Source organism: Spermophilus citellus (assembly GCF_964194105.1).
Source record: "Spermophilus citellus genome assembly, chromosome: 6".
Taxonomy (NCBI): domain Eukaryota; kingdom Metazoa; phylum Chordata; class Mammalia; order Rodentia; family Sciuridae; genus Spermophilus; species Spermophilus citellus.
In genome coordinates this window covers 13052616-13196794 of record NC_138187.1, presented here as the reverse complement: position 1 = coordinate 13196794, position 144179 = coordinate 13052616, and the positions used below count along the sequence as shown (strand labels likewise).

Below are 144179 nucleotides of genomic sequence, written 5' to 3'. Positions count from 1 at the left end.
ATAAAAATCAATAAATAAAGATATTGTGCCCACCTACAACTAGAAAAAAAATATTTAAAAAACAAAAACAAAAAAATCAGAGCCTTGCGTAGGCTGGGCAAATGCCCTACCACTGAGCTACATTCCCCAGCCCAGGTCCTAAATTTTTAAAAAGCTAATTAAGGAGTTCTGTAATTGTTAATAGATTACGTAATAATACAAAAGACCAGGGAGAGGACTGTAAAAAAAATTTCATGAATTTATCACTTATTTTTCTCAAAATGACACATCAATCAATGCTTTTATCCAACTATCAAATTCCAAATTCGTTGCAAATATATATATATATATATATATATTTTTTTTTTTTTTTTGCCTGTTGAGGGGAGCAGTTTCACAGTTTCCCTCTGGGCCCTAAACCCCAGGGGGTAACCCAGCCCTGATTCAGCTCATTTCTTCAGTAACTATTTATTTGCTTGGCACATATTTACATTTCGATATTTGCCAAGTGCCAGGCGTTCTGTTTAGGATCTGAGAGGGCAGAGGTTAAAAGGCAAAATCCCTGCCCTCAAGGAATGTGCGTCAGAGGGGTGGGGGGCAGGAAAAAGAAATCTCGTCCTAGCCCAGAGCCCAGAGCAGTCGTATCTGGGGTGGTTGTGGCTCAGCAAGGAGATGACTTCTCCATGGTGACAGAGACATGCCAGGGCTGGAGCAGAAGAGCAACCTGCCCAGGAGGCGAGGGAAGGAGGGTAGGTGTGCCCGGCAGGGAGATCAGCCAGAACAAACAGGGAGTGCCGGAATGTTCCGGGCGTCCGCAGTCAGCCAGCACGGTTAGGGCATAGGCTAGATCCGGGGGAGCAGGAAGCAGGTCTTGTGCTGTTACCTGGGGGTGACCAAGAGGCTGTTAGTCAGGGGGGTCTCTGGTCAGAAGTGGGTTGTTGGGGGAATGAGATGTCCCCAGGGTGCATGGGACAGGAATGTCCTGGAGGCAGCTGGGCCAGTTCCAGTGCTAGGGCTGCAATCCAAGCCAGACCCAGGGAGGGAGCGGGAGGAGGGGTGGATCCGCTAGGCATGCTGGGGGGAGAACCCACAGGACCCACTGACTGATCCGTTGTAGGTAGGGGACAAGGAGCCGGGGACACAGGCTGATGTCCAGGTTCTGGCCTGAGCACCGGGGGTGTCCAGGCCAAGAAACCAGGCAAGGACCTAGGGGAGGAAAGGAGAAAATAGAAGTTTAGGGAGCTGTGGATGTCCCCATCTAGATGGGGCGTTGACCCCTGTGCAAACAGCTCTGGAATTCTCAAGAGAGGGCGGGGCTGAGATGAGACAAGACAGTGTGCTGTAGGCTTGAGGCATCCAGGCAAGGGGCACCCTGGAAGGAACACACCAGCCCCACGTCAGCAATGTACAGTCACCTTATTGACAGTCACTGCCCAGATGCTGGCCATGTGCCAGGCCCTGTCCTATGGAGAAGAAATGAAGAGTGGATGAGAATAAACAGAAGCTGGCTGCAACCACCTCTACTTGCTTTTGGTAGAGGTGCCAACGGTCTTTGTCTACTTTTTGTTGCAGTAAGAGAATATCTTACGCTGGATGATTTATAAGGAAAAAAAAAAAGATTTATTTGGATTCACAGTTCTGGAGACCAGGAAGTCCAAGATCAAGTGAAGTGGACTCATTTGGTGAGGGCTTCCTGCTGTTTCATAACATGGCGGGAGTTGGAAGGGGCACGGACACTGGAGAGAAAAAGCGGAACTCCTGTGACAGCTCACCCTTTCTTTGTAGAAAGACACTAATCCCTTCATGAGCTTCAGGATAGTTGGACAAGTGGAGGTTCCTGGAGGGTAGTTCATTCTTGACCCAGACACCTCCCCCTAGGCCCCACCTTCCAAAACTCCTTGCTATGTTGAAACACCATGGTTCCCTTGAGGTCGAATAGGACGAATAAAAGATAGAAAGGAGGGGAAAGGGGACAAAATTTTAATCTGAAAGTGCTTTCAGATTTCCTCTGAGATCTGTCACTCTCTAAGCCAGTTTTTCTCCCAGGCTTGTCACTTCCAAATCTCTGGGAAATCGATAGATCTTAACGTTACCGTAAATCCACTCTTTTGTAAGAATCGCCTGCCCACCGTCAATTGGCCCACGCAATGTGCTAACCCGTGGATTTTCAGAGTAGATTAAGCAAAAGGGAGGTGCCCTCTGGTGAGGTTTTCCACTTCTCTCTCCCTGCCTTGCTGCTATGGTTGAACCAAGCATCTCCCCTTTGTTTAATCTAAATTATTTTAAAGAGTTGAAGTGTGTTCCTCATCTCCAGGGATTGATGTCACCAGGGGGGGTCCGTGGAGGTCCCAGAGAGGGGACCCCAACTCAGGATGATGGCATCGTTGACATATGTCACTGAAAAGAATTTCAATACACCTCAGAGGCACAAGCTGGGATTTATTCAGGAAAGCAAGAAATACACCTTCAAGGGTGGGGATGTGGGCCACCTGGAGAGTGAGATATGCTTTGGGGTCTTGAGCTCTTCTTTGGTGGGGGACGGACATGTGGGGACATCAGTCTGGTGGTCACATGACGACTTACAGTGGTCTCACTGTTCTCGAGATGTTTTGGGGTGACATCTTCTCTCTCTGATCAACAGATGACATTTGGAATGTGCCCTATGTCATAGGTTTCTCAAAATATCCCGTCTCCCCTTTGCTTCATCTAAAACTTTTAAAGGGCCAGGGATGTAGCTCGGAGGAAAGCATCCCTGGGTTCAATCCCCTGTACCAACAACAACAGCAAAAGGGTCTGAATAAGTTGCTGAGGGTGGACTCAACTTTGCAGTCCTCCTGCCTCAGCCTCTCGTGCGGCTGGAACCACATATGTTGCCTCCACACCAGCTTCAGGCATCTGTTTTTAAGGTCCTGCAGGCTGGGTGTGTGTGTGAGGGGGTGCACGCCTGTCATCCCAGCAGCTTGGGAGGCTGAGGCAGGAGGATTGAGAGTTCAAGGCCAGCCTCAGCAAAATCGAGGTGCTGAACAACTCAGTGAGACCCTGTCTCTAAATACAAAATAGGGCTGGGGTTGTGGCTTAGTGGTTGAGTGCCCTTGAGTTGAATCCCCAGTACAAAAAATTGAAAAAAATTTTTAAGATTCCCCCAGGGGACTCTGAGGGTGGCTCCTCCTGCCTGCTTCAGAGGATGGCATGCATCATTCCCCTGAGCGCGGTGCACACTTCCTGACAGAGGGCCGACTGAGCTGTTCTCAGCTCCAAGCGAACTCACTACACTGTTCCCTGCCAACCCCAAAGCTGGGGAATGTCAAGGTGCCCAAGAGGACCAGAGTCTCCCCCACTGCTCAGAAGTCCTTCTGCTTGTTGGAAACAGGCAACGCCTCTTCCTAAGGACTGAGGAGTCAAGTAGCAATAGCAAAACGGTCCCAGGGCAGGTTCAGCGGCACAGTGCCCTGATCTGTTTAGAACCCCCGAGGCCTTGAACCTGGCCATGGGGAGGGGAGCCACAGATGCCAGTTGCCTGACTCAGAGCCTTGGATTTCTTCCCTTGGCCTCCACCTTGGCTTGTGTGGCTCGATCCCCAGGAATCAGTCAGGGTTCAATGCAGAAATGCTTTGAGCTACAGGAAAAAGAGATTGTTGTTTTTACCCATCTTCAACATATATATATTCTTTTTTTTGGTACCAAGAATTGAACTCAGAGGCACTCAACCACTGAGCCCCATCCTCAGCCCTATTTTGTATTTTATTTAGACATAGGGTCTCACTGAGTTGCTTAGTGCCTCACTTTTGCTGAGGCTGGCTTTGAACTTGGGATCCTCCTGCCTCAGCCTCCTGAGCCGCTGGGATGACAGACATGCGCCACTATGCCTGGCTGATATATATATATATATATTATATATTGGAGATGAAACCCAGGGCCTTGCACATGCTAGGCTAGGCAAGCACAGAACCACTGAGCTACAGCCCCAGCCCCTGATTTATTTTTCAAAGGAAGAGATTGAGAGTGCACAACAGGGCAGAGAAGTACGAAACAGAAAAGAAACACAAATGTCAGCTGTTTTGCTCTTTGTTTAAAAACCACAACAGGCTGGTCTGCAGAATGTCCGGTATAAAACACAGTGACGTTCAAACATAGAGACAGGTGTTCCCGCAGCCTGGCTGAAGATTTCAGGGCAAGTGTTTGGACTGTAGGCTGCAGTCCTGGTCTTTGGGTGGAACACGGGACCACGTGGTAGGCTCGGTGCTCGGAACCAGATTTGAAGAGAAGAATGGCCACCTGGCCCAGGTGGAGGTAGAGGAAGTGCTTGGTTTCATGTGTCGCTACCAAAGTTCCTCCCAGGAAGCAGTGTGGGGGTGGGGTGGGGGACAGTACTTCTTGAGCAACTCTCATCTGATATGGGGAACAATGTGCTTTGCATGTTGTGTTTCTTTTCTTTTTTCAGCGCTGGGGACCCAACTCAGGGCCTCACACATGCTGGGCAAGTGCTCTGCCACTGAGCTATGTCCCCCCCCCCCCTTAAATTTTTTTTCTTTTTTTTTTTACTTTTTCAAATTTTGAGACAGGGTCTCACTCAGTGGACCAAACCAGTCTGGATCTCGTGATTCTCCTGCCTCAGCCCTCCTGCATTGCTGGGATTACAGGCAGGAGCCACCGTGGCCAGCGATACCCGCACCTTTGATCCCCACCTTCTGGTCGCACATAGGCACTGAAGAACAGAAGGTGGCCGACTGCCCTGGTCTCCTAGGGCAGAGGCTGGCCTGGCGCAGGTCCAGAGGGAGCTCTGAGATGACAGATTTATTCTAGGAATTAGAAGACCCCCGTGCAGCTGGGCGCACGCCTATGATACTAGCAAGTTGGGAGGCTGAAAGCAGGAGGATGGCAGGTTTGAGGCCAGTCTGGGCAATTTAGTCTCCAAATAAAACTTCAAAAAGGTCTGGGGATGCAGATCAGTGGTAGAGTCCTTGCTTAGCACGTGGGAGGCCCTGGATCCAATCCCCAGCACCACACACACACACACACACACACACACACTACTGTCACGCGTCCCCTAATAACGTTGAATCCCTGGAGATTATATGGCTCATGATGCATGTCTCAGAATGCATCCTCCGGATTAAGAGATGCATGACTGTGGATTTCAGAGTTGAAGGAGTCGGTGGGGGGAAGGGACAGTCCACGCAGGAAGCTGCAGGATCAGAGGAGGCTCTGGCCAGTCCATCTGCACGAGACGAGCACGTTCAGCCACCCAAACAGGACAACCACGGGAAACCTCCACGGCAGGCTGGGCCTTGGCGTCGCTCCTGCTAACAAGCGTCTGGTGGTGGGCCTGCAGCTGCTGCTGGGCGTCAGGAGAGCCGGACTCAGAGCAGAGGAGGCGAGGACAAACCAGGCCCCGCAGGCTTCTCTGCTCTCTCCCCAGGTCTGACCAAGAGTGCCACGTGACCAGATTGACAAGGTACAAACCAGACGGCCCCACCACCTCCCTCACCTCCTCCGTGGGTCATCCTCGTGGATGGGCTGGGCCACGGGACGCCCACATGTCTACTTAAGCTTGTCTGGGACTTACCACCCCTGGTGACCCTAGTTCCCAGGCCTCTGGGCTTAGACTAGAACACAGCTCTCGCTGCCCTGGGTTTCCCTGGAGCACGTCGCAGAGTGTCGCAGCCTCCGTCATCAATCCTTACAATCTCTCTCTTTCTCGCTCTTCCTTTGGTTCTGTTCTGCGGAGAAGCCTCTGACTCCCTCTCCCCTTCCCTAACCGGGAAAGGTCCGGTTCTGCTACTGCCCAAGGCAGCCAGTCACTCCGGGGACAGAGGGACAGGAGAAGAAAAGGTTTCGTTAGCAACAAGCTGGCCTGCGGGAGGTGGACGTCCTGCCTGCGTCCACCTTGCTTGGTGCCCCCGAGAGAGGGTTTATCTAGCACCTTCTGTGGGAGTGTCACCTCATTCTGAGGCAGGTGGGCGCCAGGCTGGTTCGTTAGTCTTGAGAAATGGCATTGTGAGCCTTTTATCTCCGTCCAGAGGTCACAGAGTCACCCCAGACCTGTTAAATCAAAGAAAACACGAGTGTTCAGAGGCCTGCAGGTCTGTGTGTCTGGTTTCTGTGAGAGCCAGTCTCTGCTTTACGCTTTCCTGATAACTACCTTTTAATTGTGACCTTTCCTATAATCTGGGCGTGGGCAGTGCGTGAGGAAAGATCAGCATTTAAATTAGTTCTACAGCTAGGCGACGAGACATGAAGAAATGGAGGAAGAAAATAAGATTTTGTTTGTGTGGCGCTGCAGATTGAACCCGGGGGTGCTCTGCCACTGAGCTACAACCCAACCTTTTCTTGTGGCTGGCATCGAACATGCGACCCTCCTGCTTCAGCTCTAGGATTACAGGTGTGTGCCACTTCACCTGGCTGGATGAATCATTTTTAACCCAGGATGTATCTCAGTTCCAATATTGCCAAGTTCTTGATCACCTCAGGGACCTTTTCCTTCTAGCTAAAATGTTCTTCCTCCCCACCAACTATTCACCCGGTCCCCCTTTCCTCATCCTCTAGGGCCCAGCTAAAGTCATGCTCTTTGGACTTCCGCATAAATGATACCTCCATTATGTTTCTCTCAGGTTACCAGGTGAAGGTCAGGCCTGCTCACCGCTCAAAAGCCAATACCCAGCCGCTGGGAGTTGGAAGAAAAGAAACCAGGATTATTCAAGGACAAGCAATCTTGAGAAGATGGGGGTCCCAACCTCCCAGTTCCATCTTGGGGGGACTCAGGTGCCAAGGGCTTTCATAGGGAAGGAGAGGGGTCAGGATGGACGCATGCTGAGCAGGGTCTTCTCGTGCACTGCGTGAGTCTCCTTTTGCCTCCGGCCAGAACACTGGAGTCTCACCGTAGTTCCTTCTAGATGGCTTTGTGTTAATACCGAAGACTAAAGAGGGGTGTTAACAAAGGTCATCAGATGGGGCTGGGGATGTGGCTCAAGCGGTAGCGCGCTCGCCTGGCATGCGTGCGGCCCGGGTTCGATCCTCAGCACCACATACCAACAAAGATGTTGTGTCCGCCGAGAACTAAAAATAAATATTAAAAATTCTCTCTCTCTCTCTCTCTCTCTCTCTTTAAAAAAAAAAAAAAGGTCATCAGATGTTCCTGGTTCTGTAAATCTACAGGTGATTCAGAACCACTTAGATTGAACTTATAATGCCAGACGAAAGGAAGGGGATATAAAGCCAGAGGTGTGCACCTGTAATCTCAGCCACCCAGAGGTGCTGAAGCAGGAAGATGGTGAGTTCAAGGTCAGCCTGGGAAACCTGGGAGAACTTGTCTCAAAATAAAAAGGGTTGGCCTTGGAAAACTGGGAATGGAACCACCATTTGACCAAGCTATCCTAGTCCTCGGTCTATACCCAAAGGACTTAAAAAACAGCATACTACAGGAACACAGCCACATGAATATTTATAGCAGCACGAGTCACAATAGTTAAACTGTGGAGCAACCTAGATGCCCTTCAGTAGATGAATGGATTAAAAAAATGTGACATATATACACAATGGAATATTAAATCAGCAATAAAACAGAATAAAATCATGGCATTTGCAGGTAAATGGATGGCGTTGGAGAAGATAATGCTAAGTGAAGTTAGCCAATCCCAAAAAAACAGATACCGAATGTTTTCTCTGATATAAGGAGGCTAATTCATAGTGGGGTTGGGAGGGGGAGCATGGGAGGAATAGACGAACTCTAGATAGGGCAGAGGGGTGGGAGGGGAAGGGATGGGGCATGGAGTTAGAAATGACGGTGAAACGTGATGGCCATTAATATCCAAAGTACATGTATGAAGACACGAGTTGGTGTGAATATACTTTGTATACAACCAGAGATATGAAAAGTTGTGCTCTATATGTGTAAGAAGAATTATAATGCATTCCGCTGTCATATATAACAAATAACAAATAAAAATAAAAAGAGTTGAGAATGTGGCTCAGTGGTAGAGCATCCCTGGGTTCCATCCCCAGTACCCAAAACAAAACAAAGAAAAAAAAAAGATTCAGTTGGGACTGAAGAGCAAAGGAGAGGGGACGTTTCGGACAGCGCCAGAGGAGTGGCACATGTTCCGCACTGGTGTTGTGTGGACACAAAAGGGGACGGGTCTCCATCTTGGGGCTGGACATTTACCCGTGGCTGCTCTTTCTCACTCTGAAGCTCCGAGAGGGCAGGTGCTGTCTGTTTGGTTCCCCACTGTGGGCCTAGAGTCACACCTGAGCAGATGAACTCATTTCCAAGGTCAATTTCACAGTCCTTTCCCGGGTCAGTGTTGGATAATGGTATTTGGGAGAGGAAAAATAGAATCGATCCCTTGTCGTATGGTGGCGTGGCGTGGATTGGCTGTATAATTCTTAGTGTACAGGTAATAGGAGGAAAACAAAAGAGCAATATTTAAAATCCCTGTTAGCAGACAAAAATTCGTCTTACCACACACCAGCCCAGCCCGGGTCCCCTATAGGCCTGGAAAAAACATTTAGAAGCAAAAATTTCTAAAACTTTGCTTGTGGCATAATTAAATAACCAGGTCTTGGCAGGAGTTAGAAAGTCCAGCCTGAGAGGTCCAGAAAGTTCCTCCTCGGGCTTTAAGGGCCCAAGTTTCTATGACTTAATGGCCTACCTACTTCTCAGCCCTACGGATTTGTCTCTTGCATGGTTTTCTCTGTGGGGATGCGTTATCTTGAGTAGATTATTATATGGCTTCAAGAATAGGTTTGCAGGGGCTGGGGGTGTAGCTCAGTGGAAGAGTGTGCGCTCAGCTTGGGCAAGGCACTGGGAAGACCCCTGGTTCCCAAACAGACTTTTCCACTGAGCTACATCCCCAGCCCCTGCAAACACATACTTGCTTCGGAGAAGCCCCTTCCTGTTCCCCCAGCCTGCAGGAAGTGGTTTACTAAGTGGGATCCCTAGACCAGGCGATTGGGCAGCACCTTGTTAGAAATGCAAATCCCCAGGCCCCACCCAGATCTACTGAATCATAAACTCAGGAGGGTGGGGCCCAGGTGCCTGGGATGGTTTCTTGGTTGCAGTGCAGGGGACGGAACCCAGAACCTGTCGCATGCTAAGCCATCCATCTACCACGGAGCCACATCCCCGGCCCCATGATCTGTTTTCAACAAAGTCTCCGGGTGACATTGTGTCTGCCCAAGCTTGAAAAGCCACCGCTGTAGCCTAAGGCCATGTGTCTCAGACCTGCTACTGGAATCTCCCTGAAGCTTCCGGCTTCATCCAAGTCGGGATCTGATGATGAGACCCAGGCATCAGGAGTTCTTGGAGGCCGCCCTGGGGGGGCTCAGATGGGCAGGCAAGTTTGGGAACCAGGGATCTACCTTAGACTCTCCACGCTGCCTGTGGCCTCTAGATCTGCAGCCTTGGGATCACCTGGGTGCTTGGAAGAAATGCAGAACCCCAGGCCCCGCCTCAGACCTGCCAGTGTGGACTCTGCCCTTTAACAAGATCTCCCCCCACCCCACCCCCAGCCCCCGTGACTGTGAAACGTGAGAAGCCCTGGCCTGGGCTGCAAAACAGTCCTTGTCCAAGTGGTACATCTGGAACTTTCTGACGTGAAGATCGATGACTAGCTGAACCCAGTCCAGAGGTGGTGGTTGTTTTTCTGATTCTCTGGGGACACGGACGGCCTTCCTGCCCCTCCTCAGTGAAGATCTGGCTGCGAGAGGGGAGGCAGGCCTCCTCGGAGAGAGTAATTAAATTCAGTGAGCACCTCCAGGGGGCCCCAGAGAGAAGTCGGCCCGGAGGAGAGGCTGTAATTAACATTTGGAGCTGCCCTGCCGCCATGTTATTCATTACAGCCTCACCACGGTCACTCCCAGGTGACCTCCTGCTAGTGCTTACCCCTGCACCCCACTCTTTAAAAATTTGTTTTTTCCCCATTTTTACTCATTTCTTAACATCTTACCAGATCACCACCGAGTGATTTAGAAAGTGAAACCAGGGCTGACTCAGAATTGAAACAGTCATCTTGATTTCGTATTTCCTTAAAGAAGCAGAAAGAACCCCAGAATGGAACAGGCTGTTCTTGTGACCGCAGCAATAGACACCTCATTGCTCTGCAGGTTTCTTTAACTGACAAAGATCTTTTGTGATACTCCAATCCAGATATTTCGTCTCCGTTCTTTTTCTTTAGTTTAAAAGTGATATGTGGCTCATACACTGTTGTGGAGTCTTTAAGCCCACAATCATTTTACGTGTGTGTGTGTGTGTGTGTGTGTGTGTGTACATATATATACACACATATGCATGCTTATGGGTCATCGTAACAAATGTGGATTTTTAGGATTGACTTTGTGTCCGGGGGCAGTGGTGTGTAGGAAGGGTGCAGGGGTGGGAGGTAAAGACACCTTGATCCCACAGAACAAGGCCCTTTGCTATGCTGGGTCTCCGTTTTCTCACTTCTAAAATAAGCCAGCTATGGTGGTATATGTCTATAATCCCAGCAGCTTGGGAGGCTGAGACAGGAGGATTGCAAGTTTGAGGCCGGCCTCGGCAATTTAGTGAGGCCCTAAGCTATTGAAAGTGAGGCTCTGTCTCAAAATGAAAAATAAGAAGGTCTGGGGATATGGCTCAGTGGTAAGGAACCTCTGGATTCAATCTCCAGTTCCAAAAAAAAAAAAAAAAAAAAAAGAGGGAGTTTGACAGCTGGAAGGTACAAATTCAAATGCCAATAGGTACCAGGTGGAAAACCTCTAGTAGGGGGAAGGGTGGCTCATGCTTGGCACTTCTCCCCTCCCTAACCTGTGGGAATGTGGATCCAGTGTTGTTGTCAGATTTCAAGGACAACAAAAAGTAATAATTAAAAAATCTTGGGGCTGGGATTGTGGCTCATAGGTAGAGCCCTTGTCTCAGATGCGCAGGGCGCTGGGTTTGATCCTCAGCACCACACAAAAATAAAATAGAAATATTGTGTCCACCCATAACTAAAAAATAAATATTTTTTAAAACTCTGACTTTTCATTTGCAATTTCTCCCTTTATAAATTTGGAAACTAATGGCACTTTTTTTTTTTTTTTCTGCATGAGGCCAGGGTCCCCCTGAAGCCAGGCTGGGTAGTGACCGCTAGGCTGATAGATATCCCCAGGCTGCATTAGAACACCATCCAGCCCTTTCATGCACTACGTGTTTGGTGTCGTCATAACTGTGTCGCTTGTTTTATTCCCTCAATAAATATTTGGGTATCCATTCTGAGCTGGAAACCACAGTTGATACGAAGAATAACGAGATGAGGTTTCTGCCTTCAGGGGACCCAGTGGGAGAGACGTGAGATAAATAATAAGGCTGCCTGGGTAATTAGACTCGCAGAAAAGTCTAAGGAAGGGCAGATCCAGTGGCTCGGCGAGACACAGGCCTTCTGAGGCTTAGTGTTTTCATCTGCAAAATGGGGATGACAGCACCTCCCCATTAAGGTTGGAACGCTCATTCACAAAGCACTAAGAAAAGTCTTACCTGGTGCACAGTAGACTCTTGTCAGAGTCTGTTTGGGCTGCTATTTAAAAAAATAGACTGGAAACTTTAAAAACATGAAAGTATTTTAAGAACCTGGAATAAAATAGACTGGGTGACTTACAGGATTTTTTTTAACTTTATTTTTTTGGTATCAGGGATCGAACCCTGCGTCACTCTACCACTGAGCCACACCCCCAGCCCGTTATTTATTTATTTATGTACGTTAAGACAAGCTCTCACTAAGTTGCTTAGGACCTCACTAAGTTGCTGAAGTTGGCCTCAAACTTTCGAATCCTCCTGCTTCAACCTCCTGAGCTGCTGGGATTACAGGCATGCTCCACTGCGCCAGGTAACAACAGGGTTTTTGTTTTGTTTTGTTTTGTTTTTAGAATGACGCTGGAGATGGAACCCCAGGCCTTGTGCATACCAGGCAAGTGCTCTACCACCGAGATACACCCTTAGCCCCACCACAGGACTTTCTTTCTCACAGTTGTGAAAGCTGAGATGTCAAAGATCAAAGTGCCCAGCAGATTTATAATTCACAACCCGGCCTTCTTCTGGCGTCCTCACACATGAGGGGATAAGGCAGCTCTCTTGGGGTCTCTCTCTCTCTCTCTCTCTCTCTCTTTTTTAAAAATATTTTTCAGTTTTGGATGGACACAATACCTTTAATTTACTTATTTAATTTTATGGGGTGCTGAGGATCAAACCCACAGCCTCACATGCTCTACCACTGAGCCCCGCTGGGGTCTCTTAATAAAGGAACCAATCCTGTTCATGAGAGGTCCACCCTCAAGACTCCCAGAGGTCCCACCTCCTAAAACCATCCCACTGGGGGTTAGAGCTAGTTCATTCCCTTAATAAATAATTGAGTATCCATTCTGAGCTGGAAACCATAATTGATTGGAAAAATAACGAGACAGGGTTTCCCATCCCGTTCCCAATGGTTCACCTGAAAGCAGGTGAATTGGGGGGGGGGGGCGCTGTGCAGATCCTAGCTGGGTCCCTAAGTGCTGTCGAGCAAGGCAGTTTTTATTATGACATCATGAACTCCCTGGAGCCAGGTCAGGTCTGATGAATGCAGCGGTGGTTGCTGACTTGTAAGTAGCAGGTTGTGTTCCCAAAGTGTGTACCTTGGAGCTTGTTTTCCCACGGAGATGGTTATCAATTGGTGACTTCCCCAAAGCAAATCTAGAAGTGACTATTTAAGCTAGAGAGTGGCCTAAATATTGCACAATTGTGAGTTAAAAAAAAAAAAAGAACTCTGAAAACAGGTTTGGCCCCATCAAATGCAGTAGAAGCAGCAAAGGCTCTTTGGGATTCTTTTTTCTTTTTTTAACAAATGATCATAAAAGGCTTTCTGCTCTCTGTGAATGGCCCTCGAGACTCCAAGGCAGGATTAATTAGAACACCAAAAACACAGTTCACACTTGAAGATTGTGAAGGGGGCTTCTGGAGATGTTGAAGGGCCTTTAGCATAGATGATGCTAAGTTTTGAAAATTTTCTTCAGTTGCACTTAGAATGTGTAACTTCCCTTTTTCCTCGAGTCAATTATCTCTAACACGGGTTTTCACGTTGGCACTTCAAGTACTATCTGTTAGGTACTTGAAATTTTTCAAATTTGCATCTTTAGGCCACATCCTTACATACCCGCCTCCCGGCCTGACATCTACACTTGGGCATCTCGGGCACATCTCAGATTTAACGGGGTCAGAACTGAGCTCTGGACCCCCGTGTGCCTTCTCCCTCGACTCTCCTATCTCAATAAATGGCACTGACCTACGGGGACTATTCATGCCCAAACCTGTAAAACAGCTGTATTTTTTTCTTGTTTCCATTCCATTCCACATTCAACCTCTCGAGTAGCCCTGGGTACTTGCTACTGCCTTGTACATGAAATGTGATCACATCCTGCCATCTGCACCGTATGATGTCAACCTAAGCCACCATCCTCTCCATCCCACCTGATTTCTACCTGAGTTCTCTGCCTCTCCCACTTCTATCCTTACACAGCAGCAAGGGTGAGGGTTTTTTGGGGTTTTATTTTTGTTGTTGTTGAACTCAGGGTCACTCGACCACTGAGCCCCATCCCCAGCCCATTTTTGCATTTTATTTAGAGACAGGGTCTCACTGAGTTGCTTAGCACCTCCCTTTGCTGAGGCTGGCTTTGAACCTGCGATCCTCCTGCCTCAGCCTCCTGAGCCCCTGAGATGACAGGCGTGCGCACCGAGCCGGGCTAAGGGTAGTGTTTTGAAGGCATGAATGACGTCTCCTCCTTGCTCAAAATGGAAGGGGCTCCTCTGCAGGTGATGGAAAAAAAACCCCAAAACCCAGCCTTGTTACCAGACCCCACAAAGCTCTGTGTGATCCGGTGCCAAAGCGTCTTCCTGAGACCAGCCTCACCTCCGCACGGGGAATGAGCCGGTCCTGTTGCAACTCAGGACTTGCACTTGTTCATCTCCCTGCCAGGAGGCTCATCCTGACACCCAGCTTCTCATATTTACATCTCACACTCACTGGCTCTTCCTCGGAAGAGGTTAGGTGCATGCCTGTATGTGGCCGAGACTTCTACTTGTCCCCCAATGTCCAGTCTTCCCCTTGCCCTAGAATTAAAATCTGATTTCAGTGCATCCTTCATCACTAACCTCCCTTTGCTGATGGTGGTCACATGACTAAGTTCCAGTTAATGACAATGTAAGCAGACACGTAAGCTGGAAGTTTCAGGAGACTTTTTTTTTTTTTTTTTTTTTTTTTTTTTTGGTACTAGGGATTGTGCTCAGGGGTGTTTAACCACGGAGCCACATTGCCAACTCTTTATTTTTTGAGACAGGGTCCCACGAAGTTGGGGAGGCTGGCCTTGAATTTATGATCCTCCTGTCTCAGCCTCCTGAGCCGCTGGGATTACAGGCCTGTGCTACTGCATCCAGCTGTCAGGAGCCATTCTTGAAAGACCATTGAAACATACATAGCGTTTGTCTTCTTTGTTTTTCTTTTCTTTTTTCAGAGACAGATTTATTTAGGAAAGCAGACACACATCCAAGGGAGGATGTGGGCTCTATCAGGGAATATTTCTTCTGGAGTAAAAAAATATACAGTCAAGGGAGAGGGCAAGCCATCTTGAGCGTGAGAAGCTTTCAGGGTAAAGCAAGGAATACGCATTCAAGGGAGAATGAGAGCTAGCCTACCTTGTGTCTTTGTTATCTTTTATTCATTCTGCTGACTTGTGCCTGATGTGATGGTTGGATCTGGAATAATCATCTAGCATCATGAGGTAACTTTGGAAATGGAGATGTGCTTCACAAGCAAAAAAAAAAAAAATAGATCTCAGGTTACTAAGGACTTCATAGAGCCAAATGCCATTCTAACCCCAGACTATTTGCTCTCTGAACACTACTTGAGCGAGAAACAAACTTTCTATCTTGTTTATACCCCTGTTATTTTGGATCCAATTACCCTTTTGATTCCTATTAATAAACTCTTCAGGCTGGGGTAGCCCTCTTTCGTATTTATCTATATTTGTTTTTTTTCTTCAGAGCATGTGGAAACAAAATTGCTGTACAGGTTTATTTATATCTTTCTGTAGGTTTTTATTTGCCCTCCTCCCTCTCAAAGGCAACATCCTCAGGGCCGGGTATTATGTGTTTTGTTCACTGCTGTATCTCTATCCCTGGAAGAGTGTCTGCCACATAATGGGTGCTAATAAATACTTGTGGCATGAATTGGTGAACGAACATTTACTATGTTTTTTTTTTTTTTTTTTTTTTTTTAAGACGGGCTCTTCTGTGTCACCCAAGCTGATGTTTAACTCCTGGGATCAACTGATCCTCCTACTTCAACCTCCTGAGTAGTTGGGACTATAGATTTGCCACCACACCTGGCTTGGGAATACTCTTGATTGTTACAGTGGGGAGGTGCTACTGACACCCGAGGGATGCAGGATCCGAGGATGCTTCTGGAATAGGAGCATCCTGCACAGGACAGCTCTTCAACACAGAGCTATCTGGCCCCCAATGCCAATAAGGCCAGACTGAGAAGCTCACCCCTCGTCCATTCGATTTTCCAGAGAGGACGCTGTTTGAGCTGCACCCTGTAGAGGTCATGGAGTGTGGCAGATGATGTCTGCGGCCTCTTTGGTCTTAAGGGTGAGAGTGTGGAGTTTCATCCCAGGTAAAGATCAGCTGGGTGGTCAGATTCTGCAAAGCGGACCATGGAGAGGCCAATCCCAGCCATCGCCCATATTTTCTCGTCACAGGGCCCATGTTCTGAGGACAAGGTGAATTCAGAAGAGGTAAGATCATGGGCGGGCGGTGCGCCTCCGTGGTGGAGGGCTTGCTCAGCCTGTGCAGGGTGCTGGCTCCCACCCCCAGCGCAGCAGAAAAAGAGAGAGAGAGAGAGAGCCACATCCCAGAGTCTAGAAGCTGGCCAAGGGACTCTTTAAATGGCATTGCCCTTGCTATAGAGACCTCCAGTGTGAATTTTCACTTTGCCATTTTCTTCTGGAAGGTTGAGAGTCTCTACTGCCGACTGCCACGATAGATCTCCTGTCTGTTTCCGTAGAGGTGATAGGAGTGCCTCTACATCCATGGTCCTCTGGGAAAAAGCAATTTTCTCCTACAGGTACACAAATAATAGATGAGGAAAGTCCCAGGGACTGGAGATAATAGAGGTGATAGTTTCTGGGCCACTTTATGTTTTAACTATCTTTTTTTTAAAAAAAAAAAATTGATCAGCTTTCCCATTTCTTAGACACCGATGTGTTCAGTGACCCTGGTCCAGGTACTTAATCTCCCTGACCCTGACTTTTCTCATCTTCTGATGCAAGGGGTTGGGCCAGGCCACAGGTGAGCTATCTTCCAGCTCTAAATAACCATAATGATGACTCATTATCACCTGCCTCCACCAGATAATGGATGGTGACAAGGACCTGGGTTCCAAGAAATAAATTGGAAAATAAAGGGAAGATCACTGGATTCTTCCCCTCAATGTTCAACCCTCCCCATTTTCAAAACTAAAACATCAGCATTAATCTTCGGAACAGTGTTTCCCAAGACATATTTCTTGGAGTGCAGCCCGATAGGATGTGAAATGGGACTGTGTTAAAAAATTGGGGAAGCATGTTGGATTTTCCTGGAGAGGAACAGTAAGTCATTTTAACTCCATGTAGACTCAATGCTTCTCACTTGTTTGACCCAAGAGTCCTTCTCTCATTGGGTATTTATTAACATCTTATGGAACCATAATGTTCCTTGAAACTCATTTTGGGAATCCTGCTTTGGTAGACGATAACATCTCCCTTTTGTTTTGTACCCACTTAGGAAATTTTGGAACCAGAGATTGAAAACAAAAAAATCCCAAAGGAGACAGACAACATGTTCTGTAACATCTCTGACCTTATTGTAGGAACTGCCCATATTCACAGTATCGAGCAACAGTAACATATGTGGCACATTATTAATAAAAATCCATTTATCAGCCTCATTTTAGAGCAATATAGCTTGTGATACAGAAAAGAGATAAATTTAGCAGTGATATATGTCTGTGATCCTAGCTATTCAGGAGGCTGAGGCAAGAGGATCACAATTTCAAGGCCAGCCTGCACAACTCAGCAAGACCCTATCTGAAAATAGAATGAAAAGAAACAGTAGTTGTGGCTCAGTGGTGGAGCACTTGCCTAGCACGTGTGAGGCACTGGGTTCTATTCTTAGCACCTCATATAAATAAATAAAATAAAGATCCATCAACAACTGAAAAATATTTTTTAAAAATAATAAAAATAAAATAAAAAGGACTGGCGATGTAGTTCAGTGATAGAGAACCCCTGGGTTCCATCCCCAGTCCTGCGAAAATAAAGACATAAATAAGAGCAATGTCAAGTTGTACCTCTTTGCTGAATTTCCTGTTCACCAAGTGCCTTGTTAGAGGGTGTGGCAAATAGTTGGTTGTTTTTTTTTTTTTTTCTTCTTCTCAGGACAACTTTAACCAATGGGTAGTGGCTACCTGGAGCACTTCATTGATAAAGATTGTAAGACATTCCACAGGATTGGAGGAAAAATTCTCTGTGATGGATTCGGAATGTCTGTGGTGGGTGCAGTGCTGTGCTTGATTGCTGATGTCTGTGGTGGGTGTAGATTCGTGGGAGGCACGGGATGCCTGTGTGTTTCCTTACAGAAAGCAGAAAAGAGAGCACCCTGGCTGGTTTTGTTGGGGAATCAGGACAGAAGGCCTTCAAGTGATAAAAGTAGAGGTTTTGTAGGGTCCGAGACAGACAAGATGCTGCCAAAAATGGTAACCTGCAGGCAGGAGCTGAGTTGGGCATTGGAGGGCAAGTCAGACAGACCATTCTCAGAGGACACTGCTGGGGACCCACAGTGCCCAGCAGGATTTACATCCCCTGGACCTGCCCAGTTGCATATGTGCATCTGTTAATGTCAATAGAGGACCTATTCCCACCCTGTATCTCTCAGAGTCACTTGAGCCACATATTTAATTTTATTTATTTATTTATTTATTTATTTATTTATTTTTTTTTTTTGAGAGAGAGAGAGAGAGAGAGAGAGAGAGAGAGAGAGAGAATTTTAATATTTATTTTTTAGTTTTCAGCCGACACAACATCTTTGCTGGTATGTGGTGCTGAGGATCGAACCCGGGCCGCACGCATGCCAGGCGAGCGCGCTACCACTTGAGCCACATCCCCAGCCCACATATTTAATTTTAAACTGTCCCGTGTCCCATGTAAGAAAGAGAGGCTGAGGGTATAGCCCAGTGGTAAAGTGCTTGCCATGAAGTCCTGGGTTGAATCCCCAGCATGGCGACAAATAATAATAACCACCAGATAAAATTAAGGAAAATAGGTGAAATCAATTTTATAATGGATTTTATGTAACCCAAGACATCCCAAATGTTATCACTGCATTTAATCAATATAGGATTATTTGTGAGACCTTTTTCAGTCTTGTTTCTCCTAAGGAATCTTTAAAATACACAAATGGTGTGTATTTTACTTACAGCACATTTCAGTGTAAACTGGCCACTTTTCAAGCGCTCAGTAGCCACATGTGGGTTCACGGCTGCCATCTTGGACAGGGTCCAGCTCAACCACTACCTTCATTAATAATTCATTTCTTCCCCAAAGTTTGAAAACAGTTAATTATGTTTCAGCAGTTTTCCTAGACTCTATTCTGATGGACATAATTTGTGCTATAGATGTATATGTGTGTATTTGGAGAAGTACCCAGGGTCACTTTATCACTGAATAGATCCCCAGTCCTCTTTATCTTTGAGACAGGGTCTTGCTAAGTTGCTGAGGCTGGCCTCAAATTTGCAGTCCTCCTACCTCAGCCTTCCAAGTCTCTGGGGCTATAGGCAGGCAACACCAGGCTGGGCTTGTACTAGCAATACTTTTTTTTTTAATATTTTTTTTTACTTGTAAGTGGACACAATACCTTAATTTAATTCATTTTTTTTGTATGTGGTGCTGAGGATCAAACCCAGTGCCTCACATGTGCCAGGTGAGTGCTCTACTGCTGAGCCACAACCCTAGCCCCATAGTTTTTAAATCTAAAAATTATTTATACCACATAAGAAAATTCAGTAATTCATTACTTTAAAAAAATCAAATCATTAATTATTTTAAAAATTGAATCTTTTTTTAAAGAGAGAGAATTTTTTAATACTTATTTTGTATTATTTATTTTTTTTATGTGGTGCTGAGGATCGAACCCAGCACCCCACGCATGCCAGGCGAGCACGCTACTGCTTGAGCCACATCCCCAGCCCAAGAGTTTTTTTTTTGTTTTTTTTTTTTTTAGTTAGAGATTGTTACTTTATTTCCTCTTAAAATCAGGAAGGCAGAATTATTAAGTACAGAGCAGTAACAGTTCCTATGTCTTGTTCTTTTTTTTCCAGATTTTTTTCTTAGTGGTGGTGGAGCTGGGAATTGAACCCAGGGTCTCAGACATGCTGGGCAAGTGCTCTACCATTGAGCTACATTTGCAGCCCTAGATTTTATTTTCTTAATTGTGGTCAAATATATATAACATAAGATTTACCATTGGGACCATTTTGGAGTGTGCAGTTCAATAGCATTAAGTACATTCACTACCATCCATTTCGAGAACTGTTTGTATGTGGGGTTACTAAGGATCAAACCCAGCCCCCCTGAACATGCTAGGCAAGGCCTCCGCCATTGAGCCCCGTGCCCAGCCCCCATTGATCGAACATTTTCATCATCTCAGTCTGAAACTCTGCACCCGTTAAATAACAATTCCCCATCCTATCCGCAGCCTCTGGCCACCACCATTGTACTTTCTACCTATGAAATTGACTACTTTAGGCACCTCATTGAATCGTGTAGTATCTGTCTTTTTGAGACTAGACAATTTCCTTTAGCTTAATGTCCTCAGGGTACATCCATGATTTAGCATATGCCAGAATTTCCTTCATTTTTTTAAACCTGAGTACTCTATCCTACATAATATCTGTATTCTGCTCATCAGTTGGGGGGTATTTGGTTTGCTTCCATTTTTTTTTTTTCCTGATATGAACCTGGTACAAACATGAATCCTTGCTTTCAATTTCTTTGGGGTATATATCCACACTTGGAATTTCTGGATCATATGCTAACTAGTTTTGTGTTGGGAAGAACGTCCATACTAAACAGTTGTAGCGTAATGATGCGTTCCCACTCACAATGCTCCTGAGGTTAGTTTCTGCATACTAGCCAACACTGGTTATTTTTTGGTTTTGTTTGTAATAGCCATCTAGCCTGGCATGGCCACTCCACTGGCTGTTGTATCTCACTGTAGTTTGTTCTTAATGTTGTTGGTTTTTTCAGACCAAGTCTAGTCATGTTGCTGAGGCTGTCCTTGAACTTGCGATCCTCCTGCCTCAGCCTCTTGAGTAGCTGAGATTTCGGTCATGTACCACCATACCGGGCTCTCACTGTAGTTTCGATTGGCATTTTTTCTGATAACTGGTGATATTGAGTGTCTTTGCGTACTTATTGGCCATTTGTATATCTTCTTTGGAGATGGGTCTATTCAAGTCCTTTGCCCTATTTTAAAACCGGTTTTGTTTGTTTTGTGGACGTGCAGGAGTTTTTATACATTCTGGATACTAATTCCTTGGCAGATATACAATCTATTTGCAAGTACTTGTCTTTTCACTTTATTTATAGTTTCTTTTGATAACCAGAAGTTTAAAACTTTGATGTAATCCAATTTGTTTTTCTTTTATTGCCTGCACCTCTGTGTGTGTGTGTGTGTGTCACTGTAAATGGAAGCCAGACCTTGCACATACTCAGCAAGTACTCTACCATGGAGCCACATCCCCAGCACTTTAAAAAATTTTTATTTTGAGACAGGGTCTTGCTAAGTTGCGAAGGCTGGCCTCAAACTTGTGATCTTCCTGCCTCAGCCTCCAAGGCTAGCTGGATGCCATCACACCCAGCTATTGAAGGATTTTATTGAGGCTTTATTACATAGGCATGATTCACTTCATCCTTAGCCTTTGGTCATTGAATTCAACCTCTGGCATTTCTTCCCTCCTTGGAGGTCCAGAGTGGGGCTCAAAGTTCCAACCTTCTAATCATGTGGTTGGTTCCACCCCAACCAAGCTCCATCCTGAAGCTATCTATCCAAGGGACCACCAAGAGTCACCTCATTAACATAAACTCAGAGGACTTGAAAACTCAGGAATAACAAAAGACAATCCTGGGGGGGGGCCCTCCCTCCCCCCATGGCTAAGGAAATTCCACAGTTTTAATCCCTTTGCCAGGAGTTGGGGATAAAGACCAAACATCCACTTGTACTCTCTCACAGTGTCCAGGGAGGAAGGGAAGAGCCACCGTGTTCCTCCTCCTCTGTGTTCACCCCAAACAGTCGGGTCACTGTGATGGGTCCAGCTCTCTGGGATAAGACCCGGCCATGCCTGGGACCAGGTCGGATCAGGACTCCGGACTCTGGAACCATCACCTGTCACCTTCAGCAGAGGATGCAGTCACCTCCAGGTGGCCTCAGGAGGGAAGCAGTAGGAATAATTTCCCAGACATCCCTCTTCCCCTGCTGTCTGTCCACTGTGGCTCCCTGTTGGTAGAACTCAACCAGAAGGCAGAGGACCCTGCTGGAGCCCAGAGCTGCGTGGAGAGTAGGTCTGTCTGGAAGGACCAATGGAGGGCAGCATGTATACACGCTCACAGGCTGTCCCCTTTGGCTTCCCAGCAGCCAGGGACACCTTTTGGAGTATGTTTGAAGGACTAGTATGAAATCTTTCCACATGTAGAAAACAGACCATGTCATGAGGATTGTTGTTTCTTATTACTTTGCTGCAATATTCCTTTAAGAAGGATTATGTTCTATCCAGGATGGGCACGTTATGGGTGTACCAAATACAACTAGCTGCCTACTGTTGTCAATAAAGTTTTATTGAGACATGGCCCACTCATTCATTGACATCATCTGTGGCTGCTTTAGCACCACCATGGCAGAGTAGTTACAACAGTGATCCCATTGCCCCAAAAAGCCTAAAATATTCTCTCTCTGGTCTTTTATAGTTTGCTGACCCCTGTGCTATAATCCAATAGCCGGGGCAGGATCACTTTTATAATTAGGGGGTCTTATTTCAAATTCAAGTGTGGAGCTCCTAGTTCTAAAATCACGAGCATTTTAAGATGGCAGCAACTGAACACTCAGCCAGAGTTAAGGACCTTCTAAGCAAAGGACAAGTGAGATGGCACATGCCACACATTTGCAAGCTGCCCAGATGCCAGGGGAGGCTCCTGAGAGATTGCACAGTGTAGGGACATAGGTGCCCTGGGCATGGCATACGTGGGCAGCGAGAACCAATTAGTTGGTGTGCTTTTGTGAGTCCTCAATCCAGGGACGGATAGTCTATAATATGTCTTGTCTTACATTCAGTGTGTATCTGTGACATGAATAAAGTTGTGACAATCTTGCAACAGTTTCTCTGTTCCTCTTTTCTTTGTTTTTCTTTCTTTTATGTGGTGCGGGGTTGGAACCCAGGGACTCATCCTGCCGGGCAAGTGCTCTGCCACTGAGCTACATCCCCAGCCCTCTTCGCTTTTTAAGAGTTCTATCTTTGCCATCTACTCTATTGCAGGTGTGAGACATGCCTCTTCCTGTAGAGTTCTGTCAATACGTTACAATTTTATTTTTGTGTGTGTGTGTGTGTGTTTGTGGGCTGGGGCTGTAGCTCAGTGGCAGAGCACTTGCCTAGCATGAATGAGGCACTGAGTTCGATCCTCAACATCACATAAAAATAAACAAATAAAATAAAAGCATCTGTCCATCTACAACTACAAAAAAGAAAAAGAAAAGAAATTTTTGTAAATTTAGAGCCTTTTTTCAATACATTGCAGGTTAGAGGTTACCAATATTACCTTGACCATCAACTCTCGGCACCCCAAACAACTAGTTCCCCAGAGGTAAGTACAAGTTTCTGCCACAGGATATTCTATGAATCCTCCAGTGACTTACGTTCTACAAAATCACATATGATATTATTCACAGGGACAATGGAAGAAATAGGGTCAGGGCTGAATGCTCAGAACCTAAGCTCCCTGACCTCTCACTTATTAGAGTGCTAATAAGAATGATAATTAAGAATTATATTGCTATATTGTGGGCATGTATGAATACGTGACAAGTCTCACCATTATGTGCAACTATAATGCACCAATAAAAAAAATGTGGAAAGGAAAGAAAATAATAATTTGGGGCTGGGTACATGAGGCAGCTCCATGGTAGAACACATACTCAGCACATGCTGAATTGAATCCCCAGCATCCCTACCCCCAAAATGAGAAAGAAATATGTTCTCCTTATAGGCCCCTCGTGTGGTTTTTAGGTAGGGGGTGTCTTTGGTATCAGATAACTCAGAGTTCAAATCCAAGTTCTATTGTCAGCTGCGTGGCCTGGGGTCAGTTACTCACTCAACTCTCTGAGTGCAATTTCTTCCTATGTAAAAATGGGGATTTGATGATATTTACCTCCCAGGGTTTGAGGAATGTGGATGGTAAGAAATAAATCTAATCACAATTCTTAATAAGAGGCTGTTATCATTTGAATAATATGGCTTTGATTTGGGAGCCCAGGGCCAGGCTTTCATTAGCACTACTCTTCCTTCCCTGGTCCCTGGTGCTTGCTGCATTTCCCAAATGCTTGCTGATGATTTGGAGATGAGACTATTTTTTTTTAAACAATCCTATTATTTTCATATTCCTGTTTCCCTTACCCGAAGTGATGTCATACCCAGCCATCTGCTTCCCCCTCATCTAAAAGCCACCACAAGCCATGCTTTTTTTCTGAGAACCTCTTCCAGGGCCCTGCAGGGAGGATCCCCTGGGAGGTGGTGACATGCCTGGGGACAGTCCAGACACATGCCCAGCAGTGTGACCTTCAAATCATTTGCTCACAAAGACCGAACAGAACAAACCTTCGTTTGTCTCCTTGGCATGGAATGCAGGGATCATTTTGGTTAGAATAGATATAGCTGGCCACCAAGGAGGCTACGTGTCCCTATTTCAGCAAGATGCTCTGAAGGGAAATATTTACCTTCCTGACTTGGTAGACTCTTTAACTCTTTCTTTCTTTCTTTCTTTTTTTTTTTTTTTTTTTTGAATTTTTAATATTTATTTATTTTTTTAGTTCTCGGCAGACACAACATCTTTGTTGGTATGTGGTGCTGAGGATCGAACCCGAGCCACACGCATGCCAGGCGAGCGTGCTACCGCTTGAGCCACATCCCCAGCCCTCTTTCTTTCTTTCTTTCTTTGTATTGGGGTTTGAACACAGGGGTGCTTTACCACTGAACTATACACCCGACCCTTTTTATTTTTATTTTAAGGCAGGGTCTTGTTAAATTGCTTAGGGTCTTGCTAATCGCTGAGTTGCCCAGGCTGGCTTCGAACTTGCAACCTTCCTGCCTCAGCCTCCCAGTTTGCTGGGATGACAGGTGTGTGCCACAGGGCCCCACCTGTTTAGCTCTTAATAGATAGAGTTAAGATTGTAAGTTCTGATTGCTTTGTAAAAGATGGACCACTCAAACAATAGGTTGATTATTGGTTAAAGTAAATTATAGGGTCATTGCAGGCGCAAACAATTGCACGTGGGTTTAAATCTCATCTTTTCTGTTACTAGCTGTGCAGTCACCTTGGGTGAGTGGGTCTTGTCTAAGCCTTTACTTTGTTGTCTTGTAAAATGTGAAAGAGAGAGAGAGAGAGAGAGAGAGAGAGAGAGCGAGCGCGAGCAGCTGACTTTATTATGTGGTCATCTTGAGGACTGAATAAGCTGAGCCTCTTATTTAAGGTCCTTAGCACCTTGCCTGGCTGGTAGTAAGAGCCCAATAAATGTTAAGTATTGTTATTGTGCATTGTATTATTATTATGTCATCATCACCAGACAGGTGACTTCCAAGCAGTGCCAGTAAATGCTGAAGGCAGCACTTGGCCCAGCTTAACTTCCCACTCCCTGCCCCATGCTGAGGTCCCTTCTCTTCAACCCAATCCTGGTGGCCCTGACCTTAGGCTAGATGCATAGGGGGCCTGGAGTTGGAGAAGAATCCAGGGAAAGACCTTAGAAGCCAAGGGTTGCTGGGTGTGGTGGCATGCACCTGTAGTCCTGCTTGCTGGGGAGGCTGAGGCTGGTGCATTGCTTGAGATCAAGAGTTTCGCAGAATAAAAAGACCACCTGCATGGAATCCAATTCTTCAGAAATACATTTACTAGGTAAGGGAAAGAGATAGTTGCAGAATACGTTTTAGAAGAATGTTGAATGATAACTGTATAAACAAGAGATGACAATGACTAGCTGCTGGAAGTTTTATTTACATATTTTGCATCTCATGTATGTAGATTCCTGATACTGGTTTAGTCACGGGAAGCACAGGACCTAGCTTCATTAGAATCTCCATGCCATCCCGGCGTGGTGACACACACTTATAATTCCAGTTACTCAGGACTCTGAGGCAGGAGAATCACCAAGTTTGAAGCCACTTAGTGAGACCATGTCTGAAAATAAAAATTAAAGAGAGCTGGAAGCTGGGCATGGTGGCACATGCCTGTAATCCCAGTGGCTCCGGAGGCTGAGGCAGGAGGATCATGAGTTCAAAGCCAGCCTCCACCAAAGCGAGGCTCTAAGCAACTCAGTGAGACCCTGTCTCTAAATTAAATACAAAACAGGACTGGGGATGTGGCTTAGTGATTGATTAAGTGTCCCTGAGTTCAATCCCCAATACCCCACCAAAAAGAGAGAGAGAGAGAGAGAGAGAGAGAGAGAGAGAGAGAGAGAGCGCGCGCGCGAGCGCTGGGGATATAGTTCAGTGGCACAGTGCCGCTGGGTTTAATCCCAGTACCACCAAAATAAATAAATAAACAAACAAACAAAAAAATAAATCTTCATGTTCTAAGCCCTGGGCAGGTCAGGGCCAACTAGGGGGACAGTCACCTCCTGTTTTCTCTACTTTATACGTTACACGTAGCTTCAAATGAGCATCCCCTATGTTGTTCTTTGCAGAGTGCCCAGGCCACTGGGAGCACGTCCTGTGCCCTGATTCACAGAAGCTTGGCCTCTGCAGCATGCTGGGGCAGCCCGGGTGGAGGTTTCAAATGTGTCATGAGGTTTCCCAGCCAAATTCCTCCTGTACCAACTTGAAAACTGGCTATAAAAATAGCCCTTACCGAGGGAGCCTGACCTGTGACAAAGATCCCCTAGCCGGGAGCTGTTGGGTTTCTTTTCTTTTTTTAAAATCTGCTTTCATGTCTCTCTGACGTGGATTTGCTTTTCAGAGTGTGTTTTTAAAATCACCCTTGGACTTGAGTCTCCTGTTTGAGAGTGGTCTTCTTTGATTCTTGGTACCTAACTGGAGTGACTCCTAGGCCAGATACAGGATTTAAAGAAAACCAAAGACAGAGCTTTATCTCTTGGTTTAATCAGGAATCAATTTTTGTATCTAACTAACTATGAATTTGGAAGATCTCTAAGAAAATCCTGGTGGTTAAGGGTTGGGCCTGGGACAGACCCTGGCTCCAGGGTCTTTCAGGAGTTAGAAAGGAAACTGATAACTGACAATTTTTGAGACTCCAAATGTCTTAAAATTTTAAAGATATTATTCATTGATTGAAAATACAAGTAAATAAAAAATTCACGGCTCTCTCTCCGTCTGGACACAGCCTGCATTCTCCCTTGAACGTGTGTCTAAATAAACCTCTGTCTATGCCTTTGAGAAAAATAAATAAATAAAAATTAAAAATGCAAGGGGCCTGGAGGTTAGCTTAGTGGTAGACTGCATACTTAGCATGGGTGATGGCTTTTCTGCTTTCATCTCTAGCACACATTCCCTCCACCAAAAAATAAAAAATAAATAAAATAAATAAAAAATTCAGAAATTAAAAACAAACAGGGTACAAAATTTTGTGATATATATATATATATATATATATATATATATATATATATATATATTTTTTTTTTTTTAAATGCTGGGGATGGAACCAAAGGCCTCATATGTACGAGGCAAGTGCTCTGTCACTAAGCTACCCACTTTCAGCCCCTGTCCTATATTTAGATTTTTCTTTTTGCAACTGAACACTTTCTACGTAAAGGGGAAAAAAAACTACGATGCAATGTAGTTATGTATTCACCAGGTAATAATATAATTTATTATGCAGGACTGATGCCCAGCTCTGCAGGTATGTGGCCGGGTGGTGGCACACAATTTTAATATCTGGATGCCTTCCTGTCTGTGTGTATCTAGGACTCTATGTATGGATGGCCACGCCAGGCAATAACGTCAAAGCTCTAAATCTGAGGCCTTTGACGAATGTGAAGTTGGGGCCAAATATCCCTTCTGTCCCTGCCTGTGACATTCCCTGCCTGGTGGTTCCTGTCACCAACGGGGGTGACTTTGGGCAGGCTGCTCAGCCTCTTCTTGGCATCCAAGTGCTAATCTGTAAAAGGCCCCCTGGGTCCCCACCTCATAGTGTGGTTTTGGAGAATTCCGGGGAGTAACCTACACTGACCACTTGCCTCAGCTGAGGTTTAGTAAATGCTCAATAAATATTAGCTGGAGTCAGTCACTATTATTAGAGCAAAGACTCAATGCCGTGGCCCAAGTTGACTCAGTCGGTCTGTGTGGGAAACTGCCCCGCCCAAAGAGAATTCATTCTTTGCTTATTTAACACATATTTATCAAAGGATTACTTAGTTTTTAAAAGTTTGTTTGACAAATGACATTTCTTTATTCTAATTAGGAAACTAGCAAGAAAGAAAGGTAATCACATAATCCACTTATCACAACCCTTCAAATTTCCTTCTTTATTCTCTGAGCCCCTCCTCCCAAACCCCCACCCCCTTTTTAACCTAGTTAAGACCATAATGTTTCTCACTTTTGAATCTCATGCTTTAAAAAGTTTTTGGTTTCCATTTAACATGTTAATGTAATGCTTTCCTGACTTTATAAATATATATTTTTTTTTGAGATAGGGTCTTACTATATTCCTCAGGATGCCCTCAAAATCCTGGGCTCAAGTGATCCTCCTGCCTCAGCCTCCTGAGTAGTTTAGACTACAGGCAAGAATCACCCCACCCAGCTTATAAATATAATTTTTAATAGTTGCAGAAAAGATCAACTCTGAATGTACCGGTTCCTAATCAGTTTCTATTGTTGGACAGTGGGATAATTTCCAATTTTTTCCTTTTCTTTCCTTTTTTTGTTTTTGCTATTAAGATATCAAACTAGGGCTGGGGCTGGGGCTGAGTAGTAGAGCACTTGCCTAGCATGTTCGAGACCCTGGGTTTGATCCTCAGCACCACATAAAAATAAGTAAATTAAATAAAGGCATTGCGTCCAACTACAACTGAAAAAAAAATATATCAAACTGGTCAAACACAGTGGTGCATACCTGTAGCCCCCACTTTTGGGTGGTTGAAGCAGGAGGGTCATAAGTTTGTGTCTGTCTGGGAAATGTAGACACTGTCTCAAAACACAAATTCAAAAGGGGTGGGGATGTAGCTTAGTGGTAGAGCATCCCGGGGTTCAATACCTAGCAGAGATAGATGGATACATAGATAGATAGATAGACAGACAGACAGACAGATGTAGAGGTTGAACTGAAAGCTGGGGATGTCATCCAGTGGGAGTGTATGGTTAGCATGCACTAGACCTGGGGTTAGAGCCCCACATTAAAAAAAGTCAAACTGAGATGAATACTTTTGTCCATCTTGTTTCACAATGAATTTCTACTTCGTCGCTCCTATTTCTGGAGTACTTACTATGGCTCAAGTTCTGTGCTGGGTACTGGGGATAGAGCGGGTAGGGCTGGGACAGGTGTGACCTTGGCTTTCACAAGGCTGGTATCCTAAGGGGCAGCAGATGATAAATGTGCAAAGAAACCCAATACTTGCAGATGGCGGTGGACAAAGACTAGCTGGAAAGGGCACTGCCCACCTTTTGGGGGCAGGGAAGCCACAGCATACCTCTCCCATGAAGATGCCACAGGCCTTGGAAAACATGACAGGGGCCAGAGTTTGGCAAATGAGGTCTCAGGGTTCCAAATGTAAGGACAGATCTACTGTTAACCTTGGGCACACACAAGGCCCTGAGAGTGGGTGTTGCCTTAAATTTTTCTCCCCAGGTGCCAGTCACTTAACTACCGTTTGCAGGGAATAAATGTGGAAGAGGGATTCCAGGCAGAGAGACCAGCAGGTGCAAAACTCAGAGGCTTGTTGTGTTCCAGGGAAAGAGACTCAGTTCTCGTAACAGGAACAGAGTGGAGAAACCACTCTCTGGTTCTGATGGAATCAGAAAGGCAGAACCAGAGAAAGAAATGTTGAAAAATTTTGAAAAGTTTGGAGAGTCTTCCTATTTGACACATGTAGTTTTAAATAACCAGGTAGTGGGGAAAACTAGGCTTCCAATTTTCCCCACATATATTAGGAAGGTGGGTGTTGGAGGGCATGGTGTTTAACTTTGACCACACGTTCGAATGCCCTAGGGAGGTTTAAAAAATACTGATGCCGGGGGCCTAGGCTGAGGGATTCTGATTCTGGGATGAGGCCTAGATGTAGGGATTCTATTGCAAAGGCAAAAATTGAGAACACCTGTTATGATCTTGTTGTGGATATAAACTGTTGTGGGATATTTGCAATGTAGGATAAGCCAGGTTTTATTTATTTATTAAATTTTTACAGTTCTAGGGATCATGCTGACAAGAACTCTACCACCAAGCTCCATCCCAGGCGTAGAAACCAGATTTTATAGCCTCTGGTAGGTCCTTTCTGCAATGTTGAAGCTGGATTTTATTCTAAGAAAAATAGGAAGCCATTGGTGATCTATAAGTAGGCTAGTATCATGATCTGATTTTTTATTTTAAGAAAATCACTTTGGTTGTGTGTGACAGGTTTCCTTAGGAGAGATTCCAAGAAGTGGAATTACTGGGGGAAAGGGTACTAACGATTTTGGATACACACTGCTAAACTGCTTTCCAGGAAGTCTGTGCCAAATGACAGTCTCCCACCTTCTCTGTCCTCACGTTACCCCTTTGCCAACACTGTTTTTGAGGATTAATTATTTCCATGCAAAAACCACACACACACACAGGATAAATAAGAAATTGAGCAATTGGATACAATCTCCTCCAGCAACCTTTATTTTTCTCCTTCCTCATTGGTCAAAATAGACAAATAGCAAATTGTAGATCTGACTCTTAACTAACGTTTATGGATTTCTTACTGTGTGACAGGCACCATGCAAAGCACTTCACATGCAGAATTTCTATTAACCTTCTAATATCCTTAAGAAATCAGTGCTATTTTCATCTGTGGGTGTATTGTAGGGATGGAATCCAGGGCCTTGTGCCTGCTAGGCAAGTGCTCTACCACTGAGCCCCAGCTCTAGCCCAGTACGATTATCATCATATCCGTTTTAAAGTATGAATCAGGAACTTGCCAACATTACCTCCTCTTCTGAGTGGGGGAATCAGAATTTGAACCCAGAACCCTTCCTTAAATTAATCTGTTGCCATTTATAATTTGAAAAATTTTTATCAAGGATCTAAGGATCTGGTTACTTTGCTGGTCATTTTCTACTGGAATAACTGGCATGATTTAGTCTCTGCAGCATTATTGTGATCAACTCTGTAAACAAGTCATAATGATTAATTAGCCACATCAGCCATTTGCTTGTCCTTCTGAGGGTCCCAGAGAGGAGAGAGCATCAATTTACTTGGGTGCATAAAAAGCAAAGAATTTGAGGAGAGGATCCAAAGCAGCTCAGAATTTATGTCTATGGAAAGGCTGTAAGGGAAGGGACATTTCTGGCTAGATTGAAAGACAGGACTGCAGGGTGGGAGAGGGGAGATTGAGCAATCATAAGCATTTCAGTCATTTCTTGTAATTGATCCAACTCCCTAATCCCTACTCCTTACTCCCTAGATTCCTTGAGGGCAGGGATTGGTGTGTGTGTGTGTGTGTGTGTTTTAACCTACTACCAGGGATTGAACCCAGGGGCACTTAACCACTGAGCCACATCCCCAGTCCTTTTTTTATTTTCTATTTTGAGATTCAGGCTTGCTAAATTGCTTAGGGTCTCCCTAAAATGCTGAGGCTGGCTTTAAACTTGTGATCCTCCTGCCTCAGCCTCCCATGCTGCTGGGATTACAGGTGTGTTTCACTGTATCTGGCAGGGATTTGGGTTGACGACTGAACTGTCCTTAAATGTTTGGTTGGCAGGTGCTTGGTAAATTTTGCTCAATGTTAAATAAAAGGATAAATCATGATTAGACTGTACACTAAAATAATACATAAGGGCTGAATATGGTGCTGTACATCTGTGTGATCCCAGTTACATGGGAGGCTGAGGCAGAAGGTTTGCAAGTTTGAGGCCAATCTCAGCAATTTAGTGAGACCCTCTCTCAGGAAAAAAAAAGGCTTAGAATGTAGCTCAGTGGTAAAATATCCTTGGGTTCAATCCCCAGTATTGGGGGTGGATAAAATATGTCTTAATTAAACGTGGGTTACAAACCAAACAAGAATACCTTGTTGGAGGAATACCAGTCTCCCACAGGGGACCATACTAAGGAAGGGACCCTAATCTTGGGACTGGATTCTGTGGAAATTTTTCTCTTCATAAGAGAATAGGGTAGAAGAAATGATGAACCAGGAGGAAAGGACACTCTTTTAGGTCCCTCCCTCCCTCCCCCCCCCCTTTTTTTTTTAACAACTGGAGGACACTTCTTCCTATCCTTCTTTCAGCAAGAGGGAGGTGAGCCATGTGAGGGTATCTAGGGCAATTTCAGGGTGGAGTGTGTGCCTGTGGGGATATATCCTTCTTGATTCAACAAAATCATTCTGTTTTATTGAATTCATTTTTCCTTATTATTGTTTTGCAATGCTGGGGTCAAACTCAGGCCCTTGCACATGGTAGACAAATTCTATACCACTGAGCTACTTCCCCAGCCCCATTTAATTTACTTTTGCATAGGTAGGTGACCAGGCGTGGGTCTGATTCGCAGAGGGGATTTCTGTGCTGAGTCAAACATCAGGGTCATTTCAGAGGAATCCCCCCATGGGGGGAAGGGCAGGGAGAGGAGGGGAGAAAGGAAAATTCATTTGAAATTTTGCCTTTCCATCCTTTAGAACTTGCAAGATCCTCTCTTAGTGAGGGGGTTCCTGGGCATAAGCAAGGAGCCTGAAATTGAAGGGGTATGTATGCTTGTGGAAATAACCAACTTCACATAATGAAGTATTTTTGGGAACGATTTTTTAATTACACAAATAATGTAAAGACCTTTTCCTTGCAACATAAAATGATAAGTCAAGACCCCTTAGGCAGGTAAGGTTATGACACTTCTTCGAAGTGCATCTTGCCCACCTTTAAAAACATGTATGGGAACCTGGGAGGTTGGTGCACTCCTGGCTCAAGGATTGCAAGGCTGAGGAAGGAGGGAGAATCGCAAGTTCCAGGTCAGCAATTTAGCGAGGCCTTAAGCAATTTAGCAAGACTTGCCTCAAAATAAAAATAAAAAGGGGCTGGGGATGTGCTCAGTGGTTAAGTGCCCCTGGATATTCAATCCCTGGCACCAAAAACAAAACAAAAATATGTATTGGCATCTACATAATCTATCAGATGCTTTAATGAATTCTTTCTGGGGGGGGGGCATGGGGGAGACAGCGCTCAGGTTCGCTCCCTCTAGCCAGCTTCTTTCTGCGGGGGGAAGGTGGGCAGGTGTTAGGGTGGGAGGATTCAGAGCATATTTGATTTTGCAGGAGACAAGGGCCGGCGGCCCTAGCTACTTACACAGTAAGGAAACGGTCAAGGTGTTAGGACTCGGTAAGCACTTGTCACGTGGGGGCTGGGAAGGTGCACACCCACCAGCTCTCCAGCCCGGCGGACCGTGGGCAGGTGGGCGCACGAGAACTCGCAGGACACGCCTGGGTGAGCGCGCCCGCAGAGGCACCAGTGCCCCCCACCGCAGGCAGGTCCGCGATTGGACGTCCGCTTGCACCTGACTGCCCGGCTCCCAGAGGGTCAGGTGCTTTCCGGGGAGCGTTTGAGAGGAGGCGTGGGTACGACGCGTGGCGAAAAGTTCCTTTACCGCGACCCGCTGCGGCGGAACCCCGACCTCTGCGTGGTAGGCGGGGAGCCCCGAGGCGCGGGAGGGCGGTCCGCTCGAGGCCCCGCCCCCAACACGCCCCGCCCACCTTCCAGACCCCGCCCCTCTCCCCAGGCCTGGCGGGCGCCGGCGCCACCCCTCGTTCCCAGCATGCCGTGCGGCAGCGGCGGCGCGGCGGGCGGAGCCGGGAGGCGGGGAAGCCGTGGCCGTGTGAGCGTGAGGAGCCGCCGCCACCGCCTCCTCACCGTCCTAGTCCTCCTGGGCCCCGGCGTCGCGGGCCGCGCACGGCCCTGGAAGAGACGTCGCCTCCCCTTCCTCCGCCTCCCTCTCGCCGCGCCGCTCCCGCCTCCTCGTCCTGCGCTGCGGGCTCAGGCGGAACCCGGAACGGCCGTCCGCCTCCCCCGCCCTCCGCCGCCTCCTCCTCCTCCTCCTCGGCTTCCTCCTCAGCCCCGGGCCGGAGCGGAGTGTCGGCGGTGGCCGGTTCGGGCGGCGACTTGCGCTTCTTCGGGCGGCGGCGCTTGGCCATGTCGTGTCGGGGAAGGTAATGAGCCGCAGAGCCCCGGGGTCTCGGCTGAGCAGCGGCGGCGGCGGCGGCACCAAGTACCCGCGGAGCTGGAATGACTGGCAACCCAGGTGGGTGACCGGCGCCGAGCCCGCCGCCCGACCTCCCGGCCCCGCCTGGGGCGGGCCGAGGCCTAGGGCCGCGGGGCCGGAGGCGCGGCCTAGGCCCTCCACCCCCCGGGAGCCGGGCGCGGCTTCCTGGGTCTCCTCCCGCCCGGGCTGGGGAGGAAGGCCGCGGGGAGGCGCGGCCTAAGTGCCCCCCAGCTCCGACTTCTGCCTGGGGCGGGAGCCCTGACCCAGCGCGCCCGGAGGAGGCTCGGGCTTCGGGCTTGGGTCCGGGAGGGTTAAGGAGGAGGCCTGGGGCGGGGTGGGGACGGTTTCCAGTAGCACCACCTCTCCAGTCGGGGTGTCCTGGGAGTCCAGGACCCTCTGTGCTCCCCATTAACTTCCTGGGTCTCTCACTCTGCCAGCCCCACGTGAAAGACCTCCTTAGACTGCTCTCTCCAGTGACTCCCACGTGTTAATATTTTTGAAAAACCCCGAAGTACAACTAAGGTCCGACTTTGGCTAGGCGTTAGTGGGGCTGGAGATGAGGTCGTGCTAATGGGATCAGCCCACTCTGGTCCTGTGAAATAGTTTTTTTCCGTGAGTGCAGGGACAGTTTAACTGGTGAACAGCAATTCCTACCTGAGAATGAACTTCGTGGCTACTTAGGAGCAGAGAAATTCTTTTCCTCTCGTATGGAGGATTTGATCTCAGGTGCTTTGGGACTTCCTTGGCTTTGAATATATTGGGACCATTGACTTTTTAAAAAAATAAATACATTTAGTTTTCGTGTCTAATATTCAGAGTCTGGGATTTAACCCAGTGCCTAGAAGAACTCCCTAAATTTATATACATGCATTTGAGCATAAGTCGATTCATGGAGCTTTCATACGTTGGAGCACACTTGCATTTCAATTGACCAGAAATTGGACAGATAAATGTAAATTGCACACGTTGCTGGGATGTCCTTTTGATTCCTGATAATCACACCTATTTCAGTAGTGTTTAGAAGTAGAGAATTTGGTAAGGTGTTGGAATTTTAAAACTTGATAGAAAAATCAAAATAATCTTTGGCTCACGGGTGATACACCTTGTTTTTATTAATATGCTTTCCTAGATACTTTGTCAGGTGAGAACTGATGTATATAACTAGGTGACTTAAAAAAATTAATGCTTGAATCTAGAATTGATGTTAATTAATTTTTTTTTGTTTAAAAAACAGCTTTGATTTGTGAGTAAGTTAAATAAAATCGGTTGTCTAGTATTCTGTAATTGACATGCTTGGTTTTCATTTTTATCTAAATGTGTGCAATTTGATTTTAGGTGTTGAGTGTATTAGGTGATAAATGAACTTGAGTTTGACATTTCAGAGCTCTCCTTTAACAATGGGGTTTTCCATGGCTTTTCAGTATTGTGATTGGTACATATAAGAGAAATTAGTAATTCTTTAGAGGGTCTAAAATGCACTTCCCAAATAGTTGCAGAGCTTTTGGAAAATAAGATGTAGCTTGTAGTTCTAAATAAATGGAGGAGTAGAGTTGCACCCACATACTGGTGTCCTCTGTTGTTTCTTTCATGCGCTTTATTTCTTGGAGTGTGTAGTGTTGGGGGGATGGGAGAGGGTGAAAGCTTTCTTTGGAGCTGTGTGCTGTAACAGTCTCAGAACTTAATGCCTAGGTGGATGATACTGTGAGATGCACTTGGTTACATGGAGTAACAGTTTAGGATATTGGAAATATTTGATTTTCTCTCCTTGTTGAGGGAAAGAGACAAATGGACACATCCCATAATGTGATTTATTTGCAAGGTCACCATAGTAGATTTGTTAAATAGCCAATAAAAAAAAAAAAAAACTTTAGATGTTTGCCAAGTCATAGATTTTCATAAGTTAAATGAGGTTTTTCTATCCCTTCTCTTCAGAAAGATGACAGACTCTAGGTAACTGACAGAATGGAGGCTGATCTTCCCACTTGTTTAACTATTTTGACTTTAAAAAAAATTGTTTGTCTTTTCCGTGCCCTTTCTTTTCTGATTTTTTTTTTAACTTTGGTTCTGTTTCTTCGATTTAGGCTTTTGAGCAAGTGGGTATAAAAAATTATTGTCAGCTTCTTTTAGTATTAGTTTGCCAGTTAGTCTGGCAAGTGAGTCTATCATGGCCATACAGAATTCTTCACACATTTTGACAGGAAATGTTCTAGATGGCAGACTACACTAATGTTGTGTGGTAACAGAGCAAGCCCACTAGGAACATGTCTTTATAGATTGGCTTAAAGTCTGGCTTCCTTTTTAATTACTCAACGTTTAAGAGTGGTTAGGCAAATTAGTGGTATTGGGTCATTTTTATTATTTGAAATCTGTGGTTCTGCACATGTAAAATTGAGGTGGTTTTGAAATCACTTGGATGCCTCTTTTTTTTTTTTTTTATATGGAGGAACAGGAAAGGTGGCTTTTTATCACAAAGAAATGCCGGGCCTGTGAAGATGGTTTGCCTTTTTCCTTCCAACTCTGTCATTTTCCTGGATTTATTTTGAACAGTCAAGATAGAGATCAGAGTGATAAGTTTTAAAATTAAATGTGTAACTGGTTGTATATTTTAATATTCTTAAATGACATTGGTTGATTTGACATTAGAGCTATATAAGTAAAAAAAGCATAAGATAGCATGTGGGTCATCAGAAAATAAGTAGACTTGACTTCTGTACTTGGGAGTCTTAGCATTTTATTCATTTAACGGGTATATTGGATGTCTTGTGGTACTCAAGTTTGTAAACTTTCTATTTTTTTTTTTAAGAGGAGTTTTTGTCACATTGTTTAGGCTGGTCTCAAATTCTAGATTCTCCTGCATCAGCCTTCGGCGTAACAGGTTACAGGGGCATATAACTATGCTCAGCTATTTCTAGACTTCCAAATGGATGAAACCTCATGTTAGACATATCTTCTGTTTTTGGTAGAATGGAGACCGATCATAGTTCTCAAAAGTACAAATATCTTTATTTTCTACCCAACAGATAAAAAAATGGAAGTGTTGTGAAATTAGAAGAGTCAGTTACTTGTATGTTTGATGTGAGAACCTGGATTTTTAAAGCCATAGTTGTCACTCTATCTTTTATGCATTTGTACTAAGTCTGATATCCTTAGGTACATAATATAATGAAATACATAAAGGATAAAGTTTAATAGAGTTACATATTTTATAGATATAAGTGTGAACTTTAAATAGAATTTCATGATTACACCTTCCTTCACCCCGCTCTGGTGAGATACAGTTTCTCTATGTTGCCCAGGCTATTGTGTATGAGTGTTGAATGGGGGATGGTATATTTTTATTACAAATCAACATTCCTCGGGAAACATTTGGCAGTTTATCTTTTTTTAAAATATATTTTTTAAGTTGTAGATGGACACAATACCTTTTTGTTTTTTTATGTGGTGCTGAGGATCGAACCTAGTGCCCCACGGGTACTAGGCAAGTGCTCTACCACTGAGCCACAACCTCAGCCCCTGGCAGTTATAGCTTTAATCCTTTTTTCCTCAGTCTGTTTCAGTTCCTTTTAAAAATGGGAGTATAATTGAAAGTTTATTTCCTTTTTTTAAATGGCAGGAGATTATGAAATACTAATCAGTAAAAAAATGTTCTAATTAGTATTACTTTTAAAACTGCTGTCTTCAAAGACATTATAGGTTAGTTTTGGAAATGAAAAAGTTTTAAAATGGCAAAGCATCTGAATATTGTATTATGATTTTTGGTATACTTGTTTTTATTTGTCATGTATGTGATGAATAGAGTTTAAAACCTGGAGTGTTAGAGGAGGGAAAGCCATACAGTTGAGTAGTGGGCCTGTACGATTTTGAGAGCAAATTTTATAATAAAAGATGGTAAAAATATGGCAAACTGCAAGTTGTCCTTGGTAAAAAATCGTTTGGCTAAAGGTTTGGGGTACTTGTGAGGAGTGGTGCAAATAAAGAATGAAGCTAAAGAGCTACAGTGGAACCATGTAGGTCTGGAATCATGGTTTAAGGATGTTTGCAATGACTTTAGGGAACATTGAAGTTTTACCAGCAGGGAAATGGCATAATTTAGGAAGATTAAATCTAGTTGCTTCTTGGCAGGGGCAAGAGAAGGGGGGGGGAGTGAGTGTGTGTGTGTGTGTGTGTTTGTACACACATTCCACACAGTTGGAGACAGTTGTACAGTCTAGACAAGAGGTTGCTGCTAAGGACCTGAGTCCTATGTTTTATAATTCACAATTTAAATTTTAGACAAAAGTATTCAATTCAATATATGGGAATTTCCGTAAGCAAAAGCTTTTCATTTGTTACCTGGTATTGGTTGAGAATGATCACTAAAGTGATCCTTTTTATCTGCTTACTCTTCACTTTGCCTTAGGACACTTATATGAAATGTCATACCTGTGAAGTGGAGTGTGTGTGGTCTACGATTCTTTTGGAAACACTAAATTCTCACAACTCTAGGATTTTCTGCCTTCACTCCCTCCTGTACAGTAGGCACTTGTTTACTTTTCTTTCCTTACCCTAATTACCTAAAATAAATCCCTGAAATTTCATTCACTGAACCATCCGTATGGATTTCCACAGTTTCCTGTCTTTTCATATTGTTATTTTGGTTACCTGTCTTTGGCTATCTTAGTTTCCTCAGAGCCTTATTTATTTTTATGGTGCTGGGGATTGCCTTGTGTGTACTTGGCAAGTACTCTACCACTGAGCTACATCCTCTGACCACCCATTTTATTTTTGGATATAAAATGTACCTCTTCTTATAGTGGCTTAAGAGCAAAGAGTGCAGAAATATTGTGATTTAAGTCCTATATGAAATGGTCCAGTTTATTATATGTATCTAATTTTTTAAAATATAGAGTGTAACCTATTCATAGAATTTGCTTACACAGTGATATTTGGTTTTCTTTTTTTTGTTGTTGTTGTTTTATTTTGGTACTGAAGAATTAACCCTGGGGTGCTTTACCACTGAGCCATATCCCCAGCCTTTAAAAAAATATGTATATATAACTATATGTATATATACATATAGTTATATATATATATATATATATATATATATATTTATTTTATTTAGAGAGACGGTCTTGCTGAGGCTGGCTTTGAACCGTTGAACCTTCTGCCTCAGCTTTCCGAGCCACTGGGATTACAGGTGTACATCAACCAGAAATATTTGGTTTTCTATGGTTAGTTCTCCATCTTGTATTAGATGATTTGTGAATATACCCTTCTAAGTTGACTTCTCTTTTGAACTCCATCCTGTTAGTTTCAGATAAAATTTACATACACACACTCACACATACAGGTCTTAATTAAATCTAGTAAATTTGACAGATATATACTTTTGTAACCTTTACCCCAGTCAGTAGAGATACAGGGACTGGGGATGTAGCTCAGTGATAGAGTGCTTGGGTAGCATGTACAAGGTCCTGAATTGTACCTCTAGCACTGAGGTGTGTGGGGGGGAGACAGAGAGACAGACTTCTCCAAGTCACTGGAATTATAATCATGTGCTACCGTGCCCAGCTTCAGATATATTTCTGTTGTTCCTCTTTTACTGTAAACATTGCTAATTTACTTGGGGTTTCTGAAGATTTCTGTGGTTTCAGATGGTAGACTCACCATTAGCACTTTAAGGGATATGAGTCCTGGAATACAAAGGAGCTCCTCTACTTGGCTGAGTTTATTCCTATGAGCCTCAGGTTTTTGGACCCCTCTGCATTCTGTAGGTACTCACTGTGGCTTTGCTCTGCTTTTCATGTTCTCTGGCATCTAAACTTGGGCTTCTTTGAGCCCTACCCTGCTACCTCTGTCTTCTGTGATCTCCTTTCTTTCCAAATCTTGCAACAGATCTACAATGGAAGTGAACATGTATTTAGCATTTAAGTTATCCATTTTGTTCCCCCAATTAGTTTAGGTCCCTGGGATCTGAGGCTGAGTAATTTCCCCCTGCTTTCAGGTCTTACTTGCTCTAATGCACTCCCCAAGCTCATTCTTGCCATAGGACCTTTGCACATGCTATTCTTCTTCTACAAAACATAACCTTGATATGTGTATGGATCTTATATAATTGTTTTACTTCTATATCCCCTCCTACCTTACTCATGCATAAGTATGGAGTCTATATTTATTTGAATGTCTTTCCTCAAGAAAATACAGTTTTCCCTTGGTATCTGCAGAGGGTCTAGTTCCAGGACTCGTCTGGGATACGCAAATCCTCAGATGCTTAAGTCCCTTATGTAAAAATGGCATAGTATTTACATATAACTTAGACACATCCTTTTGTATACTTTAAATCATCACTAGATTACTTATAATACTTCATATAATGTAAATGCTGTAAATATTCTGTATTGTTTAGGGAATAGTGACAAGAAAAAAACTGTACAGATGCAGGTTTTTTCCTCATATCTTTTTGATAGTGGATTGGTAGAATCAGAATGTGGAATATGCAAGTTTGTTTCTTATTTTCAGCTGGCTCCAGAGTTTACAACACAGTTACTATAGGGGGCTTTTTGAGGGAAACTGTTCCCCTTCTAGCAGGCTGGTTAGCCTGAGGCAGCAACTTATAGCTGATTGAGCAGGTTCAAAGGGACCTTGGTCTAAAGGACTGGGGTGGCCAGATATTTTACAGAAGAAAGAACATAGTAATTTAAGATTCATAGGTTTTATCCATCTTGAAAAACATCTTGCTCATATATTTAAAGTTCCTTTGCACATTGGCCTCTCATATCTATTTTATCTGTGTGAGCATTATTTAAAGAGTTTAATCACTGAAAGACAAGTTCTGGGTTGAGGCTTCTGGCATTCTATTAGAATGCCTGTGGGGAAAAAACTTCTTGACAGTTGTGCATCTGCAGATTGGGGGATTGAGACCCAAATTTCCCAGAATCAACAGATTTCTAAACATAGTTATTTCTTTGTATTAATTTTCATTCCCTTTAGAAAAAGGAGATTAAATTCCTGTTAGAAACTTTGGAGGTTAATTTTGCTCTTCATATTATTTACAGTATATCTGAGAACTTGATTCTTTCCTAATTAGATGAGTAAAAAGTCCCAAAGATGATCATCAGTATCATAAGAATTAATATATTTAGAGATATCATTGAAGAAAAAGAAGTCCTGGAATTTCTTTCCTAAAAAGATCTATCTCATTTCTTGCCTTTGTTGTTCTTTGTAAAAATATGAAAAAAAATGAAAATGTAGCAGGTTTCCCAGCATCAAGCCTCTGAAATTAGAGATATAGTTTTTATTTAGTTGTCTGGTTTTAAAGGAATCAACTTTTTAAAGGAATCACAGGTTGCATTGTTTTCGAAGGACTTGAGTTAACATTCTAGTAAAATTGGTTGTTGTATCAATAGCATTTTCATGCATAATGTCTAGTTCATTTCTTGAAAATACTGAAATTATAATTGATTTTTTTTGGTTAATAGTGTGTGTAATCAGTTCACCGGCTTTGTAAAGTCAGTGTTTTGAGCAGGACATGGTGGTGCATGCCTGTAATCCTAGCTATTCAGGAGGCTGAGAAAGGAGGTTTGGAGGCTGCCTAGGCAACTTAGCCAGATCTTGCCTCAAAATAAAGAAATAAAAAGAGCTGGGGATGTCAACCAGTGGCCCTGGGTTCAGTTCCCAGTACCACAAATAAACAAACAGATAAAACCAAAGTTTTGTAAAAGAAGCCTTTTATTTAAAGTGGTCTTTGTTGTGTAGTTACTATAATGTTAGTATTCCCTTTTTTACTGTAATCTTTGAGGATATAAAAATTGCATCATTATTACTGTTTCCCTGTTGTAAGTTAATATTATTTTAAATTGGCATTCTAACTGTACACATTTATGGAGAACAGTACAGTGTTTGAATATATGTATATAATGCATATAATGTGGGCTGATCAAATTAAGCTAATTAATATATCTGTCACCCCTCACTTAAAATTCTTAGATATTTGAAATGTATTCTTAGTTATTTTGAAATATACATTGAGTATAACCACCCTGCTGTGCAATATATTTTGAAACTACTGCTTTTTGAAACTTTGTATCCTTTGACCAACACTTTCCCATCCCTCTTAGTCTATTTAAAAGTCTATTTAAAAGCTTGCTGTTTTCACATTGGAGAAATTACAAATAGAACCTAGGTGATTTAGATCCTCACTCAGATTTGTTTAACAGTGCTGGGGATCGAACCCAAGGGCACTCTACTGCTGAACTTCACCCCTAGCTCTATTTATGTATGTGTGTATGTATAAATTCCAAGACAGTTTAAAAAAAAAGTACCTCCATTAAGTTGGGGGAAGTTGGCCTGGAACTTGTGGTCTTATTGCCTCAGCCTCCTAAGCCATTGTAGTTACAGGCATGCACCACCATGCCTAGTTTAAGTGTCTTTATTTTTAAGAATGTGTCCATATATTTGCATCGATTCTTCACAAATATTTATCTTAGGAGAAGTTGGTGTCATGAAAATAATAGTAGATTAAGAATGGGAAGACAGGGCTGGGGTTGTGGCTCAGAGGTAGGGTGCTCGCCTAGCATGGGTGAGGCATTGGGGTGGATCCTCAGTACCATATAAAAATAAAATAAAGGTATTGTACCTACCTACAACTAAAAAGTAAATGTTTTTTAAAAAATGGGAAGACAAAGATTTTTTGCATTGGCACTAGAACCTGAACCTCTGAGGAGGTAATTCTTGAGATCTGAAGGTGAAAGTTTGAGGGTTAAAGATAATGTTTGGGAAATTACTTTCAAAATTATTAAGGAGCGGGCTGGGGATATGGCTCAAGTGGTAGCACGCTCGCCTGGCATGCGTGCGGCCTGGGTTCGATCCTTAGCACCACATACAAATAAAGATGTTGTGTCCGCCGGAAACTAAAAGAATAAATAAATATTTTAAAAAAATTATTAAGGAGCTGTGCCAGTGCTACGTAAGTTGCTGTGTCTGGATCAGAATCTTTTCCTGGTAGAGTGTTTTCCTAGCATGCATGAGAACCACCTTCCATCCCTAACACCACAGGGGGAACACAACAGCAGCAGCAAAACCTTCCTGAATTATCTTTTTCCTACGAAGATTTTAAAAGTTAACTACACACATGCACACACGCATACACATGCACACACATGCACAAGTTCAGATTTTATTTTTCTCCTCTCAGTATAAAAGTATTTGTGAATATGGGGCTGGGGTTGTGGCTCAGCAGTAGAGCGCTTGCCTGGCAAGTCCAAGGTCCTGGGTTCGATCCTCAGCACCACATAAAAATAAATAAACAGAATAAAGATATTGTGTCCCAACTACAACTAAAAAAATAAATATTAAACAAAGTATATGTGAATGTAGCTTATACAAATTTTGCAAAATTTGTGTCAAGTTTTTTAGAGGACACATGGAATGGAATTTCATAATTGTTAAATTTCTTGTTAAGTATGACTTATATGCATACTTTGAAAAAATGTGGTGGGTATAGAATTAATTGTGCCCTAGTATGGTGGTTCTCTGTCATCATTTCCTAGTGCGCATCCATAAACTACGCCTATTTCAAGTTGGCTAGTGAGGATTGTCTTCGTAGATCTTCATGATCCTTTTTTTTCCTTCTTTTACTATTCTTACTTTAAGAATTTACTACCAACCAAAATCATAAGCAGCAAAAATAATCTCATTTCTGTGACTATTTGGATATTTTGAGGAGCAAGTACAGGTGATATTAAATAGAGAAAGGATAGCAGGGCACAAGACTGCTGCCTGTAATCCAAGCTACTTGGGAGGTTGAGGCAGGAGGATCCAGAGTTTGAAGCCAGCTGAGGAAACTTAGCCAGATTCTGTCTCAAAATAGAAACTAAAAAGTGCTGGGGATATAGCTTAGCAGTAGAATACCCTTGGATTCAATCCCCCCCCCCCCAAAAAAAAACAATAAGAAAAAGAAAATGAATAAGTTATTCCCGATTCACTTAAGACCCATTCAAGACCAGTGAAACTCACCAAAATACCTGAACATAAGTGGATTCTAGACTAAGAAAAATAATGGGTAAACATATTTGAAAGATAAATAATAGTATTAAATTATCTTAATTTTTGGAAAAGTATAGTCATTTGAAATGGTATAAATCATTCCTGCTTCTTCAAGTGTGCCCATATCTTCATCTTTTTATAATTGCTTTCTGTTATGGATTTTTTTTATTGTAAATATTCCTTTTTTCCTAATGCAATATTATTTCTTAGAGATTTAAAAAAATAAAATTGTCACAACGTAAAAAAATGAAAGGGTAGGTTGTACTTTGCTAACTTTTGCTATACAGTTAGAATTTAAGAACTAATTCTGAGAATATCAGCTAAATGTTGAATTATTTTTTCTTGTCTAGTGTATATATACGTATTTTAATTTAATTTTGTTAGAGTAGAAAGGATGCCAAAATCATGGAAAGATTGTACTGTGTCCTATAATAGTTTTAAGTACTTTGGGGGAAGAGGGAGAACCCACATGTATCTCTAGACTAATGAAAATTTTTTTTTTAGAATTTTTTTTTTTAATATTTATTTTTTAGTTCTCGGCGGACACAGCATCTTTGTTGGTATGTGGTGCTGAGGATCGAACCCGGGCCACACGCATACCAGGCGAGCGCGCTACCGCTTGAGCCACATCCCCAGCCCATGAAATTTTATATTAATATAAGAATGTATATACAGGATTAAGCAATCATAAGATTTTGGTTCTATTTTAAATTGTAGTATTATAAATTTACTTAAAATGAGTAAAGGATTGGTATCTTCTGAGAAACTTCATTTCTAGAAACATTGATTTTTCTCTTGTTGTAAAAGGAGTTGTAAAAGTTACTTATTTTAAACCTCCTAAATCAGTCTGATTGAAGAATTATGAACAATTACCAAAAAAAGGATGGGGCACATAATACCTTCTAGGTGTATATAATTTTTAAAGTGTTTCATAGTTTTCTTAAACTTCAGGCTAAGTAAAAATACCTCAGTAAATTTTTGGCTACTGCTGAGTACAGTGGGAACATTATTTCTCTGGCTCTGATTGCTGCTTGCTAGTATTTTTCAGTAGTTACCAAAAATGTCTTCATTATTTTGTTAAAGTTAGAAAAATAGTGATTATTTGAAAAGTATCTTTCTTTCTCAAAAGTTGATTTATGATATCATATCTTTTTGTTTTGTTTGGTACCAGGGATTGAACCCAGGGGTGCTTAACCGCTGAGCTACATCCCAGCCCTTTTTATTTTTTATTTTGAGACAAAGCTTTGCTAAGTTGCTGAGGTTGGCTTTAAACTTGCAATTCTCCTGCCTCAGCCTCCTGAGTGATTGGGATTATAGATGGGCATCCCTTTGTCTAACTGACATATCTTTGGAAATTTAGCCGAGACCTTATTTATCTATTTTAAGTTGTATAAGGACACAATACCTTTATAATATTTATTTTTTTAGTTTTTTTTTGGCGGACACAACATCTTTGTTTGTATGTGGTGCTGAGGATTGAACCCGGGCCGCACGCATGCCAGGTGAGTGCGCTACCGCTTGAGCCACATCCCCAGCCCAATATAATATTTATTTTTATGTGCTGCTGAGGATTAAACCCAGTGCCTCTCACAATGCTGGGCAAGTGCTCTACCAATGAGCTAGAACCCTGGCCCAACCTTATTTAGTTTTAAACAGTAGGAAATGCCTATTTCAGGAACATCCCTGAAAAAAAGATGCTGATGCTTAAGTAGACCAGTTTACCTCAAATATTTAATCTGATTGAAAGTAGCATGTTTCTTGACCAGTTTATTGTTTAACAGTGTTCTAAGCCTGTTTTCTCCCCAGAATACGTAAGAGGTGTCTGGTAGGAGTTATTGAGGATGTTGAAAGAAATCAGAGTCCATTTAAAAATTTGCTTGCTATCTTACTATAATTCCAATGGTGAAGTTGGAAATAGAACCCTAAGGTATTTTGGATTCTTCTCTCAGAAGTATTTATATTTTAAGAGGACTGGGGTCATGCATACTTTGAAAACATCCTCTAGATATTTCTGGTAATGTCTTCCTCTTTGTAGAGAATTAGTGATGTGGAATATAAAATTCTGTAAGTGCCTTTTCATGTCTGCCATGGCTTTTAACGATGTTGCCTGTGAAAGGATGCAACTGCAGTTACAGGCTAGAATATTGCTCTCTTGGCGCCACCATCTGTGGGGTATCCCAATCCCATATTGTGACAATAACAACTCACTCGACTGTAGTTTTCTTTAAAAGCATATATGTCCAAATTACATGATTTTTTAAAATATGTTAGAAGTGTTTTTTGGTGACCCTATCATTTTTCTTGACCATATTGAACTGTGAAAAAAGTAATGTTACCTGTTACAAAGCACATTTACTATTTATTGTTTATGGAATTGGGGAACCAACAGGCACTGTACCACTGAGCTACATGCCTAGCGCCCCCCCTAACCTTTTTTTTTTTTTTAATTTTAATATAGGGTTTCACCAAGTTGTCAATGTTGGTCTTTAACTTAATGATCCTCTTGCCCGAGCCTCCCGAGTTGCTGTCTTAACAAGCCTGTACCACTGCACTTGACTAGCACATTTAATTTTAAGAGCCCTTTGTACATTTAAGGATTATTTTTTAAAGAGAAGATTTAAAATATGTAGTAATTAGAAAATCTTTTAAACATGTCAGTCCCTTGGGGTGTGCTTGAATTTGTTTGCTAGAGGAATTTTATAAGAATAACTTTATAGTCATTATTTGCATATTTTTACGCCTTTGAAGATGGTTACATGCTTTTTGTTTGTTAATAAAAGCACTCTGCCTTTTCCCTGGTTATAGAGGCCCAGTCTGTTTTAGAGACTCCTCTTTTAAGATTCCCACAGTGTAATTCTTAGTGATTCATAACTTCTCTATCCTGAAAGGCTGTTTGGCATTTAACTGGAAAACCTTGGGTGTGTGGGTGTGGGGGGGGCTTTCTTTGTAGATTTTCGGTCTTTTTTGTCCTTCTTGTAGTGGAGAGGTCATAGAGTAAAAGATTTCCTTTCAACCTTGGCAATTTCCCAGGCTAAAAGGGATGTTTCTAGAGTACTTCCAGGACCTGCTGACAAAAGAGGAAGATAAGCAATTCAAATGAAAGCCAAAGCAGGGTCTCTTTGGGGTTAAAAATGAAGGTGGGGAGAAAGTCAAATCCATTTGGTTGACTTTAGGTGAATAATTACTTAGCATAAACTTATTTTTGTGAAAGGAACACTGGATTCATATTTATATTGTAGATTAGATATATACCAGGTTTTATAACTAGTAATAATATTCTCAGTACCTAGTAAGATGAATTTATGCAGTTGAGGTACAGAGTGTCAGAATACTTAAATACCTAAATTAGCAGTGGTTTTCATGTCTCCGTCACAGCTCATGATTTTCTAATTTTACCAGCTTAATGCAGAGTTTTAGAAGCTATCAAAATAGGCAGTAAGGGGTCTGGGGTTGTGGCTCAGCGGTAGAGCATTTGCCTAGTCCGTGCGAGGCCTTGGGTTTGTTTGTTCCTCATCGCCACATAAAAATAAATAAATAAAATAAAGGTATTGTGTCCAACTGCAACTAAAAAACAGTATTAAAAAATAGGCAATAAATATTAGAATTTATAGTTTATTCTTTAAAAAAAGACAAAATGCTATATGAACTATCTTAGGCATTTTTCACTCATTGATAGAATAAAATTACGGTTGTGCTAGAAATTTAGATCTTTTTATGATATATTAGTATAGATGACAGTTGTCTTTTAGTAGTATGTTTCTTTTTGTACCTTAGCTAGGTTAATCCTTTTTTGAGTCTTAGCTTCCAGCTGTTTATGTACTTGATTAATTCAGATCCCAGTAATCTGGCTTCATCAGAAACAGTGATTTTAAACTAGTGCTACATTTTTGCTTTTCCATTTAGAGTGGCTAAATATGGTAGGCAATATAAGACATGAAATGCTGAATTATTAAAAGTAAATGATGTATTTTACTTATATTTTATATCTTTAACTATACAGAAAGCTTTTGTGTGTGTGTGTGTGTGTGTGTGTGTGTGTGTGTGTGTGGTGGGGGGCTGGGAATTAGACCCAGGGAATCCTGCATGTTAGGTAGGGGCTCTACCACTGAGGTACCTCCCCAGCTCAAGAAAAGCATTTCTTTTAAAGTCAGGTTTTTGAGGTATAATTTACATGCTGTATAGTTCTTTCAGTTTTGACAAATGCATATAGTAGTGTAACTACTACCGCCACAACCAAACTATAGCTATTTCCCCCAAATTTCCTTGTGTCCTTTTGTAGTCAGTTTCTACCTATCCCAGGTCATTTTTTTTTTTTTTTCTTTTCAAGAAAGTCACAGATGGGGGAAGGGGGTAGGTAGCTTTGGTGCACATTCCTGAGCCTGAAGCAGGAGGATTGCAAATTCAAGATAAGCTTCAGCAAATTAGCAAGGCCATAATTAAATTAGGGAGACCCTGTCTTAAAATAAAAAATAAAAGGGCTGTGGGTGTAGCTTAGTGGTTGAGTGTCCCTGAGTTCAATTCCCAGTAACACCCCCCCTTCCAAAAAGGTCATGGTTAAGTTTTTTTTTTTTAATTATTGTAAATGCACATAAATTTACTACTTTTAAATTTATTGGTATTAAGTACATTCATGATGTTGCACAATCTTCAATACAGTCTAGTTCCAGAACTTCTGTTGTTCCCAAATGAAAACCCTGTACCCATTAAGAATTCACTCCTCATTTTCTTTCTCCCAATCTCTGATAACCACAGTCCTACTTTATCTATTTACCTATTCATGTAAATGGAAGCATATAATGTATGTTCTTTTGTGTCTAGCTTGTTTCACTTAGTCTAATGTTTCAGGTTCACCCATGTTGTAGAATGTGTCAGTACTTCATTCTTTTTATAGCTAAATAATAATCCATTGTATAGATATACTACATTTGTTTACTATTCTTCCTTTAAGGGACACGTGTTTTCTCCCTCTTGACTAATGCAGAGGAGATTTGTGTTCAAATTTCTATTTGAACACTTGTTTTCAGTCCTTTTGGGCATATAACTAGGACCGAATTTGTTGGGTTACATGATAATTCTCTGTTGAGCTTTTTGAAAGATGGCCAACCTGATTTCTAAAGTGACTTTGTGATTTTACATACCAACTGGCAATGTCTGAAGGCTCTAGTTCTTCCACATCTTCACAAAAACCTGTTATTTTCTATTTTGTTTTAAGCTATGATTATATTGGTGGATGTGAAGTGTTTTCTCCTAGTGGTTTCGATTCGCAGTCCCCAAATCACTAATACGTTGAACATCTTTTTATGTGCTTATTGGCCACTTGTATATCTTTTTTTTTTTTTTGAGAAATGATAATTCAAGTGTTTTTTCTCTTTTAAAATTTTTGTTTTTTTATCTTTTTGTTGAGCTATGACTTCTTCATATGTTTTGGATACTAGGCCTGATGCACATATTTTCTTTGATTTTTGTGAGTTGTCTTTTTACTCCCTTGATAGTGTCCTTTGTACAAAAGTAAGGTTTAAAAATTCATATTATGTAGATTTTTAAAACTCAGAATACATTTAAATATATTGATGGGGCTGCCCCTTTATATTTCTGGCCTCTTTTCTAACTTAAAAGAGAAAACTTATTTAAACAGTCATAATGGCTTTGGAATCACCACCAATCATCTACTTTCCTATCCTTTCCTCTGCTTTCCATACAGCAGCTTTTATGTTCAATTCTTCTGAAAGTGATTGGCATAAAGTAGTACTTTCTGCCTTCAGTAGTAAGGTGTCAAGCAAGAGAGCAAATTGAAACTAGTGTGTAACTACAAGACTCTGAACCAGTATGGGACACATTTTGTGTGCTCTGAGTTTGGCGAATGAATTAAGTGATGAGATTTCTTCTGAAATTGCAGAGCATTTTATATCCCTTATTTAATTAACAGCTTATACAAGCTAACTTATTTTTATGTTCTTTGAGGGTTGGAACCATCTCAGTTCATCTTTTGGATTTTATTTTTTTCTAGTCCTGGGGATCAAAGTCTTGTGCATACTAAGGCAAGTGCTATAGCACTGAAATATACCCCAAGCCCAAAAATGTTGTTGATTTTGATAGAAGGTTTTGAAGAGGAAATGTGGGTTGCAAGTTGAATTTTATAGAAAAGTTAGTGGCATGCTAGGCTCATAACTGAATTCGAGTGGAGAGAAAGGTCTCAATGAAAATGGGCAATTGTTTAGTCAGTAAATAATTTTGTATGCCGCCTAGGCAGTGGGGAACAATAATAAGCAAAGCTAACAGGCCCCCCTGCCCTTGCAGTGTTTACAGTATTGTAAAAGAACACAGTTAAATGAATGTTTCAAATGATGTAAGAGGTAAGGGAAACTGTTAGGCTCTCTGATGGAGCATATGTAGCAGATACTCTGAGTCAACTTCAGGAATCAGAAGATTTCCCAAAAAAGTTGAGGCATGAGGGATAAAAAGAAAGCTAGGGTTGGTGAGGGGCCATGGCAATGCTATTTGAGGCTGGCAGAGATGGAGCAAGGTGAGTCTAGGCATTGAAAAATTAGAATGCATGGGGTATAGAATTACAAGAAATGATTGGTAGAGATTTAGCTGAAAAGTGAAGCAAAGTATATAGGATGGTAAGGGCCAGTGGGAGAAATATTTTTGTGCAGTGTGCTGGAAAGATGGGCCAGACATGATGTGCTGGTGGGGTATATACTACTGTCAGCATGGATTGCAGGGGCGGATACAAATGGAAAGGATCTCTAGAGGGCTAGAGAATAGGCTTTAAAAGACTCCACGATTTGCTGGCTTGATAGAAGAAACTAAAGGGGCCTGAAAAAGTAGGACCAGAAAGGGAAGAATCCATTTGCCTTACACTGTTAGGATCTGACAGGTTATTGGGGAAAAAATTTAAAAGTAGGTTTTTCATTCTGCCTGTGTCCTTCCACAAGTCACCTTTGTGCAGTGGCCAAACTGCTCAACCCTACTCAGCGGCTCTGAGAAGGCTGCTGAGAGGATGAATAGATTGAGGCCGGAAATGTATCTTGGATTTAGCAACTTGGAAGTCAAGTGGGATTTGCAAAGATCAGTGATGCAGAAGTTGGACCAGTGTGGGTTAAGAAGCTAGAAGAGGTGAAGAAATGCGCATGTGGAGTATAGACAACTCTATTACTTTGACCCAAAGAACTAAGGCAGGTTGTTGAGATGGAGGGGCATGTGGGCTTGATGGAGTTTTTCTGTTTTTGCTTCTTACATACTTCTGTGGTTTTTAATGAGAGAGATTAGGAAATTTTACATTTAAGGAGAGGATTTAGCTCTGTGGGAAAAGTAGATTCCTTAGGAGCAAGTATTTGAGAGAAGGTGGAAGCAGATGGAGTCCTAATTGAGGCCTAGAATTGGGTGCAGATGTTATCTTTTTTTCCCCCTTGGTGAAGTAGAATGTGAGGGAGTTTGTGGGTGTGGGAATGTGGATGTTAGGTGGATATTTTGGAACTAAGAGAGAATGGGGAAGGTCTGAACAGTGTATGTGGAGCATGCATTGGAGGGCCGGGGAATATGGTACTTACTAGTGAATCACAGAATTGGGCTTATTCAGGGTTGAGTTTTGCAAGATTGGTGTGAGAACAGTCATAAAGAGAATTAAATTAATTGGGTGTTATTGAAATGATAGGACTACAAAATCTAATAACCTAGTGAAGAACCAAAAGACTACTTAGACTGGAAGAAAGTCCAATTTACTGGAATGAAAGTCCATATTCATTGAGAATGGTATTGAGAGAGAGTGAGTAAGGCAAACTGAAAAAAACCCATGGAATTTTAGAGATAAGAAGGCCACAGCAGCTGTTTCGACCTTGGCAGAAATAGTTTGGGGGTTCCAAAGACCACTGTTGGGTTGAATATTTCACCAGGACTGCTAGACGGACTCACAGATATTATCTCATGGATACAGTTTATTGCTACTGAAAGATTCATATTAAAATCAGACCTGACTAAAGGGCACATAGGCCTTCCGGGTATGAAGTTTATGGGAACAGTGTTACTTTCCTGTTGCTACTGATGTGTGACCATACTAATGGAGTATTGCCCTCTGGCAAGCTTGCTCAACCTTTGTGTCCAGAGTTTTTTGGAGGCTTCATGGCTGACTGCCCTACAGCTAACCTTAGTCTTTAGCCCCTCTGGAGGTTTAGTTGATCCTTGTGACTCAAAGCTACCACCATAAATTGCACTGTTAGACTTTTTGGTGTGGCTCAAAGCCCTCAGGTGGACAAGGTCCCCTGTAATAATAGGCTTGGCATTTTAAGAGTTTAGAGATTACCTTCTAGAAGTCATAGGTAAAAAGCCAGAACTTTCTTATCTCTCTGTAGTGGTTATTTATGAGTTTTATTCTGAATAAAAATTGTCAACAGTTCATAAATGGATAATTTAAGATTTGGTATTATACTCACTTAAGACTTAGGTAGCTGAGGAAGTTTAACCAAAAAATTATATTAACTTAATATTTTAATATTGCAAAACTGTGATGCAAACAAATTTACAATTAAAATTTTGACATGATCTAAATTATTATATTTGAGCCTAAAATTTTCAATGAGAAGTGTTTTGTATAATGAAGACTCTGAGCCTCCCAAATGAATTTTTAGTCATAAACTCCTGTAGTGCAGCTTTTCAATGTAAAAGTGATACAAGGCCCAAGGTTATGCATAGTTTGGCCTTTCCTCTTATCCCTCATGAAAACATGTCTGAATCCAGGTGAGTAAGAGACATTATAAAGATAACACTGGATTTATTTTTACAATGTAAATAATTTTCAAGTAGTATCAACTGTTAGTATAAAAATTTCCAGTGTGTCCTACAGCTGTTCTGTGACAGTGATACTATCTTTGAGTATCATTGCTTTAGAGAATAAATGCATTCCTACCTCTTCAGCTTTAGTGCAAATCTCATTTCCTGGTTTATATCTGTTACAAATTAGACGTCACTTCAAGTGTGAAAACCCTTAATAAGCCCAGGTAAAAACAACTTGAAGTAACATGATGCTTATTCCAGTGGCACCACTGGTGTGGTGTTTGCATCAAGTCATTTTGGGGTGCTTTACAGAAATGCTTCCTGATAGGAAATTCCCTGACTTCATGTTTCAGAGATGGCTTTCTTGGGAGGGTGGGGTTTGTTCTTTCTAGTGCTGGGCCACAAGACCATTTAGCCAGGAGATACTATCCCTAAATACTTGATGTGAGGTCTGAGTATTTGGGTCATTTAAAATGAATGACTTCCTAGATTCATTACGTTTCTGTATATTGAATATAACTAAAATGAGTGGTAACTATATATTTGCATGTGATTTGTATGCTAGAGTTAACATTTAAATTCCTTTATGTACCAAAATTTTTGGTTGCCACCTTAAGCCTTTTTATCCTCTAGGGCCCAGAGTGGCTTTTCCTCTCAATTTTTGCTTCAACATATGAACCCAAGGGGACCATAGTTCAACTAAAAACACCTAACTCATGAATGATATTTGCTTCATGTTTGAACAACAAATGTTTTAACCCACTGTCTTCACTAATATTGTAACTACTGTCTTACAGATTGACTTGATGCAAAACATCACAAAGGCTCCATATTATACAGTATGCGATTTTTGAGGTATGAGCTTTAGAAACTTACCTCTCATGTGGCATGTACATCAGGCTTTAACTTCAGTTTTATCATTTTGGGGAAATTTATGCATTTCTTCTTTTTTTTCCCTCTTCATAATATTTTTAGAGTATTAAAGGGACTGTGGGCATATTTTTGGATCCTTGCTTGGATTCTTAGCCCTAATAGATAAATTTTCTTTTTCCACTAATTTGAGACACTAATTCTGGCAGATGATAGCTTTTTCAGCCCTTCTAACTAACTAGCTTAACATTTATTCCTGCCTCTTGGAGTTCAAATCTGCATTTTCTATTTTGTGTCTTTGATTGTCTCATTTTAAGTGCTCATTTCTGTTTTTTAACAGTTTTCTGTTTATTGGACTGGGATGATCTTGTTGGTCTAACAGCCTAACATTGACAGTTTTTGAGACCCAAGCAGTCTAAATATTATAAAAATAGAGATTTCATATAATGCTGTGCTTTGGGGTTCAGAATACTTATGACCTAAATTCTGGTTGGAAACGTTTTGATCGATTTGTATTCAAAGAACTTGGCGTCTAGGCAGTTTTTAGGCAGCTCTGAGTCAGTGATTATAGTGAATTTTTTTGTTGTTGTATTTTTGAGAACCCTAATTGTTGGGTCAAAAAAAAATCTTCTTATAACTCATGGGATTTTTTAAAAAAATAATTTTTAAATTGTAGGTGGACACAATACCTTTATTGTATTTATTTATATGTGGTGCTGAGGATCTAACCCAGGGTCTCACACGTGCTAGGTGAGCGCTCTACCACTGAGCCATAGCCCCAGCCCACTCATGGGATTTATACCTAATATTTCTAGCAAATTGGGAAGATGCTCCTGGTTTTATACGTTTAGTTTGAAATCAGATTCATACTAGTTAGAAATTTGTTGATAGTGGTAAATTGCTTAATTTCTTCAGTGAAAATTTTAAAATAAGTTTTTGTATAGTGTAAGAACTTTTGCTTCTGTTCACACACTCATGAACTGCTTGTACATTGTCTATTATGCAGCTAACCTTGAGTTTATTTTTTATTGTTATTATAGTAACTCTTAATGTACTCTATAAGCTAAAGTATTTAAAAATTCATTATCTTGTTTAAGCCTCACAATAAACTTAGATAACTGTTAGCCCCCATTTTATGCAAGAGGCAACCAAGGCCTAGAGATGAAGTAATTTGTGCAGAGGCACATGTACCTTTTTAGTGTTGGAGCTGGGATTTGAGCCCATGTCTTTTTTTAACTTGTGTTCTCTACTGCCTTATGTTACTACTATGTCACCAAAAATGATACAGATATTTAACTCTTAATAGTTAGGTTAGTATAGGTGATGATGAAAACAGGAAGTGAAGTCATGTTTAAGTATTGGTAGACTTCAGTTATCTTTGTATTTCAGAATTATCTATCTTGTTATTTTATTTGTTCATTTATTAATAGCTTTTCTAGGTTGTGTTAGGTGTCATTTATATAGAATTCAAAACCTGTCATAAAAACTTATGAGCTCCCTTTTTATTCTTTTTTTTAAAAAAATATATATTTTTAGTTGTAGTTGAACACAATACCTTTATTTTATTTATTTATTTTTATGTGGTGCTGAGAATCGAACCCAGGGCCTTGAATGTGTTAGGCCAGCACTCTAGTGCTGAGCCACAACCCCAGCCCCTCCCTTTTTATTTCAGAAAGTAATGATATGGTGTATTATGGTTTATTATAGATGTGCCCCCCCCCCCTTTTTTTTTGATGCCCCCAGTACTGAGGACTGAACCCAGGAGCATTCTACTAGAGCTGCATCTGCAGTCCTTTAAAAAAAAAAAAAATTTTTTTTTTAAATTTTGAGACAGTCTTGCTAAGTTTCCTGGTCTGGCCTTGAGCTTGAGATCCTCCTGCTTCAGCCTCTTGAGTAGCTGGGATGATTACAAGCATGTGCCACCAGGCCTGGTCTTATAACTGTATGTTGATTATGCTATTTTTAGATACATGGAGAATGTCTTTTCATTAGTTGAAAAAGGTTCTTAGGTGCCATTGAGTGTTAATGTTTACTGATTTAGTATACTTAGAAAATATCCTCATATATTTTTTCTTGAAATTCCATAGATTTTATTTTCCCATGTTTTGATACTTAGCTTTGTCTATAAACAAGTGAACTTTGAATATTTGAAAAAGATATCTATTAATTAGAGCTGTATTTTAATTAGCTAGGCTGTAGAATTTTAGTAAGTTTCAGGTTAAAAGCCTTTACAATGCTTTTAGACTTGTACCAGGATGCACCTGTGGTCTGTGTGCTATATCAACAGTGATTGTGATAATACAGGCTAAGGTGTCCAGCTGATTGAGCTTATGCAGTTTCATGTTAAGTATTTTTGCGGATGGGAGCAAGGAAGGGATAATAAACTAAATGAAATATGTGTACAAGCTATCATTTTTACACATATGGGAGTATTAGAATAGTTTCTGCCCTTTCCAGTATCCTAAACTTTTCCAAAATGATTGTAGATTCAGAAGATGTTTTAAATAAATATAGAAGTGACCTCCCCTCCCTCAATATTGGGATTGTACTCAGGGGCACTCATTGAGCTACATCCCCAGCCCTTTTTATATTTTATTTTGAGACAGGATCTCTTGAAGTTGCCGAGGGCCTCATCACTAAGTTGCTGAGGCTGGCTTTGAACTTATGATCCTCTTGCCTCAGCCTCCTGAGTTGCTGGGATTACAGGTGTGCGCAACCATGCCCGGCCAGAAGTGATTTTTTTTTTCTTCCAGGAGAAAATCAGTAGGAGAGCAACTACTTATTTGTATTTTTTTCACATGCTACCAAAAAAAAAAAAATTGTTTTCTTTCCTGACATTTTTGTGATTGATGGTTGGAAGAATTAAGATTCATGAGAAATTTTGTTAGCTTTGTTCTCTTTTTTGCTGATGAGGCAATGAAGGCATAGAGCAGACAAGAGCAGATACTTGTGCATAAGGATGCTAATTTTACCCTGGGCTATACCACTTGTTTGTTAATATCTAAGGATCAAGTATTATTTTAAATAATGCTTATGTAGGTTATGGACCACAGCATTCAGATTCAACTTTATTGGATTCCATATACTCTTCATTTTCTTAAAACTTTGTTTTCTCCCTTTTTGTAATTTAATTGGTATTCTTTATAGTTAAGACATCTTCAGTGAGGTCTTTGATATTACAGTGCATAAACATAATCTTATTTTGCAGCTAATGTGTTCTTTGTCCTATTTGAGCTTGCTTTCAAATATCATTCTGTGTTTTCCCACCACATAATTAAGGATTCAGTTGAGAGTTTAGGACACATTGATAGAATACTTTTAAATATGTAGTAGTTAGTCAACACATTGTCCCTGCCTCATGTGCTTCCAGTGTTTTTTATTTGTATGATTGAAAAGGACTGAATTTTTTTTTTTGTTTTTACTGATTAACTCTTAATCAGTTTAGGAAGAATTGTGGTTTTTTTTTTTTTTTTTTAAAGACCAAGTATTACTTACTAAGTTGCCTAGATTGGTCTCTAACTTGTGATCCTCCTGCCTCGCTCTTCCCAGTTGCTGTAATTACAGGCAGGTACCACCACACCCAGTTTAGGAAGAATTACTTTTTTTTTTTAATTTTTAATTATAGATGGACACAATACCTTTATATATATTTACATGGTGCTGAGGATTGAACCCAGTGCCTCACATATGCAAGACCAGTGCTCTACCACTGAGCCACAACCCCAGCCTTTAGAAAGAATTACTTTTTAAAATCACAGTGCGAGAAAAAAATCCTGGACCAGGGTGACCACATCCTGTTTTACCTGGGACAGGAGACTTACAGTGCTAAAACCAGTAAAGTCTAGAGAAAACTAGGATGAATTGCTCACCCTAATTCTGGTAGTCATTCCATGTTTCTGAATGGATTTTTAGAATAAAAGACTTAATAACTGGCAATTCATCCATCAACAATTAATCTCTTTCCAGTAGAAAGACTTACTAGTCAAATGAATAAATATATATAATTTAATAGTACTGGTTGAATATAAAAGATAGGGAAAAGAGAGTGGCTTGTATAAAAGAAAAATTTATGGTTTTGGTTATTAAAATATTTATTTAAAGTTCTAATCTTATTCTTTTCTGTTTTTACAGAACTGATAGTGCATCAGCCGACCCGGATAATTTAAAATATTCTTCAGCCAGAGATAGGGGTGGTTCTTCCTCTTATGGACTGCAACCTTCAAATTCAGCTGTGGTGTCTCGGCAAAGGCACGATGATACCAGAGTCCATGCTGACATACAGAATGACGAAAAGGGTATATAAATTTTCTTACTTCTAGAGGCATATTTTTAGTTTCTATTTTCTTTTCTTTTTTTTTTTTTAACCTACCTGCCTTCCCTTTCCTTCTTTGTTCTTCTCAGCTCTGTTTGTTCTGCTATGTTTAAAATAGTCTTATTTTTAAAAACTTCATAAGTTTATCCACTTCATTATTTTTAAGATTTAAATATTTTAATACACATAAATGCATTGTATATTTGCCAAAATATACAATATTATTATTAAGACTGAAGTTCTTCCACATAGTTTCTCCTCTAGACTTTTAAAATGTTTTTAAACAATGTCCAAAATTTGACTTAATTTAGTTTTCATTTCTTTGCTTATCTTTCATTGAAGGAATTAAAATGGTTTCAAAACCAGCAGCATAGGGAATACTTGGGAGAAACAAAGGTTGGTTGAATTGTGGATGGATAAGAAGATGCTGAACTGTCTGGGACAGAGTGAAACAAAGCACTCTGTTAAAATAAAATAATAAGTTACTCTGCTGTTTTTCAAGGTGGCTACAGTGTCAATGGAGGATCTGGGGAAAATACTTATGGTCGGAAGTCGTTGGGGCAAGAGCTGAGAGTTAACAATGTGACCAGCCCTGAGTTCACCAGTGTTCAGCATGGCAGTCGTGCATTAGCCACCAAAGACATGAGGAAATCACAGGGTAAGGTGGGGAAAGCTGGGGACAAACACTTATATATCATCAAAGACTGACATCTCTAACAGGGATGCCTCATTTCTCACCCCAAGCACAAGTGTAAGCTGATTAGTTTACTGTAAGTTGTAAAACATGCAGGTGGCACTTGTTTATGTTTGTTTCCTATGAACTATTCATTTCCTACAAAAAAGTTTAGAAGACTGGATAAAGATCTTACAGGGTTTCCTTGCTTTTTTATGAGTACTGAATGGGTAGTATATATAGCAAGTCTTAAATATAGAGTGGGCCTTTTCTTTTCTTTTTTTTAATATTTATTTTTTAGTTGTAGTTGGACACAGTACGTTTATTTTATTTATTTATTTTTATGTGGTGCTGGGGATCGAACCCAGGGCCTTGCACATGCTAGAATAAATTGAGATTTATTCTTTATTGGAATCACTCTTTGGACACTTATATCACTTTTTTCTCCCTAGTTTGTGGGTGTGTATCTTGGTGAACATCTTTGTACACATAACTTTTTGTTCTTTATTTTATTTATTTTTATAGTTGTAGATTGACAGAATGATTTTATTTATTTTTATGTGTTACTAAGGATCAAACCCAGTACCTCACACATGCTAGGCAAGTGCTCTGTCACAGAGCTATAGCCCCAGCCCTGTTATTTTTTTGTGTATACTTTAAAATTTTTTTTTCTTTTTTTATGGCACTCGGGGTGGAACCCAACAGCATTCTACCTTTGAGCTACTCTACATTGCTCAGTCTGGCATTGAGTTTGCAGTCTTCCTGCCTTAGCCTTTGAGTACCTGAGATTAAAGGTGTGTGCTATCATGCCTGGCTAGCATATAGCTTTTTAAAAATGATTTCTCTTAGTACAATTTCAGAAGTAGAGTGGCTGAGCTAAAGGCTATATTGTTAGTAGAGTGAAGCTTTTGATTTAAAATATCCTAGAAGCTAGAATGTGATTCTGAAGGACAGATGAATGAAAAATCCTAAGCAAACAGAATACCTCATTCCAGAGGTTCAAAGAAAGGTTCAGAAACAATTTTCTTTAGGTCCATGCCAAGCTGTTTTCAACATTCTGATAAAAAGAGTGGGTAGCCAGACATGGTGGTACACTAGTTCAAGACCAGCCTAAGTAACACAGTGAGACCTATCTCAAATAAAAACAGTTAACTATAACAACAAAAAAGAGTTTGTTTTAAAAAGTTAATTTGGTTCAATTCTTCTTCCCCACAGGCTCACCGATATACAGTTATATATATACAGATTATATATATAATATATTATATATATTATATATATATAATATATATATAATAATCTGTATATATATATTTTATATATATATATAATATATATATACAGATTATAGCATTATAAATAGAGTAGATGTCCCAGATGATAACCTAATGACACGTCAATGTCTATTTTTATTGAATTATTGTATGAGCTAGAGATTTGTAAAAATCTTGTTTCTTTTCCCAGATGGTAGGTTCCCCTTTTGAGAGGGATTACCAATTTTCTTTATACACTTCACAGAAAAATGAAACTGTCACACTGTTTGATGTGGTTTGTTGTTTAGGCTACATGGCTAGTCATGGTAAATAGCACAACTAAAAATTTTCTTTTAAAATTTTGTCCTTACATGTATTTTTATTATATTAATATTAGCAGTGTTTGAGTGTTTGTGCTTTTTCTTAACATGAAAAAATAAGAGAAGAAAGGTTCTGGTTTGTCACTTTTCTAGTGATAGCATGTCTTGCACATGGTTGGTGGTAATTAGACATTTGTTGAACTCCATGTGTGGTCGCAATTTGCCAAGGCCTTGTCTTAGAAAAATGATAGTGTGAATAAGAGGTTTCTTCCAGGGTTTATCTAGATGAGAAACTAAAGCATACAACCTATTTACTTGATTGAGTCATCATCCCTAACTTGTAGAAATCCTTTATCCCCCTTCTCTTTTTTTGTTGTTGTATTTTATTTTTTGAGATAGGTCTCACTGAGTTACCTCAGCTGGTCTTGAAGTGTAGTGTACCACCATGCCTGGCTACCCACTCTTTTTTATCAGAATGTTGAAAACAGCTTGGCATGGACCTAAAGAAAATTATTTCAGAACCTTTCTTTGGACTTTTGGAATGAGGTATTTGGTTTGCTTAAGAGTTTTCATTCGTCTTTCCTTTAGCAATCTTTATTGAGGGTTCATGGATCTGTGTCTAGGCACTCTTGATATAGCTTGATGGATAGAAATGAACAGAATAGTGACAGGAACTGCATTTGTTGTTTCTGAATGAAAAATCTGGAGATGACGGTTTTTGAGGTACTTTAAAATATTTGGGCTATACACTTAGTATGTTTATTTATGTCTAGTAGGCAACAAAATGTTTTTGTATTCAGAGCGATCGATGTCTTATTCTGATGAGTCTCGACTGTCGAATCTTCTTCGGAGGATCACCCGGGAAGACGACAGAGACCGAAGACTGGCTACTGTAAAGCAGTTGAAAGAATTTATTCAGCAGCCAGAAAATAAGCTGGTGAGTGCAGTGTGTTTGGAATTGTTGATCATTTCTGTGTTTGTGTAATAAACTAGTTATTACTATCCGGAACAGTTTGAGAAGGGAAAGGGTTTGTTTCTGAGGGAAAAATAAATGCAGATTTCTATCTCACACTTATCTGGCTTCTGTTATAGAACCTAATGACCCCTAATGACCCCTAATGTGTAATTTATCTGCTTCTGACAATTGTTGGATCCATATTGATGCCTTCTGCAATAAAGTGCTTTAATTTGGGATGGTGGTTACTATAGTTTGAACTCAGAGGTGCTTAACCACGTAGCCACATCCCCAGCCCTTTTTTATATTTTATTTAAAGAAGGGTCTCACTGAGCTGCTTAGGGCCTCACTAAGTTCCTAAGGCTAGCTTTGAATTCATGATCCTCCTTCCTCAGTCTCGAGAGCCGCTGGGGTTACAAGCATGTGCCACTGTGCCCAGTAGTGCTTTAATTTTTAGCACATTTGTTTTCTTGCATAATTCTGTTGTCCTCCGTTTTTCTTTTGCTATTCCAGAACAGAATATCTGTTTTTCATATGTGAAATGAAGGTACAGCGTACATATTTTGTTTTTTTTTAGAGAGAATTTTTTAATGTTTACTTTTTTTAGTTTTTGGCAGACACAACATCTTTGTTTTGTATGTGGTGCTGAGGATCGAACCCGGGCCGCATGCATGCCAGGCAACCACGCTACCACTTGAGCCACATCCCCAGCCCCATATTTTGTTTTTGTTAGTTTGGTTTGTGACCAGGATTAAGGAAATGGAAAAACCCTTTCAAAAACAAAGTTCAATACAATTAGAAAATTTTATTCATTTAAGTAATTTTATAAAGTTAAATTGATATAGGGAATGAGAAAACTGATAAAAAAATAGTATAGAGAGGCAAAAACAACATTTGGTTCACAGCAGGTTCTTCCTTCCTGCACATTTTATTATGAAAAGTTTTAGATGTACAGCAAAGAATTTTACAGTGGACCTCTTACACCCACCATGTTGCCATTGACATTTGACCTTATTACTTTATTGACTTTGTTTTTCTCCCTCCATTGACGATTATGATTGTTTCCAATGGATAAATTCTTCATAGTCTGAAGGGAAATACGCCATTGCTGTTATATGATCATTGGGATCTGGGAATAATAAGGAAACTAAGGTACTTCTAATTATAATTTGGAGTGGAAGATAAGTGAAAACAAACTACAAATGTTATTGTTTAAAGCATAGGAATTAAAAGTTTATTATTTTTTTTTAAAGGTACTAGTGAAGCAATTGGATAATATCTTGGCTGCTGTACATGATGTGCTTAATGAAAGGTAAGACAATATGGTTACATTTAATTGACTTTAAAAAATATACACAGGATACATCACTGACTTTATTTATAATAAACATATTTGATGTTTTATGGAGTCCTCATGTCATCTTTATCTGTGGTATTTATATGTTACTGTTGTACCAAAGGAATCCACCTAAAAGGGAATATTTTCTAATTTGGCAGTTGGAGTGAACATCAATTTGTGGAATGGTGCACACTCTTAACACAGGCATGAATGAATGGGATTAGATTTTATAAACTAGGGAATTTTGTAACTGCTTAGAGAATGGAGGTAAAAAGGAGATTCCTTCTATGAGCAAAATAGGCAGTATTGGAAAGCACCCAGAACGTAGGAGGTCATAGACCTTGCTTACCTTTTCATAGTTTTATTTTATGTAGTTGCTTATCAATATTATGGGTAAGTTAATGATATTGTCCTTTTAAATTTATTTTTAATTTTTTAGATATTATATACTTAGCTTACTATTTCCCATTTTTATAGTCCTTACATATTGAATTATATAAGTAATGGAGTTACTTATATTGTGTTTTTTCATTTGTTACTGCTGTTTTCTGTGAATCATTTAGTTTGAAATGGAATTTGAAGCCTGAATTTTAGCACTTCTGAGCCTTTACTTACAGTTTGTTAATAATTGATTTTGTAAAAGAAAATGTAATGTCTGACAAAGATACTTTTGAGCACTAAAGAATAAAAAGAATACAGTATTTAGATTTGTAAAATTTCAGCCTTTTATGTAATTTGAACTTTAATGAAAAAATTTAAATTTTAAAAAATATCTGAGACATTCTTTGTAAGATGTCATTCTTGTCATCTTTGAAGTCTTATGCCTTTTATATGTGTTTTATTTTGTTTGCTTTAAAATCAACAGTAGCAAATTGCTTCAGGAATTGAGACAGGAGGGAGCTTGCTGTCTTGGCCTTCTTTGTGCTTCTTTAAGCTATGAGGCTGAGAAGATCTTCAAATGGATTTTTAGTAAATTTAGCTCATCTGCAAAAGATGAAGTTAAACTCCTCTACTTATGTGCCACCTACAAAGCACTAGAGACTGTAGGAGAAAAGAAAGCCTTTTCATCTGTAATGCAGGTAAGGATGAGGGGGGAAAACAAGTGATGTGCTTGGGAAAAAATTGACCTTAAAATGTCCTTGTAGGGGAGCATAAGGAAAGGAAACAGAATGGGACTTATCTACCGGTTGTAAACAGGATGTAAATGAGATTTTTCTTTCTGAGTTTGGGTAAAGGGTACATAGTAAAGATAGTTAAAGTAAGTTTTAAAAAAATTTGTCTTTTCGCTTTTTAGAAACTTTCCTTTGAAGTTACTTAATGCTAGCATGATCTACGGATTCGAAAGTACGAACTCCAACCAGGAGAGTTGGAAGGAGTGGGCCTCACATTTTTTGAGGGAGACAGAAGCTAAACATTACACCTTGTTTCTAAGGGTTTTTAGGCTTGATAAAATGTCAAAAATTCTTAATCCAAGTGATCTAAAAACTTTTTTATATAAAAGAATACTAGCTTTACTTAGTTTTATTTTACTTTTGTGTATCTGAACGTATTAAAGGTAGTTCTGGGCTGAGGCTGTAGCTCAGTGGTGGAGTGCTCACTTAGCACATGTGAGACACTGGGCTCGATCCTCAGCACCACATTAAAAAAGAAGAAAGAAAGAAAGAAAAATATTGTGTGTCCACCTACAACTAAAAATATATATATATTTATTTTAAAAAGCTAGTTCTCAATTTATCTGTTTTTTTTTAAAGGCAATACCAGGGATTGAACCCAAGGGATGTGCTCTATCACTGAGATCTGTCCCTGTCCCTTTTATTTTCTGAGACAGAGTCTCACCAGGTTGACCATGCTATCCTGGAACTTGTGATCTTCCTGCCTCAGCCTCCTGAGTAGTTGGGATTATAGGCGTGTGCCACCATGTCTGGCCTCAATTTAGTTTTCAGCAAGTTTTTAATTAGATTTTTGTTGAGGTAATGTTTTTATAATTAGAGTTTTGGTTTTTAGAGTATATGACATTTTTTTATTTGCTTTTTTAGTTTATTTTCATTTTTATAAAAAATCAGATATAAGGAATAATTCTGCTTTTTGAAAATTATCTTTTTCCCTAGTTATAGAAGTTCTTAGCACAATTTTAGGAATGTTTCAAATAATTATCTGTAACTAAAGAGTATAACATAAAGTTGGGCTTATTTTACATGCAGCTTTTATATTATGAATATTTCCTAACTATGTATTTTGAAAAATTTCAAATCTTCAGGAGAACATTTAGACCAGTAAATACCCATATATACTTCCTCTAGATTTGTCATGTATTAGCTTTTTTTTTTTTTTTTTTTTGGGTACTGGAGATTAAACTCAGAGTCTTATCCATGCTACTAATCCTACCACTGAGCTACATTCCCCACCCCCCACATATTAATGCTATAGTTGTTTTATTTCTACAATTTTTTTTGGGGGGGAGTGATTGAACCCAGGGTGCTGTGCATGCTAGGCAAGCACCCTATTACTGAGCTACATCTCTGGTCCTTTCTATCTTTATTTTGAGATAGGTTCTCTTTAAATTGTCTAGGTTGACCTCAAATTTGCAATTCTCCTGCCTCAGCTTGTGTACTAGCTGGGATTATATGCATGTACCACAGCTCCTGGTGCTCTGACACTATAAACACATGTGATATACAGGCACGCACATACACAAAACTTTTTAGTTGAACCATTTGAAGATAAATTATACTCATGACAATTCACACCATGTTTCTTTCAGTATGCATCTCCTATGAATTAGGCAGTCTGTGTAACAGCAATATTATATAAGAAAATGAGTTTTTATTACATACATAGTCTATAATTCAGATTTCTGTAATTGTTCCTTTTATGTGTGAAGGGGTGTACTGGGGAATGAGCACCAGGGGATTCTACCCTGAGTTATAGACCCACCTCTTCTTAGTTAGTTTTTAAGAAAAGGTCTTTCTTGCTAAGTTGCTTAGGACCTTGTTAAGTTGCTGAGGCTGACCTTGTACTTGAGATCCCTCTGCTTTGGCCTCCTAAGTCATTGGGATTATAGATGCGCACTACAGTGTTTGGCTACAATTGCTCATAAGATGCCTTTTAGAGCTATCTGATACAAGACCAATTCAAAAGACAAGTGTTATCTTTGGTGATATGCCTTTTTATTCTTGATTTATGTTCTCCATATCTTTTTGTGTGGAGCAGTATGATTTACTTTTTAAGTTTGTCATCTTATTTTTTAATGATTCAAGTCAAAGTTTCATTCTGATTGTTGCATCACACCAGATGGCAAATAGTATACAGTTGATATGTTAGTTGGATAGCACATAGATATTAGTCACACATGCAGAATTTGATCACCTGATTGACGGAATGACCACAACACCTTCCTATTGTGAAAGTTTATTTTTCTTTTGGAATAACAGTATGGACGAGATTCCTTGAGACCTGCTGAATATCCTGTTTTTTTAGTAGTGTTTCACTCAATAACTTTTATCATCTATTGATATTCTTTTAGGTTTTGGAGTGTAACATTGGCTATTGGAAAATGGTGGTTTTCTAATTCTAGCATTTCTTATGTATTTATTTGTAGCTTTCTTTTATGAAAGTGTTGTAAACATATATACATCTTCATTTTGGGGAACAGGTTTTAAAAGCTGTAAAATATTTTGTCAGTGATATTCCATGTAGTTATTTTGATAACATTTATAGTGGTAACATGAACCTGCATGTCTTTCATGGTGATGGCCATGATTGATTCTTATTGGAAGCCAATGGTATAAACTTTGCTCAAAAGCATTAATTGCATAAAATTTGACCTACATTTTAAATTGGGACATAATTGTGATTCTTTCTGCAGTTCCCAAGCACATCTTAACTTTTTGTACTTTGGAATAGTCACAGCCAGGGTAATAAATGAAGCACTTATGAGTAACGTTACTTAGAACTAACTTTAATTGATATTAAAGGCATAATGTTAATTGATATTAAAATAGAGAACAGTATTTTTTTTTCAACCTTATGTCTTTGTGGGATAAGATGTTTTTTTTTTACTTTTAAGTAAGACCATAGAATTTATTTTCTTCAGTATCATAATCAATTTTAGATATAGCCCCAGTAAATAATGAATCTAATTTCCTTGTTTTCTTCCTACTTTATTGAATGTTCATGGTTTGTGACTTTTATTTTTAAGCTTGTAATGACCAGCCTGCAGTCCATTCTTGAAAATGTGGATACACCAGAATTACTTTGCAAATGTGTTAAGTGCATTCTTTTGGTGGCTCGATGTTACCCTCATATTTTCAGCACTAATTTTAGGGTGAGTTCCCCACTTTCCTTCTCTTAGGTTGGGCTGAGGGGATGTTTGTGTGTGAGGAATTGGGGAATCAGATAGAAACTGATGCTTCTGCCTCCCTTAACTATAAACAGAGATTTGAGTCCAGGGTTGAGTGGTGTAATAGTATTACTTTTATAAAAAGTACCAACTGTATTTTTCTTTCTGACATTGATGCCTAAAGATATTCGAAGAAGATAAAAATTTTATCACTGTCATAGCTGCGTTCCTTTATTTTCCCATCTCTCTCTTCCCCTAAGTTTCTGTAATGTCAAGTAGATGGAACAGAGTTTTTTTTATCATGATTTGGTTCACAGATAGAAGAAGTAGATGGAACAGAGTCTTTTTAAAATCATGATTTGGTTCACCTTCAAATAATTTGCTTTTTCCTTTTTTGTCTTCATCAAGGATACGGTTGATATATTAGTTGGATGGCACATAGATCATACTCAGAAACCTTCACTCACACAGCAGGTGTCTGGTAAGTCATATATTAGTCATTTAAATACTGTGGGAAGGAGTTAGGGTCTTCCAAAGACCAGCTGTTAGACCATTTCTTCATAATTCAAGAAAAATCATGGCTTGAGGGAATTTTGTGGTTATCAGAATTGAGCATTGTATGTTAGTTAAATTGATTTTTTCGAAGTAAAATTGTGTAGTTAGTAGTGGGTAGGAGAACAGAGTGTAATGTTGTATCTATGAGAAATTGAAAGGGCTAACCATGAATCATTTGTAGCATGGAGGAAAAGATAGGTGGTAACAATATCCTGAAACTTAAGATGGACTATCTTGGTTATTTGTGATTCTTTTTTTCTTTTCTTCAGAGGTGAAAAAAAAGAAAGGATGAGTGTAGAGAATTGTCATAAATGATAAAGAAATGTTTATGGTTTTGCTTGTTTGTTTTCGACTTCCATGAAAGATAGCACTACTGATTTTCACATGTCAGCCATGTGCTATAGTTCCTCTTAGCTTACTTGGTGCCGTAAAGTGCTGAAAATAGGACTTGCTAGTGAGAACGGCTGATCTCATTTTCACACTTTTGATAGCTAGACGTGGCCCTGGGTTAGAAAGCCAGGTTGAGGGCTGGGGATGTGGCTCAACGCCTGTCATGCGCAGGGTGTTGGGTTGGATCCTCAACACCACATAAAAATGCAAAATAAAGACATTGTGTCCACCTAAAACTAAAACTAAATGAATAAATAAAAGAAAAGAAAGCTAGGTTTATGGTACATATTGGTATTTAAGTCTGAATCGTGTGTAGTGACAATATAGATGCTAAATCTGCTTAAAAAAAGGAGCATGAGATTTATATTTTAATTTCTGAAGATTGTTTATTTCTGCAGCACTGAAAAATGCCTTTAATCATGATCAGAACAGCATGTTTAATAGTTAGCTGTTCTAATTTTATGATGTAAGGCATGTTTTTAAGGATAGGCAACTTAAAAATCCAATACCTTGCTGGGCACAGTGGCACATTTCTATAATCCTGGAGGTTGAGATGGAGGATTACAAGTTTGAGTTCATCCTCTGCAACTTAGCCAGCCTGTTTCTCAAAGAGGACTGGGAATTTGGCTCTGTGGTATAACACTTGCCTAGTATGTGTGAGATTCTAATTCAATCTCCAGTACTGCCAGAAAAAAAGGAAACTAGATACGCTTTTAAATTTTGATTTTGCCTACTCTTTAACATTTCTTATATGATTCCAAGGGTGGTTGCAGAGTTTGGAGCCATTTTGGGTAGCTGATCTTGCATTTTCTACCACTCTTCTTGGTCAGTTTCTAGAAGACATGGAGGCATATGCTGAGGTGAGTATCTGGAAAGTTAATTCTTAAAATGCCAGTTAAGGAAAAATAAATAAAAATGAAAAATAAAAAGTCTCAAAACAGTCCTAGACTTACTTGAAAATAATGTAAGCCACCTGACATTTAAGCAGAAATTACAAGACCATTGAAATATTGTTTTCGAGCTCTCAGAAAGGCTATAAGAAAAATTATAGGCGTGATATTTTGCAAAACTTGAAATACTCGATAGCTAGTATTTTTCATAATATATTTTCTGAAGTTCATTCTTATTTTTGTTACCAAAAGAATCTTAAAAGTAAGGCAAATTGATGCTTTTGCAGGTGGTGGTGGGGGATCCCTAAAGACTTTGCTCTCACACATTAGGGGATCTAAGCCTTGGCTTCATCCAGGTTGTGCGGCTGTATAAGTGCTCCCATCAAAACAGCCTCATCTTTTTTTTTTTTTTTTTTTAATGCCTTTACTACTTCTAGCCAATAGGATTTCACTGCTTTTTACCTGTGCTGATGTTTCCTTTCTTTCAGAGCAAAGCAAGGGAATATTTTGCTTCCACATTTTTTTCTTTGCCTCCAACATGTAGAATGAATGTATTTATTCCTGGCCCACCTTTATAGCTGGTCTGCCTTTCAAAAGACACCTGTGTAGTTTGTAAAGACATTTTTTTGGGGGTTCCATAACATTTAATTCTCTGTTGTTTTTTTTAGTGCTAAATTATGTGTAGATAATATATTGGTTCTAATATTTCATTAGATAATCTTTTCCTTTGAGTGTATCTTATTTCCCCAGGTAGGTGATGCAACTGTAGACTAGTCTTATAATTTTTAATGCTCTCTGTTTACTTTTCCTGGGCATAATATTGGTGTGGAATACCTAGGTTTTGGTACGTGGCTTAAAGGAGTACCTAAAATAAGATATTAGCAGAAAACCAATTTAGAAATGACAAAGATTTCTAGTTCCATTTATATTTAACTATAGTATATTTTCTATTATCTTTCTCAATGCCTATGTGTTGGTGTAGGGAGTATTTCCTTAATCTATTTGGTTTCACCTGGGTTTATTTAAATAAAACAAACCCATTTTTATATCTGGAGTCGTAAGTATTCTTTTCTCTTAATTTGTGAAAATCTATTGTGAAGTTAATTAACTAACAAATAGGAGGTTTTTTAAAAATTAAAAATACTGGTTAAATAAGAATGCTGTTAATTCATATCTAGGATCTCAGCCATGTGGCCTCTGGGGAATCAGTGGATGAAGACGTTCCTCCCCCATCAGTATCATTACCAAAGCTGGCAGCGCTTCTCCGAGTATTTAGCACTGTGGTGAGGAGCATTGGGGAACGATTCAGCCCAATTCGGGGTCCTCCAATTACTGAGGCATATGTAACAGATGTAAGTGTCTTTAAGAATTTCAGGTGTTGTTCAAAAGCAAAATTGTTTTGTGTTGTGAATGCTTCTCATACCTAGTGAACTGTTACTAACCTTGCATTTGTTTATCATGTGTGATATATGTGCCTGGTTACTTTCTAAGCCAGAAAAGCAAGGAAACCCACTCTAGCCCACTTCCCACACCATAAAAAAGTACCACTCTGGAATTTTAAATGTTCACAAAGTTTTCTTTTAGGAGATCTTTCACAAATATATAAATTGATCTATGAAAGATCTGTTTATTCTTTTTTTAAAATGTACCAATTATTTTGTTTTAAAATTATTGAGTGTTTTTTTTAGCTTTTCAACATATTAAGAATAGTGTACTATAAACAGCCTCAAATTTGGGGCTGGGGTTGTGATTCAGTGGTAGAATGCTTGCTTAGCATGTGTGAGGCACTGGATTCAATTCTCAGCTCCACATATTAAAAAAACGGTCCATCAACAATTAAAAAATATTAAAAAGAGAGCCTCAAATGAATTTTATTTGAGCTTACAGGATGAAACTCATTGTATCTTTTGATAGCCTGGCATTAAAGTCTAAAGATACATAAATTTAAAATACATGGTAGTCTGAGGCTGGCGGTAAAAAAAAAAAAAAAGCCAGTTTGTCACACAATGATCCCAAGTCTTAGTTGCACTGCAGTCCAGTGAGTGGCTCAGTTTTTAATAGAGGAGAAATGAACCCCAGTGTACTCTGTTTGAATATCAAAGTAGACCAACATGTCATATAGTCAGAAAAGATTCAATCTAAATGATTAAAACTTTACTGTTTGGATATAACATTAGCTTTTAGGAGTATTTATTTATATATATGCTAAATAAAATGGGATATTAATTATATATAGTTCTTGGTGAGTTAATTGTATATTGGAGCAGAAATGTTAGAGGCTAAAGATAGTTAAACCTTCATGTTATATATTAAACCATTTAAAATCTGATCAAAATGGTTTTAATATTTGTTTCCCCTTTACTGTTTAAAAGGTGGTTGTTTGAAGACTGTTGGAGTTGAAATTAGGGCATTTAACTCAGATGTAAAACGAAAGGAAGGGGACATATTAAATATATTATTTTATGAGAGTCTTTTAGGCATTTGTGAATGATTTTAACAGAATCTTTGTATAGGTTTTAAAAAAATCCTGTATGTAGTTGCTATTGACTATTACAGAAATATTTTTCAATATCAGTTCTGTTGTTTTCTTTCCTAAGTTATTTTTATTGGAAATTTGGTACATAAGTGTTGACCATTACAATTCAGAATTTGCATGTGTGTGTGTGTGTGTGTGTGTGTGTATCAGAAATCACCTGATTTTTATAATCCTTAATAGGCATTATGTGGCAAGCATAGAAATGCTTACTTTTCAGAAGAGATCATCAGGGGCTGGGGGCATAACTCAGTGGGAGAGCACTTGCCTAGCAAGCATCAGCATGTGAACATCACTGCTAGCTTAAGGAGAACTGGGTGTCTAGTTTTAAAAGATTGATGACCAAAAGTTGAAGAGCTACATTTCAGTAAGTGTGAGCAGGTTATCCCATGTTAATATTATGAAGACTCTGAGCATTAGCCATGCTGTGACTTTGGGGAGAGATGAAGAAGGGTAATATACAGATGGCAGATTCCATTTTCTGTCACAATAATACTTTGGGGATTTTTCACTTTTTGCATTAAGTAGTAAAGATACTCTTATTACTCAGCTACTGAGATCTAGGAGATTGAGAGACTCCTGGCAAGGAAAGAAGTTAGTTTTCAGTTGAAGCTGAGTTAAATAGAAAATATTTTCTTGCTTTGTGGAAGCATGTGAGTTTTTTTAAAAAGCTGCTTGTTTTCCCCATTTGCAGGTTCTGTACAGAGTAATGAGATGTGTGACGGCTGCAAACCAAGTGTTTTTTTCTGAGGCTGTGTTGACAGCTGCTAATGAGTGTGTTGGTGTTTTGCTCGGCAGCTTGGATCCTAGCATGACTATACATTGTGACATGGTCATTACATATGGATTAGACCAACTGGAGAATTGCCAGACTTGTGGTACTGATTATATCATCTCAGTCTTGAATTTACTCACATTGGTATGTGAATTATTGTTTTTGCTGCTTTTTAATATGTTTATTTAGGCCCTTAAATTTAAATATGTGTGGAAGAAATTATGGGCTTTAAAAAAGTTATTAATGACTTTTTTTTTAGTGCATTGAAAAGTCTTATTTTTATAATCTTGTAGGCTTTTTTCCTAGTATCTGTTTACTTATAGAAATAGCTCATCTCAGCATAGCTTTACCTTTTTTTTTTTCCCATCTCAGCCTCTTCAATACTCCTAATAAGTTCTATATGAGAGAAAGTACTTGATAGCTATTTTGAAAGACTGTTGTGTTTTGTTGTCCATATAAAACTTCTTTGATAGTTTTTATTCCTTTAATTTCTTAACCATAAATAACTCCCACCTTTCATTATGATCATTCTAAAACACTAAAAAATGGAATAGCATATTGGATTGCTGCATACTTGGTACTCAGTTTCTATAATTAGAAACACATGGCCCATCTGGTTTCATCTAGGCTGCTAACCCTGCCCCCTCATTGCGGCCCTTCATCTCCAACTGTATTTGTTATTTTTAAGAATATTCTAGATGACATTCTGCTGAATATTTATATCAAAGTTATGCTTAATTTTTTTGCAGACCAAAGATTTAACCCAGGGACTCTTCACTACTGAGCTTTTTGGTTTTTTACTTTGTGACAGGGTCTCACTAAGTTGTCTAGGGCCTCTCTGAGTTACTGAGGCTGGCCTTGAACTTTCATTTCTCCTGTCTCAGCCTCCTGAGCCACTGGCCTTACAGGCATGTTCCACCACAACTGACATCCAATTGTGTTTATTATTTTAAAGAAAATTCTAGATGACATTCGGCAGAACATTTCTGCCAAAGTTATACTAGTTTTGCTAGTGTTAAAAAAAAAAAAAGAATATCCTCATGTTTTACTGTAAAATGCATGTTTCCTATTTGGATGTCTAATCACTTTAATGTCACTGTGAAAAGCCCTTGAAATAATAGCTTAGTTTTGTTAACTCTTTTTTAAATCAATAGACTTTATTTTTTAGAGCAGTTTTTAGGCTTACAGAAAAATTGTGCAGGAAGTATAGGTTTTTTTAATATATCCTCTCCTCCAGCAGTGTCATCCTTTATTAACATCTTGTGTTAGAGTGGTATGTTTGTTAAAATTGATGAGCAGTATTATACATTGTGTTCACTCTGTTGTACATTTTAGGGGGTCCCTCCCCCTGTGCCATTCTGGGGGTGAAATATAGGGCATCACACATGCTAGGCCAGTGCTTTATCACTGAGCTACATTCCCAGCCCTATTCTGTTTTACTTTGAGACAGGGTCTTACAGTGTGGCCCATTCTGGCCTTGAATTTATTAGTCCTTCTGTCTTCTCAGCCTCCCTAGTAGCTGGGAGTATAGGCACATGCCAGTGCTTCTGGCCTATTTATGAGTTTTAACAGATGTATAATGACAAATATTCACTATTACAGTACCATACATAGTAGTTTCACTGCTCTAGAAATCCCTGGTGTTCCAACTACTCATCTCTCTTACTTTCTTCACCTCAAACTCTTGGCAGTCCCTGACCTTTTTACTTTCTCCATAGTTTTGCTTTTTTAGGTTATGTAGTTGGAATCATGCAGTAATAGCCTACCCTCCATTTTTACAAAGGCATTTTAATAAACAAAATTCTGATCCTTTCAAAAGCATTTAAAAATTCATACTACTTGAAATTAAACGTATAGACTAGGAATTTATCTTCTGACTTATCATTCAGTAATTGTCTGTCTTCTCTTTCTCCTCTGCTGGAGTCCACCCAAGCTGACACCTGAATGGCAGAACCTTCAATTTCCCTTTGGTTATCTTTCTTCTCTGATTGCTTCTTCTTTTCAGCCTTTATATTTTACTATTTTTGCTTCCAGTATTTTCTATTGGTACATTTCACTCCTGCAAATGCCAGAGAATTAGTGTCTTTGCTGCCAAGATATATAGCAGCAGGGACATGTATTAAAGAACTTTCTTCCACTTCATGGTGGGCCAACTCTGAGTTCACTCCTGATCAGCATAGTCCCCCAGAAAAGTACATGAGACGGGGCTGAAAGTTTAGGTCCTGGGAGTTCAAAGGTCTGATAGTTGGCTGTGACGGATCCTCCAGAACCAGGCTCGACACCATCCAGAACTCATACACCTAGTAATAGCCTTTTTAGGTTGCCTTCTTTCACTTAGCAATATGCACTTAAAATTTCTCCATGTCTTTTTGTGACCTGATAAGCTCATTTGAAAAATTTTATTCTTTTAGATTGTTGAACAGATAAATACAAAACTTCCATCATCATTTGTAGAAAAGCTGTTTATACCATCATCCAAACTCCTGTTTTTACGATATCATAAAGAAAAAGAGGTAAGTGATACCTTGACGATGACTTAAAATAACTTCCATCATTGAAGTGTTGGACTTATGTTGCTTAGTATGCTACATAAGTGAAACTGAATGAAATATTTCATTTAGAATACAGTGATTGCAATGATTACTTTAATATTTATTATTGTAATATATACCTTAATGATGTGCCAGATAATCTTCACATTGTTTTAGTAAATTTTCTTGAAGATAAAAACAGTAGATGTATTTATAAAGTTATAATTTCAGAAGTACTGTGTGTTTTGAAAATAAAAGTTATTAGCTTCTTAGCTAACCCCTATTCATATCCACTACAGACTTTCCAAGTAGAGGCAGGAAAATCAAGTTGGGTGTGGTGTCTGATGGCTGTAATCCCAGCAACTGGGGAAGCTGAGATAGGAATGTCATAAGTTCGAGACCATCCTTAGTGAGACCCTGTCTCAAAATAAGAAGACCTAAGGATGTGACTGACTAGTTAATAGCTCTCAGTTAAATCCCCAGTACCATTAAGAAAACAGACTGGGGATATAGCTCAGTGGTAGAGCATCTTTGGGTTTAAACCTCAGTAATATTACCCACCATCCAAGGGGGTGGGGGAATCAATCTTAAACTGCCATTTGTACATGTCTTTTGATGTTGACCTTGTTTTAAACATGGCTATTTAAGAAATTTGATATTGGCAGTTTTGATTCAGAGTGTCCTATTTGTAATAAAGCTTTATAACCTGTTTAAGGACCAAAAAAGCTCATTAAGCCAGGTATGGTGGTGAATGCCTGTAATCCCAGCAACTTGGGAAGCTGAGGCCAGAGGAGTGCAACTTCAAGGCCAGCCTCAACAACTTAGCAAGGCCCTATCTCAAAATAAAAAGGATTGAGAATGTAGAGCATTCAGAGTGGTAGAGCACCTTGGGTTTAATCCCTAATACTACAAAATCAAAGCAAAAAAAAAGAATTATTATTATTATTATTTTTTTTGCTAATCACTAATGTGTTTAAGTTCCCTAGAGGTAGGTTAAAAAAAAAAACCCAACAGCTAGCATTTTTAGGTGATCTTGACTGTATCAGTCTTAAATTGATGTGTATCATCAGCACTATGCAGATAATGATTTGTTTCCCATATAATTTTACAAGATTTATTCTCTGTTATTACTTCCCTGAATTTTTCTTTCTCAGGTTGTCGCTGTAGCTCATGCTGTTTATCAAGCAGTGCTCAGCTTGAAGAATATTCCTGTTTTGGAGACTGCCTATAAATTAATTTTGGGAGAAATGACTTGTGCCCTAAACAACCTGCTACATAGTCTACAACTTCCTGATGCTTGTTCAGAAATAAAACATGAAGCTTTTAAGAATCATGTATTCAATGTAGACAATGCAAAATTTGTGGTCATATTTGACCTTAGTGCCCTGACTACAATTGGAAATGCTAAAAACTCATTAATCGGGGTGAGTTCCTAATTGTAAGGACCGTTTTTATGCCTGGTTAAGCCTTCTTGCATATTTACATATTTTATTTAATATCATGTTGTTATGTCAGCAGAAACAGTCTGTAGCAAATGGCCATACTTAGGACATGCATGGATAAATGAAATTGGCAGGAATGTTTTTGTGTCATTGGATATAGCTGTTTTCCTTTAAAAAAATATTTTATATTTCTTCAAAATATTTTTTCATGAATTTCTCCTATAACAAATAGCAGCTTAGGGAAAATTTGTCAGCATTTTCCACAGCTCAAATGTGTTTTTTTTTTAAATTTATTTATTGTTTAATTCTTTTAATGTACAGTCTCTTTCTTGCTCTGATACTCTTTTCCTTTCCTTTTCCTCCACCAAAGATAGTACTTACCTGTGGTCTCATATTTTAATTGCCTGTTTTTCTCTAGGAATATTTATGTATTCTTTTTTAGAATAACAATAAAGGTTTGTTTTTTCCTTTAAGAAATTTAAAGTAGCCCTGCTTTTGATTTATAATTATTGCCTGTGGTGTATATATTTTTTCCTCCTTTTGAACCTTGCAGAGTTGAAAACATTAATTTTAATAGAAAGTAATGTGATATAATTAAGGAATGTTTTCTAAGAGAAGACAGCAAAGTCATAATCTCATCTTTTTGTGTTTGCTCCCCATATTGTGTGACCAGGTTGACTTGTACCATCTCACAGCTGCTGCTTCTCTCATAGCCAGTGTCAGATTATGTTTGGGTGCTTTATTAGACTTTTCCCTTCTTTACATACAAAAGCTTGATCTTTGAGGAATTCACATTGTGTCCCCCAGATTAGAGGAGGTTTGTGTCCCTTATTCTGGAAACAAGGGGAGAAAGGGTGAGAAGAGTGCAGTCAGGTGGAATGGCGTTTCATAGTAGCAGAAAAGGAAAGGATGGAAAAGGCAGAGTTCAGAGATGTGCCTTGTTTTGTTTTTGACAGGGCACTTTGCTATTTGAAGTGTGTCAAAAAATTAAGGAAGTGCAGGCTACCATACCAAAAGGTAGAAAGGGCTTTGCTTAGATTTTGAACTGTGGGCCAAATGCAGTCCAGCTCCTGTTTTTTTTTTTTAATCTCTACTAAGGTTTATTTTACATATTATGCAGTTCTCATTTAAAATGTACAATTGAGTGAATTTTAGTGTGTTAGGAATTGTGTGATCATCACTACTCTCTCTGCATCTGTTTTGTAAAGTTGTATCAGGACACATCAGTTCTCATTCCTATGTTTTGTCTGTAGCTGTTCCTCAGTGTAGTGGCAGAGTTGAGGAGTTGTCACGTTGTAACAGATGCTCTACAGCCTGCAAAGCCTAACATTTGCTGTCTTAATCTTTAGGAAAACTGTTTGTAGAGACCCCAGGTTTAGTGCAATTATTTCCAGATCTAAATTTTATTTTTGTTTTAGAAATGTCTACAACTGGGTGCAGTAATGGGCACCCGTAGTTCCATCTACTTGGAAAGCTGAGTTAAGATTGCTTAAGCCCAGGAGTTCAAGACCAGACTGGGCAACATAGTGAGACCCCATCTCAAAAAATAGTGTCCAGACTTATTTTGAAGGATAAACTCTTTGTATGCTTGTGTGTGTGTCTTGGAGGGAGAATAAATATACTTTCTTTCGTATACTGTCAGATGTGGGCGCTGTCTCCAACTGTCTTTGCACTTCTGAGTAAGAATCTGATGATTGTGCACAGTGACCTGGCTGTTCACTTCCCTGCCATTCAGTATGCAGTCCTCTACACGTTGTATTCCCATTGTACCAGGTACTGTACCGACAAACCTTTCATAAGAAAAAAAAAATATTTTTTGAACTTGCTTGTTTCTTTTTTAATTGAAGATGAAATGGTGAGCTATACTTTTTTCTTTCAGGCATGATCACTTTATATCTAGTAGCCTTAGTTCTTCCTCCCCATCTTTGTTTGATGGAGCTGTGATTAGTACTGTAACTACAGCTACAAAGAAACATTTCTCAATTATATTAAATCTTCTGGGAATATTGCTGAAGAAAGATAACCTTAACCAGGATACAAGGTAAATAATTAATAATTTTTAATGTTAACTCTTCCAGACTATTTTCATTCACCTTTATAATTTGGAAATTAGAAATGTTGATTACAGAGGTGAGAGAGCAGTGTCTTCATTGTAAAACACTTTATAATTTGGTTTTATTACTTTATATTCTTTGCTACAATTTAAGCTACTTTGGGGAGGGTTTCTTAAAAGGCACCCCACCATTTTGTAAAAGCAAGGTTTGTAATTTGAACTTTTGTTATTGACATCTTTAGAAAAACCAAAATTAAGAAAAAGAGAGTTCTTTTGTATTTTTTTTTAATATGAAATCAAGTGTTTATTTTGTTTCAGGAAACTGTTAATGACTTGGGCTTTGGAAGTGGCTGTTTTAATGAAGAAGTCGGAAACATATGCACCTTTGTTCTCTCTTCCATCTTTTCATAAATTTTCCAAAGGCCTTTTAGCCAACAGTAAGAGACTCAGATGTTTTACTTTTTATCAGCCCTTAAAAAGAAATAGTTGTTGATGGAAGTAGACAGCTGAGCACTTCCCCTGACCTAAAGTTTATAATCCTCATTTTAATGACATTTATACAGTCAGGCTTGATTTTTTTTTTTTATTTGTAAGTATTTGAAAACAAAATTGTTTTAAGTGATACATTTTTAAGCTTATGTGAATGTTAATCCATTCCATGTAGTTTTCAATTTTCCCCCATAAAAAGTTTTGTATGAAGATGGGTTAGCTTAAGTGAATTTTGTTCAATGTATCATTTTCCTAAATGTTACCACAGTGAGAATTCCAGGCAACAGTGCCTATAGTCTATAGCAGGTGTTCCCTGTTTGTTGACTCTATGAATGGATTCAGAAAATTAAGACATTGGGTGTGTGATTTCTGTGGTGCACTGAAAGTAAGTTGTCCTTTCATTTTTCATAGCCCTTGTTGAAGATGTGAATATCTGTCTGCAGGCATGCAGCAGTCTGCATGCTCTGTCCTCCTCCTTGCCAGACGATCTCTTGCAGAGGTATGAACTAGAGACTGTGTCTTCTGACTCTGCCCTAATGACTTAGGAATGTTACCACATCTGCTTTGTCCTTTTCCTTTTTCATAGGTGTGTTGATGTTTGCCGTGTTCAACTAGTCCATAGTGGAACTCGAATTCGACAAGCCTTTGGAAAGCTGTTGAAGTCAATTCCTTTAGATGTTGTTCTAAGGTAAAACAATATTTTTTGGAGCACTGTAATTTTACTACCTAAAAATCGTGTAGTTTGGGAAAAGGCAAATTGCCATATTAGTGTATTAGTACCACTTCTCACATAATGCCTCTTCTCAATGATTAAGAGGTTCCAACATCTCTGTGTTCATTTTAAAGTCAGTTTTATCTTTTTTACTTCAACTTAGGAGATAGCCATTTACAGGATGTGTTGATCTTTTATCCAAAATATTTTGCTTGACAATGGTTTCATTTTCTGTCTACAGCAATAACAATCATACAGAAATTCAAGAAATTTCTTTAGCATTAAGAAGTCACATGAGTAAAGCACCAAGTAATACATTCCATCCACAAGATTTCTCTGATGTTATTAGTTTTATTTTGTATGGGAACTCTCATAGAACAGGGTAAGACATTTCTTTGACTGTTTCTTCTGGAAAAAGTGATTTTTTTTTAGGAATATCTTGATCTTACACCAAGTTTTGAGGAGAAAATGGGTCCAATGTGGCAAGATAGAAAGTAACAATCTTCTCAAGTGGGTCATTTTAGTTTTCATCAATAGGAAATTTGCTTTGAAGATAGCATCTGTAGAAACAAAAGTGGCCCTTGAAATTCAGTGGTGAAATTGATTGACAGTAAGTGATATGATTGTCCTCAACACTTTGGGGAGTGGGTGGGGGCAGAGATACTATGAAGATGCTTGGTTTCATTGGATGAGTTTTATCTTGTCCACCAAATTGTAATGAGCCATTTACCCTGATAATTCACCCATACCATACCCCATCTGCTTTAACAAAGATTTTAAAATGAGAGATGAGAATATAGTGCCCCCCAATTTCATAGGTTTTGTCTTATTTTCGTAGAAAAAAATTATAGTTCTTCATTCCATTCCCCTTGTAATTGTTTTGGATGTTTAAAATGAAGTTGTTATTGTTTGTTAAATATGAAACTATTTTTCCCAGGAAGGACAATTGGTTAGAAAGATTGTTCTATAGCTGCCAGAGACTGGATAAACGTGACCAATCAACAATTCCCCGCAACCTTCTAAAGACTGATGCTGTGCTTTGGCAGTGGGCTATTTGGGAAGCAGCACAGTTCACCGTCCTTTCTAAGTTGAGAACTCCATTAGGCAGAGCTCAGGATACCTTCCAGACAATTGAAGGTAACCAGCTCTTCTTGCTCTTGGAACTTTGCAATGCAGATAACATTCAAAGATTTAGAATCAGATATGATGAATTTATCTGTTAAAATAAAGATTGGAGAGTATATTTTTTTTCTTTGCATCTTGTAAGTAATTTTTAGATAAATTTGTTAGAATAAGATTTCATTGAGCTGGACAAAGTGGATCATGCCTATAATCCCAGCTACGTAGGAGGCTGAGGCAGCAAGTTCGAGACCAGCCTTGGCAATTTGGAGACACCCTGTCTCAATAAGTGAAAAAGGGATGCCGTTGTAGCTCAGTAGTAGAGTGCCCTTGGTTCAGTCACCGGTTTGCGGGGGTGGGGTGGGGTGGGGGTGGAGAAAAGGATCAGCTTTCATTGAATAACTATATTGGGTACTGGAGTTTCTTTTTTTGTTCAAAACCTTAGGGGATTTATATGGAGAAACCATCTTTTTCCCCTAAAATTAAAAATCATCTTTATGTTGGGATTTTTAATTTCTTAAATGATGGATAGACAAGCAGAGAGGGTTCCCACTTACTTATAGATAAAACCTTAAAAGAATAATTTTACTTTAGAATGTTGTTTTTGCTTTTAGGTATCATTAGAAGTCTTGCAGCTCACACGTTAAACCCTGATCAAGATGTTAGCCAGTGGACAACTGCTGACAATGATGAGGGGCACAGTAGCAACCAGCTTAGACTTGTTCTTCTTCTCCAGTATCTGGAAAATTTGGAGAAATTAATGTATAATGCATATGAAGGATGTGCTAATGCCTTAACATCACCACCTAAGGTTGGTTTCAGTGGGATAGTGTTGCCTTGTAGCAGCTGCACTGTCAAACATGGTACTGTATACAAAGCTGAAATCACTATAGATTTGTGTGTGTGTGTGTGTATTTGTGAGATCTATGCCTGTAATTTGAACCAGTGTTGAACTCTTCTTTCCTTTCATTATTAAGGTCATAAGGACTTTTTTCTATACCAATCGTCAGACTTGTCAGGACTGGCTAACCAGGATCCGCCTGTCCATTATGAGGGTTGGATTGTTGGCAGGCCAGCCTGCTGTGACAGTAAGACACGGCTTTGATTTGCTTACAGAAATGAAGACAAATAGTCTGTCTCAGGTAAAGGATGTGTTGGGGATTCATTTTAAATCTTCATTGGAGAAAGTTGGGTTTAATTTATTTGCTATGATTTAAACTTTAGGTAAAATAAGCTAAAACTTATTTCCAAAGCTTGCAAAAGGGAAGACTGCCAAAGTCACCTATTTATGTTTTCCATATAAAACATACTGAAAATGTGCACATCGTATGCTTAAGGGCTGGGGCTTTAAGGGTAATTATAAGAAATTTTTCTATGGAAAAAATAATTTTATAACGTAGGTAAAAATGCTTGAGTAATTTTGTTACATGTATGTTTACAATAACTGCAATCCAAAACTAATAAAATATTTACTAATCTAATGTCAGTATTCAAAGACACAAATTTAATCATTCATTAATTCATGTTTCTTTTTAATGTCTACTTTTTGTTTACTCAAAGTATAACTACTAGAGAAGCCACAGGTTAAATATTTAGCAACTTTTGTTTTCTTAGTTCTTATAATTTATTGCAGTTAGGACACAATTTAAAAATTCACCAACACATCAGTAGTATAAAACTAAACAGCATTATATAAGTTATTGCCCCATCAGGAAAAATAAAACATACCATGATTGTCAAAGGTAGATGTAGGTCTAAGTTTTAGAACAAAGAAGAATGTGAAACTAAGAAGAGGAAATAAAAAAGCAATCAATCACTCATGGTGACTACAAGAAGAAACCCAAAAGAGAGTCTCTCTTTTACAGATATTGATTTTCTTCTCTAAATTAATAAAAATTATTTTGACAAATTATATTTTAAAAAACTAGAAACTCTTCAAGTAACTACAATTATGTTTTTGTTTACTTTAAAAATTTAGGCAACTTTTTTGAGGGGAGAACGTAAAAGCTAATACTCCTGTGCTGCTAAAGTTCTGTCAGTCTTTTTTTTTTAAGGTTGTAGATGGACACAATACCTTTATTTTTCATGGGGTGCTGAAAATCAAACCCAGTGCCTCACACATGCTAGGCAAGTGCTCTACCACTGAGCTACAACCCCAGCCCTATCATTCACCATTTGTTATGATTTTTCCCCTCTTCACATTTTTTGAAGTGGGTGCGTTAAAGTTATACATAATGATGGGATTGATTGTTATATATTTATACATACACACAATATAACAATATCACTTGATCAATATCATTCCCATCCTTCTGTCCTCCCTCTCTGCTCTTTACACACATGTCGCTTTTGTTGTGACTTTTAAGAACTGTAAGTTAATAATGTGAAAATATTTGCTAAAAACATTCGACCTTAGGCTTAGTTTGTGATGAGTAGTTGTAAATTTGGTAGGGTTTTGCTTTGTTATTTTTGTGGTTCCGAAGGGCCTTGTGCACACTAGGCAAGCACTATACCACTGAGTTACACCCCCAGCTGGAATTTGAATTTTGAATGTATTGAGGTCTGTGATAAGTTTTTCTAAATGCTATTTTCAGGGGAATGAATTGGAAGTAACCATTATGATGGTGGTAGAAGCACTGTGTGAACTTCATTGTCCTGAAGCTATACAGGGAATTGCTGTCTGGTCATCTTCCATTGTTGGGAAAAATCTTCTCTGGATTAACTCGGTGGCCCAGCAGGCTGAAGGGAGGTAAGTTGGAAGAAAAGAAATTGATAATAGGATTGCTTTGTGTTTAAATCCTTTGTATTGCTGGCTAGCATTGTAGTTAAATGTTAAAGCAGCTTTGTTCAATTTCAGCAATTGAAACTTCTGATAAAATCATTTCACTAGAAGGCAACTCAGTCTGTTCTTTAATTAGCAGCATTACTGGAATGCCATTCTTATTTAGGAATTAGTGAGAGACCTTGCTGGAAAACAAAGTCTGCCAGTCATTTGTTTTATAAATGCTTTTAAATCAGATCCTGGTGCAATTTACCCTGTATTGCTAGAGTATTTCTCATTAGTACTGTGAACTGTACATTTAAACTCATTTGATTTCCTAGGTAAAGGAACATATACCATAGTAATCCCTGTCTATTTATGTTAATTCAAATAAATCTTGAAAATTTGGGAAAATAAAGAAATAATTGCTCATCATTTTCCCGTTAACTTTGATTTTGTTTGTAAGACTTTCATGTGTAGTATTTTCCTCTTCACAGAAACAGCCCAGGCACATATTTCTGATTACTTTCTTTGAATTCATTCCTACAAGGTGTTTACTAGAAGGAAGGCTGTAGACCAGATGACTTATGAAAGTCATCTTCATAAGTTACTTCACAGAGAAGATGACTCTGATTTATGTCCTTAACCATATAGTATCCCATTTCCTTTCATCTTTATGAATACTGAGGGTCACTGAGAAACAAGATTCCTGCCACCAAGAATGAAAATACTTGTACTTCATTAATGTATAGTGGTAGAACTTTTTCCATTGAGCATTTGTGGTATTTCAGAGCATGGATTATGTCTTCATGGGCCTCTCATTTTTACCCTTTATTTGTGAGATTTTATTATGCACTAAGATTGTTGATGCTGTCCAGTTTCTTGATTTGTAAATTTGTTTGTAGTACACATTGTATTTTGGATACCCAGAATGTCATTACGTATAGATTTGTTACTTCATGGATTCTTCTTTTGTATTTTTTTCTTCTTTGTAGACTTTATACACATAGATACCAGTTATTTCTTGGTGTTCTCTACACTCATATTTTACAATAGTATTTTACACTCATATTTTTTCAATATTTCACTGTCTCTGAATTCATTTTCATTTGTTGCAAGGGAGAGATCCTAATTATCCCTTTTTCCCAACTGTTAATTCATCTGAGTTCAAGTCAGTAAGTAATTTGTTCTTTCACCTTTTTGGGAGGAAGTGAAGGAGGGCATTTATAATAAGACTGCTTCAATTTGCATTTAAGGTTTGAAAAAGCCTCTGTGGAATACCAGGAGCACCTCTGTGCCATGACAGGCGTCGATTGCTGCATTTCCAGCTTTGACAAATCTGTTCTCACGTTGGCCAATGTTGGACGCAACAGTGCCAGTCCCAAACATTCTCTGAATGGTGAGCAAAAGTTATAGTCATGTATTTTGTGTTGATAGTTTTAGTATATGTTTTTGGGTTCTATGCTCTTTGATATATTCACAATGTTCTGGTTCTCTCCTAATTTTATGAAATATTTCACTCAGGTGAATCCAGGAAAACTGTGCTGTCCAAACCAACTGACTCTTCCCCTGAGGTTATAAATTATTTAGGAAATAAAGCATGTGAATGCTACATTTCAATTGCTGATTGGGCGGCTGTACAGGAGTGGCAGAATGCAATCCATGACTTGAAGAAGAGCACCAGTAGTACTTCCCTCAACCTGAAAGCTGATTTCAACTATATAAAGTAAGGACTTTTTCTTTTCATTTATTAATTATAATACTTAACCTTGTTAAAATGAATTTCCAAACAACTGTAAAATCTTATTTTGCAGCAGAGAAATATTAAAATTGGTCATAACTACTCATACATGATTATATTTCTGATAATACTATCATTGTAAACTAACAACAGTGGCAACCCAACACTGGAGGAGGGGAAGGTATTTGTGCAATGGGAAGTAGACCAGTAAATATTAAATTAATATTTTTAATGGACAAGTTGCTCAAAATGTTTGGTTTACTATATTTTATCACTGCTTTAGAAATTTATCACTGCTTTAGAAAGGATCACATATGATATCTTTTTTCTAAATTAGTTTTGAATACATAGAAGCATTTGTTTTAATGAAATGTTTGTGAACATCTGTAAATTAAACTCTTTGTTTTCTTCTCATTCCTCTGTTCACTGATTAATCCTGTGATTGAAAATTAAGTACTCACTGTATCTCTGAGAGTATCCAGACACATGGCTGGAAGGATAAAGGTCACTGGACTTTGTATGCTATCCTTGCCTTCCCCTGGTAAACAGGTTAATGGGTAATTCTTCACCGAGCAGTGGGATATAGTAGGACATAAAACAGACATGCATCCTAACCTTTTAAAACAGGTTGAAGAAAACAGAGAAAGTACATTGACAGAGGGATTGATTAGACCTCACCTCTCTGTGCCTCAAGGAGAACAGTTAAACTTGAACACAGACATAGTTTGAATGTGCATGTGGAAGATTGTATTAATGGTAGAGAAAACTAAAGCCTGTGGAGTCAGTCATTAGCTGACAGGATAGAACCATACATAGTGGGGACATGAGGCACATGCCCTAGAGAAGATCCCAGCCCCTGTAATGGCAGGAATGATACGTGTGTTGGTCACCAAATCGTAACAGGTCACCAAGCTCACCTGAGGCCAGTGGTTGTACTGATGTCCGTAGCAGCAGGGACAAAGTACATCACATGGTGAACATTTCTAGTGCTGACTTCAGGCTAAGTGATAAGGGAAGGGACACAGTGAGGGGGGATAGGCAAAAGTAGAAGAAAGACTGAGAAACCAATTCTGTTCTGGTTGGACAGCGGCTGTGTGAGATTGGGAACAGAATGAGGACAAGAAAGTAGTGATATGGAGCCTGGAGGGTGAGGCTCTTATCTTGGCCTTGATGCTGCAGGGCATAGGAAAGTTTCAGAGGTGTCCTCATTTCTCAGAGTGAGGAAATGGGAAGGAAGAACTCTTCAAAGAAGATATGGGTTTGAGGAAGAACAGTGAAAAGAAGAGTGGGGGGAAGGGATGCCAGAGGTAAAAGAAGGCAGGAAATTAAGTGAGGCACAGGCTGAGATGGGAGACCTCCAGGGCCTCAGGCTTTAGATGGGAGTGAGGCCTGTGGGGCTCCAAGGGACAAGTTGGAGACAGTGTGTGTTGAAGCCACTGTGTGCAGTGTGTTGAATCGGCTTCCCAGGAGAATAGTCTGCAACACATGGAAAGAGGGAGGAGAGACAGAGGGATGAGCACATCAACTGAATGTTTTGTGATTTTCCTGTTTGTCAGTCTCATTTCAGTGGTAATTAAGATCATAGTCACATCTTCAAAATAAAAATGTTAACATACTTTTTTGAAAGACCTTTCTTCAGAATAATGCTGTGCACCAGGCTTTTTTCTAGAACTTGTTCTTTTTTCCAGTGGGTCTGTGGGCTAGATGGGGTGTAACACAAGCTGACCAATATCTTAATTGCAGATCACTAAGCAGCTTTGAGTCTGGAGAATTTGTTGAATGCACTGAGCAATTAGAATTGTTACCAGGAGAAAATATCAATCTGCTCGCTGGAGGATCTAAAGAAAAAATAGGTATTTGAGAAAATAATTTTATATTAATATTTTTAAGTTGCTGAAAATGTTTGGTTTACTATATTTTCCTAGACAATTCGGAATTTATTGTACATTTCTTTGGGGGTACTAACCCATGTGAGTGAAACTATAAATTTTAGGATTCTGTTAACATTTGATTTGGTAAATGAAAAACAGTTAAAATTGTGTAAAGTAAAAGAAGCTATATATTTTGAGATTTGTTCAGAGATACTTTTGAAGTTTATGTAGACATTTTATTGGAAAAGGTGCAAAGCAGTGTGTAAGGTAAATATTTTTCTTGATTTTCGTCTTAGTGGTACACTAAGACCTTTGTTACAAGTGGAACATTTTGTAAAATATTAGTTTCATGTGTTAATATTAGGTAGTCATTTGTTGATTAGATCTATAGATTTGCATCTTTAAATAGTAGGTAGAGTTAGAGATTTTTTTTAAAATACTTTTTAGTTGTTGATGGAACTATTTTTTTTTTTAATTTATTTGTGGTCCTGAGGATTGAACCTAATGCCTCACGCATACTGGCCAAGCACTCTACCACTGAGCTATAACCCCAGCCCCAGACTTATAGAGTTTTTAGGGAAGTGATGTTTAATTCCTTTTTATTTATTTTTATTTATATATTTTGAGGTACTGGGAATGAAACCCACGGCCTCACATGTGCAGAGTGCCGTACTGCTGAGCTACATACTCAGCCCTGTGAGGTATAATTTTATAGGAAGTAAAAATGTTTATATAACTGTCAGAAATGCTTAATTACAGTGTTCAGCCACCTGAACTGAAAAATGAAAGAAAGTATTCATTAGTGATTTTTTAAAAGTACTACCAAAATACATTATCACTCTTTTTTTTCTTCCTAAATATTTATTTTTTAGTTGTATTTGAACACAGTATCTCCATTTTATTTATTTATGTGGTGCTGAGGATCGAACCCAGGGCCTCTCACGTGTGAGGCGAGCGCTCTATGCTGAGCCACCCGAGCCCCATTATCACTCTTGTGTACTTAAAGCAAGTTAATGAAATTTGTTTGATTTCTTTAGATATGAAAAAACTACTTCCTAACATGTTAAGCCCAGATCCAAGGGAACTTCAGAAATCCATTGAAGTTCAGTTGTTGAGAAGCTCTGTTTGTTTGGCAACTGCTTTAAACCACATAGAACAGGATCAGAAGTGGCAGTCTATAACCGAGTAAGTTCATTCTGAAGGAGGTAAATGTGCATTATATGTATCATATGATGAGTGTGCCTACTTGGGACCGAGGCAGTCAATCAGGAGGAGACAGTTGCTGGATTGCTAAATACCAGTCCTGATAGCTTAATTTAAGTGGTGGAAGTCATACCATATGTGAATGTCATGCACCAATACATACTTATGCTGAAACTATAAATTAAAATTCCCAAAAGCAAATGTCTTGACGTATTTATCTCTTTTACTATGGAGCAGGCTACTCATCTTTTTCCAATTTTTGATGCCAAATGATAGCATCTTAACAACTGCATTATTACTTCAGTGGTTACAAGTTGAAGAATTTCATTAATTAATTGACAGTAATATTTTCTTTCAGAAATGTGGTAAAGTACTTGAAGCAAACCTCTCGCATAGCTATTGGACCACTGAGACTTTCTACATTAACTGTTTCCCAGTCCTTGCCCGTTCTGAGTACCTTACAGCTCTACTGCTCATCTGCTTTGGAGAACACAGTTTCTAATAGACTTTCAACAGAGGTGTGTAGAAGTATATTTTTTTATTTTATGAATAATAATAGGTATTAGTATAGAACAAAACTTTATTTTTGAGTTTTTAAAATAGCATTTATAGTTAGGCAAACTAGTAAATTCAGAAATTTAAAATGCCATTTTAAGGCAGACTTTCATTTGAGAAGAAGAACCTAAGATACTAATCTCAGGAATGGCTAATTGGTTTATTTTTCCTTTTTCTCCTCCCCCGCCCTCCCCTCAGGTGGAGGGTAGTATACTAAAGATATTTCCTGGAGGCAAGTTATTATTTTCGTGTGAATCAAGGGTAAAACCCCTCCTCCCAAATAGGGGAAAGTTCACTCAAATACAGGGGGCCTTTTCCACAAGAATTATAATTTATGAGAATCTGTTATAAAGCAGTAGTTTTAATGTTCCTGTAATTTAGCTTCTGCTTTATATAGAAATGTGCTTACTTTATTGGCAAATATATTGATAAGTTGAACTCATTAATATGTATTTATTTTTTTTATAAAAGTTTCCATTAGCATGTACTTGCCTCTTGTGCTGGAAGGTACGTGATGGAAGAGGATAGCTTAGTGGATGAAACTGAAATAAGTCTGAAGCAGCTGATTGTGTTGGAGACTTGGACTTATTAGCAGTGTGTCCACAAATATGCAGGGAGCAATGTTTTACATTAAGCAATCTTGGCTTTTCTCTGGCAGGACTGTCTTATTCCCCTCTTCAGTGAAGCTTTGCGTTCATGCAAACAGCACGACGTGAGGCCATGGATGCAGGCCTTAAGATACACTATGTACCAGAATCAGTTGTTGGAGAAAATTAAAGGTAAGTTGTGGGCTGGGGATGTGGCTCAAGCAGTAGCGCGCTCGCCTGGCATGCGTGCGGCCCGGGTTCGATCCTCAGCACCACATACCAACAAAGATGTTGTGTCCGCCGAGAACTAAAAAAAAATAAATAAATATTAAAAATTCTCTCTCTCTCTCTCCTCTCTCACTCTTTCTTTAAAAAAAAAATAAAGGTAAGTTGTCTTCTTTTTCTGAAAATTAGATTTATTGACATACAACTCATTCATTTAAAGTGTACAGTTTGATGAATTTGGGCCTGTCTTTTTTATGTCTACCAATACAAGATTCAAAACAGTTACTTCCCCCTAGAAAGTGCCCTTATTTCTTCAGTCTTCTCATCATTCACCTGGTCCCGAGCAGTTACTGATTTGCTTTCTGTCACTATAAAATAGATTTGTCTTTGTTGCTGTTTTATGTAATGTAATCATAGAATGTGCTCTCCTGTGTCTGACTTCTCTTCACTCATGTTAAATGTATCAGTAATAAGGTACCACCCCCCCCTCGCTTTTTTTTTTTTGGAGTAGTATTACATTGTATAAATGTGTCACCATTTGCTTGTCTCTACATCCTTTGATGGAAATTTGTTTTCTTTTTTTCCTAATTGGGCAGTTAAGAATTGAACAACTATGAACAGTCATGTACAAGTCTTTGGGTGGACATATATTTGTGTTTCTCTTGAGAAGATGCCTAGGAGTGAGATTCTTGGGTCTTGTGACTTTATAGCGTACCAGTTTCTTAGAAAGTGGTGTATTTTTTATTGTATATTTTATAAAATATTGTATATTTTATATTCTTTTGGTATCTGAAAAAAAAAGTTCCATTTGTTCTACATCATTGGAATTGTTGGTCTATTTATTTATTTATTTGGGTACTGGTGATTGGACCAAGAGGAATTAACCACTGAACCACATCTCCAGTTCTTTTTTAAATATTTTATTAAAGGCAGGGTCTTACTGAGTTGCTAAATGCCTCACTAAGTTGCTGAAACTCACTTTGAACTTGTGATTCTCCTGCCCCAGCCTCCCAAGCTGCTGGGATTACAGCCATTTGCCACTATGCCTGGCTTGTCTTTTTAATTTTAATCACTGGAGTTAATCATTGCTATGAGTGTAGTATTATCTCGTGGCTTTATTTGTATTTTCCTGATGATTGATAATCTTTAGCATCATTTCATATGCATAGAAGCCATTGTTTTATTTTTTGAACGTTTGTTCACCTTTTACTCAAGTTTTAATGAGCTGAGACTTATTTATGTGTTCTGAGCACAAGTTTTTTGGCACATGAAATGTATCACAAGTGTTTTTATTTATATAGTTTGTGTTTTTACTTTTTTCTGGTGCTGGGGATTGAACCCAGGGCTTTAAGCATGCTAGGCAAGCACTCTACCACTGAGGTACATTCCCAGCACAAATGTTGTTATAAATGCCCCAAATTAATGGCTAGAGAATTACTATTTATATACATATTTATATGTATCAAAATTTCAAGAAAGAAATATCTGTCGTTTAAGAAATGCTAGATTTTTATATGGTGGCTGTACAATAGAACAGTGCCAGAATTTTATAGTGTTTTAGCTGAAAATGTGGTAGCTGGAGTTAGTAAATTTCTGTGTTAAATTGTAAGATGCCAGCTTCCAAAAAAAGAACATGCACTGCAGGATAATCAGTGGGGCAATTGACTCAGCGTACCTCCCCACCCCCCATGCCAAACAGACCAAAATTTGGATCATTGGGCCAGCATTTGCAAATTGAGGGGCCTTTGGACAAATCATTGAACTTCTGAACTTCTTTCCATTTCAATTATTATGGGAGTTACCACACTTATATGAGTTTCTTATAGGGGTTCTGTGAGATGTGATGGTATATGAAAGCCCTAGTATAGAGTATGGCATAGAATAAGGCAGCAAATGCCTGCATTGCCTTTCCCATCCTTCCATGTCAAACAAGGTTTAAAATTGGAGGAGAGACTCATTAACCCAATGGTTCTATTCAGAGATGGATGTGTATTCTGCCTTGTTTTTGTTTCCTTATTCAACATGTCTTTGGGCTAGGTTGTGTGTTGGATGTTGCATCTAGTGGTGAGGAACAAGAGAAACTTATCTCTTCATTCTTAGATCCTAGGGGATTCTAGAGTCCAGCAGGGACAGTTGACATCAGGCAAGGAGTGGCTATTTTGAATATGTTGAATGTATATGTGCAGGTGTGTTAAAAGAACATAAAAGAGGACACCTGATTTAGGACTAGGGATCGGGAAAGGACTTGTAATGTTTAACCTGAGACTTGAGGCTGGTAGAGATGAGAAAGAGGCAGGCTGATTTGCTTAGAAAGAACATTGTGTGTGAAGGACAGAGAAAATTATGAAAGATTCTTCCATGACTTAGTAGGGTGCTTATTGTAGTGTAGAAAGAGACAGCTGGGTGAGGTTGGAGTGGGATGAATGCAAGGCATCGAGCCTTAGAGCCCAAGCCAGGAGGGTGGGCTTGTTCAGAAGTGCAGTAGGAAGCCATCCAATGGTTTTAAGCAAAGAAATTAAATGTTCATATTTACTTTGTGTATTAATTACTTCAGTTGAGATTGGAGAATGTATTAGAGTACAAAGAGAATGAGGCAAGGGACCAGGTAGGATGAAGTTTCTGTTGCTAAACAAGATACTAGGGATGGCAGTAGGGACAACAGATATGAAGATTGAAAGTAAAGTCTTAAGGTAATTGCCAGGGCTCTGCTCAGGTGATCCTGTGCCTTTCCTTGAGAAAGGTTAAAGGTTTTTAGGATGGTAGATAATGAACTCCACTTGACACGGGTTGTAGGACCTTTCAAGTACCTAGAATGTGGGTGATATGGGACTCGCTGTCAGATCTGGGCTAAAGATTCTCAAGTGATCAGCTTTTGTATGATTAGTTGGAAGTCAGGAGCAGGTATCTTGTCCAGAGAAAGTGAGTGCAGAGTGGGAGGAGGGGATGGATAATGGAAGGCAAGGAGCCTGGAGGATTCTTGTATGAGGCAAGAGGAAATCCAGATGAGAATAGCAGAGTAGAAAGGCAGCAGGTACTTTCAGAAGAGTCCTGGGATGGTTTATTTAACCTTATACTCTTTCCCCTCCCTTTGGCTTAGACTCTTTAGAAATAAAATTTTTTTTTTCACTTCATCATATACATTTGATTAAACAAATACTGAAGATGTTATCTTTGGGGAGGTGATAAGGAAGGGGGGATAGTCAGGGAGTGTGGTCTGGGGTTAGATGAATAGGGGACTAATAAAACATTTTCTTCTGTTCAGAACAAACAGTCCCAATTAGAAGCCATCTCATGGAATTAGGTCTAACAGCAGCAAAATTTGCTAGAAAACGGGGGAATGTGTCACTTGCAACAAGACTTTTGGCACAATGCAGTGAGGTTCAACTGGGGAAGACCACCACTGCCCAGGATTTAGTCCAGCATTTTAAAAAACTGTCAACACAAGGCCAAGTGGATGAAAAATGGGGGCCTGAACTTGATATTGAAAAAACCAAATTGCTATATACAGCAGGTTAGTAAAATGAATCATGGTTAGTATATGAATATAATAAAAAGAACATTTGTGAATGTCATTGTGTGTGGGGTAAGGTAATAAAAGAGAAGATTATTTCCAGCTGTTGGTGAACATTGGATTCCTGAATAAGTTGTTTGTAATTGACTTATCTCTATAAATCAGAATTTTAAAAAGAAGTAACTTGGCTGCGAAGTATTAAAGTTTTTTAAAAAAGGATTTTTCAAAAATCATTGTCATTGAATTTACATGTTTTTAAAAGAAAAATATTATTTTACCTTGAAATAATTTCAGTCATTTGCTTTTAAGGGTAAGTGCTGATTCAGTTTTTGGTTTTCTATAGGCCAGTCAACACATGCAATGGAAATGTTGAGTTCTTGTGCCATATCTTTTTGCAAGTCTGCAAAAGCTGAATATGCAGTTGCAAAATCAATTCTGACTCTGGCTAAGTGGATCCAGGCAGAATGGAAAGAGATCTCAGGACAGCTGAAGCAGGTGTACAGAGCTCAGCAACAGCAGAGCTTCTCAGGTCTTTCTACTTTGTCTAAAAACATACTTACTCTCATAGAACTCCCATCTGTTAATACAGTGGAAGAAGAGTATCCTCGGATTGAGAGTGAGTCTACAGGTAGGATTTCTTTCATTAACTTTAAAAACATTATTTTAGAAGCCTAAAGTTTATAGTGTTCTGCTGGTGATCATTTGTCACAAAAGTGTGTCTGTGCAGTCTATTATATTGCCTGGAAGTAACTAATACATATTTCTTTACAATCCAGTACCTTCCAACTTTCCATATTCAAGTTGTTTTTATGCCGTGGATGTTTTTACCACCAGTATGGTCCTGCCCCTGATATCTAAAGCTTAACTTCACACCAGAAGGAGCAACAGAGATATAAAGGAGTAGCTGTGTTCCTCTTGATTGATAGAGCTTAGAAACTACAGAAAGACTCAGGCTTCACATTCTGACCCTACTGCTAATCACAATAGATTCATTCAATCAAAAAATTTAAAAAAAATTTTGAGTGTGCTACTTTTAAAGTTTGGGAGCTGTTCAGCCTCATTTTGCTGAAGTCCAGGATTTTAATTATGTACATTGGTTTTATGTAGTAATTCTAATATACACATATTAGCAGATCTTGATATTCATTTGGGATATGTCTTATCATTATATATTGTGGCAAATGCACTGTGACATTTATTCCCTTTAAGATGGGAATAAAGATCTTTGCCTCATGAGTCTCTGTAATTGAATGAGATGGCGTACTTACCTCCTGTGCATTATTTTTTGTTAAAATTTGAAATTAATCTAGTCTTGATGAAATAGCCAATCAGATGCAGACTGCAAGACATTTTACAGCATCTAACACCTGAACTGATTATAGAGTTCAGTGTCATGGAAGACTTTGATGTGTACCACAGGTCCTAATCTCTGCTAAAACTTTAGAGAAGCATAATCCATATTTGTGCCTTACCAAATTATGCACAGTAATTTGGAACTTAGGAATTGCTTGTGGACAATAAAGATATAAGATGTTAATGGGGCTTCCATTTAAAATTTATGAATGTAATGCCAAGTTCTTTTATTTTTTCCTCATTGTTGCAGTACATATTGGAGTTGGAGAACCTGATTTCATTTTGGGACAATTGTATCACCTGTCTTCAGTACAGGCACCTGAAGTAGCCAAATCCTGGGCAGCATTGGCTAGTTGGGCATACAGGTGGGGCAGAAAGGTGGTTGACAATGCCAGGTATGTATACTTCAATGTGTAATTTGTTTAATGTATTACAAAATAGAAATTTAAAATGCTAAAGGACTTGGAATATGGCTTAATGGTGAGGACCTGGATTTGACCCCCAGTACTGCAAAGCAGCAACAACAAAATAAAGTATCTCTTGATTTGGTAAAACCTTGGTAGCTCAAATACTTGACAAATCGTTCCTTTTTATAGTCAGGGAGAAGGTGTTCGTCTGTTGCCTAGAGAAAAATCTGAAGTTCAAAATCTGCTTCCAGACACTATAACGGAAGAAGAGAAAGAGAGAATATATGGTATTCTTGGACAGGCAGTCTGTCGACCAGCAGGAATTCAGGTAAGGAAAACATGGTACAGTGTTTGGGGGAGGTAGTGACAAGATTGTTATTTCAACTTCTTTATTTTGAGGGAACTGGTCACATATACATCATTAAATATTGAATGCACTTAGGCAATTATTTTGCAAATAAAACTTAATTTTGAGTTTTAAGGTGAAATAAAGTAAGTTGTACTTTTCTAAGAAAGACTTAATTTCTTGAGAAATCACTAATTTCCTTAGAATTCTAGTTAAAAGTGAAGTTCTTTTGGTATAAAACGAAATTTGTTTAAATTGATCTTGTGATCAGAAGTTAAATTTTGGGACTGTGTGCAGTGGCATACCTCTGTAATGCCAGCAACTCTGAAGCTGAGACAAGAGGATTGCAAGTTCAAAGCCAGCCTGGGTAACTTAGTGTGGCTGTCTCAAAATAAAAAGGGGCAGGCATATAGCATAGTGGAAGTGCACCCATCCCCCTAAAAAAAAGGTGGTTCTTAAACTGGGGTGTAGCTCAGCCTGTGCTCTTCATGTTTGTAGCCTTAGGCTTAATCCCTAGTATTGGGAAAAGGGCAGAATTATTTTTATCCCTAGGCTGGAACCTTTAAAATATGCTAATTCATGAACCCTGTCCCTAGGGATTTTGAACCAGACCTGTGGGCACACTTAAGCTCACCAGGTCTTTCTGGTACCTAGCCAGGGGGGAAAACAGTGGGCGAGATGAGCTATAGCCTTCACTCCTTCCCCCCTCAAAGTCCTGTGTGTTCTAGAATTATATCACTATGAGTAATTAGTTGCAGTCTTCAAAGCCATGTATTTTATTTGCCAGACTAAACTCTGTTGACCGAGTTCTTACTCTAAACAACAATACGAATAAGTCTCTGACAAAGCTGGTATTAGGCGTTATGTGTGGTATTACAAAGGGAGTGAGGTCTGTTGGATGTGTTCTGTGTATGTTCAGCCTAAGGCTTTTGAACAGATCACATTTATTTTTCTGCAGGCAGAATATTGTAGTTTGGAAACATTTAAAGTACAAAGAATAACATGTTTTTATTCTTTGCTTAAATGCTTAAATCCATTTTTATTGGCTGCATAAATAATTCACCATAAAGAGAATTCTGTTGACATTAAGTTAGTGTATATAATATCAATAATATGGAATAATTTAGCCTCATAAGTGAGAAAAATGTTTTCTTATGTCAAATCACTTACCTTTCTCTCTTCACTTTATGTTAAAAAAATAGCATTTTATACCCAATTTTCCTTCAGGATGAAGATATAACTCTTCAGATAACAGAGAATGAAGACAATGAGGAAGATGACATGGTTGATGTTATCTGGCGCCAATTAATATCAAGCTGCCCGTGGCTTTCGGAGCTTGATGAAAGTGCAACAGAAGGAGTTATTAAAGTGTGGAGGAAAGTTGTAGATAGAATCTTCAGCCTGTACAAACTGTCTTGCAGTGCATATTTTACTTTCCTTAAACTCAACGCTGGTCAAGTAGGTGGCATAGTGTTCTAAGAAAAGTTATTTGAGATTTCTTTTCTAGAAAACAAAAGCAAGAGACTGAAATTTTTCTTATTTCTACCTTTAATCTCCCATTTTATAGATTCCTTTAGAAGAGGATGACCCTAGGCTACATTTAAGTCATAGAGCGGAGCAGAGCACCGATGACGTGATTGTGATGGCCACTCTGCGACTGCTCCGGTTGCTGGTGAAGCATGCGGGCGAGCTCCGGCAGTATCTGGAACATGGCTTGGAGACAACACCTACTGCTCCATGGAGAGGTGAAGGCCTGAATTAAATCTATCAGTCAATATTGTTTTTAGCAGGATACATAAAACAGTTTTTTTAAAAGTGTTTCCTTTATGTTTGTTGTTTGAATGTGTTTGATAGCCACGTTAGTTCATAGGACGTTCCAGGCTGTTTGTTACACCACAAAGATCCTTTCTCCTACCTTTCAGAGGAGTGAGAAGCTGAATGGTAGGAACTTTTTATATACAATACTAATTTTGGAGAGAGCAGCAAAAATAAGTTTCAAAAGATCTTATATTCCCTTTGTAAAAAATTGTGCTTCCCTTTTTGTAAACTTCTTACACATTTATCACTGGTTGCCCTGGTTGCACGCCTATGATCCCACCATTTGGGAGGCTGATGCAGGAGGTTTGCAAGTTTAAGGCCACCTAGGAAACGTAGACCCTGTCTTAAAATAAAAAAAAAAAATTAAAAAGACTGAAGTATAGCTCAGTAATGGAGCATCCTTGAATCCAATCCCCAGCACTATAAAACAAAAAGTCTAGAAGTATTTTTTGATTGGTTTGGACTTTGATTTATAGCCCTAATCAGACTTGGACATCAACAGTAATTGTATATGATTCCTTGTTACCCTGGGAGAACTTTGAAGTCCTTAAAATTTTTGCTGATGCTGACACATATCAGATTTTATCCTTTTACTTTACAAGGTGGACAGTTTGTAATAACTTTGAAGTATCTTTTTGTTCTTATCCTGAAGGAATTATTCCGCAGCTTTTTTCTCGCTTAAACCACCCTGAAGTGTATGTGCGCCAAAGTATTTGTAACCTTCTCTGTCGTGTGGCTCAAGACTCCCCACATCTCATATTGTATCCTGCAATAGTGGGAACTATATCGCTCAGCAGTGAATCCCAGGCTTCAGGTATGCTATGTTAAGGTACTGCTACTTTGGGCTGATGATGTTGCTCAGTGGTAGAGCACTTGCCTAACATTTGCAAGATCCTGGCACATCCCCAACACCACAGAAAATAAATAAATTCTGCTAATTTATATATAAATTAGTTTTCATAATAATTTTGTTCAATTTTTTGCCTTCTAGAGTTGGTAAAGTTTGTAGTTTTTTCAATAGTAATAATTGTTGTTTATTGCAGGAGTAACTACTGTTTATCTGGTACTAGGACATGTGCTTTGCATTTTTTCTTTCGTCTTTAACCCACCAAGGCCGGGTGTTGAAGTGGCACACACCTGTAATCCTAGTGATTTGGAAAGTTGAGGTGGGGAGATTGCAAGTTCAAGGCCAGACCCAGCAATTTAGTAAGGCCCTACTCAACTCAGGGAGACCCTGTCTCAAATAAAAAAATAAAAAGAGCTGGGATGTAGCTCAGTGATAAAGGGCCTCAGTGTTCAATCCCCAGTAGCAAAAAAGAATGTAGGTTCAGTCCCCAGAACCAAGATGAGTTATTTTTGAAGTAACTCAGATTATGGAGCTTTAACTGCCAAATAGGTATTGGACCAAGTTCTTGACTCTGACTAGGAGGATACTTTATCTGTTAGAGACTTATTATCTTTCTCCCGTGATTCTCCTATTAGTTTATAATATTAATAAATATTAATGAATTTTATAAGCTCAGCTTATAAAAAGGCAGGATAATCTTTATAGTCCACTTAATGTACAAAAGGCAAGTTAGTTAAGCACTCTGGGGTTCATTAGATTATCCATGTTTCCCCTAACTCAGTGTAAGTATATAAGAGAAATTTCTTAAAAGTATTTCATTTTCCCATTTCACGGTAGGAAATAAATTTTCCTCTGCAATTCCAACTTTACTTGGAAACATTCAAGGAGAAGAACTGCTGGTTTCTGAATGTGAAGGAGGAAGTCCTCCTACTTCTCAGGATAGTAATAAGGATGAACCAAAAAGTGGATTAAATGAAGACCAAGCCATGATGCAGGATTGCTACAGCAAAATTGTAGACAAGCTGTCCTCTGCAAACCCAACTATGGTGTTACAGGTACAAAGATGCCCAGCTCAATTTTTTAATAGAAATTTTTATTACAGCATCCCTCACCAAAACACCCTACAAATATAACTCATGGAAATTATTATTTGAGAACCAAAGCTTTACGGATAATCAAATGGGTTTGCTAGCCTGTTGTCAATAAGAGTCACTAATTAGGATTCTTAAATTATTAAATGAAAAAAATTGTACCCATACAACTTGTGATGTTTGGGGTTTAAAGAACAGTGGGTACTGTGTGCAGATGTGTCGATGACCTATTTGGATATGTGTATGCAGGTTCAGATGCTCGTGGCTGAGCTGCGCAGGGTCACTGTGCTCTGGGACGAGCTCTGGCTGGGAGTTTTGTTACAGCAGCACATGTATGTCTTGAGACGAATTCAGCAGCTGGAAGATGAAGTGAAGAGAGTCCAAAATAACAACACTTTACGCAAGTATGTTTTTATTCACTTTTGCTCACAAAAGAAACTACCTTTAAAAAACAGGGAAGAAAGAAAAAGCAGTAATCTGTATAGACTTCAAGGTTTGTCTGAGTTGTAACTTGTATTAGAGTTCAGTCCTCCCCTCCCGTCTGCTTTTCTGTTTTTTTATTTCTTCCTAGGCTCTGAAACACTACCGCTGTACTGTTTTTTAAAAATGCTTCTATTTCATTTATTTGTTTTTATGTGGTGCTGCTGGTGATCAAACCCAGTTCCTCATACATGCTAGGCAAGTGCTCTGACATTGAGCTACAGCCCCAGTCCCAATTCCATTCCTTTTTATGACTGAAGAATATTCCTTGGTATAGATGTACCACATGTTGTTTCCATTCATCTGTTAGTAGACAGTTGGATTGCTTCTTCTTTAGGGCTGTGTGAGTAATGCCACTTTGAACATTGGTGTACAAATATCTGATTGAGTCCTTGCTTTTTGAATTATTTTGTGTATGATGTAGTAGGTTTGCAATGGATCTTGTGACTTATCTGTGTTTAACTTGTTCGGGATCTGAAAAGCTGAGGTCCACAGTGGCTGTATCATTTCATATTCCCACCAGCAGTGCATGAGTGTTCCTTTTTTTTTTTTTTAGTCTTTGCCAACACTTGTTAATTTTCTCTTTTTTCTATTTTTTGATAATAGCCAACATATTAGATATGAAGTGGTATCTTATTATGGTTTGAATTTGTATTTCCCTGATGACAAATGATGTGAAGCATTTTTTCATTTGCTTATTGGACATTTGTTTATCTTCAGAAAAAAGTCCAAGTCCTTTGCCTATTTTTGAATTGGGCTGTATGTATTTGTTGTTGATTTATAGGAGTTTTTTATACATTCTGGATATTGACTCCTTACTGGATACATAATTTGCAAATATTTTCTACCTTTCTGTGAGTTGTCATTTTGCTCTCTGAATAGTATCTTTCAATGAACGAAACTTCTAACATTTTACATTGATCTATCTTTCCATATCGGAGGAGTCATTGCCAAACTTACTGTCAAGAAGGCTTTTCTGGGGGCTGGGGATGTGGCTCAAGCGGTAGCGCGCTCGCCTGGCATGCGTGTGGCCCGGGTTCGATCCTCAGCACCACATACCAACAAAGATGTTGTGTCTGCCGAGAACTAAAAAAAAAATAAATATTGAAAAATTCTCTCTCTCTCTCTCTCTCTCTCTCTCTCTCTCTCTTTAAAAAAAAAAAAAGAAGGCTTTTCTGTATGTGTTCATCTATGAATTTTATAGTCTTAGCTCTTAAGTTGAAGTCTTTGCTCCATTTTGAGTTTGGTTTTTTTTGCATCGTGTATGATAAGGATACAACTGAAGTTTTTGTATGTGCTTATCCCATTTGCCCCACATTATTGAAAAGAAAAGCTTCCTGTTTTATGTGCTAAATTTTGTTTTGTGTTATAAAATTACTTTGCCTATCTACCTATCTGTTGGAAAGGTGCGGGGAGGGCTCTGTATTTAACCCAGGACACTCTAATACTGAGCGACATCCATAGTCCTTTACATTTGTTTATTTTGAGATAGGGTCTCACTAAGTTGCTGAGGCTGGCCTCAAACCTTTAGTCCTCCTGCCTCCAGCCTCCCTAAATTGCTGGGATTAAAAGGCATGCACCTGTTTATTCTGCCAGTGTTTTATTACTCTATTTAAATTCATTCTTTTATACTATTTACTCACAGTTTAAACATTTAAATTGTCCTGTGTTTTTATAAAACTTTTGAACATTGAAGCTTACGAAATACATTGTTTTCCTAATCAGAGAAGAGAAAATTGCCATCATGCGAGAGAAACACACGGCTTTAATGAAGCCCATTGTGTTTGCTCTGGAGCATGTGAGGAGCATCACAGCGGCCCCTGCAGAAACACCTCATGAAAAGTGGTTTCAGGATAACTACGGTGACGCGATTGAAAACGCCCTAGAAAAACTGAAGACCCCATCGAATCCTGCAAAGCCTGGAAGCAGCTGGATTCCATTTAAAGAGGTACAGAATATTCTCAAAGAATGCTACTGAACAGAAAATTCCATATGGGGTACAAAATTTAAATAAGTGGACTCTCCTTATTCAGAACACAAGAGAAGATTTTTTAAGACCATGGAAGGCCACCTATGACCAGTTGCTTATAATACAGAAAAAAGGAGGGCTGGCAGACAAACGGGGTGGCAAAAGCCCCTACTCATTCATGTTTGGAGGGTTCACACCAGGGAAGAATATACAGTAAATAATTAGACAAGAAAAAGAAACTGAATCTTGTGCCTACATGTTTCTTGAGGGAGCATTTGGTATTATTATTATTTTGAAGTATTGGGAATTGAACCCAGGGACCCTTTACCAACTGAGCTATACCCCCGCAGCCCTTTTTATTATTTATTTTGAGCCAGGGTGTTGCTGAGTTACCCAGGATGGTTTACCAGTATAGGTTGAACATTCCTAATCCAAAATCTGGAATGCTTCAAAATCTGAAACTTCTTGAGTAGTGCTCACATTTTTGGATTACGCTTACATAAATAGGTAAAGTTAATGTAGATATTCCAAAATCTGAAAAACTCTACAACCTGAAACATTTTTGGTTGCAAGCATTTTAGATAAGGGATACATTATCTAATTATTTTGAAGTCAAGTCTGCACATGCAGTTGTGTCTTCTAACATTTGAGAATTCTTATCATGTTTATTTTGGTCCTGTTAATTCTGTATTCTTTTTGGTCTTCTGTTACAGCATTAGTACCATTAGTTGAGGTAGTCTCTTTATAAGTTTGTAACTTTTTCTTGTGTTTCCTTATCCCTACCTTCTCTTTTATTGCTTTTTAACTGTTTTCTTTACTGAGTTTGGTAATGAGAAAAATATTAAAACATGTACCAAAACAAATGTAAAAACTTTAGTAAATGCAAACTTCTAGATTTAGAGGAAATAGCTAGAAGCACAAAACAAAACTAGTGTGAAAGATGACATTTATTATGTGTGCCCTCGCCCAAACTCTGGTTTCCCATGCGCTTAAACCAGTTTCTTACTTCTTTGTCTACTGTAAAAGGAATGGGGATATAACTCGGGGGCATAACCCTTACCCAGTGTTTACAAAGCCCTGAGTTTAGTATTCAGCACTGCAGATATAAAGTTAGAGAGAGAGAGAGAGAGAGAGAGAGAGAGAGAGAGAGAGAGAGATGATATCCATCTATCTAGAAGAGAAGATAGAAAGAATACTTTTTAAAGCCCCTGTGTGTTTGGGGGGGAGGGTGTTGTTTGAAATAAGCTCTTGAATAATCTTTATAATTATATACATTTTAAAGAATAATTTTTTAAAAATTTAAATACCTGTGTTCCCCTTCCCTTTTTTTAAACTATCATTCAGCTAAAATTACAAAATTTTAAATTAGCCAATGAAATAGAACTTTAAGGTCTTATTTGTTGTTTCCTAAATATCACCCTAAATATTTAATCCTTACCTACTTTTTGGAAAATTGTTTTGCTTATAGCTTCGACTCTAAATGATCTATTCTTTAGTTCCTTCCTGTTGTTGAACTTCATTGTGTGTAAAAATGTCTGTTTTGTTTGTTAGTTTTTAACCATTATCAATTTGCTACTGATTGTTTTGTGTTATAAACTCAGATCTTTTTTTCCTGATTCTTCCGTGTTTTGTGTGTAATGGATAACAATGTGAAAATACAGTTGTTTATCCATTATTGTGTCAGTTAATACTTGAGGTGTTTCTTTTTTCTTTTTTTTTTTCTTTTTATTAACCATTAAAACTTGCTGAAGACTGCTTTAAAATTCTTCACAGGAAAACAGACCCCATGGTTTCTTAATTCAGGTGCAAATTACTGAATTAGATATACATGGAGAAACAACTATATCTACAATCAGTTGTCCCCTCTGATTATTGGAAAGGAGTATGGTGGTTTACTCTGTACATCAAGCAATGGAGCTCTAAACTGTTAACTTCTTTGTTAAAAATTTTCTTGTGATGCACGCCTGTAATTCCACTGGCTTGGGAGGCTGAGGTAGGAGGATGTCGAGTTTAAAGCCAGCATCAGCAAAAACGAAGCCCTAAGCAACTCAGTGAGACCCTGTCTCTAAATAAAATACAAAATAAGGCTGGGGATGTGGCCCAGTTTTTGAGTGCCCGAGTTCAATCCCCAGTACCCCCCCACCCAAAAATATTTTTTTAACCTCTGGGTCCAGTGTTGTACCCCTGTAATTTCCAGCTACTCAGGAGGCAAAGGCAGGAGACTCGCAAGTTTGAGGCCAGCCTGGGCACCTTAGCAGCACTTTTGTTTAAAAATAATAAATAATAAGGCTGGGATGTAGCTCAGTGGTAGAGTGCTCCTGGGTTCAATCCGCAGTAACACCAAAAGGAGGAAAAAAAAAGTCTTCTTTTTATGCACCTTTAAGTTTTGTTAAGTCTCTTATATATCCATTAAATTCTTCTCTAGATAGAATCTCGTTTTTTTTTCTCGTAATATAATGTCAATTACTTTGCAGAAGACTTCCTTAAGGCTGTGTCTACCTGACAGCTAACTCTTTCTCTTTTGCCATTTTGTAAGGACAGACTTGATTTGTGTTGGCATTGTTCAGGCATAGTTCAACAGTGGGAGAATAGTTTTTGAAAAGCCCTGAATATGGTGACCACATCAGTACCTTTTCCTTCTGTCTCCTGTGACTTAACTACTAATTTGGAAGAGAAGAGGAGGTGGGGCCTTAACAAAGTAGGAATCCTATTCAGCCCGCCATTATTTCCCTCCCAGGGTGGTCTAAAGCCCTCATACCAAATTAAACGTAGAAACTAGAGCAGCAGGTATTTGTGTGTGTGTGTGTGTGTGTGTGTGTGTGGTGGGAAGGAGGGTTAACTTTACTTTTATGCCAAGTTTAATGTGGAACAAAATTGTAATCATAATGTAGGATTGTTTTTCCCATTTTATGAATATAGATAATGCTGAGTTTGCAACAGAGAGCACAGAAACGGGCAAGTTATATCTTACGTCTTGAAGAAATCAGTCCATGGTTGGCTGCTATGACTAACACTGAAATTGCTCTTCCTGGGGAAGTCTCAGCCAGAGACACTGTCACAATCCACAGTGTGGGCGGAACCATCACAATCTTACCGACTAAAACTAAGCCCAAGAAACTTCTCTTTCTCGGATCAGATGGGAAGAGCTATCCTTACCTTTTCAAAGGTTTGTGTAGGAAGATTTCCATCCTCTTTATGTATGAACTTGTATGAGCAGAAAGAATTGAGATATAGTAATATAATGTTAACACTTAGTATTGACAACTTGCCACCGAATGGAATTCTCTAATGCGCTCAAGTGTGCCTCATGCTATTGCCAACTAATACAAAGAAAGTGGTATTCTTGGAACCCCATTTGGTCACCCGCCCTCCAACTTAAATTTGTTTTCATAGGGCTGGAGGACTTACATCTGGATGAGAGGATAATGCAATTCTTATCTATTGTGAATACCATGTTTGCTACAATTAATCGACAGGAAACGCCCCGTTTCCATGCACGACACTATTCTGTAACACCACTAGGAACGAGGTCAGGACTGATCCAGTGGGTGGATGGAGCCACACCCTTATTTGGTCTTTACAAACGATGGCAACAGCGGGAAGCTGCCTTGCAAGCACAAAAGGTTGAGTAAAATTAAAATGTGTGTTTTTTTTGAATGTTTATAAACAAGTGGACAGATCAGCTTATTCTCTGGTTGTGTAAAATATTTGCAGACTTACATTTGAACAGTTTTGCAAGACTTGAAGTCCTTAGGAAAGTGTTTTTGAGGTACATAAAACTAAAAGTTCTAAGAAGCAGATACTAATATGAATTTTATGTAATCTCAACCTTAAGATCTCAAATCTAGCTAAATAAAAATGCTTCTAAATTAGTGGGAGATATAGAAAGGAGTCATATTTTCTTTTCTTCATTTTTAAATTTTTTTTTTAAGAGAGGAGAGAGAGAGAGAGAGAGAATTTTTAATATTTATTTTTTAGTTCTTGGCGGACACAACATCTTTGTTGGTATGTGGTGCTGAGGATCGAACCCGGGCTGCACGCATGCCAGGCGAGCGTGCTACCGCTTGAGCCACATCCCCAGCCCCATTTTTAAATTTTTTAATGCTAAGGATCAAATCCAGAATCGCTTGCACACTAAGCATGTGCTATACCACTGGACTATGCACCTAGCCCCAAGAGTCAAGTTTTAAGAGTAGGCATAGGAGCCTGCAGAACAATTATTGAATGGTAAATTAAAGGTAGGAGTTAGAGCCAATGTGTGAATGTAGTGGTAGACAGTGCGCTTAGCATGCACAAGTCCCTGGGTTCTGTACCCAGCACCAGAAGGAAAAGGAGCAGTGGGGGGAGCAAAAAGATAGGAACTAGTGAAGGCTGACTAAATTTTCATGCAGCATGCTCCTCACTATCTGTTGTGGATTTCATATTGATGGTTGAGTCATCAGTGAAGATCGAAATATAACAAATGAATGTAAATTATAATTTAAAAAATGAATTATGCGGTACAAAGAAGAATATAATGATGGATGGGTTGGCACGTGCCTATAATCCCAGCCACTCATAGGCTTAAGGCAGAAGGATCACAAATTCAAGGCCAGCCTGGGCAACTTAGCAAGACTCTATCTAAAAATAGAATTACAAAAATAGGGATGGGACTATAGCTCAGAGATAGAATGATCCTGATTTCCATTTTGATTACCCAAAATAAAATAACCTGGGCATTGAGTTTCGAATCAAGAAAATGTAACAGGCAAACTTTTTCAATAAAGAAGGAATGTCTAAATAGAAGAAAGGTGGAAATTATAACAAAGATACATAGTCCAGAAGAGTTGACTGTTTATACATGAAATTAAGCTAAGTGGATAATGTTACTGATAAATCAGTTTTAAAATACTAGTTTATATTCAAAGTAATTTTTATCCTTATTTTGATCTTTCTTTGTTTTTTTTTTAAAATATTTTTGAAGGCCCAAGATTCCTACCAGACTCCTCAGAATCCTGGAATTGTACCCCGTCCTAGTGAGCTTTATTATAGTAAAATTGGCCCTGCTTTGAAAACAGTTGGACTCAGTCTGGATGTATCCCGTCGGGACTGGCCCCTCCATGTGATGAAGGCAGTGCTAGAGGAGTTAATGGAGGCCACACCCCCAAATCTCCTGGCCAAAGAGCTGTGGTCGTCCTGCACAACGCCTGATGAGTGGTGGAGAGTCACACAGGTAAGGAAAATGATCTGTTCATTCTTTCTTCTTCTTATTTTTTGTAATTGTAAATGGACAGAATGTCTTTATTTATTTTTATGTAATGCTAAGGATTGAAACCAGTGCCTCTCAATGGTAGGCAAGCACTCTGCCATGACCTACAGCACCATCCCTGATCTAAGTTATTTCTTTGGCCATCTCCTTCTCACCTGTCTTTCTTACTCATTTTCCTTCTCTTCCTTCCTGTGGCTCTTCAAGCTTGGTAGTCTGAGACCTGCATTTGAATCTCATGTACAGTTATAAAGGTGCAGCCATGACTGTGTCTAAGGACAGGATGGGAAGGCGGTAAGGATGAAATGGAAAAAAGAATAAAAAATTTAGAAAGGGAAGAACTAGGCAAAGGAAAGTTTGTTTTGAAATCCAACATTCTTGGGGCTGGGGATGTGGCTCAGGCGGTAGCGCGCTCGCCTGGCATTCGTGTGGCCCAGGTTCAATCCTCAGCACCACATACAAAACAAAGATGTTGTGTCCGCCGATAACTAAAAAATAAATATTAAAAAAAAAAAAAAGAAATCCAGCATTCTGATAATGGTCGACTAGTCCCAACCAGGGACATAGTATTGAATGTGGTTGCACAGTACAGAGCCTGCCTGACCACATGCAGCAAACCCCAGGAGGACTTGTTGTTTGTTTATTTTAAAATAAGGAAGTAGGGTTGTGAAGTTTTGTGAATGTTAGAGCATCAAGTTCATGTTGGGGAAAATTTGCTCATAATCCTTAACTTGCTCCCCTCATGTCCTCTCTAGTCTTATGCAAGGTCTACTGCAGTCATGTCCATGGTTGGATACATAATTGGCCTTGGAGACAGACATCTGGATAATGTTCTCATAGATATGACGACTGGAGAAGTGGTGCACATAGACTACAATGTTTGCTTTGAAAAAGGTAAAATAAATATGGACTTTTGCATTTGTATGAGGGTCAAATATTTTTTTGGTGAAAGGGCAAAAATATAACGATTTGTCTTTTCAAGGTAAAAGCCTTAGAGTTCCTGAGAAAGTACCTTTTCGAATGACACAAAACATTGAAACAGCATTGGGTGTAACTGGAGTAGAAGGTGTTTTTAGGCTTTCCTGTGAGCAGGTATGCTGTTTTCTACCTCTAGTGTAATGTTAAATGAATAAAAACCCGTGGAATGAATACATACATACATATATATATATACACATATATGCTGTATATATATATGAGGAGACTTGTGGCAAGACTTATTCAGAACTCTCCTGAACACAGGTGCTCCACATCATGCGGCGTGGCAGGGAGACGCTGCTGACATTACTGGAGGCTTTTGTGTATGACCCCCTGGTGGACTGGACTGCTGGGGGCGAGGCTGGGTTTGCTGGCGCTGTCTATGGTGGAGGGGGGCAGCAGGCTGAGAGCAAGCAGAGCAAGCGAGAGATGGAACGAGAGATCACCCGCAGCCTCTTTTCTTCCAGAGTAGCTGAAATTAAGGTAAAGCCCAGTGATGTCATAGTCATCCTCATTTTTTGTTAATAGAGTAAATATGTCCATAAAAAAGTTGAGTAAATCAGTTTTTCTTTAAAAAAAATACAAACTTTTTGGGGGGCAAGATTGTAATATATAATGTTGAAATGGCAGTTAAATATGGGAATTTGGTGTTAATTTTTAATTAGGCAGTGCTCCCACACAAAGACATAGTTACCTCCTAGGACGTAGGTTAGTGATTTGAAAAAAATTTTACTTTTAAAATATATTGAAATGTGTTTTAGCACTAACAGTACTAAATGTTTTTTAATTGCACAGTCTTCCCTCCCCATCTGTAGCCAGTGATGCTGATCCTGTTCTGGGTGGTGTACTTATGGGATTGAGTTTGTCAGTTTATGTCTCTGCATACGTCAGTGCAAATATTATCTTTTGTCTGTAAAATGGGAGTGACACCATCATCCTTTTCTGGCTTTGATGGGCTTTAGGTAGGATAATATGTTCAAAATGTCCTTCAATGATTCTTCTGATACATGTCATCATGTCACACAGGTGACCCTGTAAGCATCTTCCTAATCAGAATACCTTTTTACAGGTGAACTGGTTTAAGAATAGGGATGAGATGCTGGTTGTGCTTCCCAAACTTGATAGCAGTTTAGACGAATACCTAAGTTTGCAAGAGCAGCTGACAGATGTGGAAAAACTGCAAGGCAAACTGCTGGAGGAAATAGAGTTTCTAGAAGGAGCTGAAGGAGTAGATCATCCGTCTCACACACTCCAACACAGGTTTGAAACAGCATTGAATTCTTCTCAGTACATGTCATTAAGGAGAATTTTCATTTTGTGTAAACCTTATCAGTTTGAATTAGAATTATTAAGTAGCAGTTTACTGCCAGGTGTGGTGACACATGTTTGTAATCCCAGCAATTTTGGAGACTGAGGCAGGAGGATCTTAAGGTTGAGGCCATCTCAGCAACTTAGCAAGATCTGGTCTCAAAAAAGGGCTGAGGATAGAGCTCAATGGTAAAGCATCCTTGAGTTCAGCCTCCAGTACCAAAAAATAGCAGCAAAAGCAATAATTTTCTGCTCTCTTATATTTAAATGTGTGGCCAGTTATGGAAGATAGGTGGGCATAGTGGTAAGAATACTTGGATTTAGAAACTCTGGGATTTAGTTTCTCTCAGTGATTGTATCTTGAGTCCTGTTCATTTGTACAGTGGCAGTTATTTCATCTACTTAGTGCTGAGTTTTTTAAAAACCATTTAATTGAATAGAGTGATCTAAACAAATGAACTTTACATAGCAGGTGCTCAGGAAAAGGTGGTTGAATATGCAAGTACCAAGCACTGCTTGAGACTCCCAGACTTACCGAGTTTAACCTTAAAGGAACTCAAAACCTGGGAATTGTGATAGTTGAGGGAATTACCGGGTCACGAATGAGACCGCAGGAGTAAGGTATATTTATTCAGGGCCCTTAAGTTTGCAAAGGAGCTAATCAGGCAGTCCAAGTCTGAGCAAAGTCCAAGTTATTAAAGTAGGTAGAAGAACAGCAAGTGATCTTTGGATTTATTTGTTTCCCCTTGATTAGGTATTCTGAACACACTCAACTACAGACTCAGCAAAGAGCTGTTCAAGAAGCAATCCAGGTGAAGCTGAATGAATTTGAACAGTGGATAACACATTATCAGGCTGCATTCAATAATTTAGAAGCAACACAGCTTGCAAGTTTGCTTCAGGAGATAAGCACACAAATGGACCTTGGTATGGGTTGCCTTATTTTAGATAGAGTATGAGCATGCAAGTCCTGTAGTTCTGTGTTTGTGTGTGGGGTCTGGTTTATTCTCCCTTTCAATGAGTGATGACTGAAATGGCTTTACTGTGATTAATATTATCTTTTACCAAAAGGTCCCCCAAGTTATGTGCCAGCAACCGCCTTTCTGCAGAATGCGGGCCAGGCCCACTTGATTAGCCAGTGTGAGCAGCTGGAGGGGGAAGTTGGTGCTCTTCTGCAGCAGAGGCGCTCTGTGCTCCGCGGCTGTCTGGAACAGCTGCATCACTATGCAACTGTCGCTCTGCAGTATCCAAAAGCCATATTTCAGAAACATCGAATTGAACAGTGGAAAACTTGGATGGAAGAACTCATCTGTAACACCACAGTAGAGCGCTGTCAAGAACTCTATAGGAAGTATGTTTAAAGTATTTGATTTCATTCATTTCTCATTGGGGGTTCCATTGAGGGTACAAGCAAGTTGTGTTTGATATTTAAATTGCATTTGTGTTTTATTGTTCTGAAAGAAATGGTTAATAGATGGAATTTTTTTTCTTTTAATTTTTTTGTTATTGCATTTTAATTATAATAGTGGGGTTGATTGTGACATTCATACATACATAAAACATAATTTGCTGCATTTAATTCCCCATTACTTCTCCCTTCCCTCCCCTTCCCCCCACTTCCTTTACTGGCCTTTCATGTTTATATTTGTTTTTTTTAAAATTGATGCATTATACATAAAATGAGCTGCTTTATTGTGATATATTTTTACATGTACTTATAATAATTTGATTAGTTTCATTTTGAAGTTCCTCCCCTTTCCTTTCTCTCCTCCCTCCCACCTCTTCGTGTTGATCCCTTCTACTCTACTGTTCTGCCTTCTATTTTTATGAGAAACCCTGTTTTTTAATTCCTATTTCCTCTCTAGCTTCTACATAGGAGAGTAAACACTGGACCCTAGACTTTCCAGGGTCTGAGTTATTTCACTTAACATGATGCTCTCCAGTTCTATTCAATTACCAGCAGATAACATAATTTCATTATTCTAAATAACTGAGTATTTATACCACTAATTATTTATCCATTCATCTATTGCCGGAATCCTAGGCTTATTCTAGAACTTGGCTAGAATGTTAATTGCACTTTGATGTGCTTTATGACTGTACTATATTGATTTCAGTTCTTTTTGGATAAGTACCAAGGAGTAGAATATTTGGGTCATTGGGTGATTCCTTTCCTAATTTTTTTTTAGGCATTGCCATGCTTCTTTCTGTAGTGGTTATAAAAAACCACAGGTTACTTCACTAACTTGCATTTCATCCCTGAGCAGGGCCATGCTAATATTTTATTTCTCTAAAGTGAGCACAGTGGAAGGAATTTGAATGGAGTTACTTTTAAGATTTTTTTTTTTTTTTTTTGGCATGGGGGTGAGGTGGGCAGGGGGTACTGGGGATTGAGCTCAGGGGCACTCAACCACTGAGTCACATCCCAGCCCTATTTAGTATTTTATTTAGAGATAGGGTCTCACCGAGTTGGTTAGCACCTTGCTGTTGCTGAGGCTGGCTTTGAACTCGCAATCCTCCTGCCTTAGCCTCCCGAGTTGCTGGGATTACAGGCATGCACCACTGCACCCAGCAAAAAGATTCATGCTCATGGTTTCCCCACATAAGTGTTTTTCCTTATCAATTAAAATATATTCTAGTTTAAGCGTGGTAGGATTGGTTTAAAGAGAGTGAGGTTCAGACAGATTGTTTGACTCAATGAGTCATTTAGGAAGTTGTTTAAGCTCTTGAGACTGTGAAATGGAACTAATGACTCTTGTCTCTTTGAGGATGAATGCAATTTTCTCTTGTACAGTATTTTATAAAGTGGGAACATTATTTGCAAACTGGGTGCTAATGTTGCAAGCAAGTACCTCCTTTTATTTTATTTTATAGATATGAAATGCAGTATGCTCCCCAGCCACCCCCCACAGTATGTCAATTCATTACTGCCACTGAAATGACCCTGCAGCGGTATGCAGCAGACATAAACAGCAGACTTATTCGACAAGTGGAACGCTTGAAACAAGAAGCGGTCACTGTGCCAGTTTGTGAAGATCAGTTGAAAGAAATTGAACGTTGCATTAAAGTTTTCCTTCATGAGAACGGAGAAGAAGGATCTTTGAGTCTAGCCAGTGTCATTATTTCTGCCCTCTGTACCCTTACAAGGTGAGTTAGCTAACCTTATCCTGGACCATTTCATTGTCCTAAATACATTGATGCTGGGCTGCAGGTATTGCTCTGTGGTAGAATGCTTGCCTAGTAAGCGTGTGGCACTGGGTTTGGTCCTCATCCCCACATAAAAACAAATAAATTTTAAAAAGGTACTGTGCTAATCTACAACTAAAAAGTTAAAAAAAAAAAAGATGCTTATTGAGATTTTGTGAGGTCTTAATTTTTAATCTCACACCTTAATGTACTGTTTTCCTTTCCTTAATCTTACCCTATGTTAGAATTGCCTCCTTTCTTTTCTGATTTTGAAGTCTTTTCTCTTCATTGTGTACCTGAGTCAGTTTTACTGAGGAAGTGTCTCTCTCATTTAGACGTAACCTGATGATGGAAGGTGCAGCCTCAAGTGCTGGGGAGCAGCTGGTTGATCTGACTTCTCGAGACGGAGCCTGGTTCTTAGAGGAGCTGTGCAGTATGAGTGGAAATGTCACCTGCTTGGTTCAGTTACTGAAGCAGTGCCATCTGGTACCACAGGACTTAGACATCCCAAACCCTGTAGAAGCATCTGAGGCAGTACATTTAGCCAATGGGGTATACACCTCATTGCAGGTAAATGTGTCTAGTTCATCTTAAATTTTTTATTTTAGATATTGTATGTTGTCTTTCTCTTTAATCCAGAAAAACAGTTTGACTCCCTGCTTTGAGTGTTTTTAAGCAGTCATTTAAAATAAAGATGAACGTGAAGTTTGTAGCCATAACTTGGTTATAGTTGTGTGAGTTGTTTTTTAATTTATGGCACTAGCTTTCAAAGTGTGTAATTCATCTACAGTCAGACTACATTAAAATATGTTTCTCATATTTATAGGAATTGAATTCAAATTTCCGCCAAATCATATTTCCAGAAGCACTTAGATGTTTGATGAAAGGGGAGTACACCTTAGAAAGTATGCTTCATGAACTGGACAGTCTCATTGAGCAAACAACTGATGGTGTTCCTCTGCAGACTCTAGTTGAATCTCTTCAAGCTTATTTAAGAAATGCGGCTATGGGACTCGAAGAAGAAACACATGCTCATTACATCGATGTTGCCAGGCAAGTGAATGCTGGCTGCATCTTGTTTCCTCATGAACAAGATGAGGCAGCCAGGTGAAAGGATTCTGAGCTCTGACTAATTTTTAGAGCAGATATAATTACTTATAAATGTCGTGCATACATATGCTTCATTTTTTTTTATGATAGATTTACTGGAAGAAGTTGTCTTTAAAAAAGTGTAGAAAGATCTCATGCATGCCTTATCCCTTATCCAGTGTTAGTATCCTGCAGATTTGCAGTATTGTAGCAATACCATGAAATGGACAGTGGTGTAGTCACAGAATGTACTTGGATTTCACTGGTTATACATGCAGTTGTTTTTGTGTGTTTGCTTATGTAGTTCTGTGTAGTTCTTTCACTTACATACATATATCATTTTTCTGCTATAGTTGTACAAGTGCATGCACAGGCACAGAGTTCAGGATGGTATTTTTTTTAGACCATCTCCAGGAATCCCATGGAGGCATCTGGGATAGTTTACATGGCTAATAGAATACACACTTCACTTCAGGTGAATGCTTTTAAATGAGTTACCTTTTACAAGTTTGTATGAGATATTGAATATTGTGTTTCCTATCTCGTTAATCCAGAAAAGCAGTTTGACTTTCAAACTTGGGGAGGTTGAGTAGTTTCTCCAGGCATGCATGTCCCCACAGCCAAGCCCTAACTTTGTCCCTAGCGACTTAGGAACTCTTTATTTCTTTGTCATTCTAGTGTCTGATTCATTACAAAAAGTATAATTAAGAGAGACTGTCCCACCATGTTTACTCCAATGGGAAATTTCAAGGATGCAAGAAACTAGAGAGAATGGTAGCATAATGAACCCCATTCTGCCACCTGTGAATTATGTGCATTTGCTCAGTCTTGTTTACATTTTACTTTGCCCAACTAAAAGAATTTTTAAAAATGCTTTAGTAATATGGGAAATATGAAGTGTAAACTTACTTGCCATAGTTCCTTAATGTTGTCAATTCACATTTATAAATTTCCTGCTTTCTCATGCTTCTTTTTAATTGTTTTAGTCATGCAATAAAAGACTGTAATAATAGCATAGTTATCAGCTGAATAGTTTTTGGATTATTCACATAATAGCTTTTTCATAATTTCTAGCAATACTTAAAGAGTTAGGTGCTACATCAATGTTTATCGCAGCTCAATTCACAATAGCTAAACTGTGGAACCAACCTACATGCCCTTCAGTAGATGAATGAATAAAGAAACTGGTATATATACACAATGGAATATTACTCCACATTAAAAGAAAATAAAATTATGGCATTTGCAGGTAAATGGATGGAGGTGGAGAATATCAGGCTAAGTGAGCCAATCCCAAAAAACCAAAGGCCAAATGTTCTCTCTGATAAGTAGATGCTGATCCATAATGGGGGCGGGGTGCCATGGGAAGAATGGAGGAATTTTGGATTGGGCGAAGGGGAAGGGGTGTGGGGATAGGAAAGATGGTGGAATGAGATAGACCTCATTACCCTGGGTAAAAGGATGATTGATTGCACAAAGGGTGTGACTACATTGTGTACAATCAGAGAAATGAAAAAGTTGGGCTCAATTTGTGTACAATGAATCGAAATGCTTTTTTTCTTATTTTAAAAGGTGCTAAATTGATACACTTTTCTTTTATGCTCAGTTTTAGATTTTAATATCCAGGTTCCTCTATCCTCATATAGGGTAACATTTAATGTGCTTTGGACACCAAACTTCATAACTGGTTTTGTGTCAGCCCATCTGTGCCTTGTTTCAGAGAAATGGTTTTTTAAAATAATCTCAAGGAAAATTTCATATCATCTTGTACTTTTTCTGATAGAAATGTGTCTCATTAACATTTTTAATTATCTTAAAAATTTTCTTTTACTGGTTCCAGCTATTTGGAATGATTTTTTAAAAAATACTTTTTTAGTTGTAGATGGACACAGTACCTTTTATTTTACTTATTTATTTTTATGTGGTGCTGAAGATCGAACCCAGGGTCTTGCACTTGCTAGGCGAGCACTCTGCCACTGAGCTATGACTCCAGCCCTGGAATAATGATTTCTTCATGTGTGAGAAATATAGGTGAATATCTGGTTAACCTTAGTTTTCACCTGATAGTAACAGTTAAATACTAGAAATTATACATTTCCTATAATATAAAATATTTAGAGATAGTGCCTGGATACATAAATATTGTATAAGTCTTAAATAACGTGAAGTGTGAAGGTGAACTTAAAAAGACCTTACATTAAAAATGTGCCTGATTCAAAATGGAACATGCCAAAACATGGTAGGTCTCAATTTGCTGTGTGTAGTTGGTTCTACCATGTGGCTATCATTCCAACATACCTAGCAATTTTCTGAGTCTGCCAGCCTTAGAATTGTGTCCTTTTTTATTATTGGAATTCATATTGCATATTCTGAGCATCAAGTGAGATTAATATTTTATGTGATAATTTTTATTGTTATAATTTAAGTTTTCGAGTTGGTGTTGTGGCTTAGCGGTAGAGCACTTGCCTAGCATGTGCAAGGCCTTGGGTTTGATCCCCAACACCAAATAAAAATAAATAAAATAAAGGTATGTGTCCAGCTACACCTTAAAAAAAAATTAATAATGAATTTGCATACAATTTAGTCTCATGAATACTCTCTCTCTAGGAAATATTGATTTTATTATTGTAATCGACTCAGAATACTATTTTAAATCACAGCCTTCTTTCTAAATGCCACAGGACTTTGTATGCTTTGCTTACTAGTTCTGAGAGTGTTGATCTTGTATGTTCTCCCAAATGCACGGCTCTTCAGCAAGGGTTTAAATCCTCTTTCTCTTTCCCTAGAATATTGCATGCTCAATATGGTGAATTAATCCAACCAAGAAATGGCTCAGTTGATGAAACACCAAAAATGTCAGCTGGTCAGATGCTTTTGGTAGCATTTGATGGCATGTTTGCCCAAGTTGAAACTGCTTTTGGTCTATTAGTTGAAAAGGTAAATGCTGATTTGGTTTTATGAGTGAGTATTATAGTGCAAGAGTTATTCAATTCATTGTGTGCACAGTAGAGAAATTAACTTTTTCCCCCCCAATTTATATAGTTAAACAAGATGGAAATTCCTGTTGCATGGCGAAAGATTGACATCATACGGGAAGCCAGGAGTACCCAAGTTAATTTTTTTGATGATGATAATCACCGTCAGGTGCTAGAAGAGATTTTCTTTCTAAAAAGACTACAGACAATCAAGGAGTTTTTTAGGCTCTGTGGTACCTTTTCTAAAACATTGTCAGGTAATATTTTTTAAACATGCTGGTTTAGTTGTGGTAGTACTTCAGTGGGGACATGATGGGAGTACACTTAATTGTGCATTTATAAAAGCTTAGGTGCATTAAATAAGTAGTGTTATTATTATATCTTATTTTTGCATGAAATACTTTAAGAACATTTCCTTTTTTTAGGATCAAGTTCACTTGAAGAACAGAATACTGTGAATGGGCCTGTACAGATTGTCAATGTGAAAACCCTTTTCAGAAACTCTTGCTTCAGTGAAGACCAAATGGCCAAGCCTATAAAGGCCTTCACAGCTGACTTTGTGAGGCAGCTCTTGATAGGACTACCAAATCAAGCCCTTGGACTTACGCTGTGCAGTTTTATCAGTGCCCTTGGTGTAGACATCATAGCTCAAGTAGAGGCAAAGGACTTTGGTGCTGAAAGCAAAGTTTCTGTTGATGATCTGTGTAAGAAAGCAGTGGAGCACAATATCCAGGTCGGGAAGTTCTCTCAATTAGTCATGAACAGGGCAACCGTATTAGCAAGTTCTTATGACACTGCCTGGAAGAAGCATGACCTGGTGCGGAGACTGGAAACCAGCATTTCTTCCTGTAAGACAAGCCTGCAGCGGGTTCAGCTGCATATTGCCATGTTTCAGGTGAACAGTTTGTTACTATTGTTTTTTATTCTAAGTACTGGGGATTGAACCTAGGAAAGCTCTATGTACCCAGCCCTTTATATTTTGATACAGGTCTTGACAAGTTGCCCAAGCTGGCCTCAAACTTCTGATCCTCCTGATTAAGCCTCCTGAGTAGCTGGGATTACAGATGTGCCAACCCAGAACAAACCCACCTTTAGCATTTTGGTGCTTTCTTTCAAATTATTCCTTCTTTGTCTTTTATGTGGTTGAGACCATTTCACATTGACTCTTCTTTGCATTTGTTCCATCAGGGTTGTGTGATAAGCATCATCTGTGTCAATGAGGATTGTTTCTTTTTCTTTTTCTTTCGTTCTTTTTTTTTTTTAAGTTGTTCTTTCAGGGCTGGGATAGTGGCTCAGAGGTAGAACGCTCCTCTAGCACGCATGAGACACTGGGTTCAAACCTCAGCACCACATAAAAAGAAAATAAAGATATGTGTCCATCTATAACAAATAAATAAATAAATAAATAAATAGTTTTTAAAAAGTTCTTCTTTTTAGATATTCTTGGTAGTAGAGAATATTTTGACATGATATGGAATATAAATTATTCTAATTAGGATGCCAATGGACTTTATGAGGTGCTGAGGATCGAACCCAGTGCCTCACACATGCTAGGCAAGAGCTCTACCACTGAGCCACAACCTCAGCCATGATTGTTTATTTTTAATGATTTAATTTGTTCATTATGTAGACATGCATCCTGGGTTATTGAACATATAATTACGATTCTATCTAAAGCAGTTTTTGTTTCACTGATGGCTCTGATAATGTGACAGAATAGCTTTGGGTCTAATAATCTGTCTTTATTTTGGAAATTTCTCAGTTTTATTCATTGAAGTGAGTTTTTGTGGTACTGGGAATTGAACCCGAGGACATTTTTCTACTGAGCTGCATCCTATGCAGCATTGTCACACCTCATATTTTTATTTCATTTTTTTTGAGACAGGGTCTCACTTAAATTGCCCTGGCTGGCCTTGAAGTTGATGATTTTCCTGCCTCAGCCTCTTAAGTAGCTGGGATCTGGGAGCTGTTTTTAGAAGCTGTTTTTGTGCTTGCATATTTAGGGGCAATATAACAGTACAGGCTTTGGTGTGAGATGGATTTGGATTCAAATCAGACTTAGGTATATAAGTTATGTTAATTTCCCTAAGCTCTGCTATCCTTATCTGCAGAATCATTGGATGACTGTGAGGGTTAAATATGATGAATGTAAGATGTTAAGCACAATATAAATGCCCCTGTTTTTCTTCTTCTTTTTTAAATTTATAGGCGTCAATATTTTCTATAGCTTCAAACAAGTTGTGTAAAGTGTGGGATAATTGGGAAGTTACAATTTCTGGAATCTTTTTTGGCATAAGCAATGATTATTTTGTATCATTATATTAATCGTGTGCCCCCAAAGAATTGCTGATTTGAGCTAAGTGAATGGAACCAGTATGTGTCCTTCTCTATATGATTTTATCATTAGCTATTTTCTTACCTCATAAAGAAATGAAAATAATTTATTCAAACTTCTCAAATTGCATTTACTACACATCATTTGGGGTCTTTTGGGTGGGTATATTTTACTATTTCTAAAAAAATGTTTAATGCTGTGAAGCTTTAAATGTTTTGTAGTTTATTTCCTTAAAATTGGAACAGTTAGCTGGGCACAGTGGTACATGCCCGTAATCCCAGCAGCTTGAGAGGCTGAGGTAGGAGGATCAAAAGCTCAAAATCAGACTCAGCAATTTATTGTGGCCTTAAGCAACTTAGTAAGGCCCTGTCTCAAAATAAAAAGGGCTTGGGATATGGTTCAGTGGTTAAGCACCCTGGGTTCAATCGCCAGTACCCAACCCCCTCACGCCACCAAAATTAAAAAAAAAAAAAAAAGACAATTGTTATAGAAAATATGACAAAAATTCTTTCAGTTTTTTAAAAAAACTGAACACATTGCCTTTTACTCTTTTTTTCATTTGATTTTGAGGGTTGGGCCCATGGCCTTGAGCACGCATGCACAGCTCGCACTCTTCAGCACTGAGCTACACGTCTCTGACCCCTGTTTTAAATTGTAGCCAACTATCCCTTGGGGCATCTGGTATCCCTGCTGGAACATATAGAATGGCTTGATCGCCTGGCAGCCAGTGCCTGTCCATTCCCTTTCTTCTAGCTTCTGTATTTGGAGAGTTCCTTTTTTGTGACTGCTGCTTCCACTTTCTTCCAGTCTCCTGCACGTCCTTCACCCGGGCACCGCTTTCACCAAGCCCGTTGCCTTCTCTTTTTTTTTAGTTGTAGATGGTCATAATACCTTCATTCATCCATCCATCTGTCTGTCTATCTATGGTGCTAAGGATCATACCCAGTACCTCACACTTGCTAGGCAAGTGTTTCACCACTGATCCACAACCCCAACCCCCCCTCCCCTTGCATTCTCTTTATAATTAGAGATTGTCTTTTTTGTGTGTGTGTGCTGGGAATTGAACCCAGGGCCTTGTGCATGCAAGGAAAGCACTCTATTAGCTGAGCTGTATCCCCAGCCCTAGAGATTGTCTTTTGGGGTGATTGTAAACTAGACTTTTATGCAAATTACTAAAATCTTCAGAATTACCGTTTAAATATTGCATGTTAGTGAGCCAAGAAATGTATCCGTCCTCTTCCACCTGAGGATTCCATTCTTCATGGTGTTTCTTTATTCCCTCTCCCTGCATTCAGTCACATTGCTGCAGCTGAGGCTTATTTGATTGTGCTTTGAGGTATTGAGTATCCAACTCGGGGCTTCACACTAGCTGGGCAAGTCCTCCACCACTGAGCTATATCCTCAACCTCTTTTATTTCTTATTTTGAGACAGGGTCTTGCTAAATTTCCCAGATTAGCCTCAGGCTCCTGCCTCAGCCTCCTCAGGCATGGGCTATCACATCCAGCTTTCAGCTGGGTTTTGGTTCTCTTTCCCCAGTTCTAATTCACACTTCCCTTTTTAAGTGGTGTGTGTCTATCTATCTCCCTACTTGGTATGATTACATTTCTTTTTCTTTGAACAGTGGCAACATGAAGATCTACTTATCAATAGACCTCAAGCCATGTCTGTTACGCCTCCCCCTCGGTCTGCTATCCTAACCAGTATGAAAAAGAAGCTACATACTCTGAGTCAAATTGAAACTTCAATTGCAACTGTTCAGGTGTGTTTGACAGATCTTCCTTCCAACGTTGCTTTTTCTTTTAGAAATAATTCGCACTGATGTATCTCTATGTTTATCCTTGGTTTCTAAGCCAAGGAGCACAATCATTTTCTTTTACTTTCATATTTCATTTATATATATATATTTAATATTTATTTAGTTGTAGATGAACACACAGTATCTTTCTTTATTTTTTATGTGGTTCTGAGGTTTGAACTTAGTGCCTCACACATGCAAGGCAGACACTTCACTACTGAGCTACAGCCTCAGCCATATATATATATTTTTAATTTTAAGAGAGAGAGGAGAGAATTTTTTAATATTTTTCAGTTTTTGGCAGACACAACATCTTTAGTTTATTTTTATGTGGTGCTGAGGATTGAACCAGCATGCCAGGCTAGCGCGTTACCGCTTGAGCCATATCCCCAGCCCTAAATATTTATTTTTTGTAGTTGTAGTTGGACACAATAACTTTATTTTATTTACTTATATGTGGTGCTGAGGATCAACCCAGGGCCTTGCACATGCGAGGGGAGTGCTCTACCACTGAGCCATAACCCCAGCCCCTTTCATTTATATTTTTAAAGTTCTTACCCCCAAAGATAACCAAATCTCAAAGCAATCATATTTCATTTACTTAAATAGTAATTATATTTTGAATCAGGAGTAGAAATATACTAGATACTTCAGGTTTTTAATGAATTTGATAATTAATATATGAAGGGGGACCTTGATGATTGGAAAAACTTTGGATATTTGTTTACTGAAATATACTTAAGCATTTACATCTGGTTATTATTACTATCTAAGAACCTTGGGCATTTCTTCTGTCATATAGAATAATGGAATTGGGTGGTGTCCAAGGCAACAGAACATTCTTAAATGATTATCATTAACTATCTTTCTTTAGCTAAATATTTAGGTCAGTTTTTTAAATGACAGAAACTAGTCTTGATGAAGGTTATTATATATGTGTTCATGTTTTATGCCTCATGTGCTCAGTATTGACTTGTTTTTTGTTTACATAAGTTGATAGTAGTGTAAAACCAAGTGTAATTACTTACATAATTTTGGGGTACTAAGTATTGAACCCAGGGTTACTCTACCACTGAGCTACATCTCCAGCCCCTTCTAGTTTTTATCTTGAGATAGTTGCCAAGAGCATTAAGTTGCCAAGAATGGCCTCAAACTTGAATCCTCCTGTCTTAGCTTCCCAAGTACATGGGATTATAGGTGTGCACCATGGTGCCTGGCACTTATATAATATTTTTGTAATGAAACGTTTTTGGAACTCAGTCTTTTGGAGATTGAAATAATCTTTCTCACACTGGGGGTGTAGCTCAGTGGCAGAATGCTAGTCTAGCATGCATAAAGCCCTGTGTTTAATCTCTAGTACTGCAAAAACAAAACAAAGAAAGGCAATAACTTTTCTTTACAGCATATTCTTCAGGAAAAAGGTATCTTTTCAACTTAAAGGATTTAACTCTTGTCCTTTCCTTCTGATTTTAGAGGTATGTGTACATGAGGGGGGGTCTTTGCCTCCACCTGAGATTTTGAATAAATACTGTAATAACTTTGATATATAAAACCTTCCTTGCCATGATTTTCACCATTATTTATAAACCTTTGCATTTATGGGAATACGATTTGTATCTTTCACAACCAAAAGTAAGAATAGATTTTCTTTTTTTTTTTTTTTAAATTTTTTTTTTTTTAAAGAGAGAGTGAGAGAGGAGAGAGAGAGAATTTTTTTTTTTTTTTTTAAAGAGAGAGTGAGAGAGGAGAGAGAGAGAGAGAATTTTTAATATTTATTTTTTAGTTCTCGGCGGACACAACATCTTTGTTGGTATGTGGTGCTGAGGATCGAACCCGGGCCGCACGCATGCCAGGCGAGCGCGCTACCGCCAGAGCCACATCCCCAGCCCCAAGAGAGAGAGAATTTTTAATATTTATTTTTTTTTAGTTCTCGGCGGACACAACATCTTTGTTGGTATGTGGTGCTGAGGATCGAACCCGGGCCGCACGCATGCCAGGCGAGCGCGCTACCGCTTGAGCCACATCCCCAGCCTAAGAATAGATTTTCTTTAGAGATAGTACATATATTAGAAGCTGAGCATGATCTCTACCACTGAGCAACACTCCCAAATTCCCTCCACCTCCTTTTGCAGTACTGAGAATTGAATCTGGGGACACTCTACCATTGAGCTTCATCCCCAGCCCTTTTTTATTTTTTTCATTTTTAGACAGGGTCTTATTAAGTTGCTGAGGCTGGCCTAAAACTTGCAACCCTCCTGTCTTAGCCTCCTGGTCAGAGTGAAATCAGTATGAATCCCAAAGTGAAGCTGATAAAAGATATTTTCAAAATTACACATGTTCCAGCCTCTTTATTTTGAATTTCTCTTGTATTATATAAAATGCTTGACAGATAGGAAGTGGAGAATGTCCTGAACATTCATGGAGATTCTACTGGCTTTTATAGGAAAAACTAGCAGCACTTGAAGCAAGTATTGAGCAGCGACTTAAGTGGGCGGGTGGTGCCAACCCTGCATTGGCTCCTGTACTACAAGATTTTGAAGCAACAATAGCTGAAAGAAGAAATCTCGTCCTCAAAGAGAGCCAAAGAGCAAGTCAGGTACCATGATCATGTGAACCCTCATTGTGCTCAGTTTCAGGATTATAGAACTGATTGGAAATTCCATGTGATGCCCCTTGGGAAAGGAGGGGGAGAGTCCTGCTCCAGTTCACAGAGCCAGATCAATAGGTCTTTCTGGGCATCCCTCAGGTGTGAACTCATAGCTGGTTATTTCCCTAGGCCCTTATTGTTTCCCATTTAAATATTAAATAGATACAGTTTCTGTTGGAAATTAAACACGATTTTAATTCCATATTTGTTAAGCTTTTTTTATGTATAACTGTAGTGATTCAAAGATTTGGAAGTTTTTCTACCTGGCAGTAAAATGTCTTACAAGTGTCAGGACTTTGTACCCTGCTTGACATTTGTGGATTAACTGTTATATTTGGGAACATACACACATATACACAAACCCAGAAAATTATTATGGAAATTTTCAGTCAGGTACGAAACTAGACTAATAAAATGATGACCTCATCCATATCAACAAAATTTAATAATAATTTTAAGTCTTATTTCATCTGTATTCCCTACTCTTCCTCCCATTCCATATGTAAATCCCCAATATATATATTCCTTTATTTTGTATTTCAGTGTGTACCTTTTCAGATAAAACTATTTAAGAATGCAACAATACTGCTAATCACACCTTTTAAAATATGCTTAATACTGTCAAATATCCACTTAATATTTTGAAATGAGGCAGGAGTAGAAGCAAAGGAGAAATGTTCTGGTAGATGGGTTTCCTGAAATTTGGATATAACACAAATTATAGCTCAGTGTTGAGGGCAGTTTTGTTATGATGTAAATTTTCTATGTAAAGACAATCATGTAGGAGGTAGATTTACTTAATTGTACTTAGGTGCTTTTGACCATCTCAGACCTAACAGTATTCACAAAATTTGTACATTAATTTACAGACTTTATGAGGATTTAATCTATTTCCCAAAAGAGTTACATTTTTAGAACCAATTATAGTCTGAATTCTGGAAATGAGTATACAGTATTTTATTTCATTGATTGCCTCCTCCCCCCACACCTGGTGGTGGTTGTTCCCTTTCTGTCTTCACAGGTCACTTTTCTCTGCAGCAATATCATTCATTTTGAAAGTTTACGAACAAGAACTGCAGAAGCCTTAAACCTGGATGCTGCATTATTTGAACTCATCAAACGGTGTCAGCAAATGTGTTCATTTGCATCACAGTTCAATAGTTCAGTCTCAGAGTTGGAGCTTCGTTTATTACAGAGAGTGGTGAGTCTTGCTGGAAGTAGAGAGTTGGTAATGAAAATGATAAAGCTCATGTCACATTATCAATTTAGTATATTCACTCAGTTCACATTTATTGAGCATGTGATACATATAAGATGTTCTTATGCAGGACACAGTGGTGATTAAATCTTGCTCTTAGCCCTCATGGAACTTACGTATTCAATAGTGTAATGAATGAAGAAGTGAAAAGGCTTCTCAGCTACAGCATACTGTGTAAGTTTGGAAGGGAGGAGAAAGATAGTGTATAGCAGTGATTCAGACTCACTGAACACAGAATAGTGGGAAAAGCGCTTTGGGAAATGAATGCTAGAAAGGTGAGTTGGATCTAGAAATTTCAAGTTGATAAGTTTAGTGCTTGTGTTTTGTGGAAAGGCTTTAGGTGATCCATTAGAAAGCTCTGGTTTCATTTCAAAGAATTATTTATAGTTAGTTTAGGGACCTTGAAATAGATCATCTTTGTTGTTCCAAGTGTATTTCTCAGGTCTTAAACTTTAGAAATGTATATACTGAACAATTATGCAGAAAGTGAGAAATCTTTATATTTCCTAGACTGTTGAAATTGTTACATACTCTTATGTACATAATTAATTCAAGACACAGCAATTGAGGTTCTTGTATCAGTTTGAGTTACTGATAGTGGATCTTTTGGTGAGGGCATGTGGCAGTAATGGCGATAGATGATTGGACTCATTATTCCACCTGATACTTAAAATCAAATGCTTGTTCTAGCGGGCTGGGATGTGGCTCAAGTGGTAGTGCACTCTCCTGGCATGCGTGCGGCCCGGGTTCGATCCTCAGCACCACATACAAACAAAGATGTGTCCGCCGGAAACTAAAAAATAAATATTAAAATTCTTTCTCTCTCTCTCTCTCTTAAAAAAAAAAAATGCTTGTTCTATTAGGACACAAGTCTTGAACATCCCATTGGTAGCTCTGAATGGCTTCTGTCAGCTCACAAACAGTTGACCCAGGATATGTCTTCTCAAAGGGCAATTCAGACAGAGAAAGAGCAACAGATAGAGACAGTCTGTGAAACTATCCAGAATCTTGTTGATAATATAAAGACTGTGCTCACCGGTCATAACCGACAGCTTGGAGATGTCAAACATCTCCTAAAAGCAATGGCTAAGGTAAGACTCCCTACCACTGACATAGTTTATATTCTCTCTCTCTCTCTCTCTCTCTCTCTCTCTCTCTCTGAGTTACAAGTATTTTGGTTAACAGAAAAAGTGATCTTTTATAAACAAAAACAATTTGAGTCATACTTTCCAACTTGTTTGTAACTGAGTTGGGGTTTCATCAACTACTTTTTTGAAAAAAGTAAAGAGTACTTTTCTGATTTTTGTACATAGAAAACCTGAGGCTTAAATTGATACACTGAATATCATATGATTTATAATGGAACTGAGAATTAAACTTAGTCTGAGTGTTTTCAACTTCTCTTTCTCTTCCCTACCCATACCCCCAAACCCTTTTCATTTGCTGTCAAAATGAATAAAATATTGTTCATTCACTTTAGTATCTTATGCAGTCTAGTTAGTAAGGAAACTTCAGTCCACAGAAAAGGCTAAGTTTCACTTTCATCTTTACAAAACTGTAATTCAATTTTAGAATTTATTTTTAATCATTTTGAGTTTATATTTGATGCTGGAAACAAGATTCTTATAGTAAGAATATAAAACATACTGCTGTATGAAATATCTGTTCTCTCTTAGATGACTGTCTTTTAAGAGTAATTAGACAAAAACCATTTTTACTAATCATTGGTATATTGACTATAGGATGAAGAAGCTGCTCTGGCAGATGGTGAAGATGTTCCCTATGAGAACAGTGTTAGGCAGTTCTTGGGTGAATATAAATCGTGGCAGGACAACATTCAGACAGTTCTGTTTACATTAGTCCAGGCTATGGGTCAGGTTCGAAGTCAAGAACATGTTGAAATGCTCCAGGAAATCACTCCCACCCTGAAGGAATTGAAAACACAAAGTCAGAGGTAAGCATGCCTTTTAGCCAAGATTTATAAAATGTAAGCAAAATATTGAAAATAGTTATCTGGTATAACATTTCATAAACATTTCATGAATTTTGTATTTCAGTATCTATAATAATTTAGTGAGTTTTGCATCACCCTTAGTCACCGATGCAACAAATGAATGTTCAAGTCCAACGTCATCTGCTACTTATCAGCCATCCTTTGCTGCAGGTAAGATCTGTCGATGATCTGTGCATAGATGCTGTGCTGTTTAGTTATACTTAAGTGTCTACTATATTTTTAGTCACTACAATCCTGTCGTATATCAAACTCAAAAAAACTTTGACTTGTCTCTAAAACGACTTGTGAGAGAGTGAAAATACCTTCTATTCAAATTCGAGAGAGAATTTATTTTATGAGCCAGATGCTACTCTGGAGGTGATGGTAGGAGAATTACAGGATTGAGGCCAGCTTGAGCAATTTATTGATAACTTGTCTTAAAATTTAAAAAGGACTCGGGGTATAGCTCAGTGGTAGAGCATTTGCCTTGCTGTGTGAGGCTTTGGATTCAATCCCTTGTATTGTCCCCCACCCCCAAAATTATACACACACACACATATAAAATGACTTTATATATATAAAAACAAGTATGTAAATTATTTTAAAACATGCCTTTTGAGGCCAGAACGGTTAGCACACACTTATAATCCAAGCTATTTGGGAGGCTGAGGCAGGAAGACAAAGTTTGAGGACAGCCTAGGCAACTTTGACGCAACTAAAGGTAAAACCCACTGTGTGTTTGATTTACTGTTCTGTGTTTACGTGTGTGCATATGTGTACATGCATTGGCATCATTTTGCAAATTTAATTTTTATTCCCCTCCCACCCCCATTTAATATTACATGGAACCTTCCTGTTTGTTTTGGTGGTCATCTGCTACTTATCAGCCAGGAGTACTTTACTTCTGAGCTATATCTCCAACATCTCTTCCCTTTTTGGGGGAGGTACTGGGAAGGGAATTGAACCCAAAGGAACTTAACCACTGAGCAATATCCATGGTCCTTTTTGTATTTTTTTTTTTTTAAGGCGGGGGGAGAGAGAGAATTTTTTAATATTTTTTAGTTTTCAGTGGACACAAACATCTTTATTTTATTTGTGTGTGGTGCTGAGGATCAAACCCAGTGCCATGTGCATGCCAGGCGAGCGCACTATAGCTTGAGCCACATCCCCAGCGTTTTTTTAAAACTTAATCAAAATAATTTTGAGATAGTCTGAGATACTTAGGGCCTTGCTAAGTTGCTGAAGGTGGCCTCTAATTGTGATCCTCCATGCCCAGTCCATTCCTAGCACTTTAAATTTTTTTTTTTTTTTTAAATTTTGAGACAGTCTCATTAAGATGCTTAGGCTGGCCTACAACTTGTGATCCTCCTTTTTCAGCCTCCCAGGTTGCTAAGATTACAGGTGTGCACCACTACTCCCTGTTCCCTGTCATTAAATCTTAAAAATGACTTAATGGCCACATTTCACATGGCATTCCGTGTCTGCGTCATATTAATCTTCCATTATTGCAAAGCTATTTATGGTTTTTGATACCACAGTCTGGTGAATAGCGAACATCATTGCATAAATTCATATCTGAATTTCCTACCATGAGGCTTTCTAGGACGATGTCTATGTCAGTGAATAACTTAGAAGTTGTAAAGTCAGTTTATTTTCAAGGTGGTAGTTAAGTAGTTAACTTGGGATATTTATCATTACCTATTTTCTGCTCTCTTCTTTGTCGCTCCTATATTTTCTTTTTGCATATAAATTGAGCCACCAGTTCTTCCTCTACAGCAGTCCGGAGCAACACTGGCCAGAAGACTCAGCCAGATGTCATGTCACAGAATGCTAAAAAGCTGATTCAGAAAAATCTTGCCACATCAGCAGATACTCCACCAAGCACTGTCCCAGGAACTGGCAAGAGCGTTGCTTGTAGTCCTAAAAAGGCTGTGAGAGACCCTAAAACTGGGAAAGGTAATTAGTTGAAATAAGGATGCCTTAAAATTTTATATGAAATTGTGTTTTGTCTTAATGTATGTTTTTATTGCTTTGTAGCTGTGCAAGAGAGAAACTCATATGCAGTGAGTGTGTGGAAGAGAGTGAAAGCCAAGTTAGAGGGCCGAGATGTTGATCCGAACAGGAGGATGTCTGTTGCTGAACAGGTGACTAGTTTTTAACATTTTAGTGCTGCTGGAAAAGTGTAAGTTTAATTGTTCCTCTTGCCCATTTCTTTGGTGTTTCACCAGGAAATGAAGAACTTAACAGGTTTTCAGAGATTTGGGATAATAATTCTAGAGTTGTCAGATATTCACCATGTTACTCTGACTTTTCTCTCGTATCATATTTTTCTTTTAAGATGTGACCCAACCTTGACATCCTTCAAACTCCAATTCATTTCTAATTGACCTATTTTTTTTGTATTAGATTTATTTATTTATTTATTTATTTATTTATTTATTTATGGAACCCAGGGTCTCTCTACCACTGAGTTACATCCCTAGGCCTTTTTATTGAAAACAGGGTCTTGGCAAGTTCCTGAGGCTAGCCTTGAATTTGTGATCCTTCTGCCTTAGTCTGCCTAATTACTGTGGTTGTAGGTATGTACTACCATGCAGGGCATTCAGCTGCATTTTAAAGAGATCCATCTGAAGGTTTCAGATGAAAAACTGATGTTGTGGGGCTGGGGATGTGGCTCAAGCGGTAGCGCGCTCGCCTGGCATGCGTGCGACCCGGGTTCGATCCTCAGCACCACATACAAACAAAGATGTTGTGTCCACCGAGAACTTAAAAATAAATATTAGAAATTCTCCCCCCCCCCCTCCTCTCTCTTAAAAAAAAAAAAAAAAGAAAAAAGAAAAAGAAAAACTGATGTTGTTTCAGGTATAGGAGTATCCATAAGCCTCCATGAGGATTGGTGGGTGCTTGCCTGATGTCATCATACTCATTGGTGTTATTGTGTATATAAATCTGAGGACGATTTCTTGAAACCCTACTGTTAATTTTTTTTTTTAAATTTAAGCCTACAGAAAAGTATTAGGAATACTTTTTTTTTGCCTAGACTCACTAGTTCTTAACATTTTTTTTCATATTTGCTTCAGCAGTCTTTATGTATATACAACATGTATTTCACACATGTAATTTCAAGAGCATGAGTGGGATTGGTAGGGCTTTCTTCATCTGAGGATCCATAATGCTCAAAGGGGTTCTGACTTTCCCAGGACACACATCTTGTAATCTATGGTGTTATGGGAGAACTTAATCTCCTTTTTTATCACCACAACTACATGTCCTTTGTGATTAGATACTTATTCTGAATTCATATAACTTGTATGTGAATCATGTCAAGTTCTCAGTGGTTTTAAATACCATCCTGCATATTTTTACAGGTTGACTATGTCATTAAGGAAGCAACTAATCTAGATAACTTGGCTCAGCTGTATGAAGGTTGGACAGCCTGGGTGTGAGTGGCAAGCCAGTAGATGAGTCTGGTTAAGTGAGGTCAGACATCCACCAGAATCAACTCAGCCTCAGGCATCCAAAGCCACACCACAGTCGGTGGTGATGCAACTGGGGGCTTACTCTGAGGAAACCTAGGAAATCTCGGTGCACTAGGAAGTGAATCCTGCAGGACAGCTGCACTCAGGGATACGCCCAACACCATGGCCTGCAACCCCAGGGTCAAGGGTGAAGAAAGCAAGCTCACCGCCTGAACACGGAGATTGTCTTTCTGCCACAGCTGCAAACGTGTCAGGAGGTTAGCTGAGAAAGAAATCGGGATACCGCGGAGCACAGAGTGATTTGGAACTCCATTCCACCTGACCCTGTGTGTACAATCCAGGAAAAACAAACCCCGCTCAGAAACAGAGAAAACTGGGGCCGCGAAGAAATCACAGCCAAGGAAGATTTGATGCATTCAGATTCTCGTGAAACACTTGTTGCTTGGCAACAGTACTGGTTGGGTTGACCAGTAGGTACAAAAAAGGCTATGCGATATGAATTTCAGAAATGGACTGAAAATGGAGAGCTATGTAACAGATACACTACATTGGAAGAACTTACTTCTGAAATGAAGGGAAAAACCACCCCACTGATCCCACTCCTCCCTACCACCTATCCGGTCCCCTTTAACCTGATCTAGTAGATTAGCCATCTTTCAGACTCACTTTTATTTCAATCCTCATGTTTCATATACTCCATCTCCATGCTGTTAACTTATATTTGGAGAGATAAACAGGAATTTCTCCAAAACCATTGATAACATGGAAAATTCAAGGATTGTTTAAAGGTCTGATGATCACATACAAAATGTAATTCTGGTTATTTAAGTCATTTCTGTGATTCTATCATGTACAGTTTCCAGAATTGTCACTGTGCATTCAAAAGTAATGAATCTAACAGACATTTGATTTTTATGTACACTCCCCTCTGCTTATAGTGTGCATTTTTGGAGGTCATTCAGATTTTCCCTCTTCTGTGATTGCTGTAGTTTCTTTCATAGAAAGTAGCTAATCCAATGTAATCTTACCTTTTTAAAAACCAGGATAGAGTACCTATTAGAGTTTTACATTGTTGATGACAGATTAACAATAAAGTGATGTTCTGGTGGAGGTAGAGTGAAATGTTTAATTCAGTTTTCTTATTTGATACTTTTAATTTACATTTTGTAAATTAAAAGTGCTTTAGTTTATCTGGTATTTCAGGACATGTACATGAAACATCAGACAAAGTGAGAACCACCAACATCTTTTATTAAGTTCAGTTATTAAAATAGTCTGTGAAGTGCTTTACTTTTTGCATAATTTTAATAGCTGTTGTTCAGTGATATAATGAATTCATGATTAAGGTTTCCTTAAATGTAGCATTGCATTTCAGTACTGACTGATTGAGCTAAATTATTGATCCAAATAAAAATCCAGTCTAGGATTCTTAAAATCGAGTATCAACAAAATAGAACACAATTTAAATCTTTGAGTACATTTTTCTTGCATTTGAGAAATTAGGACAGACAGTCTTCACTCTACTTGGCAGTCTTCATAGACGAAAGGTAGTAGGGAAAAATCCCACCTAACTCTGGGCCTTTTCTGTGTTCTGATTGCCACATTAACCTATGATCCTTAAATACCTGTGAGAATGCATTTCAGTGCCAGTACTTTCTTTATACTTTAATAAGTATTACAAGAAAGCTGGTATTTTTAAATACCCAACTGTCCAATAGCAAGCTAAGGAAACTAGCACATCCAATTTTCTTTTCCTTATTGGTTTTTGAACCTTACTTTCACACTCAAAACAGCCTAGCTGGAATAAGAATGCCATATTGTATTTTGCACACTGCTTAATTTCCTGGAAGCTTTGGGAGCTACTGCATTCAACACTTGATTACCTCTGCTCTCTCAAGATTACATAGTCTTTTCAGCAACATTCTTTATTGTCACCAGGAAAAACTTATCATGATGATAAAACCAGTTCACACTTGATTGTCCTGATAGTGTTCAGAAATTGCTTCCACTTTGGTAACAAAGATAAATAGGTGAATTTTATTGCCTGTGAGTTTTCAGGCTTCAGAGGTACTACCTGGCACCTTATCCAAGCAAAAAACAAGACAGCTTTATTTCTTTTTTTAAAAAAAAAAAACAACAAAAAACATGTGCCTCTGGTAAATTGTCCATCACTTTTATTTAAAAATGGTCCCCCAGTGGCATATACAGTCGTAGGGCAGACAGGAGTAGCTGATGACTTCAGCACTTGCTTTTTCACTGCACTCGGGACAAGACCCTAGTCTGTAAGGTTTGGCTTCCTCTGTGACGTCATTCTGCAAATAGCCCTGCCCCTTTGGAACTTTTGTAAAAGTCCTCATCAGATTGAGAAGACAGGGCCATATTTTGGGGATTATCTTGTAAAATACTGTAAAGTTAGAGTGCTATGATTTTGAAGTCACACATTTTTGATGATGAATTACCTGTGGAAAACCAGGGATCTTTTTCTGTCCGTCTGTCGTTCTGTCTCTTCCTTCTATTCCTCCCTCTGTCTTCCCCTGTCCAAGTCAGTGGGTACAGAATAATCTACAAACAACCTCTTCTATTCAAAGTACCCTTGGAAATCTGAAGTTTTAAGTGTTTTGTCTTTAATTTGATGGAATCATCTATTTTTTTTAGTTGATTTCTCTACAAAGCTGTGGAGGCCTAGAAGTTCATGGAGCTGTTTCTCTTTTACTGATTCTTTGGCGTGTCTTGTGATTTCTCCATTTCTGGTTATCAGTTCCCACAGTTTACTGGATGATTATTAAGATTCTTTTGTGTCTCTTGCTTGTGCTGAGTTGTTTTTTTTTTGTTTTTTGTTTTTGAGATACGTGAGATTTCTGTGAGAACTGATCATTAGGCTCTTGATCTGCTTCCCTGAATTGCTCTTTTAGAGCTCAAACCCCAGGTTCAGGGTGAAGATTTCTAATACAAAGGAAAACGCTGACACTTTTGCCCTTGACACTTGTTTCTATTACTTAAGCTTCCTAAGTAGTTTTAAATATTGTCCAATGTTTGTGGTTACCTGCATTTTTTTTTGTTTTGTTTTTTAATTGTGGTTATTCTGATGTGTGAAATTTAAGGAAAGAGCCATTTAAAAAATGCCGCGCAGGGCAATGCAAGTACAGCCAAATATTAGAGTTGATGTGCAATCTTAGGTCCTTTTTAATCTGGGGTATTATAGGCAGTACTTTCAATCAAAGTCTTCCTGGCCTATTTTCCTCCACCTTTTTGTAATTACTCTGGGGGCTTACTTGTTTGGCAGTACTAAAATCAAAGGAGCTGGTTCTTCTTTTCTCCCAATTCTTTTCATATTGATGAAAGCACCTACAACTAGCCTATTACTCTTAGCCTATTACTCCTGTTCATATACATCAGATCTCAGTGAATGTGTTACTATTAGCACATTTAAGCATCTTTGTTTTACAAAAATTTAGATGAGTATGAAAACCAGTGTTCCATTTTATATCTTGTTGAGCTTGTAAAAAATGCCAATAATTTAGAATTAGGATGTTCCCCCCCCTTAAATCAAGGAGGTAGAAATATTAATGCAAAGGTCACGTCAATGAGGTAGATTTTTCAATTATTTGGGTAGCATTAGAAAGATTCCTCCTTTAGGGAAATACTAGCAAGCATCACAGGACTTTTCAAATGTTGGGAAAGGGGGATATTCATTGTCTTATGAAACCCTAAGGGTTTGCTGCACTTTGCCTGCTTTTTGGCCTGGGTAACTATGTCACTATCCTTATTTACATGATGGCAGACTGACTCTTATTGTGAGAAGCTTTTGGTTCAAGGGTTAGTTGTAAAGCAACCACTTAGGTAGGGTCCCTTGCTTTCCATGGGAATTTGGCTGGGCTTACTAGGAAAAACCCTTTGTTATGCTGATATAAAAATTGACATACAATTAGCTCGAATTTTGAATATGGTAAACTTAAATAGCTTGTTGTTCTGAAATGCAGACTTTTAGAATGTTTTTCTTTCAAAACAGGCTGGTTAAATATAGTTTGTTTTTGTTTTCTTGACAAAGTTTCGGCTCCTGTTTAAAGTAAATGCATCACTTATTTTTCTGGTTTAAATTTTCCTTGTATTTCCACCTGTAATGTCAGTGGCAATGACACCATATTTCAATTGTTAATTTAGTTTTTAACCCTTATAAGAGCAAGTTGAGTTGAATGAATCTTCCTTGTCCTAGTAACATTGTATAAATAGTGGCTTCTCTGTACAGAAGGTTGTAATGCCTCCTGATGGATATAATTTTGTGATTGTATTTAAGATTAAAGTTGAATAAATCACACCAGCTTCCTGAAAATGTTCATAATGCATCTTTTGGAAAACAAAAATACATGGCCTACTTTGCATATTTGCATTAACATGGCAAAGATTATATGAGATATCTGTTTTTCAAAAAATAAAGGTTCATTCTTAAAAGATACAGCATTTAAGCTTTGAATTTATTGAAGTAGATTCCAGAAAAATTCATTTTGGAACATGGGTAGCTTTTTTTTTTTCCCCCTCTTTAAAACACTAATTACCTTTAAAAATTAAAACCTTAATTCTCAAAAAAAAATTAATGTTCTGTTTTTGAACAGCAATGGAAATTTTGCACTTCAGTGGGAAAGTTCTTGGTATTAAGGGTCAATTTATTAAACTTAATTTCTTTCAGTATTTATCAAATAAAACTCCAGCAGGCCACTTTTGGCAAATGTGTATGTTACCTGGGGCATGAAAACCCCAATGAAAGATAGAAATTGTCCGAATTGTCCGTCCCGCTGTTCGTTGAAAATGATGTGTGTTGCCTATAGGTTCTGTTAAAGGGGATTTATGGTAACTGCGTAATCATCTGAACAAAAGATTACTTCCTATCTTTGTGGTACAAAAATAGTGCTCAGAAGAAAGCTCCATTGAGGGTATTTATTTTTAATAGAGTTGAACCACTTGGACATTTATTGAGAGACCTATTGAAGTTCTAGGATATGCATTTGGAAATGATCTGGGAATAATAAATTCCAGGGGAATCGCTGAAGTTTTTTAACCTACCTTAAAGACTGTTAGGAACTCTGTCCTTTCCTTTGGAAGTGGATATTACTGTGCCTACAGCAAGACTGGCACCTCAATGCTCATGGTAATGTGGGGGGTGATTACTTGAGTCCTTTTTTAAAAGTTTGAAGCAGGGGTTGCTGCTCAAATTCCACAGCTTTTAAGTCTCCCCAAATAGGCTCTGTCACTCTACTGCATCTTTTGTGTGTGTGTGTGTATAAAATCTCCTGCTCTTTTCTTCCAACATTCCCCAAAGTGTGACTTCATGGAAGAGTAGTATTCCTTTGCAAAAAGTGTGTTGTTTATTAAAGTATCTCAACGTGATCCAGACTACTCCCAACCATTCAAAGCTCCAAGGCAAACTGCACACTATTTCCTGAAATCCACAACCCCTGCCCTTGCCAGTTTATGTAGGGGAGTATGTGGTCTGCGCTTATGTTCTCTCATATTTCTTTCTGAATTCCCTGAGTTTTTAAAGAATCTGGTAAATGCATTCAAAATAAATCCAATGTATAATATAGGTGACTATAAATGAATGAGATTGGTAGTAGAAAATGATGCTTACTTGAACCAAAGCAAAAGGCTGACCAGGTAGGTGTTTGACAAAAGTTTGCACCGAATAATGAAAAGCAGTTGCATTTTGAAATTCTGGATAGAGAAGGTAGTTTCTTAACATAGTTAGTCCTAACGTTGCTTATGCGTTCTACTGCCTGAGGTTTACATCTTTCCTTAATATGACCTCTAATGCAAGAAGGTCCTGTCAAAGCCATCCCTTTTTGGAGAAGGAGCTTGTTTAACCGAAATGCCCCATAAAGGATTTCCCTAAATAACCCATGGGAAGAAAGCCCTTTTATAACCAGGTGCCTTTTTCACAAGTTCTCCAACTGTGTTTTTGCCCCGCCCCCAAGTTAAGCCTTATTCCTGCTGGGTAAGAGGAATACAAGGCAGCAAAATTCACAGAAAGTAGCTCTTTTTTCCTTTTACTCGAAATTTCATGAGGTGGGTATGAGAGTCTTCTTGAGTCACAAATACAGGCTAAGGGCTTGGCCAGGCCGGTCAGTGCAGGGAGGACGAGGGACAACCCGGTTGATGGGGACCCCAGCCCAGGGGAGGGTTGTCACGTGTTCATTTCTCTTGCGACTGACACTGCGCAGCAGCACAAGTCTTCGACTTATCGGTTTTCTATAGAGGAAACTTAGCTGCATTGGGATCCAACAAAAACAGGTGCTGAGAGCTATCGCAGCGGCCAATCCCGGAGAGACGGAGACCAGACCACCGCAGCGGCAGTTGAACGGCTTCCGGCAGCCCCGAGCGGGCACGCTGATTGGTCAGCCCGTGTCTCCACCCCCTCAACCCGGCGCGGCCTCTCTCTCCCTTGACCCTGATTTCAAGCCATGCGCTGAGCAGCGGTTGGTCTGTCCTCCTTTGAGCCTGAGCTTGATTCGTCCAATGAGGAGCGAGCCTCGCGAAGGCTGTCGGGAAAAGAGCCCGACCTATATAAGGGGCCTACGGGGCGTTCCCTCGCGCTCCAGTCGCGGTGCGGGTATCCGGCGAAGGTAGCCGGAGGGTACCTTGCGCTCGTTGAGACTGCACTTCAGGGACGATGGCGGAGGGAGATAATCGCAGCACCAACCTGCTGGTGAGTCCCCGCGGCCTGTCCCGAGGGAATCGAGCCGGGCTTCCGCATTATCGCGGGGCTCAGCGGGGCGGGCCCAGCCCTCGGCCCCCAGTTCCCAGGACAGGCGACGACGCCGGACCCCCGGGCTGCTTCGGTAGCTCCTGCGTGGGGGTCCGCAGTCGTGTGGACCCCCAGTCTCCCCTGAGGAGGTGCAGGGCCGGGCGAGAAGGGCGCGTGATTAGCCACCGCGAATGGGGTTTGAGGAGGAAGTGGAGAAAGGGGCTGTGGCGGAGAAGCCTGGGGTGCCGGGGGGCGGAGGGCCGCCAGGGGCCTGGGAGCGCGGTCGGGGCCGGGCCCCAGCCATGTCCGGTTCCTTCCTCCTGTTGGGCCGTAACCTAATGTTCTGTTCCCCCTAAAACTTGGGCAAGGGTGGAGGGTGAAAGGGCTGCTGCCGAGAATTTGTTGGAGCTGGCATAACTTAAAACGGCAGAGAGGCTGCGAGCTCGCTGCAGAGAGCTCCAAGTGGGGTCCAGCCGAAAGGACAATGGCAGGTCTCGGCGTTTTCCTGGCGGTTGGAAGTCTGGGGTGCGGGGGCACTGAACGACTGGAGACGATTTTAGAATAGTAACCAGGGATGCGAAAAAACTGCGTGAGGTAGTGGCAAACTTAATTGATTCCTAATTTAATGAATTTGCACTATCTCGGCAAAAACAAGAGAGACAGCCTTACATTATCTCCATTGCCCTTCCCCAAGGAAAGGCAGGCCACACGCCAGAAATGGAGAGGAGACAGTTTGACTTTTGTACTTAAAGAACCCAAATGCCGACAGATTAAGTGACTTAACAGGGTCGTCTTGATTGTGCATGATTTTCATTTTGCATTCGGTTTTTTGAAAGACATGGACAGCCCCCACACCCTTCCCCCACCCTTACACACACACACACACACACACACATACACACACACACACACCCCTTCTGTATGGTTAGTCACCAGCATGGTTCCTTTTAAGAGGATTAATTGAGGCGCAAGGAAATCACCCAAGTTCTATTGAAATGGGATTCTGGAACTCAACCACTCCTTTCAGCAAAGCAGTGTAATTTTAAAAAGGGCAAGGCCTTGGTTCTTGATCTCCTAGATTCAGATCTGCTAATCTCTAGACATCTTGGTTTCCCCTTCTATAAAATAGGGATTGTTAGCAACACCTTCCTTTTAGAATTTTTTGGGGATTAACTGGAGTATAAGCTATAAAATGCTTAGTTTCTATTTCTTAGTAATCTATTTAACTATTATTAAGTGTGGGATATACAGAAATTCTGGGGTCACCTTGGTGATTGTGGCACTGATAAGTGTTTTTATTAAGATTAACCGACATTATCCTATTTATGTATTTTTCAGTGGCAAATATGTAGGGACTCTTGGGAGTATGGTTTTTGTTTTTATTTTGACACTGGAAATTGAACCCAGGGGCACTCTACCACTACATCCCCAGCCCTTTTCATTTATTGCCTTGAGACAGGGTCTCACTAAGTTACCCGCGCTGTCCTCCAGCTTCAGATCTCCTGCCTCAGTACTCCCTTGTGAGTAGCTGGGATTATAGGCATTTGCCACTTCCCCACCTGGCACTTTGGTTTCTTGTCGTTTTTTTTCTTCCTTTACCAAAGTCAGTGTAAGGGCTTTTGTCACATTAGCTCATCCTAGAGGTCTGCTTTTGGCTATCAGATTTGCAGAGCAATCTGAAGTCTAACCAAAATGACCTCATACATGATAAGAGAAACAGTACTAAGGAGCTTTTGAGCTTGAAGTGCCACACATAATTTAGTGGAAGTAGTTTTCCTTAATTGTGCAATGAATGCCAACATCTAAGTGATTCCATTACACAAAGAGCTATTTTAGAGATTGAATGCTGTTCAGGGAAAGGCTTTCCTAATGGATTTAGAAATAAGGAGTTTAAATCAATGAAATGACAAAAACAACAGATCAATTTTAATCACCTGAAATGAACAAACTTAAAGGATCTAACAATACTAGGAACTGCCACATGATTCTGTTTATGACTTCGGTGAAATTAGTTAACCATTCAGAGCTCACATTCTTTAATTTCAAAACAAGTAATTGTCTCTTTGTGGAGCACTATAAGGATTATGTCCCATTATGGTTGTAAAGAGTTGGTAGCCCAGTGCTTGAACTTTAAAGGATAGGGTTCTTTTCCTCCTACTGGCTTCCATCTTTGGTGCCAAAACTGCAGTTTTTCAGAAACTTCAGAAGCTTGTTTAAGATAGTGATCTGGTTAAGAAGTCTTTTACATGTCTGGTGCCTTAAAAGAAATGAACCACTTTTGTGAACCACTTTAAATGTTGGTTGTGTGTAGGCTGCAGAGACTGCGAATCTGGAAGAGCAGCTGCAAGGATGGGGAGAAATGATGCTGATGGCCGATAAAATTCTCCGATGGGAGAGAGCCTGGTTCCCACCTGCCATCATGGGTGTGGTTTCCTTGGTGTTCCTGTAAGTGAGCTATTAGATTACTAAGGGTTGTGCTTTTAGTAATAAAGGCTCAAGTAGCACGTAGCTTCCACTTATGGAAGCTTTTGTAATATATAATCCGCAAAGAATGCCTTTGCTTATAAGCAGTTCATGTACTTTCCAGAATTTGTCGTACTTATGTAAACTTGGTAACTTAACACAGCTAAATAAATCAGTGACACTCAACCCCCTTTCCCTCTTAAAAAGTATTGTGAACCCCAAAGAGCTTTAGACTTTCTTTGTTTACATTAATCATTTTTCCTATGATATTCCAAGAAGCCTGTGGAAAAACCACCTGTGAGAAAACTAAAGAGAAAACAGCAAATATGATCTTTGAGAACTTATGTACTAAATGCATAGTTAAACATTTTCAGCTAGAAATAATGGTGACTGTTATTTCTAATTTTGATTAATATTTTTCCTTTTTTAACAGGATTATCTATTATCTAGATCCATCTGTTCTCTCCGGTGTTTCCTGTTTTGTTATGTATTTGTGCTTGGCTGACTACCTTGTTCCCATTCTAGCACCTAGAATTTTTGGCTCCAATAAATGGTAGGTGGCATAATTTGGCAGTCTCATTTCTGAGGAGCTACTGAACCTGGTGGCTGTGATTAGTATGCTGTAACTAAGTACAGGCAGTTCTCTAACCATCAGACACCAAGGGGTTAGATTTATTGCTTTTATATGAAGAATCTCTTAGCCAATTTTAGATATAAATCATGAATTTCCAGTACATATCTCTGTGGGTTTGGGGTTTTTCGTTTGTATTCATGTGTTTTGGGGTGGGTACTAAGGATCGAACACAGGACCTTGACAAGCTAGGCAAATTCTCTACCATTGAGCCACATCCCCATCCCTTTTTTAAATTTTTGAGACAGGGTCTCCCTAAGTTACCCAGGCTAGCCTCAAACTTAGGATCCTCCTGCTTCACCCTCTTAAGTAGCTGGGAATCACAGATAAGCGCCACTGCACCCAGTAGTTCTGTAGTTCTTTTATAGTTGTTTATTTGTTCTGACTTTTTTTTTCCCCATTCTAGACTTTATTGAAGTGAGTTTTTTTGTTTTTAAATGGATAATATTTTAACAAAGGATTATAAAACTTGAGCATTGTATAAAAGTCACATATTTATATTTACATTAATATTTAATATAATTTCACAAACTATATTTGAATCAATACAAAAGCAGTAAATGGGAGATTTCTATCCACATTGATTTAGCAACATTTAATTAAGTGTCTACTATGTTACGCACTGTTTTAAGTGCTGTGAGATATTTTGATCTTGTGCTTCAGGCTGAGATATTGGGGCACTGGAGGGGCATTGAGGCAGTGCAGTGGTAGTTAGCTAAATGCACATTAAGGACTTCAGGATAGATTTAAGCTATATCTGTGAATAGGTACGATTATATCAATAGCCAAGACTAGTATTGAAACTATTTTAACTCCCCTTTAGAATGTTGAATTTCTCACCTTTGATCCAAATAATGAGCCAAATTACATTTTTAATAGATTTTTAAACCAGGTACCATTCCTTCTTAGTTGTTTATTTTAATGTAATTAGTAATCTACAAAAATTTATAAAAATGAGGATTTTAAGTATGTGCCTTATGAATTTTTAATAGCTGCGAATTTTGGGGAGTTTGCTTAAATTCTGGGATGAGTATGTTGCATATTTCTCTGAAGATGTTTTCCTTACAGAATGGATTAGCTTTGGAACTGTCCCTTGAATTATTTTTTACCTTTGAATTAATACTGTTGGTTTTGAGACAAGTTTGGTAACCATGCAGTATAACAGACTTTACAAAGGCAATCAATCACTGACCTTGACTTTATTAGCTAAATGACATTCTAATCTGCAAATTCATGATTCCCAGAGGAAAGCTTTCAAATATAAACACTGATAGTCTCATGGTCTCTTCCCCCGCTGCCACCACCACCACCACTAAGCTATATCCCCAGTCTTTTTTATTTTATTTTGAGACAGGGTTTGTTAAGTTACTGAGGCTGACCTTGAACTTGCCACCCTCCTGCCTCACCCTATCAAGTCTCTGGGATTATAGGGTTGTGCCACCACATCCAGCTGGAACTCAATTGTTGATAGCAAATGTTAGTTTTTGATTTTACCAGAATGATCTTATGGGGAAAAAACACTGTTGCATAGTCGCAATCTAATCTAGACCAGGAGCAACATACAAGGTCTAATTGTATACAAGAAGTCCTAGGCTCAGTAGGAATCCTCCTGCTTTATCTGACACTGCAGTTTTCCTGGGATGAGGAGTAGAGGAGAGAAGGCAGTGCACTCCTCAGTGCAGGCCTTAATAGTCGTCACTGTGTCATGTAGCAAAGACAGTCCAGAGACAATTGTTTATTTTTTATCAGAAACAAGATAAATGGGACTGTCTCAGAGGATCTTTTTTAATTTTTTTAAAAAAATTTTTTTTGTAGTTGTAGAGGGACAGAATACCTTGATTTTACTTGTTTATTTTTATATGGTGTTGAGGATCGAACCCAGTGCCTCACATGTGCTATCGAGCGCTCTGACACTGAGCCCCAGCCCCGTCTTTTTGAATTTTTACTACTATTGTTTGATGCTTGTATTGTCCCTTACTGACACTAAAGTATAAAGAATTTATTTGAGCTAGGCATGGTAGCATACGCCTATGATCTCACTTGGGAGTCTGAGACAGGAAGATCCCTAAGTGCAAGGCCAGGGTAGTCAATTTATAAGACCCTGTCTCAAAAATAAAGTGAAAAGGGTTGCAGATGTACCTTAGTGGCAGAGCATCCCTAGGGTTAACTGTGCTCACCCCCCCACCCCCCAAAAAAGGATTGAATTGTTTATTGCTATCTTGGCATCAAATGTATGAAGCCCAGTTGGGGCTATTACGCCTTGAATATTTACCATCTTGCTGCAGAGTGCTCAAATACAGCTATTTGGTGGGAGTGTGATGGGCTACAATGCAGAATGTATTAGGACCGGAAAAATAATATAGGACTTGAGTCAAATTTTTACTGAAGTCTACATGGCCTTGTATATGTTTTTTTTTTTTTTTTTTTTTTTGGTAACAGGGATTGAACTCGGGGGCACTCGACCACTGAGCCACATCCCCAGCCCTATTTTGTATTTTATTTAGACACAGGGTCCCACTAAGTTGCTTAGTGCCTCGCTTTTGCTGAGGGTGGCTTTGAACTCAAGATCCTCCTGCCTCAGCCTCTCGAGCTACTGGAATGACAGGCATATGCCAGGTGGCGCCTGGCGTCATGAGTCTTTGGTTACTGTCATTAACCAAATGTTTAGAAAGTGTAGATTGCTATTAATCTACACACACACACACACAAGCTTCTTTATATAAAATTTATTCCTATACTATAAAAGGTGACAGGCATTTGCTGAGTTCCCCAGGTTGGCCTCAAATTTGTGATCCTCTTCAGCCTCCCAAGATTACAAGGCATATGCCCCTCTGCCGAGCTATTTCAGCCTTCTTTAGAAGATAACTCTTTACATGTAAAAGGACAGTGTATTTCTGTCTGCTGTGAAGATTTGCTTATAACAAAAAGGAAAATTGTTTTTCTAGGACCACTGAACAACAACAAAGATTCCATGAAATTTGCAGCAATCTAGTGAAGACCCGACGCAGAGCTGTGGGCTGGTGGAAGCGCCTCTTTACATTAAAGGAAGAAAAGCCTAAAATGGTGATTTTTTTTTTTTTTTTTTTTACTTTGTCTTTTCAAGTTAATTTTGATATCTTTACAATCTAATGATAGAGATGGCCTTTGGTTTTAATAGTTATAGTTGAATATTACTCCATTTGGATAACTCCTTAGTACATTCATCAATGTGTGTGTGTATTAGGCTGAATCAGTGAGAGTTAAAAAGTATATTTTGCACTTAATTTTTTATTCTAATAGGGCAAAATTTTTCTTTCTTTTACCAAAGTAAAAGAAATAATACCTAGAAAATATCTGTTTGCTTACCTCTGTCAGCTTAAGGCTAAAATTCTTTTTCTAATCTTTGAAAGAAACTTACTTGATAAAAGTTACATGTATGTGCACAAAGTGTTAAGTTTTGATACATGTGCATATTGTGGAATGGTGAAACAGACTCTTAGAGTCGGACTTTGGAGTTGATCAATTCTTGTTGTTTTCATTGCTAGTACTTCATGACCATGATCATTTCTCTTGCTGCGGTTGCTTGGATTGGACAGCAAGTCCACAATCTATTTCTCACCTACCTAATAGGTAAGTCTTCAAAGAAAAACTAGAGGCACATCCTGGTCAGGGAAGTCTACCTGTAGCTTAGTCAATAAACAGACACGTGGATGCTTATCCAAGTTTAAGTCACTGACCAAAGGACTGTGGGTGTACAGAAAGGTGATAAGCTGGGCCCAGTGGGGTACACCTGTAGTCCTAGCCACTTGGGAGGCTGGGGTAGAAGAATTCCAAGTTCAAGGCCAGACTGGGTACTTAGCAAAAATGAAAGGAGGACCTGCATCCAGTCTCCAGTAAGAAAACAACAACAAAAAGTGACTAAGATTCAGGTCCTCCCTCTCAGGGAATTTATCATCAGGGGAAGTAAAGACAAAACCTTAATTACCAAGGTAGAAAGTAGTGTACAAAATAAAAGCAAAAGAAGAAGAAAGTAGTGTACAAAAGATAAAAATAAACTGAGGTGGGGAGAACATCATGGCAGAAGTTTCTGGGTTAAATCCCAATGGAAGTAATGGATTTCGTATTGCTTCTTCCCGTTCAGGGGGTCTGACAGTCTGGGGATCTGCCTTCTTTAAAATATTTAGGGAAAGTAATTGCTGCCTCCTTAATTTTGTTTGCTTATTTATTTTAAGTGACTTTCTTATTGTTGCTTCCTGGACTAAACCAACATGGAATCATTTCGAAGTACATTGGAATGGCCAAAAGGGAGATAAACAAGCTTCTCAAACAAAAAGAAAAGAAAAATGAATAATGCATCTATCTGCTTTATTCCTGTGTTTATGGAGTCTGCATCACCCCTGGGAACAGTTGCTACTATGCTGTCTGGATACTAAAATGTTACAGAAGTAGCTCTAGCTCCACCTCACTCTGCCCTTAGTTGATAGAAATTCACACTTGCCAGGTAAGGCTTTGTGCACAGTGTCTTTGAGTCAGGTGTAGCTGGGCACATTTTCATCAGTTGACCTTAAGTGGACAACTCATTAGTGAGTATGACTTGTCTTGATTTTTCTCACCCAGGGTTAATTGAATTTTTACTTTTGACGACTTCCTTTAAAATAACAGTGGTGATTTTTACTTTTTAGTATGATTAACAGTGTTGACATTTGTTCTAGCTACTGCAAGGTAGTGGTCTGTGGCTATAAAAAGCTGAATCTACTGTCTGCTTCCACAGTCTGCTTTAAAAACCTGTCAGGCTTCATGAATATATAGAGACCAAGTTTACTACTTCTGATGAAGAGACCAATTAAGATTCGTTCCTTGTGCTGGTGTTTTGTTTGTTTGTTTGTTTTTTACCATGGGAGAAGAATCCCCATGGAATAAAATGAAATTAATTCCATGCCCTAGTTTGTATAGGTTTCAAACTCCCTTGTGCAAAACTTAGCCATTTCTAGGAAACATTGATTCTTTGTTCCACAGGGAATCTGACAGGCTTAGAGCTCTTGTTCTCTGCACTACTTCAAGTTAGTAAACCCTTAAGCCTTTTTAACAGCAGACTTCTAAAAGACTGTATTTAGGATTTTCAGCATACTTAGCATTTCAGGTTTTTAGCTGACCTGAAGTACACAGTAGGTCAAGACCTGAGTCTGTGACCTTTACTCCATGACCAGCTAAACAAAGACAAGTCTGCCGGTGTTGAATGAAAATTCATTGCAGTAGAGAAAAAAATAATCTGATTCTTAAG

The 144179-nt window shown here is 39.2% G+C and overlaps 2 protein-coding genes across 8 annotated transcripts in view; both read left to right on the top strand.

Annotated features, from left to right (window-relative positions):
- The first annotated feature begins 32998 nt into the window (after window positions 1-32998).
- SMG1 (SMG1 nonsense mediated mRNA decay associated PI3K related kinase) lies at window positions 32999-131235 on the top strand. Of its 6 annotated transcripts, XM_081298539.1 has the most exons (65): window positions 32999-33726; window positions 53283-53340; window positions 57487-57650; window positions 58170-58325; window positions 60687-60850; window positions 62122-62180; window positions 63073-63286; window positions 66406-66531; window positions 66955-67027; window positions 68254-68351; window positions 69560-69733; window positions 71609-71833; window positions 74101-74202; window positions 75375-75644; window positions 77305-77435; window positions 77542-77703; window positions 78034-78152; window positions 78616-78703; window positions 78791-78892; window positions 79158-79298; window positions 79854-80053; window positions 80650-80846; window positions 81013-81177; window positions 82630-82784; window positions 84053-84195; window positions 84321-84522; window positions 86281-86390; window positions 87446-87593; window positions 87970-88129; window positions 88825-88945; window positions 92241-92489; window positions 92833-93117; window positions 94093-94237; window positions 94439-94577; window positions 95823-96053; window positions 96163-96340; window positions 96450-96536; window positions 97066-97227; window positions 98098-98315; window positions 98601-98755; window positions 100557-100779; window positions 103720-103966; window positions 104194-104423; window positions 105764-106012; window positions 106801-106939; window positions 107028-107137; window positions 107288-107506; window positions 108093-108283; window positions 109086-109258; window positions 109403-109682; window positions 111206-111478; window positions 111853-112087; window positions 112344-112570; window positions 115393-115543; window positions 115649-115838; window positions 116007-116476; window positions 119539-119676; window positions 122156-122308; window positions 123381-123560; window positions 124481-124708; window positions 125360-125571; window positions 125675-125781; window positions 127387-127566; window positions 127648-127754; window positions 128979-131235. In XM_081298539.1, the coding sequence occupies exons 2-65, from the start codon at window positions 53327-53329 to the stop codon at window positions 129054-129056; spliced, it is 11022 nt and encodes a 3673-aa protein (XP_081154665.1). In that variant the 5' UTR covers window positions 32999-33726; window positions 53283-53326; the 3' UTR covers window positions 129057-131235. The 6 variants fall into 6 exon arrangements, with proteins under 6 accessions (XP_081154665.1, XP_081154663.1, XP_081154662.1 ...); XM_081298537.1 differs by lacking the exon at window positions 53283-53340 and having other exon boundaries at window positions 92833-93105; XM_081298536.1 differs by lacking the exon at window positions 53283-53340 and having other exon boundaries at window positions 33000-33726.
- A 4312-nt stretch (window positions 131236-135547) lies between these two features.
- Window positions 135548-144179, top strand: part of ARL6IP1 (ARL6 interacting reticulophagy regulator 1) — a 9303-nt gene continuing 671 nt past the window's right edge. Inside the window, exons 1-6 of one of the 2 annotated variants that reach the window (XM_081299336.1) lie at window positions 135570-135786; window positions 138137-138270; window positions 138722-138841; window positions 141865-141982; window positions 142444-142528; window positions 143131-144179. The exon at window positions 143131-144179 is cut by the window's right edge and continues 671 nt beyond it. In XM_081299336.1, coding sequence (XP_081155462.1) covers window positions 135751-135786; window positions 138137-138270; window positions 138722-138841; window positions 141865-141982; window positions 142444-142528; window positions 143131-143249 — 612 coding nt within the window. In that variant the 5' untranslated portion in view covers window positions 135570-135750 and the 3' untranslated portion in view covers window positions 143250-144179. Of the gene's footprint in view, window positions 135787-138136; window positions 138271-138721; window positions 138842-141864; window positions 141983-142443; window positions 142529-143130 lie in introns of both variants that reach the window. The other variant, XM_081299337.1, reaches the window with a different exon arrangement.

Bases quoted from the DNA above. Each gene is read 5' to 3' on its own strand.
- SMG1 (XM_081298536.1), top strand. From the start codon at position 33,638: ATGAGCCGCAGAGCCCCGGGGTCTCGGCTGAGCAGCGGCGGCGGCGGC. The intron at 74,203-75,374 runs GTAAGTGATACC...TTTCTTTCTCAG, and splicing joins GATATCATAAAGAAAAAGAG to GTTGTCGCTGTAGCTCATGC. The intron at 96,341-96,449 runs GTGAAGGCCTGA...TGTGTTTGATAG, and splicing joins ACCTACTGCTCCATGGAGAG to CCACGTTAGTTCATAGGACG.